The sequence below is a fragment of the Planococcus citri genome, chromosome 1, assembly GCF_950023065.1.
Source record: "Planococcus citri chromosome 1, ihPlaCitr1.1, whole genome shotgun sequence".
Lineage (NCBI taxonomy): Eukaryota > Metazoa > Arthropoda > Insecta > Hemiptera > Pseudococcidae > Planococcus > Planococcus citri.
This window is the reverse complement of record NC_088677.1, coordinates 21,312,758-21,456,936: the sequence shown is the minus strand read 5'-3', so window position 1 is coordinate 21,456,936 and position 144,179 is coordinate 21,312,758. Positions and strand designations below refer to the sequence as shown.

Sequence of the window (144,179 nt, the reverse complement as noted above, 5' to 3'; positions counted from 1 at the left end):
CAAGCACCTATGATTTGTGGAGACTTGGTCAGTGATTTTCAAGAAATATCAAAATGGCCCTATGAGTTGAGTACGGCATTTTGTGAATGATGGAAAAAGGTGAAAATTTCCACTTACCAAGCACCTATGATTTGTGGAGACTTGGTCAGTGATTTTCAAGAAATATCAAAATGGCCCTATGAGTTGAGTACGGCATTTTGTGAATGATGGAAAAAGGTGAAAATTTCCACTTACCAAGCACCTATGATTTGTGGAGACTTGGTCAGTGATTTTCAAGAAATATCAAAATGGTGTATGAGTTGAGTACTGCATTTTGTGAATGATGGAAAAAGGTGAAAATTTCCACTTACCAAGCACCTATGATTTGTGGAGACTTGGTCAGTGATTTTCAAGAAATATCAAAATGGCCATATGAGTTGAGTACGGCATTTTGTGAATGATGGAAAAAGGTGAAGATTTCCACTTACCAAGCACCTATGATTTGTGGAGACTTGGTCAGTGATTTTCAAGAAATATCAAAATGGCCGTATAAGTTGAGTACAACATTTTGTGAATGATGGAAAAAGTTGAAAATTTCCACTTACCAAGCACCTGTGATTTTCATGAAATATCAAAATGGCCGTATAAGTTGAGTACGGCATTTTGTGAATGATGGAAAAAGGTGAAAATTTCCACTTACCAAGCACCTATGATTTGTGGAGACTTGGTCAGTGATTTTCAAGAAATATCAAAATGGCCCTATGAGTTGAGTACGGCATTTTGTGAATGATGGAAAAAGGTGAAAATGTCCACTTACCAAGCACCTATGATTTTCAAGAAATATCAAAATGGCCGTATGAGTTGAGTACGGCATTTTGTGAATGATGGAAAAAGGTGAAAATTTCCACTTACCAAGCACCTATGATTTGTGGAGACTTGGTCAGTGATTTTCAAGAAATATCAAAATGGCCGTATGAGTTGAGTACGGCATTTTGTGAATGATGGAAAAAGGTGAAAATTTCCACTTACCAAGCACCTATGATTTGTGGAGACTTGGTCAGTGATTTTCAAGAAATATCAAAATGGCCCTATGAGTTGAGTACGGCATTTTGTGAATGATGGAAAAAGGTGAAAATTTCCACTTACCAAGCACCTATGATTTGTGGAGACTTGGTCAGTGATTTTCAAGAAATTCAAGAAATATCAAAATGGCCCTATGAGTTGAGTACAGCATTTTGTGAATGATGGAAAAAGGTGAAAATTTCCACTTACCAAGCACCTATGATTTGTGGAGACTTGGTCAGTGATTTTCAAGAAATATCAAAATGGCCATATAAGTTGAGTACGGCATTTTGTGAATGATGGAAAAAGTTGAAAATTTCCACTTACCAAGCACCTGTGATTTTCATGAAATATCAAAATGGCCGTATAAGTTGAGTACGGCATTTTGTGAATGATGGAAAAAGGTGAAAATTTCCACTTACCAAGCACCTATGATTTGTGGAGACTTGGTCAGTGATTTTCAAGAAATATCAAAATGGCCGTATAAGTTGAGTACGGCATTTTGTGAATGATGGAAAAAGGTGAAAATTTCCACTTACCAAGCACCTATGATTTGTGGAGACTTGGTCAGTGATTTTCAAGAAATATCAAAATGGCCCTATGAGTTGAGTACGGCATTTTGTGAATGATGGAAAAAGGTGAAAATTTCCACTTACCAAGCACCTATGATTTGTGGAGACTTGGTCAGTGATTTTCAAGAAATATCAAAATGGCCATATGAGTTGAGTACGGCATTTTGTGAATGATGGAAAAAGGTGAAAATTTCCACTTACCAAGCACCTATGATTTGTGGAGACTTGGTCAGTGATTTTCAAGAAATATCAAAATGGCCGTATGAGTTGAGTACGGCATTTTGTGAATGATGGAAAAAGGTGAAAATTTCCACTTACCAAGCACCTATGATTTTCAAGAAATATCAAAATGGCCGTATGAGTTGAGTACGGCATTTTGTGAATGATGGAAAAAGGTGAAAATTTCCACTTACCAAGCACCTATGATTTGTGGAGACTTGGTCAGTGATTTTCAAGAAATATCAAAATGGCCCTATGAGTTGAGTACGGCATTTTGTGAATGATGGAAAAAGGTGAAAATTTCCACTTACCAAGCACCTATGATTTGTGGAGACTTGGTCAGTGATTTTCAAGAAATATCAAAATGGCCGTATGAGTTGAGTACGGCATTTTGTGAATGATGGAAAAAGGTGAAAATTTCTACTTACCAAGCACCTATGATTTGTGGAGACTTGGTCAGTGATTTTCAAGAAATATCAAAATGGCCATATGAGTTGAGTACGGCATTTTGTGAATGATGGAAAAAGGTGAAAATTTCCACTTACCAAGCACCTATGATTTGTGGAGACTTGGTCAGTGATTTTCAAGAAATATCAAAATGGCCGTATAAGTTGAGTACAACATTTTGTGAATGATGGAAAAAGTTGAAAATTTCCACTTACCAAGCACCTGTGATTTTCATGAAATATCAAAATGGCCGTATAAGTTGAGTACGGCATTTTGTGAATGATGGAAAAAGGTGAAAATTTCCACTTACCAAGCACCTATGATTTGTGGAGACTTGGTCAGTGATTTTCAAGAAATATCAAAATGGCCCTATGAGTTGAGTACGGCATTTTGTGAATGATGGAAAAAGGTGAAAATGTCCACTTACCAAGCACCTATGATTTTCAAGAAATATCAAAATGGCCGTATGAGTTGAGTACGGCATTTTGTGAATGATGGAAAAAGGTGAAAATGTCCACTTACCAAGCACCTATGATTTTCAAGAAATATCAAAATGGCCGTATGAGTTGAGTACAGCATTTTGTGAATGATGGAAAAAGGTGAAAATTTCCACTTACCAAGCACCTATGATTTGTGGAGACTTGGTCAGTGATTTTCAAGAAATATCAAAATGGCCCTATGAGTTGAGTACGGTATTTTGTGAATGATGGAAAAAGGTGAAAATTTCCACTTACCAAGCACCTATGATTTGTGGAGACTTGGTCAGTGATTTTCAAGAAATATCAAAATGGCCCTATGAGTTGAGTACGGCATTTTGTGAATGATGGAAAAAGGTGAAAATTTCCACTTACCAAGCACCTATGATTTGTGGAGACTTGGTCAGTGATTTTCAAGAAATATCAAAATGGTGTATGAGTTGAGTACTGCATTTTGTGAATGATGGAAAAAGGTGAAAATTTCCACTTACCAAGCACCTATGATTTGTGGAGACTTGGTCAGTGATTTTCAAGAAATATCAAAATGGCCATATGAGTTGAGTACGGCATTTTGTGAATGATGGAAAAAGGTGAAGATTTCCACTTACCAAGCACCTATGATTTGTGGAGACTTGGTCAGTGATTTTCAAGAAATATCAAAATGGGCGTATGAGTTGAGTACGGCATTTTGTGAATGATGGAAAAAGGTGAAAATTTCCACTTACCAAGCACCTATGATTTGTGGAGACTTGGTCAGTGATTTTCAAGAAATATCAAAATGGCCGTATAAGTTGAGTACAACATTTTGTGAATGATGGAAAAAGTTGAAAATTTCCACTTACCAAGCACCTGTGATTTTCATGAAATATCAAAATGGCCGTATTAGTTGAGTACGGCATTTTGTGAATGATGGAAAAAGGTGAAAATTTCCACTTACCAAGCACCTATGATTTGTGGAGACTTGGTCAGTGATTTTCAAGAAATATCAAAATGGCCCTATGAGTTGAGTACGGCATTTTGTGAATGATGGAAAAAGGTGAAAATGTCCACTTACCAAGCACCTATGATTTTCAAGAAATATCAAAATGGCCGTATGAGTTGAGTACGGCATTTTGTGAATGATGGAAAAAGGTGAAAATTTCCACTTACCAAGCACCTATGATTTGTGGAGACTTGGTCAGTGATTTTCAAGAAATATCAAAATGGCCGTATGAGTTGAGTACGGCATTTTGTGAATGATGGAAAAAGGTGAAAATTTCCACTTACCAAGCACCTATGATTTGTGGAGACTTGGTCAGTGATTTTCAAGAAATATCAAAATGGCCCTATGAGTTGAGTACGGCATTTTGTGAATGATGGAAAAAGGTGAAAATTTCCACTTACCAAGCACCTATGATTTGTGGAGACTTGGTCAGTGATTTTCAAGAAATTCAAGAAATATCAAAATGGCCATATGAGTTGAGTACGGCATTTTGTGAATGATGGAAAAAGGTGAAAATTTCCACTTACCAAGCACCTATGATTTGTGGAGACTTGGTCAGTGATTTTCAAGAAATATCAAAATGGTCATATAAGTTGAGTACGGCATTTTGTGAATGATGGAAAAAGATGAAAATTTCCACTTACCAAGCACCTGTGATTTTCATGAAATATCAAAATGGCCGTATAAGTTGAGTACGGCATTTTGTGAATGATGGAAAAAGGTGAAAATTTCCACTTACCAAGCACCTATGATTTGTGGAGACTTGGTCAGTGATTTTCAAGAAATATCAAAATGGCCGTATAAGTTGAGTACGGCATTTTGTGAATGATGGAAAAAGGTGAAAATTTCCACTTACCAAGCACCTATGATTTGTGGAGACTTGGTCAGTGATTTTCAAGAAATATCAAAATGGCCCTATGAGTTGAGTACGGCATTTTGTGAATGATGGAAAAAGGTGAAGATTTCCACTTACCAAGCACCTATGATTTGTGGAGACTTGGTCAGTGATTTTCAAGAAATATCAAAATGGCCGTATAAGTTGAGTACGGCATTTTGTGAATGATGGAAAAAGGTGAAAATTTCCACTTACCAAGCACCTATGATTTGTGGAGACTTGGTCAGTGATTTTCAAGAAATATCAAAATGGCCGTATGAGTTGAGTACGGCATTTTGTGAATGATGGAAAAAGGTGAAAATTTCCACTTACCAAGCACCTATGATTTTCAAGAAATATCAAAATGGCCGTATGAGTTGAGTACGGCATTTTGTGAATGATGGAAAAAGGTGAAAATTTCCACTTACCAAGCACCTATGATTTGTGGAGACTTGGTCAGTGATTTTCAAGAAATATCAAAATGGCCCTATGAGTTGAGTACGGCATTTTGTGAATGATGGAAAAAGGTGAAAATTTCCACTTACCAAGCACCTATGATTTGTGGAGACTTGGTCAGTGATTTTCAAGAAATATCAAAATGGCCGTATGAGTTGAGTACGGCATTTTGTGAATGATGGAAAAAGGTGAAAATTTCTACTTACCAAGCACCTATGATTTGTGGAGACTTGGTCAGTGATTTTCAAGAAATATCAAAATGGCCATATGAGTTGAGTACGGCATTTTGTGAATGATGGAAAAAGGTGAAAATTTCCACTTACCAAGCACCTATGATTTGTGGAGACTTGGTCAGTGATTTTCAAGAAATATCAAAATGACCGTATAAGTTGAGTACAACATTTTGTGAATGATGGAAAAAGTTGAAAATTTCCACTTACCAAGCACCTGTGATTTTCATGAAATATCAAAATGGCCGTATAAGTTGAGTACGGCATTTTGTGAATGATGGAAAAAGGTGAAAATTTCCACTTACCAAGCACCTATGATTTGTGGAGACTTGGTCAGTGATTTTCAAGAAATATCAAAATGGCCCTATGAGTTGAGTACGGCATTTTGTGAATGATGGAAAAAGGTGAAAATGTCCACTTACCAAGCACCTATGATTTTCAAGAAATATCAAAATGGCCGTATGAGTTGAGTACGGCATTTTGTGAATGATGGAAAAAGGTGAAAATTTCCACTTACCAAGCACCTATGATTTGTGGAGACTTGGTCAGTGATTTTCAAGAAATATCAAAATGGCCGTATGAGTTGAGTCCAGCATTTTGTGAATGATGGAAAAAGGTGAAAATTTCCACTTACCAAGCACCTATGATTTGTGGAGACTTGGTCAGTGATTTTCAAGAAATATCAAAATGGCCGTATAAGTTGAGTACGGCATTTTGTGAATGATGGAAAAAGGTGAAAATTTCTACTTACCAAGCACCTATGATTTGTGGAGACTTGGTCAGTGATTTTCAAGAAATATCAAAATGGCCGTATGAGTTGAGTACGGCATTTTGTGAATGATGGAAAAAGGTGAAAATGTCCACTTACCAAGCACCTATGATTTTCAAGAAATATCAAAATGGCCGTATGAGTTGAGTACGGCATTTTGTGAATGATGGAAAAAGGTGAAAATTTCCACTTACCAAGCACCTATGATTTGTGGAGACTTGGTCAGTGATTTTCAAGAAATATCAAAATGGCCGTATAAGTTGAGTACAACATTTTGTGAATGATGGAAAAAGTTGAAAATTTCCACTTACCAAGCACCTGTGATTTTCATGAAATATCAAAATGGCCGTATAAGTTGAGTACGGCATTTTGTGAATGATGGAAAAAGGTGAAAATTTCCACTTACCAAGCACCTATGATTTGTGGAGACTTGGTCAGTGATTTTCAAGAAATATCAAAATGGCCCTATGAGTTGAGTACGGCATTTTGTGAATGATGGAAAAAGGTGAAAATGTCCACTTACCAAGCACCTATGATTTTCAAGAAATATCAAAATGGCCGTATGAGTTGAGTACGGCATTTTGTGAATGATGGAAAAAGGTGAAAATTTCCACTTACCAAGCACCTATGATTTGTGGAGACTTGGTCAGTGATTTTCAAGAAATATCAAAATGGCCGTATGAGTTGAGTACGGCATTTTGTGAATGATGGAAAAAGGTGAAAATTTCCACTTACCAAGCACCTATGATTTGTGGAGACTTGGTCAGTGATTTTCAAGAAATATCAAAATGGCCCTATGAGTTGAGTACGGCATTTTGTGAATGATGGAAAAAGGTGAAAATTTCCACTTACCAAGCACCTATGATTTGTGGAGACTTGGTCAGTGATTTTCAAGAAATATCAAAATGGCCGTATGAGTTGAGTACGGCATTTTGTGAATGATGGAAAAAGGTGAAAATGTCCACTTACCAAGCACCTATGATTTTCAAGAAATATCAAAATGGCCATATGAGTTGAGTACGGCATTTTGTGAATGATGGAAAAAGGTGAAAATTTCCACTTACCAAGCACCTATGATTTGTGGAGACTTGGTCAGTGATTTTCAAGAAATATCAAAATGGCCCTATGAGTTGAGTACGGTATTTTGTGAATGATGGAAAAAGGTGAAAATTTCCACTTACCAAGCACCTATGATTTGTGGAGACTTGGTCAGTGATTTTCAAGAAATATCAAAATGGCCCTATGAGTTGAGTACGGCATTTTGTGAATGATGGAAAAAGGTGAAAATTTCCACTTACCAAGCACCTATGATTTGTGGAGACTTGGTCAGTGATTTTCAAGAAATATCAAAATGGTGTATGAGTTGAGTACTGCATTTTGTGAATGATGGAAAAAGGTGAAAATTTCCACTTACCAAGCACCTATGATTTGTGGAGACTTGGTCAGTGATTTTCAAGAAATATCAAAATGGCCATATGAGTTGAGTACAGCATTTTGTGAATGATGGAAAAAGGTGAAGATTTCCACTTACCAAGCACCTATGATTTGTGGAGACTTGGTCAGTGATTTTCAAGAAATATCAAAATGGCCGTATGAGTTGAGTACGGCATTTTGTGAATGATGGAAAAAGGTGAAAATTTCCACTTACCAAGCACCTATGATTTGTGGAGACTTGGTCAGTGATTTTCAAGAAATATCAAAATGGCCGTATAAGTTGAGTACAACATTTTGTGAATGATGGAAAAAGTTGAAAATTTCCACTTACCAAGCACCTGTGATTTTCATGAAATATCAAAATGGCCGTATAAGTTGAGTACGGCATTTTGTGAATGATGGAAAAAGGTGAAAATTTCCACTTACCAAGCACCTATGATTTGTGGAGACTTGGTCAGTGATTTTCAAGAAATATCAAAATGGCCCTATGAGTTGAGTACGGCATTTTGTGAATGATGGAAAAAGGTGAAAATGTCCACTTACCAAGCACCTATGATTTTCAAGAAATATCAAAATGGCCGTATGAGTTGAGTACGGCATTTTGTGAATGATGGAAAAAGGTGAAAATTTCCACTTACCAAGCACCTATGATTTGTGGAGACTTGGTCAGTGATTTTCAAGAAATATCAAAATGGCCGTATGAGTTGAGTACGGCATTTTGTGAATGATGGAAAAAGGTGAAAATTTCCACTTACCAAGCACCTATGATTTGTGGAGACTTGGTCAGTGATTTTCAAGAAATATCAAAATGGCCATATGAGTTGAGTACGGCATTTTGTGAATGATGGAAAAAGGTGAAAATTTCCACTTACCAAGCACCTATGATTTGTGGAGACTTGGTCAGTGATTTTCAAGAAATTCAAGAAATATCAAAATGGCCCTATGAGTTGAGTACAGCATTTTGTGAATGATGGAAAAAGGTGAAAATTTCCACTTACCAAGCACCTATGATTTGTGGAGACTTGGTCAGTGATTTTCAAGAAATATCAAAATGGCCATATAAGTTGAGTACGGCATTTTGTGAATGATGGAAAAAGTTGAAAATTTCCACTTACCAAGCACCTGTGATTTTCATGAAATATCAAAATGGCCGTATAAGTTGAGTACGGCATTTTGTGAATGATGGAAAAAGGTGAAAATTTCCACTTACCAAGCACCTATGATTTGTGGAGACTTGGTCAGTGATTTTCAAGAAATATCAAAATGGCCGTATAAGTTGAGTACGGCATTTTGTGAATGATGGAAAAAGGTGAAAATTTCCACTTACCAAGCACCTATGATTTGTGGAGACTTGGTCAGTGATTTTCAAGAAATATCAAAATGGCCCTATGAGTTGAGTACGGCATTTTGTGAATGATGGAAAAAGGTGAAAATTTCCACTTACCAAGCACCTATGATTTGTGGAGACTTGGTCAGTGATTTTCAAGAAATATCAAAATGGCCATATGAGTTGAGTACGGCATTTTGTGAATGATGGAAAAAGGTGAAAATTTCCACTTACCAAGCACCTATGATTTGTGGAGACTTGGTCAGTGATTTTCAAGAAATATCAAAATGGCCGTATGAGTTGAGTACGGCATTTTGTGAATGATGGAAAAAGGTGAAAATTTCCACTTACCAAGCACCTATGATTTTCAAGAAATATCAAAATGGCCGTATGAGTTGAGTACGGCATTTTGTGAATGATGGAAAAAGGTGAAAATTTCCACTTACCAAGCACCTATGATTTGTGGAGACTTGGTCAGTGATTTTCAAGAAATATCAAAATGGCCGTATGAGTTGAGTACGGTATTTTGTGAATGATGGAAAAAGGTGAAAATTTCCACTTACCAAGCACCTATGATTTGTGGAGACTGGGCCAGTGATTTTCAAGAAATATCAAAATGGCCCTATGAGTTGAGTACGGCATTTTGTGAATGATGGAAAAAGGTGTAAATTTCCACTTACCAAGCACCTATGATTTGTGGAGACTTGGTCAGTGATTTTCAAGAAATATCAAAATGGCCGTATGAGTTGAGTACGGCATTTTGTGAATGATGGAAAAAGGTGAAAATTTCCACTTACCAAGCACCTATGATTTGTGGAGACTTGGTCAGTGATTTTCAAGAAATATCAAAATGGCCGTATAAGTTGAGTACAACATTTTGTGAATGATGGAAAAAGTTGAAAATTTCCACTTACCAAGCACCTGTGATTTTCATGAAATATCAAAATGGCCGTATAAGTTGAGTACGGCATTTTGTGAATGATGGAAAAAGGTGAAAATTTCCACTTACCAAGCACCTATGATTTGTGGAGACTTGGTCAGTGATTTTCAAGAAATATCAAAATGGCCCTATGAGTTGAGTACGGCATTTTGTGAATGATGGAAAAAGGTGAAAATGTCCACTTACCAAGCACCTATGATTTTCAAGAAATATCAAAATGGCCGTATGAGTTGAGTACGGCATTTTGTGAATGATGGAAAAAGGTGAAAATTTCCACTTACCAAGCACCTATGATTTGTGGAGACTTGGTCAGTGATTTTCAAGAAATATCAAAATGGCCATATAAGTTGAGTACGGCATTTTGTGAATGATGGAAAAAGTTGAAAATTTCCACTTACCAAGCACCTGTGATTTTCATGAAATATCAAAATGGCCGTATAAGTTGAGTACGGCATTTTGTGAATGATGGAAAAAGGTGAAAATTTCCACTTACCAAGCACCTATGATTTGTGGAGACTTGGTCAGTGATTTTCAAGAAATATCAAAATGGCCGTATAAGTTGAGTACGGCATTTTGTGAATGATGGAAAAAGGTGAAAATTTCCACTTACCAAGCACCTATGATTTGTGGAGACTTGGTCAGTGATTTTCAAGAAATATCAAAATGGTGTATGAGTTGAGTACTGCATTTTGTGAATGATGGAAAAAGGTGAAAATTTCCACTTACCAAGCACCTATGATTTGTGGAGACTTGGTCAGTGATTTTCAAGAAATATCAAAATGGCTGTATGAGTTGAGTACGGCATTTTGTGAATGATGGAAAAAGGTGAAAATTTCCACTTACCAAGCACCTATGATTTGTGGAGACTTGGTCAGTGATTTCCAAGAAATATCAAAATGGCCCTATGAGTTGAGTACGGCATTTTGTGAATGATGGAAAAAGGTGAAAATTTCCACTTACCAAGCACCTATGATTTGTGGAGACTTGGTCAGTGATTTTCAAGAAATATCAAAATGGCCATATGAGTTGAGTACGGCATTTTGTGAATGATGGAAAAAGGTGAAAATTTCCACTTACCAAGCACCTATGATTTGTGGAGACTTGGTCAGTGATTTTCAAGAAATATCAAAATGGCCGTATAAGTTGAGTACGGCATTTTGTGAATGATGGAAAAAGGTGAAAATTTCCACTTACCAAGCACCTATGATTTGTGGAGACTTGGTCAGTGATTTTCAAGAAATATCAAAATGGTGTATGAGTTGAGTACTGCATTTTGTGAATGATGGAAAAAGGTGAAAATTTCCACTTACCAAGCACCTATGATTTGTGGAGACTTGGTCAGTGATTTTCAAGAAATATCAAAATGGCCCTATGAGTTGAGTACGGCATTTTGTGAATGATGGAAAAAGGTGAAAATTTCCACTTACCAAGCACCTATGATTTGTGGAGACTTGGTCAGTGATTTTCAAGAAATATCAAAATGGCCATATGAGTTGAGTACGGCATTTTGTGAATGATGGAAAAAGGTGAAAATTTCCACTTACCAAGCACCTATGATTTGTGGAGACTTGGTCAGTGATTTTCAAGAAATATCAAAATGGCCGTATAAGTTGAGTACGGCATTTTGTGAATGATGGAAAAAGTTGAAAATTTCCACTTACCAAGCACCTGTGATTTTCATGAAATATCAAAATGGCCGTATAAGTTGAGTACGGCATTTTGTGAATGATGGAAAAAGGTGAAAATTTCCACTTACCAAGCACCTATGATTTGTGGAGACTTGGTCAGTGATTTTCAAGAAATATCAAAATGGCCGTATAAGTTGAGTACAACATTTTGTGAATGATGGAAAAAGTTGAAAATTTCCACTTACCAAGCACCTGTGATTTTCATGAAATATCAAAATGGCCGTATAAGTTGAGTACGGCATTTTGTGAATGATGGAAAAAGGTGAAAATTTCCACTTACCAAGCACCTATGATTTGTGGAGACTTGGTCAGTGATTTTCAAGAAATATCAAAATGGCCCTATGAGTTGAGTACGGCATTTTGTGAATGATGGAAAAAGGTGAAAATGTCCACTTACCAAGCACCTATGATTTTCAAGAAATATCAAAATGGCCGTATGAGTTGAGTACGGCATTTTGTGAATGATGGAAAAAGGTGAAAATTTCCACTTACCAAGCACCTATGATTTGTGGAGACTTGGTCAGTGATTTTCAAGAAATATCAAAATGGCCGTATGAGTTGAGTACGGCATTTTGTGAATGATGGAAAAAGGTGAAAATTTCCACTTACCAAGCACCTATGATTTGTGGAGACTTGGTCAGTGATTTTCAAGAAATATCAAAATGGCCCTATGAGTTGAGTACGGCATTTTGTGAATGATGGAAAAAGGTGAAAATTTCCACTTACCAAGCACCTATGATTTGTGGAGACTTGGTCAGTGATTTTCAAGAAATTCAAGAAATATCAAAATGGCCCTATGAGTTGAGTACAGCATTTTGTGAATGATGGAAAAAGGTGAAAATTTCCACTTACCAAGCACCTATGATTTGTGGAGACTTGGTCAGTGATTTTCAAGAAATATCAAAATGGCCATATAAGTTGAGTACGGCATTTTGTGAATGATGGAAAAAGTTGAAAATTTCCACTTACCAAGCACCTGTGATTTTCATGAAATATCAAAATGGCCGTATAAGTTGAGTACGGCATTTTGTGAATGATGGAAAAAGGTGAAAATTTCCACTTACCAAGCACCTATGATTTGTGGAGACTTGGTCAGTGATTTTCAAGAAATATCAAAATGGCCGTATAAGTTGAGTACGGCATTTTGTGAATGATGGAAAAAGGTGAAAATTTCCACTTACCAAGCACCTATGATTTGTGGAGACTTGGTCAGTGATTTTCAAGAAATATCAAAATGGCCGTATGAGTTGAGTACGGCATTTTGTGAATGATGGAAAATGGTGAAAATGTCCACTTACCAAGCACCTATGATTTTCAAGAAATATCAAAATGGCCGTATGAGTTGAGTACGGCATTTTGTGAATGATGGAAAAAGGTGAAAATTTCCACTTACCAAGCACCTATGATTTGTGGAGACTTGGTCAGTGATTTTCAAGAAATATCAAAATGGCCCTATGAGTTGAGTACGGTATTTTGTGAATGATGGAAAAAGGTGAAAATTTCCACTTACCAAGCACCTATGATTTGTGGAGACTTGGTCAGTGATTTTCAAGAAATATCAAAATGGCCCTATGAGTTGAGTACGGCATTTTGTGAATGATGGAAAAAGGTGAAAATTTCCACTTACCAAGCACCTATGATTTGTGGAGACTTGGTCAGTGATTTTCAAGAAATATCAAAATGGTGTATGAGTTGAGTACGGCATTTTGTGAATGATGGAAAAAGGTGAAAATTTCCACTTACCAAGCACCTATGATTTGTGGAGACTTGGTCAGTGATTTTCAAGAAATATCAAAATGGCCCTATGAGTTGAGTACGGCATTTTGTGAATGATGGAAAAAGGTGAAAATTTCCACTTACCAAGCACCTATGATTTGTGGAGACTTGGTCAGTGATTTTCAAGAAATATCAAAATGGCCGTATGAGTTGAGTACGGCATTTTGTGAATGATGGAAAAAGGTGAAAATTTCCACTTACCAAGCACCTATGATTTGTGGAGACTTGGTCAGTGATTTTCAAGAAATATCAAAATGGCCAAATGAGTTGAGTACGGCATTTTGTGAATGATGGAAAAAGGTGAAAATTTCCACTTACCAAGCACCTATGATTTGTGGAGACTTGGTCAGTGATTTTCAAGAAATATCAAAATGGCCGTATAAGTTGAGTACAACATTTTGTGAATGATGGAAAAAGTTGAAAATTTCCACTTACCAAGCACCTGTGATTTTCATGAAATATCAAAATGGCCGTATAAGTTGAGTACGGCATTTTGTGAATGATGGAAAAAGGTGAAAATTTCCACTTACCAAGCACCTATGATTTGTGGAGACTTGGTCAGTGATTTTCAAGAAATATCAAAATGGCCCTATGAGTTGAGTACGGCATTTTGTGAATGATGGAAAAAGGTGAAAATGTCCACTTACCAAGCACCTATGATTTTCAAGAAATATCAAAATGGCCGTATGAGTTGAGTACGGCATTTTGTGAATGATGGAAAAAGGTGAAAATTTCCACTTACCAAGCACCTATGATTTGTGGAGACTTGGTCAGTGATTTTCAAGAAATATCAAAATGGCCATATAAGTTGAGTACGGCATTTTGTGAATGATGGAAAAAGTTGAAAATTTCCACTTACCAAGCACCTGTGATTTTCATGAAATATCAAAATGGCCGTATAAGTTGAGTACGGCATTTTGTGAATGATGGAAAAAGGTGAAAATTTCCACTTACCAAGCACCTATGATTTGTGGAGACTTGGTCAGTGAATTTCAAGAAATATCAAAATGGCCGTATAAGTTGAGTACGGCATTTTGTGAATGATGGAAAAAGGTGAAAATTTCCACTTACCAAGCACCTATGATTTGTGGAGACTTGGTCAGTGATTTTCAAGCAATATCAAAATGGCCATATGAGTTGAGTACGGCATTTTGTGAATGATGGAAAAAGGTGAAAATTTCCACTTACCAAGCACCTATGATTTGTGGAGACTTGGTCAGTGATTTTCAAGAAATATCAAAATGGCCGTATAAGTTGAGTACGGCATTTTGTGAATGATGGAAAAAGGTGAAAATTTCCACTTACCAAGCACCTATGATTTGTGGAGACTTGGTCAGTGATTTTCAAGAAATATCAAAATGGCCGTATAAGTTGAGTACGGCATTTTGTGAATGATGGAAAAAGGTGAAAATTTCCACTTACCAAGCACCTATGATTTGTGGAGACTTGGTCAGTGATTTTCAAGAAATATCAAAATGGCCATATGAGTTGAGTACGGCATTTTGTGAATGATGGAAAAAGGTGAAAATTTCCACTTACCAAGCACCTGTGATTTTCATGAAATATCAAAATGGCCGTATAAGTTGAGTACGGCATTTTGTGAATGATGGAAAAAGGTGAAAATTTCCACTTACCAAGCACCTATGATTTGTGGAGACTTGGTCAGTGATTTTCAAGAAATATCAAAATGGCCCTATGAGTTGAGTACGGCATTTTGTGAATGATGGAAAAAGGTGAAAATGTCCACTTACCAAGCACCTATGATTTTCAAGAAATATCAAAATGGCCGTATGAGTTGAGTACGGCATTTTGTGAATGATGGAAAAAGGTGAAAATTTCCACTTACCAAGCACCTATGATTTGTGGAGACTTGGTCAGTGATTTTCAAGAAATATCAAAATGGCCGTATGAGTTGAGTACGGCATTTTGTGAATGATGGAAAAAGGTGAAAATTTCCACTTACCAAGCACCTATGATTTGTGGAGACTTGGTCAGTGATTTTCAAGAAATATCAAAATGGCCGTATAAGTTGTGTACGGCATTTTGTGAATGATGGAAAAAGGTGAAAATTTCCACTTACCAAGCACCTATGATTTGTGGAGACTTGGTCAGTGATTTTCAAGAAATATCAAAATGGCCGTATAAGTTGAGTACGGCATTTTGTGAATGATGGAAAAAGGTGAAAATTTCCACTTACCAAGCACCTATGATTTGTGGAGACTTGGTCAGTGATTTTCAAGAAATATCAAAATGGCCGTATGAGTTGAGTTCGGCATTTTGTGAATGATGGAAAAAGGTGAAAATGTCCACTTACCAAGCACCTATGATTTTCAAGAAATATCAAAATGGCCGTATGAGTTGAGTACGGCATTTTGTGAATGATGGAAAAAGGTGAAAATTTCCACTTACCAAGCACCTATGATTTGTGGAGACTTGGTCAGTGATTTTCAAGAAATATCAAAATGGCCGTATGAGTTGAGTACGGTATTTTGTGAATGATGGAAAAAGGTGAAAATTTCCACTTACCAAGCACCTATGATTTGTGGAGACTTGGTCAGTGATTTTCAAGAAATATCAAAATGGCCCTATGAGTTGAGTACGGCATTTTGTGAATGATGGAAAAAGGTGAAAATTTCCACTTACCAAGCACCTATGATTTGTGGAGACTTGGTCAGTGATTTTCAAGAAATATCAAAATGGTGTATGAGTTGAGTACTGCATTTTGTGAATGATGGAAAAAGGTGAAAATTTCCACTTACCAAGCACCTATGATTTGTGGAGACTTGGTCAGTGATTTTCAAGAAATATCAAAATGGCCATATGAGTTGAGTACGGCATTTTGTGAATGATGGAAAAAGGTGAAGATTTCCACTTACCAAGCACCTATGATTTGTGGAGACTTGGTCAGTGATTTTCAAGAAATATCAAAATGGCCGTATGAGTTGAGTACGGCATTTTGTGAATGATGGAAAAAGGTGAAAATTTCCACTTACCAAGCACCTATGATTTGTGGAGACTTGGTCAGTGATTTTCAAGAAATATCAAAATGGCCGTATAAGTTGAGTACAACATTTTGTGAATGATGGAAAAAGTTGAAAATTTCCACTTACCAAGCACCTGTGATTTTCATGAAATATCAAAATGGCCGTATAAGTTGAGTACGGCATTTTGTGAATGATGGAAAAAGGTGAAAATTTCCACTTACCAAGCACCTATGATTTGTGGAGACTTGGTCAGTGATTTTCAAGAAATATCAAAATGGCCGTATAAGTTGAGTACGGCATTTTGTGAATGATGGAAAAAGGTGAAAATTTCCACTTACCAAGCACCTATGATTTGTGGAGACTTGGTCAGTGATTTTCAAGAAATATCAAAATGGTGTATGAGTTGAGTACTGCATTTTGTGAATGATGGAAAAAGGTGAAAATTTCCACTTACCAAGCACCTATGATTTGTGGAGACTTGGTCAGTGATTTTCAAGAAATATCAAAATGGCCATATGAGTTGAGTACGGCATTTTGTGAATGATGGAAAAAGGTGAAGATTTCCACTTACCAAGCACCTATGATTTGTGGAGACTTGGTCAGTGATTTTCAAGAAATATCAAAATGGCCGTATGAGTTGAGTACGGCATTTTGTGAATGATGGAAAAAGGTGAAAATTTCCACTTACCAAGCACCTATGATTTGTGGAGACTTGGTCAGTGATTTTCAAGAAATATCAAAATGGCCGTATAAGTTGAGTACAACATTTTGTGAATGATGGAAAAAGTTGAAAATTTCCACTTACCAAGCACCTGTGATTTTCATGAAATATCAAAATGGCCGTATAAGTTGAGTACGGCATTTTGTGAATGATGGAAAAAGGTGAAAATTTCCACTTACCAAGCACCTATGATTTGTGGAGACTTGGTCAGTGATTTTCAAGAAATATCAAAATGGCCCTATGAGTTGAGTACGGCATTTTGTGAATGATGGAAAAAGGTGAAAATGTCCACTTACCAAGCACCTATGATTTTCAAGAAATATCAAAATGGCCGTATGAGTTGAGTACGGCATTTTGTGAATGATGGAAAAAGGTGAAAATTTCCACTTACCAAGCACCTATGATTTGTGGAGACTTGGTCAGTGATTTTCAAGAAATATCAAAATGGCCGTATGAGTTGAGTACGGCATTTTGTGAATGATGGAAAAAGGTGAAAATTTCCACTTACCAAGCACCTATGATTTGTGGAGACTTGGTCAGTGATTTTCAAGAAATATCAAAATGGCCCTATGAGTTGAGTACGGCATTTTGTGAATGATGGAAAAAGGTGAAAATTTCCACTTACCAAGCACCTATGATTTGTGGAGACTTGGTCAGTGATTTTCAAGAAATTCAAGAAATATCAAAATGGCCCTATGAGTTGAGTACAGCATTTTGTGAATGATGGAAAAAGGTGAAAATTTCCACTTACCAAGCACCTATGATTTGTGGAGACTTGGTCAGTGATTTTCAAGAAATATCAAAATGGCCATATAAGTTGAGTACGGCATTTTGTGAATGATGGAAAAAGTTGAAAATTTCCACTTACCAAGCACCTGTGATTTTCATGAAATATCAAAATGGCCGTATAAGTTGAGTACGGCATTTTGTGAATGATGGAAAAAGGTGAAAATTTCCACTTACCAAGCACCTATGATTTGTGGAGACTTGGTCAGTGATTTTCAAGAAATATCAAAATGGCCGTATAAGTTGTGTACGGCATTTTGTGAATGATGGAAAAAGGTGAAAATTTCCACTTACCAAGCACCTATGATTTGTGGAGACTTGGTCAGTGATTTTCAAGAAATATCAAAATGGCCCTATGAGTTGAGTACGGCATTTTGTGAATGATGGAAAAAGGTGAAAATTTCCACTTACCAAGCACCTATGATTTGTGGAGACTTGGTCAGTGATTTTCAAGAAATATCAAAATGGCCATATGAGTTGAGTACGGCATTTTGTGAATGATGGAAAAAGGTGAAAATTTCCACTTACCAAGCACCTATGATTTGTGGAGACTTGGTCAGTGATTTTCAAGAAATATCAAAATGGCCGTATGAGTTGAGTACGGCATTTTGTGAATGATGGAAAAAGGTGAAAATTTCCACTTACCAAGCACCTATGATTTTCAAGAAATATCAAAATGGCCGTATGAGTTGAGTACGGCATTTTGTGAATGATGGAAAAAGGTGAAAATTTCCACTTACCAAGCACCTATGATTTGTGGAGACTTGGTCAGTGATTTTCAAGAAATATCAAAATGGCCGTATGAGTTGAGTACGGCATTTTGTGAATGATGGAAAAAGGTGGAAATTTCCACTTACCAAGCACCTATGATTTGTGGAGACTTGGTCAGTGATTTTCAAGAAATATCAAAATGGCCGTATGAGTTGAGTACGGCATTTTGTGAATGATGGAAAAAGGTGAAAATTTCCACTTACCAAGCACCTATGATTTGTGGAGACTTGGTCAGTGATTTTCAAGAAATATCAAAATGGCCATATGAGTTGAGTACAGCATTTTGTGAATGATGGAAAAAGGTGAAAATTTCCACTTACCAAGCACCTATGATTTGTGGAGACTTGGTCAGTGATTTTCAAGAAATATCAAAATGGCCGTATAAGTTGAGTACAACATTTTGTGAATGATGGAAAAAGTTGAAAATTTCCACTTGCCAAGCACCTGTGATTTTCATGAAATATCAAAATGGCCGTATAAGTTGAGTACGGCATTTTGTGAATGATGGAAAAAGGTGAAAATTTCCACTTACCAAGCACCTATGATTTGTGGAGACTTGGTCAGTGATTTTCAAGAAATATCAAAATGGCCCTATGAGTTGAGTACGGCATTTTGTGAATGATGGAAAAAGGTGAAAATGTCCACTTACCAAGCACCCATGATTTTCAAGAAATATCAAAATGGCCGTATGAGTTGAGTACGGCATTTTGTGAATGATGGAAAAAGGTGAAAATTTCCACTTACCAAGCACCTATGATTTGTGGAGACTTGGTCAGTGATTTTCAAGAAATATCAAAATGGCCGTATGAGTTGAGTACGGCATTTTGTGAATGATGGAAAAAGGTGAAAATTTCCACTTACCAAGCACCTATGATTTGTGGAGACTTGGTCAGTGATTTTCAAGAAATATCAAAATGGCCGTATGAGTTGAGTACGGCATTTTGTGAATGATGGAAAAAGGTGAAAATTTCCACTTACCAAGCACCTATGATTTGTGGAGACTTGGTCAGTGATTTTCAAGAAATATCAAAATGGCCGTATAAGTTGAGTACAACATTTTGTGAATGATGGAAAAAGTTGAAAATTTCCACTTACCAAGCACCTGTGATTTTCATGAAATATCAAAATGGCCGTATAAGTTGAGTACAGCATTTTGTGAATGATGGAAAAAGGTGAAAATTTCCACTTACCAAGCACCTATGATTTGTGGAGACTTGGTCAGTGATTTTCAAGAAATATCAAAATGGCCGTATAAGTTGAGTACAACATTTTGTGAATGATGGAAAAAGGTGAAAATTTCCACTTACCAAGCACCTATGATTTGTGGAGACTTGGTCAGTGATTTTCAAGAAATATCAAAATGGCCGTATAAGTTGAGTACGTCATTTTGTGAATGATGGAAAAAGGTGAAAATTTCCACTTACCAAGCACCTATGATTTGTGGAGACTTGGTCAGTGATTTTCAAGAAATATCAAAATGGTGTATGAGTTGAGTACTGCATTTTGTGAATGATGGAAAAAGGTGAAAATTTCCACTTACCAAGCACCTATGATTTGTGGAGACTTGGTCAGTGATTTTCAAGAAATATCAAAATGGCCGTATGAGTTGAGTACGGCATTTTGTGAATGATGGAAAAAGGTGAAAATTTCCACTTACCAAGCACCTATGATTTGTGGAGACTTGGTCAGTGATTTTCAAGAAATATCAAAATGGCCATATGAGTTGAGTACGGCATTTTGTGAATGATGGAAAAAGGTGAAAATTTCCACTCACCAAGCACCTATGATTTGTGGAGACTTGGTCAGTGATTTTCAAGAAATATCAAAATGGCCGTATAAGTTGAGTACGACATTTTGTGAATGATGGAAAAAGTTGAAAATTTCCACTTACCAAGCACCTGTGATTTTCATGAAATATCAAAATGGCCGTATAAGTTGAGTACGGCATTTTGTGAATGATGGAAAAAGGTGAAAATTTCCACTTACCAAGCACCTATGATTTGTGGAGACTTGGTCAGTGATTTTCAAGAAATATCAAAATGGCCATATGAGTTGAGTACGGCATTTTGTGAATGATGGAAAAAGGTGAAAATTTCCACTCACCAAGCACCTATGATTTGTGGAGACTTGGTCAGTGATTTTCAAGAAATATCAAAATGGCCGTATAAGTTGAGTATGACATTTTGTGAATGATGGAAAAAGTTGAAAATTTCCACTTACCAAGCACCTGTGATTTTCAAGAAATATCAAAATGGCCCTATGAGTTGAGTACGGCATTTTGTGAATGATGGAAAAAGGTGAAAATTTCCACTTACCAAGCACCTATGATTTGTGGAGACTTGGTCAGTGATTTTCAAGAAATATCAAAATGGCCATATGAGTTGAGTACGGCATTTTGTGAATGATGGAAAAAGGTGAAGATTTCCACTTACCAAGCACCTATGATTTGTGGAGACTTGGTCAGTGATTTTCAAGAAATATCAAAATGGCCATATAAGTTGAGTACGGCATTTTGTGAATGATGGAAAAAGTTGAAAATTTCCACTTACCAAGCACCTGTGATTTTCAAGAAATATCAAAATGGCCCTATGAGTTGAGTACGGCATTTTGTGAATGATGGAAAAAGGTGAAAATTTCCACTTACCAAGCACCTATGATTTGTGGAGACTTGGTCAGTGATTTTCAAGAAATATCAAAATGGTGTATGAGTTGAGTACTGCATTTTGTGAATGATGGAAAAAGGTGAAAATTTCCACTTACCAAGCACCTATGATTTGTGGAGACTTGGTCAGTGATTTTCAAGAAATATCAAAATGGCCATATGAGTTGAGTACGGCATTTTGTGAATGATGGAAAAAGGTGAAGATTTCCACTTACCAAGCACCTATGATTTGTGGAGACTTGGTCAGTGATTTTCAAGAAATATCAAAATGGCCATATAAGTTGAGTACGGCATTTTGTGAATGATGGAAAAAGGTGAAAATTTCCACTTACCAAGCACCTATGATTTGTGGAGACTTGGTCAGTGATTTTCAAGAAATATCAAAATGGCGTATGAGTTGAGTACTGCATTTTGTGAATGATGGAAAAAGGTGAAAATTTCCACTTACCAAGCACCTATGATTTGTGGAGACTTGGTCAGTGATTTTCAAGAAATATCAAAATGGCCATATGAGTTGAGTACGGCATTTTGTGAATGATGGAAAAAGGTGAAGATTTCCACTTACCAAGCACCTATGATTTGTGGAGACTTGGTCAGTGATTTTCAAGAAATATCAAAATGGCCATATAAGTTGAGTACGGCATTTTGTGAATGATGGAAAAAGTTGAAAATTTCCACTTACCAAGCACCTGTGATTTTCATGAAATATCAAAATGGCCGTATAAGTTGAGTACGGCATTTTGTGAATGATGGAAAAAGGTGAAAATTTCCACTTACCAAGCACCTATGATTTGTGGAGACTTGGTCAGTGATTTTCAAGAAATATCAAAATGGCCATATGAGTTGAGTACGGCATTTTGTGAATGATGGAAAAAGGTGAAGATTTCCACTTACCAAGCACCTATGATTTGTGGAGACTTGGTCAGTGATTTTCAAGAAATATCAAAATGGCCATATAAGTTGAGTACGGCATTTTGTGAATGATGGAAAAAGGTGAAAATTTCCACTTACCAAGCACCTATGATTTGTGGAGACTTGGTCAGTGATTTTCAAGAAATATCAAAATGGCGTATGAGTTGAGTACTGCATTTTGTGAATGATGGAAAAAGGTGAAAATTTCCACTTACCAAGCACCTATGATTTGTGGAGACTTGGTCAGTGATTTTCAAGAAATATCAAAATGGCCATATGAGTTGAGTACGGCATTTTGTGAATGATGGAAAAAGGTGAAGATTTCCACTTACCAAGCACCTATGATTTGTGGAGACTTGGTCAGTGATTTTCAAGAAATATCAAAATGGCCATATAAGTTGAGTACGGCATTTTGTGAATGATGGAAAAAGTTGAAAATTTCCACTTACCAAGCACCTGTGATTTTCATGAAATATCAAAATGGCCGTATAAGTTGAGTACGGCATTTTGTGAATGATGGAAAAAGGTGAAAATTTCCACTTACCAAGCACCTATGATTTGTGGAGACTTGGTCAGTGATTTTCAAGAAATATCAAAATGGCCGTATAAGTTGAGTACGGCATTTTGTGAATGATGGAAAAAGGTGAAAATTTCCACTTACCAAGCACCTATGATTTGTGGAGACTTGGTCAGTGATTTTCAAGAAATATCAAAATGGCCGTATGAGTTGAGTACGGCATTTTGTGAATGATGGAAAAAGGTGAAAATGTCCACTTACCAAGCACCTATGATTTTCAAGAAATATCAAAATGGCCGTATGAGTTGAGTACGGCATTTTGTGAATGATGGAAAAAGGTGAAAATTTCCACTTACCAAGCACCTATGATTTGTGGAGACTTGGTCAGTGATTTTCAAGAAATATCAAAATGGCCCTATGAGTTGAGTACGGTATTTTGTGAATGATGGAAAAAGGTGAAAATTTCCACTTACCAAGCACCTATGATTTGTGGAGACTTGGTCAGTGATTTTCAAGAAATATCAAAATGGCCCTATGAGTTGAGTACGGCATTTTGTGAATGATGGAAAAAGGTGAAAATTTCCACTTACCAAGCACCTATGATTTGTGGAGACTTGGTCAGTGATTTTCAAGAAATATCAAAATGGTGTATGAGTTGAGTACTGCATTTTGTGAATGATGGAAAAAGGTGAAAATTTCCACTTACCAAGCACCTATGATTTGTGGAGACTTGGTCAGTGATTTTCAAGAAATATCAAAATGGCCATATGAGTTGAGTACGGCATTTTGTGAATGATGGAAAAAGGTGAAGATTTCCACTTACCAAGCACCTATGATTTGTGGAGACTTGGTCAGTGATTTTCAAGAAATATCAAAATGGCCGTATGAGTTGAGTACGGCATTTTGTGAATGATGGAAAAAGGTGAAAATTTCCACTTACCAAGCACCTATGATTTGTGGAGACTTGGTCAGTGATTTTCAAGAAATATCAAAATGGCCGTATAAGTTGAGTACAACATTTTGTGAATGATGGAAAAAGTTGAAAATTTCCACTTACCAAGCACCTGTGATTTTCATGAAATATCAAAATGGCCGTATAAGTTGAGTACGGCATTTTGTGAATGATGGAAAAAGGTGAAAATTTCCACTTACCAAGCACCTATGATTTGTGGAGACTTGGTCAGTGATTTTCAAGAAATATCAAAATGGCCCTATGAGTTGAGTACGGCATTTTGTGAATGATGGAAAAAGGTGAAAATGTCCACTTACCAAGCACCTATGATTTTCAAGAAATATCAAAATGGCCGTATGAGTTGAGTACGGCATTTTGTGAATGATGGAAAAAGGTGAAAATTTCCACTTACCAAGCACCTATGATTTGTGGAGACTTGGTCAGTGATTTTCAAGAAATATCAAAATGGCCATATGAGTTGAGTACGGCATTTTGTGAATGATGGAAAAAGGTGAAAATTTCCACTTACCAAGCACCTATGATTTGTGGAGACTTGGTCAGTGATTTTCAAGAAATATCAAAATGGCCGTATGAGTTGAGTACGGCATTTTGTGAATGATGGAAAAAGGTGAAAATTTACACTTACCAAGCACCTATGATTTGTGGAGACTTGGTCAGTGATTTTCAAGAAATATCAAAATGGCCCTATGAGTTGAGTATGGCATTTTGTGAATGATGGAAAAAGGTGAAAATTTCCACTTACCAAGCACCTATGATTTGTGGAGACTTGGTCAGTGATTTTCAAGAAATATCAAAATGGCCATATGAGTTGAGTACGGCATTTTGTGAATGATGGAAAAAGGTGAAAATTTCCACTTACCAAGCACCTATGATTTGTGGAGACTTGGTCAGTGATTTTCAAGAAATATCAAAATGGCCGTATAAGTTGAGTACGGCATTTTGTGAATGATGGAAAAAGGTGAAAATTTCCACTTACCAAGCACCTATGATTTGTGGAGACTTGGTCAGTGATTTTCAAGAAATATCAAAATGGCCGTATAAGTTGAGTACGGCATTTTGTGAATGATGGAAAAAGGTGAAAATTTCCACTTACCAAGCACCTATGATTTGTGGAGACTTGGTCAGTGATTTTCAAGAAATATCAAAATGGCCGTATAAGTTGAGTACGGCATTTTGTGAATGATGGAAAAAGGTGAAAATTTCCACTTACCAAGCACCTATGATTTGTGGAGACTTGGTCAGTGATTTTCAAGAAATATCAAAATGGCCGTATGAGTTGAGTACGGCATTTTGTGAATGATGGAAAAAGGTGAAGATTTCCACTTACCAAGCACCTATGATTTGTGGAGACTTGGTCAGTGATTTTCAAGAAATATCAAAATGGCCGTATGAGTTGAGTACGGCATTTTGTGAATGATGGAAAAAGGTGAAAATTTCCACTTACCAAGCACCTATGATTTGTGGAGACTTGGTCAGTGATTTTCAAGAAATATCAAAATGGCCATATGAGTTGAGTACGGCATTTTGTGAATGATGGAAAAAGGTGAAAATTTCCACTTACCAAGCACCTATGATTTGTGGAGACTTGGTCAGTGATTTTCAAGAAATATCAAAATGGCCGTATGAGTTGAGTACGGCATTTTGTGAATGATGGAAAAAGGTGAAAATTTACACTTACCAAGCACCTATGATTTGTGGAGACTTGGTCAGTGATTTTCAAGAAATATCAAAATGGCCGTATAAGTTGAGTACGGCATTTTGTGAATGATGGAAAAAGGTGAAAATTTCCACTTACCAAGCACCTATGATTTGTGGAGACTTGGTCAGTGATTTTCAAGAAATATCAAAATGGCCGTATGAGTTGAGTTCGGCATTTTGTGAATGATGGAAAAAGGTGAAAATGTCCACTTACCAAGCACCTATGATTTTCAAGAAATATCAAAATGGCCGTATGAGTTGAGTACGGCATTTTGTGAATGATGGAAAAAGGTGAAAATTTCCACTTACCAAGCACCTATGATTTGTGGAGACTTGGTCAGTGATTTTCAAGAAATATCAAAATGGCCGTATGAGTTGAGTACGGTATTTTGTGAATGATGGAAAAAGGTGAAAATTTCCACTTACCAAGCACCTATGATTTGTGGAGACTTGGTCAGTGATTTTCAAGAAATATCAAAATGGCCCTATGAGTTGAGTACGGCATTTTGTGAATGATGGAAAAAGGTGAAAATTTCCACTTACCAAGCACCTATGATTTGTGGAGACTTGGTCAGTGATTTTCAAGAAATATCAAAATGGTGTATGAGTTGAGTACTGCATTTTGTGAATGATGGAAAAAGGTGAAAATTTCCACTTACCAAGCACCTATGATTTGTGGAGACTTGGTCAGTGATTTTCAAGAAATATCAAAATGGCCATATGAGTTGAGTACGGCATTTTGTGAATGATGGAAAAAGGTGAAGATTTCCACTTACCAAGCACCTATGATTTGTGGAGACTTGGTCAGTGATTTTCAAGAAATATCAAAATGGCCGTATGAGTTGAGTACGGCATTTTGTGAATGATGGAAAAAGGTGAAAATTTCCACTTACCAAGCACCTATGATTTGTGGAGACTTGGTCAGTGATTTTCAAGAAATATCAAAATGGCCGTATAAGTTGAGTACAACATTTTGTGAATGATGGAAAAAGTTGAAAATTTCCACTTACCAAGCACCTGTGATTTTCATGAAATATCAAAATGGCCGTATAAGTTGAGTACGGCATTTTGTGAATGATGGAAAAAGGTGAAAATTTCCACTTACCAAGCACCTATGATTTGTGGAGACTTGGTCAGTGATTTTCAAGAAATATCAAAATGGCCCTATGAGTTGAGTACGGCATTTTGTGAATGATGGAAAAAGGTGAAAATGTCCACTTACCAAGCACCTATGATTTTCAAGAAATATCAAAATGGCCGTATGAGTTGAGTACGGCATTTTGTGAATGATGGAAAAAGGTGAAAATTTCCACTTACCAAGCACCTATGATTTGTGGAGACTTGGTCAGTGATTTTCAAGAAATATCAAAATGGCCGTATGAGTTGAGTACGGCATTTTGTGAATGATGGAAAAAGGTGAAAATTTCCACTTACCAAGCACCTATGATTTGTGGAGACTTGGTCAGTGATTTTCAAGAAATATCAAAATGGCCCTATGAGTTGAGTACGGCATTTTGTGAATGATGGAAAAAGGTGAAAATTTCCACTTACCAAGCACCTATGATTTGTGGAGACTTGGTCAGTGATTTTCAAGAAATTCAAGAAATATCAAAATGGCCCTATGAGTTGAGTACAGCATTTTGTGAATGATGGAAAAAGGTGAAAATTTCCACTTACCAAGCACCTATGATTTGTGGAGACTTGGTCAGTGATTTTCAAGAAATATCAAAATGGCCATATAAGTTGAGTACGGCATTTTGTGAATGATGGAAAAAGTTGAAAATTTCCACTTACCAAGCACCTGTGATTTTCATGAAATATCAAAATGGCCGTATAAGTTGAGTACGGCATTTTGTGAATGATGGAAAAAGGTGAAAATTTCCACTTACCAAGCACCTATGATTTGTGGAGACTTGGTCAGTGATTTTCAAGAAATATCAAAATGGCCGTATAAGTTGTGTACGGCATTTTGTGAATGATGGAAAAAGGTGAAAATTTCCACTTACCAAGCACCTATGATTTGTGGAGACTTGGTCAGTGATTTTCAAGAAATATCAAAATGGCCCTATGAGTTGAGTACGGCATTTTGTGAATGATGGAAAAAGGTGAAAATTTCCACTTACCAAGCACCTATGATTTGTGGAGACTTGGTCAGTGATTTTCAAGAAATATCAAAATGGCCATATGAGTTGAGTACGGCATTTTGTGAATGATGGAAAAAGGTGAAAATTTCCACTTACCAAGCACCTATGATTTGTGGAGACTTGGTCAGTGATTTTCAAGAAATATCAAAATGGCCGTATGAGTTGAGTACGGCATTTTGTGAATGATGGAAAAAGGTGAAAATTTCCACTTACCAAGCACCTATGATTTGTGGAGACTTGGTCAGTGATTTTCAAGAAATATCAAAATGGCCATATAAGTTGAGTACGGCATTTTGTGAATGATGGAAAAAGTTGAAAATTTCCACTTACCAAGCACCTGTGATTTTCATGAAATATCAAAATGGCCGTATAAGTTGAGTACGGCATTTTGTGAATGATGGAAAAAGGTGAAAATTTCCACTTACCAAGCACCTATGATTTGTGGAGACTTGGTCAGTGATTTTCAAGAAATATCAAAATGGCCGTATAAGTTGTGTACGGCATTTTGTGAATGATGGAAAAAGGTGAAAATTTCCACTTACCAAGCACCTATGATTTGTGGAGACTTGGTCAGTGATTTTCAAGAAATATCAAAATGGCCCTATGAGTTGAGAACGGCATTTTGTGAATGATGGAAAAAGGTGAAAATTTCCACTTACCAAGCACCTATGATTTGTGGAGACTTGGTCAGTGATTTTCAAGAAATATCAAAATGGCCGTATAAGTTGAGTACGGCATTTTGTGAATGATGGAAAAAGGTGAAAATTTCCACTTACCAAGCACCTATGATTTGTGGAGACTTGGTCAGTGATTTTCAAGAAATATCAAAATGGCCGTATGAGTTGAGTACGGCATTTTGTGAATGATGGAAAAAGGTGAAAATGTCCACTTACCAAGCACCTATGATTTTCAAGAAATATCAAAATGGCCGTATGAGTTGAGTACGGCATTTTGTGAATGATGGAAAAAGGTGAAAATTTCCACTTACCAAGCACCTATGATTTGTGGAGACTTGGTCAGTGATTTTCAAGAAATATCAAAATGGCCCTATGAGTTGAGTACGGTATTTTGTGAATGATGGAAAAAGGTGAAAATTTCCACTTACCAAGCACCTATGATTTGTGGAGACTTGGTCAGTGATTTTCAAGAAATATCAAAATGGCCCTATGAGTTGAGTACGGCATTTTGTGAATGATGGAAAAAGGTGAAAATTTCCACTTACCAAGCACCTATGATTTGTGGAGACTTGGTCAGTGATTTTCAAGAAATATCAAAATGGTGTATGAGTTGAGTACTGCATTTTGTGAATGATGGAAAAAGGTGAAAATTTCCACTTACCAAGCACCTATGATTTGTGGAGACTTGGTCAGTGATTTTCAAGAAATATCAAAATGGCCATATGAGTTGAGTACGGCATTTTGTGAATGATGGAAAAAGGTGAAGATTTCCACTTACCAAGCACCTATGATTTGTGGAGACTTGGTCAGTGATTTTCAAGAAATATCAAAATGGCCGTATGAGTTGAGTACGGCATTTTGTGAATGATGGAAAAAGGTGAAAATTTCCACTTACCAAGCACCTATGATTTGTGGAGACTTGGTCAGTGATTTTCAAGAAATATCAAAATGGCCGTATAAGTTGAGTACAACATTTTGTGAATGATGGAAAAAGTTGAAAATTTCCACTTACCAAGCACCTGTGATTTTCATGAAATATCAAAATGGCCGTATAAGTTGAGTACGGCATTTTGTGAATGATGGAAAAAGGTGAAAATTTCCACTTACCAAGCACCTATGATTTGTGGAGACTTGGTCAGTGATTTTCAAGAAATATCAAAATGGCCCTATGAGTTGAGTACGGCATTTTGTGAATGATGGAAAAAGGTGAAAATGTCCACTTACCAAGCACCTATGATTTTCAAGAAATATCAAAATGGCCGTATGAGTTGAGTACGGCATTTTGTGAATGATGGAAAAAGGTGAAAATTTCCACTTACCAAGCACCTATGATTTGTGGAGACTTGGTCAGTGATTTTCAAGAAATATCAAAATGGCCATATGAGTTGAGTACGGCATTTTGTGAATGATGGAAAAAGGTGAAAATTTCCACTTACCAAGCACCTATGATTTGTGGAGACTTGGTCAGTGATTTTCAAGAAATATCAAAATGGCCGTATGAGTTGAGTACGGCATTTTGTGAATGATGGAAAAAGGTGAAAATTTACACTTACCAAGCACCTATGATTTGTGGAGACTTGGTCAGTGATTTTCAAGAAATATCAAAATGGCCCTATGAGTTGAGTATGGCATTTTGTGAATGATGGAAAAAGGTGAAAATTTCCACTTACCAAGCACCTATGATTTGTGGAGACTTGGTCAGTGATTTTCAAGAAATATCAAAATGGCCATATGAGTTGAGTACGGCATTTTGTGAATGATGGAAAAAGGTGAAAATTTCCACTTACCAAGCACCTATGATTTGTGGAGACTTGGTCAGTGATTTTCAAGAAATATCAAAATGGCCGTATAAGTTGAGTACGGCATTTTGTGAATGATGGAAAAAGGTGAAAATTTCCACTTACCAAGCACCTATGATTTGTGGAGACTTGGTCAGTGATTTTCAAGAAATATCAAAATGGCCGTATAAGTTGAGTACGGCATTTTGTGAATGATGGAAAAAGGTGAAAATTTCCACTTACCAAGCACCTATGATTTGTGGAGACTTGGTCAGTGATTTTCAAGAAATATCAAAATGGCCGTATAAGTTGAGTACGGCATTTTGTGAATGATGGAAAAAGGTGAAAATTTCCACTTACCAAGCACCTATGATTTGTGGAGACTTGGTCAGTGATTTTCAAGAAATATCAAAATGGCCGTATGAGTTGAGTACGGCATTTTGTGAATGATGGAAAAAGGTGAAGATTTCCACTTACCAAGCACCTATGATTTGTGGAGACTTGGTCAGTGATTTTCAAGAAATATCAAAATGGCCGTATGAGTTGAGTACGGCATTTTGTGAATGATGGAAAAAGGTGAAAATTTCCACTTACCAAGCACCTATGATTTGTGGAGACTTGGTCAGTGATTTTCAAGAAATATCAAAATGGCCATATGAGTTGAGTACGGCATTTTGTGAATGATGGAAAAAGGTGAAAATTTCCACTTACCAAGCACCTATGATTTGTGGAGACTTGGTCAGTGATTTTCAAGAAATATCAAAATGGCCGTATAAGTTGAGTACAACATTTTGTGAATGATGGAAAAAGTTGAAAATTTCCACTTACCAAGCACCTGTGATTTTCATGAAATATCAAAATGGCCGTATAAGTTGAGTACGGCATTTTGTGAATGATGGAAAAAGGTGAAAATTTCCACTTACCAAGCACCTATGATTTGTGGAGACTTGGTCAGTGATTTTCAAGAAATATCAAAATGGCCGTATAAGTTGAGTACGGCATTTTGTGAATGATGGAAAAAGGTGAAAATTTCCACTTACCAAGCACCTATGATTTGTGGAGACTTGGTCAGTGATTTTCAAGAAATATCAAAATGGCCGTATGAGTTGAGTTCGGCATTTTGTGAATGATGGAAAAAGGTGAAAATGTCCACTTACCAAGCACCTATGATTTTCAAGAAATATCAAAATGGCCGTATGAGTTGAGTACGGCATTTTGTGAATGATGGAAAAAGGTGAAAATTTCCACTTACCAAGCACCTATGATTTGTGGAGACTTGGTCAGTGATTTTCAAGAAATATCAAAATGGCCGTATGAGTTGAGTACGGTATTTTGTGAATGATGGAAAAAGGTGAAAATTTCCACTTACCAAGCACCTATGATTTGTGGAGACTTGGTCAGTGATTTTCAAGAAATATCAAAATGGCCCTATGAGTTGAGTACGGCATTTTGTGAATGATGGAAAAAGGTGAAAATTTCCACTTACCAAGCACCTATGATTTGTGGAGACTTGGTCAGTGATTTTCAAGAAATATCAAAATGGTGTATGAGTTGAGTACTGCATTTTGTGAATGATGGAAAAAGGTGAAAATTTCCACTTACCAAGCACCTATGATTTGTGGAGACTTGGTCAGTGATTTTCAAGAAATATCAAAATGGCCATATGAGTTGAGTACGGCATTTTGTGAATGATGGAAAAAGGTGAAGATTTCCACTTACCAAGCACCTATGATTTGTGGAGACTTGGTCAGTGATTTTCAAGAAATATCAAAATGGCCGTATGAGTTGAGTACGGCATTTTGTGAATGATGGAAAAAGGTGAAAATTTCCACTTACCAAGCACCTATGATTTGTGGAGACTTGGTCAGTGATTTTCAAGAAATATCAAAATGGCCGTATAAGTTGAGTACAACATTTTGTGAATGATGGAAAAAGTTGAAAATTTCCACTTACCAAGCACCTGTGATTTTCATGAAATATCAAAATGGCCGTATAAGTTGAGTACGGCATTTTGTGAATGATGGAAAAAGGTGAAAATTTCCACTTACCAAGCACCTATGATTTGTGGAGACTTGGTCAGTGATTTTCAAGAAATATCAAAATGGCCCTATGAGTTGAGTACGGCATTTTGTGAATGATGGAAAAAGGTGAAAATGTCCACTTACCAAGCACCTATGATTTTCAAGAAATATCAAAATGGCCGTATGAGTTGAGTACGGCATTTTGTGAATGATGGAAAAAGGTGAAAATTTCCACTTACCAAGCACCTATGATTTGTGGAGACTTGGTCAGTGATTTTCAAGAAATATCAAAATGGCCGTATGAGTTGAGTACGGCATTTTGTGAATGATGGAAAAAGGTGAAAATTTCCACTTACCAAGCACCTATGATTTGTGGAGACTTGGTCAGTGATTTTCAAGAAATATCAAAATGGCCCTATGAGTTGAGTACGGCATTTTGTGAATGATGGAAAAAGGTGAAAATTTCCACTTACCAAGCACCTATGATTTGTGGAGACTTGGTCAGTGATTTTCAAGAAATTCAAGAAATATCAAAATGGCCCTATGAGTTGAGTACAGCATTTTGTGAATGATGGAAAAAGGTGAAAATTTCCACTTACCAAGCACCTATGATTTGTGGAGACTTGGTCAGTGATTTTCAAGAAATATCAAAATGGCCATATAAGTTGAGTACGGCATTTTGTGAATGATGGAAAAAGTTGAAAATTTCCACTTACCAAGCACCTGTGATTTTCATGAAATATCAAAATGGCCGTATAAGTTGAGTACGGCATTTTGTGAATGATGGAAAAAGGTGAAAATTTCCACTTACCAAGCACCTATGATTTGTGGAGACTTGGTCAGTGATTTTCAAGAAATATCAAAATGGCCGTATAAGTTGTGTACGGCATTTTGTGAATGATGGAAAAAGGTGAAAATTTCCACTTACCAAGCACCTATGATTTGTGGAGACTTGGTCAGTGATTTTCAAGAAATATCAAAATGGCCGTATAAGTTGTGTACGGCATTTTGTGAATGATGGAAAAAGGTGAAAATTTCCACTTACCAAGCACCTATGATTTGTGGAGACTTGGTCAGTGATTTTCAAGAAATATCAAAATGGCCATATGAGTTGAGTACGGCATTTTGTGAATGATGGAAAAAGGTGAAAATTTCCACTTACCAAGCACCTATGATTTGTGGAGACTTGGTCAGTGATTTTCAAGAAATATCAAAATGGCCGTATGAGTTGAGTACGGCATTTTGTGAATGATGGAAAAAGGTGAAAATTTCCACTTACCAAGCACCTATGATTTTCAAGAAATATCAAAATGGCCGTATGAGTTGAGTACGGCATTTTGTGAATGATGGAAAAAGGTGAAAATTTCCACTTACCAAGCACCTATGATTTGTGGAGACTTGGTCAGTGATTTTCAAGAAATATCAAAATGGCCCTATGAGTTGAGTACGGTATTTTGTGAATGATGGAAAAAGGTGAAAATTTCCACTTACCAAGCACCTATGATTTGTGGAGACTTGGTCAGTGATTTTCAAGAAATATCAAAATGGCCCTATGAGTTGAGTACGGCATTTTGTGAATGATGGAAAAAGGTGAAAATTTCCACTTACCAAGCACCTATGATTTGTGGAGACTTGGTCAGTGATTTTCAAGAAATATCAAAATGGCCATATGAGTTGAGTACAGCATTTTGTGAATGATGGAAAAAGGTGAAAATTTCCACTTACCAAGCACCTATGATTTGTGGAGACTTGGTCAGTGATTTTCAAGAAATATCAAAATGGCCGTATAAGTTGAGTACAACATTTTGTGAATGATGGAAAAAGTTGAAAATTTCCACTTGCCAAGCACCTGTGATTTTCATGAAATATCAAAATGGCCGTATAAGTTGAGTACGGCATTTTGTGAATGATGGAAAAAGGTGAAAATTTCCACTTACCAAGCACCTATGATTTGTGGAGACTTGGTCAGTGATTTTCAAGAAATATCAAAATGGCCCTATGAGTTGAGTACGGCATTTTGTGAATGATGGAAAAAGGTGAAAATGTCCACTTACCAAGCACCCATGATTTTCAAGAAATATCAAAATGGCCGTATGAGTTGAGTACGGCATTTTGTGAATGATGGAAAAAGGTGAAAATTTCCACTTACCAAGCACCTATGATTTGTGGAGACTTGGTCAGTGATTTTCAAGAAATATCAAAATGGCCGTATGAGTTGAGTACGGCATTTTGTGAATGATGGAAAAAGGTGAAAATTTCCACTTACCAAGCACCTATGATTTGTGGAGACTTGGTCAGTGATTTTCAAGAAATATCAAAATGGCCGTATGAGTTGAGTACGGCATTTTGTGAATGATGGAAAAAGGTGAAAATTTCCACTTACCAAGCACCTATGATTTGTGGAGACTTGGTCAGTGATTTTCAAGAAATATCAAAATGGCCGTATAAGTTGAGTACAACATTTTGTGAATGATGGAAAAAGTTGAAAATTTCCACTTACCAAGCACCTGTGATTTTCATGAAATATCAAAATGGCCGTATAAGTTGAGTACAGCATTTTGTGAATGATGGAAAAAGGTGAAAATTTCCACTTACCAAGCACCTATGATTTGTGGAGACTTGGTCAGTGATTTTCAAGAAATATCAAAATGGCCGTATAAGTTGAGTACAACATTTTGTGAATGATGGAAAAAGGTGAAAATTTCCACTTACCAAGCACCTATGATTTGTGGAGACTTGGTCAGTGATTTTCAAGAAATATCAAAATGGCCGTATAAGTTGAGTACGTCATTTTGTGAATGATGGAAAAAGGTGAAAATTTCCACTTACCAAGCACCTATGATTTGTGGAGACTTGGTCAGTGATTTTCAAGAAATATCAAAATGGTGTATGAGTTGAGTACTGCATTTTGTGAATGATGGAAGAAGGTGAAAATTTCCACTTACCAAGCACCTATGATTTGTGGAGACTTGGTCAGTGATTTTCAAGAAATATCAAAATGGCCGTATGAGTTGAGTACGGCATTTTGTGAATGATGGAAAAAGGTGAAAATTTCCACTTACCAAGCACCTATGATTTGTGGAGACTTGGTCAGTGATTTTCAAGAAATATCAAAATGGCCATATGAGTTGAGTACGGCATTTTGTGAATGATGGAAAAAGGTGAAAATTTCCACTCACCAAGCACCTATGATTTGTGGAGACTTGGTCAGTGATTTTCAAGAAATATCAAAATGGCCGTATAAGTTGAGTACGACATTTTGTGAATGATGGAAAAAGTTGAAAATTTCCACTTACCAAGCACCTGTGATTTTCATGAAATATCAAAATGGCCGTATAAGTTGAGTACGGCATTTTGTGAATGATGGAAAAAGGTGAAAATTTCCACTTACCAAGCACCTATGATTTGTGGAGACTTGGTCAGTGATTTTCAAGAAATATCAAAATGGCCCTATGAGTTGAGTACGGCATTTTGTGAATGATGGAAAAAGGTGAAAATTTCCACTTACCAAGCACCTGTGATTTTCATGAAATATCAAAATGGCCGTATAAGTTGAGTACGGCATTTTGTGAATGATGGAAAAAGGTGAAAATTTCCACTTACCAAGCACCTATGATTTGTGGAGACTTGGTCAGTGATTTTCAAGAAATATCAAAATGGCCCTATGAGTTGAGTACGGCATTTTGTGAATGATGGAAAAAGGTGAAAATTTCCACTTACCAAGCACCTATGATTTGTGGAGACTTGGTCAGTGATTTTCAAGAAATTCAAGAAATATCAAAATGGCCCTATGAGTTGAGTACAGCATTTTGTGAATGATGGAAAAAGGTGAAAATTTCCACTTACCAAGCACCTATGATTTGTGGAGACTTGGTCAGTGATTTTCAAGAAATATCAAAATGGCCGTATAAGTTGAGTACGGCATTTTGTGAATGATGGAAAAAGGTGAAAATTTCCACTTACCAAGCACCTATGATTTGTGGAGACTTGGTCAGTGATTTTCAAGAAATATCAAAATGGCCGTATAAGTTGAGTACGGCATTTTGTGAATGATGGAAAAAGGTGAAAATTTCCACTTACCAAGCACCTATGATTTGTGGAGACTTGGTCAGTGATTTTCAAGAAATATCAAAATGGCCGTATAAGTTGAGTACGGCATTTTGTGAATGATGGAAAAAGGTGAAAATTTCCACTTACCAAGCACCTATGATTTGTGGAGACTTGGTCAGTGATTTTCAAGAAATATCAAAATGGCCGTATAAGTTGAGTACGGCATTTTGTGAATGATGGAAAAAGGTGAAAATTTCCACTTACCAAGCACCTATGATTTGTGGAGACTTGGTCAGTGATTTTCAAGAAATATCAAAATGGCCATATGAGTTGAGTACGGCATTTTGTGAATGATGGAAAAAGGTGAAAATTTCCACTTACCAAGCACCTATGATCTGTGGAGACTTGGTCAGTGATTTTCAAGAAATATCAAAATGGCCGTATGAGTTGAGTACGGCATTTTGTGAATGATGGAAAAAGGTGAAAATTTCCACTTACCAAGCACCTATGATTTTCAAGAAATATCAAAATGGCCGTATGAGTTGAGTACGGCATTTTGTGAATGATGGAAAAAGGTGAAAATTTCCACTTACCAAGCACCTATGATTTGTGGAGACTTGGTCAGTGATTTTCAAGAAATATCAAAATGGCCGCATAAGTTGAGTACCGCATTTTGTGAATGATGGAAAAAGGTGAAAATTTCCACTTACCAAGCACCTATGATTTGTGGAGACTTGGTCAGTGATTTTCAAGAAATATCAAAATGGCCGTATGAGTTGAGTACGGCATTTTGTGAATGATGGAAAAAGGTGAAAATGTCCACTTACCAAGCACCTATGATTTTCAAGAAATATCAAAATGGCCGTATGAGTTGAGTACGGCATTTTGTGAATGATGGAAAAAGGTGAAAATTTCCACTTACCAAGCACCTACGATTTGTGGAGACTTGGTCAGTGATTTTCAAGAAATATCAAAATGGCCCTATGAGTTGAGTACGGCATTTTGTGAATGATGGAAAAAGGTGAAAATTTCCACTTACCAAGCACCTATGATTTGTGGAGACTTGGTCAGTGATTTTCAAGAAATATCAAAATGGCCCTATGAGTTGAGTACGGCATTTTGTGAATGATGGAAAAAGGTGAAAATTTCCACTTACCAAGCACCTATGATTTGTGGAGACTTGGTCAGTGATTTTCAAGAAATATCAAAATGGCCGTATAAGTTGAGTACGACATTTTGTGAATGATGGAAAAAGTTGAAAATTTCCACTTACCAAGCACCTGTGATTTTCATGAAATATCAAAATGGCAGTATAAGTTGAGTACGGCATTTTGTGAATGATGGAAAAAGGTGAAAATTTCCACTTACCAAGCACCTATGATTTGTGGAGACTTGGTCAGTGATTTTCAAGAAATATCAAAATGGCTCTATGAGTTGAGTACGGCATTTTGTGAATGATGGAAAAAGGTGAAAATTTCCACTTACCAAGCACCTATGATTTGTGGAGACTTGGTCAGTGATTTTCAAGAAATTCAAGAAATATCAAAATGGCCCTATGAGTTGAGTACAGCATTTTGTGAATGATGGAAAAAGGTGAAAATTTCCACTTACCAAGCACCTATGATTTGTGGAGACTTGGTCAGTGATTTTCAAGAAATATCAAAATGGCCATATAAGTTGAGTACGGCATTTTGTGAATGATGGAAAAAGTTGAAAATTTCCACTTACCAAGCACCTGTGATTTTCATGAAATATCAAAATGGCCGTATAAGTTGAGTACGGCATTTTGTGAATGATGGAAAAAGGTGAAAATTTCCACTTACCAAGCACCTATGATTTGTGGAGACTTGGTCAGTGATTTTCAAGAAATATCAAAATGGCCGTATAAGTTGAGTACGGCATTTTGTGAATGATGGAAAAAGGTGAAAATTTCCACTTACCAAGCACCTATGATTTGTGGAGACTTGGTCAGTGATTTTCAAGAAATATCAAAATGGCCCTATGAGTTGAGTACAGCATTTTGTGAATGATGGAAAAAGGTGAAAATTTCCACTTACCAAGCACCTATGATTTGTGGAGACTTGGTCAGTGATTTTCAAGAAATATCAAAATGGCCGTATAAGTTGAGTACGGCATTTTGTGAATGATGGAAAAAGGTGAAAATTTCCACTTACCAAGCACCTATGATTTGTGGAGACTTGGTCAGTGATTTTCAAGAAATTCAAGAAATATCAAAATGGCCCTATGAGTTGAGTACAGCATTTTGTGAATGATGGAAAAAGGTGAAAATTTCCACTTACCAAGCACCTATGATTTGTGGAGACTTGGTCAGTGATTTTCAAGAAATATCAAAATGGCCATATAAGTTGAGTACGGCATTTTGTGAATGATGGAAAAAGTTGAAAATTTCCACTTACCAAGCACCTGTGATTTTCATGAAATATCAAAATGGCCGTATAAGTTGAGTACGGCATTTTGTGAATGATGGAAAAAGGTGAAAATTTCCACTTACCAAGCACCTATGATTTGTGGAGACTTGGTCAGTGATTTTCAAGAAATATCAAAATGGCCGTATAAGTTGTGTACGGCATTTTGTGAATGATGGAAAAAGGTGAAAATTTCCACTTACCAAGCACCTATGATTTGTGGAGACTTGGTCAGTGATTTTCAAGAAATATCAAAATGGCCCTATGAGTTGAGTACGGCATTTTGTGAATGATGGAAAAAGGTGAAAATTTCCACTTACCAAGCACCTATGATTTGTGGAGACTTGGTCAGTGATTTTCAAGAAATATCAAAATGGCCATATGAGTTGAGTACGGCATTTTGTGAATGATGGAAAAAGGTGAAAATTTCCACTTACCAAGCACCTATGATTTGTGGAGACTTGGTCAGTGATTTTCAAGAAATATCAAAATGGCCGTATGAGTTGAGTACGGCATTTTGTGAATGATGGAAAAAGGTGAAAATTTCCACTTACCAAGCACCTATGATTTGTGGAGACTTGGTCAGTGATTTTCAAGAAATATCAAAATGGCCGTATAAGTTGAGTACGTCATTTTGTGAATGATGGAAAAAGGTGAAAATTTCCACTTACCAAGCACCTATGATTTGTGGAGACTTGGTCAGTGATTTTCAAGAAATATCAAAATGGTGTATGAGTTGAGTACTGCATTTTGTGAATGATGGAAAAAGGTGAAAATTTCCACTTACCAAGCACCTATGATTTGTGGAGACTTGGTCAGTGATTTTCAAGAAATATCAAAATGGCGGTATGAGTTGAGTACGGCATTTTGTGAATGATGGAAAAAGGTGAAAATTTCCACTTACCAAGCACCTATGATTTGTGGAGACTTGGTCAGTGATTTTCAAGAAATATCAAAATGGCCATATGAGTTGAGTACGACATTTTGTGAATGATGGAAAAAGTTGAAAATTTCCACTTACCAAGCACCTGTGATTTTCATGAAATATCAAAATGGCCGTATAAGTTGAGTACGGCATTTTGTGAATGATGGAAAAAGGTGAAAATTTCCACTTACCAAGCACCTATGATTTGTGGAGACTTGGTCAGTGATTTTCAAGAAATATCAAAATGGCCCTATGAGTTGAGTACGGCATTTTGTGAATGATGGAAAAAGGTGAAAATTTCCACTTACCAAGCACCTATGATTTGTGGAGACTTGGTCAGTGATTTTCAAGAAATATCAAAATGGCCGTATGAGTTGAGTACGGCATTTTGTGAATGATGGAAAAAGGTGAAAATTTCCACTTACCAAGCACCTATGATTTTCAAGAAATATCAAAATGGCCGTATGAGTTGAGTACGGCATTTTGTGAATGATGGAAAAAGGTGAAAATTTCCACTTACCAAGCACCTATGATTTGTGGAGACTTGGTCAGTGATTTTCAAGAAATATCAAAATGGCCGTATGAGTTGAGTACGGCATTTTGTGAATGATGGAAAAAGGTGAAAATTTCCACTTACCAAGCACCTATGATTTGTGGAGACTTGGTCAGTGATTTTCAAGAAATATCAAAATGGCCGTATAAGTTGAGTACGGCATTTTGTGAATGATGGAAAAAGGTGAAAATTTCCACTTACCAAGCACCTATGATTTGTGGAGACTTGGTCAGTGATTTTCAAGAAATATCAAAATGGCCGTATGAGTTGAGTACGGCATTTTGTGAATGATGGAAAAAGGTGAAAATTTCCACTTACCAAGCACCTATGATTTGTGGAGACTTGGTCAGTGATTTTCAAGAAATATCAAAATGGCCCTATGAGTTGAGTACGGCATTTTGTGAATGATGGAAAAAGGTGAAAATTTCCACTTACCAAGCACCTATGATTTGTGGAGACTTGGTCAGTGATTTTCAAGAAATATCAAAATGGCCGTATGAGTTGAGTACGGCATTTTGTGAATGATGGAAAAAGGTGAAAATTTCCACTTACCAAGCACCTATGATTTTCAAGAAATATCAAAATGGCCGTATGAGTTGAGTACGGCATTTTGTGAATGATGGAAAAAGGTGAAAATTTCCACTTACCAAGCACCTATGATTTGTGGAGACTTGGTCAGTGATTTTCAAGAAATATCAAAATGGCCGCATAAGTTGAGTACGGCATTTTGTGAATGATGGAAAAAGGTGAAAATTTCCACTTACCAAGCACCTATGATTTGTGGAGACTTGGTCAGTGATTTTCAAGAAATATCAAAATGGCCGTATGAGTTGAGTACGGCATTTTGTGAATGATGGAAAAAGGTGAAAATGTCCACTTACCAAGCACCTATGATTTTCAAGAAATATCAAAATGGCCGTATGAGTTGAGTACGGCATTTTGTGAATGATGGAAAAAGGTGAAAATTTCCACTTACCAAGCACCTACGATTTGTGGAGACTTGGTCAGTGATTTTCAAGAAATATCAAAATGGCCCTATGAGTTGAGTACGGCATTTTGTGAATGATGGAAAAAGGTGAAAATTTCCACTTACCAAGCACCTATGATTTGTGGAGACTTGGTCAGTGATTTTCAAGAAATATCAAAATGGCCCTATGAGTTGAGTACGGCATTTTGTGAATGATGGAAAAAGGTGAAAATTTCCACTTACCAAGCACCTATGATTTGTGGAGACTTGGTCAGTGATTTTCAAGAAATATCAAAATGGCCGTATAAGTTGAGTACGACATTTTGTGAATGATGGAAAAAGTTGAAAATTTCCACTTACCAAGCACCTGTGATTTTCATGAAATATCAAAATGGCAGTATAAGTTGAGTACGGCATTTTGTGAATGATGGAAAAAGGTGAAAATTTCCACTTACCAAGCACCTATGATTTGTGGAGACTTGGTCAGTGATTTTCAAGAAATATCAAAATGGCCCTATGAGTTGAGTACGGCATTTTGTGAATGATGGAAAAAGGTGAAAATTTCCACTTACCAAGCACCTATGATTTGTGGAGACTTGGTCAGTGATTTTCAAGAAATTCAAGAAATATCAAAATGGCCCTATGAGTTGAGTACAGCATTTTGTGAATGATGGAAAAAGGTGAAAATTTCCACTTACCAAGCACCTATGATTTGTGGAGACTTGGTCAGTGATTTTCAAGAAATATCAAAATGGCCATATAAGTTGAGTACGGCATTTTGTGAATGATGGAAAAAGGTGAAAATTTCCACTTACCAAGCACCTATGATTTGTGGAGACTTGGTCAGTGATTTTCAAGAAATATCAAAATGGCCATATGAGTTGAGTACGGCATTTTGTGAATGATGGAAAAAGGTGAAAATTTCCACTTACCAAGCACCTATGATTTGTGGAGACTTGGTCAGTGATTTTCAAGAAATATCAAAATGGCCCTATGAGTTGAGTAAGGCATTTTGTGAATGATGGAAAAAGGTGAAAATTTCCACTTACCAAGCACCTATGATTTGTGGAGACTTGGTCAGTGATTTTCAAGAAATATCAAAATGGCCCTATGAGTTGAGTACATCATTTTGTGAATGATGGAAAAAGGTGAAAATTTCCACTTACCAAGCACCTATGATTTGTGGAGACTTGGTCAGTGATTTTCAAGAAATATCAAAATGGCCATATGAGTTGAGTACGGCATTTTGTGAATGATGGAAAAAGGTGAAAATTTCCACTTACCAAGCACCTATGATTTGTGGAGACTTGGTCAGTGATTTTCAAGAAATATCAAAATGGCCGTATGAGTTGAGTACGGCATTTTGTGAATGATGGAAAAAGGTGAAAATTTCCACTTACCAAGCACCTATGATTTTCAAGAAATATCAAAATGGCCGTATGAGTTGAGTACGGCATTTTGTGAATGATGGAAAAAGGTGAAAATTTCCACTTACCAAGCACCTATGATTTGTGGAGACTTGGTCAGTGATTTTCAAGAAATATCAAAATGGCCGTATGAGTTGAGTACGGCATTTTGTGAATGATGGAAAAAGGTGAAAATTTCCACTTACCAAGCACCTATGATTTGTGGAGACTTGGTCAGTGATTTTCAAGAAATATCAAAATGGCCGTATGAGTTGAGTACGGCATTTTGTGAATGATGGAAAAAGGTGAAAATTTCCACTTACCAAGCACCTATGATTTGTGGAGACTTGGTCAGTGATTTTCAAGAAATATCAAAATGGCCGTATGAGTTGAGTATGGCATTTTGTGAATGATGGAAAAAGGTGAAAATTTCCACTTACCAAGCACCTATGATTTTCAAGAAATATCAAAATGGCCGTATGAGTTGAGTACGGCATTTTGTGAATGATGGAAAAAGGTGAAAATTTCCACTTACCAAGCACCTATGATTTGTGGAGACTTGGTCAGTGATTTTCAAGAAATATCAAAATGGCCGCATAAGTTGAGTACGGCATTTTGTGAATGATGGAAAAAGGTGAAAATTTCCACTTACCAAGCACCTATGATTTGTGGAGACTTGGTCAGTGATTTTCAAGAAATATCAAAATGGCCGTATGAGTTGAGTACGGCATTTTGTGAATGATGGAAAAAGGTGAAAATGTCCACTTACCAAGCACCTATGATTTTCAAGAAATATCAAAATGGCCGTATGAGTTGAGTACGGCATTTTGTGAATGATGGAAAAAGGTGAAAATTTCCACTTACCAAGCACCTACGATTTGTGGAGACTTGGTCAGTGATTTTCAAGAAATATCAAAATGGCCCTATGAGTTGAGTACGGCATTTTGTGAATGATGGAAAAAGGTGAAAATTTCCACTTACCAAGCACCTATGATTTGTGGAGACTTGGTCAGTGATTTTCAAGAAATATCAAAATGGCCCTATGAGTTGAGTACGGCATTTTGTGAATGATGGAAAAAGGTGAAAATTTCCACTTACCAAGCACCTATGATTTGTGGAGACTTGGTCAGTGATTTTCAAGAAATATCAAAATGGCTGTATAAGTTGAGTACGACATTTTGTGAATGATGGAAAAAGTTGAAAATTTCCACTTACCAAGCACCTGTGATTTTCATGAAATATCAAAATGGCAGTATAAGTTGAGTACGGCATTTTGTGAATGATGGAAAAAGGTGAAAATTTCCACTTACCAAGCACCTATGATTTGTGGAGACTTGGTCAGTGATTTTCAAGAAATATCAAAATGGCCCTATGAGTTGAGTACGGCATTTTGTGAATGATGGAAAAAGGTGAAAATTTCCACTTACCAAGCACCTATGATTTGTGGAGACTTGGTCAGTGATTTTCAAGAAATTCAAGAAATATCAAAATGGCCCTATGAGTTGAGTACAGCATTTTGTGAATGATGGAAAAAGGTGAAAATTTCCACTTACCAAGCACCTATGATTTGTGGAGACTTGGTCAGTGATTTTCAAGAAATATCAAAATGGCCATATAAGTTGAGTACGGCATTTTGTGAATGATGGAAAAAGTTGAAAATTTCCACTTACCAAGCACCTGTGATTTTCATGAAATATCAAAATGGCCGTATAAGTTGAGTACGGCATTTTGTGAATGATGGAAAAAGGTGAAAATTTCCACTTACCAAGCACCTATGATTTGTGGAGACTTGGTCAGTGATTTTCAAGAAATATCAAAATGGCCGTATAAGTTGTGTACGGCATTTTGTGAATGATGGAAAAAGGTGAAAATTTCCACTTACCAAGCACCTATGATTTGTGGAGACTTGGTCAGTGATTTTCAAGAAATATCAAAATGGCCCTATGAGTTGAGTACGGCATTTTGTGAATGATGGAAAAAGGTGAAAATTTCCACTTACCAAGCACCTATGATTTGTGGAGACTTGGTCAGTGATTTTCAAGAAATATCAAAATGGCCATATGAGTTGAGTACGGCATTTTGTGAATGATGGAAAAAGGTGAAAATTTCCACTTACCAAGCACCTATGATTTGTGGAGACTTGGTCAGTGATTTTCAAGAAATATCAAAATGGCCGTATGAGTTGAGTACGGCATTTTGTGAATGATGGAAAAAGGTGAAAATTTCCACTTACCAAGCACCTATGATTTTCAAGAAATATCAAAATGGCCGTATGAGTTGAGTACGGCATTTTGTGAATGATGGAAAAAGGTGAAAATTTCCACTTACCAAGCACCTATGATTTGTGGAGACTTGGTCAGTGATTTTCAAGAAATATCAAAATGGCCGTATAAGTTGAGTACGGCATTTTGTGAATGATGGAAAAAGGTGAAAATTTCCACTTACCAAGCACCTATGATTTGTGGAGACTTGGTCAGTGATTTTCAAGAAATATCAAAATGGCCGTATGAGTTGAGTACGGCATTTTGTGAATGATGGAAAAAGGTGAAAATGTCCACTTACCAAGCACCTATGATTTTCAAGAAATATCAAAATGGCCGTATGAGTTGAGTACGGCATTTTGTGAATGATGGAAAAAGGTGAAAATTTCCACTTACCAAGCACCTACGATTTGTGGAGACTTGGTCAGTGATTTTCAAGAAATATCAAAATGGCCCTATGAGTTGAGTACGGCATTTTGTGAATGATGGAAAAAGGTGAAAATTTCCACTTACCAAGCACCTATGATTTGTGGAGACTTGGTCAGTGATTTTCAAGAAATATCAAAATGGCCCTATGAGTTGAGTACGGCATTTTGTGAATGATGGAAAAAGGTGAAAATTTCCACTTACCAAGCACCTATGATTTGTGGAGACTTGGTCAGTGATTTTCAAGAAATATCAAAATGGCCCTATGAGTTGAGTACGGCATTTTGTGAATGATGGAAAAAGGTGAAAATTTCCACTTACCAAGCACCTATGATTTGTGGAGACTTGGTCAGTGATTTTCAAGAAATATCAAAATGGCCATATGAGTTGAGTATGGCATTTTGTGAATGATGGAAAAAGGTGAAAATTTCCACTTACCAAGCACCTATGATTTGGGGAGACTTGGTCAGTGATTTTCAAGAAATATCAAAATGGCCGTATAAGTTGAGTACGGCATTTTGTGAATGATGGAGAAAGGTGAAAATTTACACTTACCAAGCACCTGTCATTTTCAAGAAATATCAAAATGGCCGTATAAGTTGAGTACGGCATTTTGTGAATGATGGAAAAAGGTGAAAATTTCCACTTACCAAGCACCTATGATTTTCAAGAAATATCAAAATGGCCGTATGAGTTGAGTACGGCATTTTGTGAATGATGGAAAAAGGTGAAAATTTCCACTTACCAAGCACCTATGATTTGTGGAGACTTGGTCAGTGATTTTCAAGAAATATCAAAATGGCCCTATGAGTTGAGTACGGTATTTTGTGAATGATGGAAAAAGGTGAAAATTTCCACTTACCAAGCACCTATGATTTGTGGAGACTTGGTCAGTGATTTTCAAGAAATATCAAAATGGCCCTATGAGTTGAGTACGGCATTTTGTGAATGATGGAAAAAGGTGAAAATTTCCACTTACCAAGCACCTATGATTTGTGGAGACTTGGTCAGTGATTTTCAAGAAATATCAAAATGGTGTATGAGTTGAGTACTGCATTTTGTGAATGATGGAAAAAGGTGAAAATTTCCACTTACCAAGCACCTATGATTTGTGGAGACTTGGTCAGTGATTTTCAAGAAATATCAAAATGGTGTATGAGTTGAGTACTGCATTTTGTGAATGATGGAAAAAGGTGAAAATTTCCACTTACCAAGCACCTATGATTTGTGGAGACTTGGTCAGTGATTTTCAAGAAATATCAAAATGGCCCTATGAGTTGAGTACGGCATTTTGTGAATGATGGAAAAAGGTGAAAATTTCCACTTACCAAGCACCTATGATTTGTGGAGACTTGGTCAGTGATTTTCAAGAAATATCAAAATGGCCCTATGAGTTGAGTACGGCATTTTGTGAATGATGGAAAAAGGTGAAAATTTCCACTTACCAAGCACCTATGATTTGTGGAGACTTGGTCAGTGATTTTCAAGAAATATCAAAATGGCCGTATAAGTTGTGTACGGCATTTTGTGAATGATGGAAAAAGGTGAAAATTTCCACTTACCAAGCACCTATGATTTGTGGAGACTTGGTCAGTGATTTTCAAGAAATATCAAAATGGCCCTATGAGTTGAGTACGGCATTTTGTGAATGATGGAAAAAGGTGAAAATTTCCACTTACCAAGCACCTATGATTTGTGGAGACTTGGTCAGTGATTTTCAAGAAATATCAAAATGGTGTATGAGTTGAGTACTGCATTTTGTGAATGATGGAAAAAGGTGAAAATTTCCACTTACCAAGCACCTATGATTTGTGGAGACTTGGTCAGTGATTTTCAAGAAATATCAAAATGGCCATATGAGTTGAGTACGGCATTTTGTGAATGATGGAAAAAGTTGAAAATTTCCACTTACCAAGCACCTGTGATTTTCATGAAATATCAAAATGGCCGTATAAGTTGAGTACGGCATTTTGTGAATGATGGAAAAAGGTGAAAATTTCCACTTACCAAGCACCTATGATTTGTGGAGACTTGGTCAGTGATTTTCAAGAAATATCAAAATGGCCGTATAAGTTGTGTACGGCATTTTGTGAATGATGGAAAAAGGTGAAAATTTCCACTTACCAAGCACCTATGATTTGTGGAGACTTGGTCAGTGATTTTCAAGAAATATCAAAATGGCCCTATGAGTTGAGTACGGCATTTTGTGAATGATGGAAAAAGGTGAAAATTTCCACTTACCAAGCACCTATGATTTGTGGAGACTTGGTCAGTGATTTTCAAGAAATATCAAAATGGCCGTATGAGTTGAGTACGGCATTTTGTGAATGATGGAAAAAGGTGAAAATTTCCACTTACCAAGCACCTATGATTTGTGGAGACTTGGTCAGTGATTTTCAAGAAATATCAAAATGGCCGTATGAGTTGAGTACGGCATTTTGTGAATGATGGAAAAAGGTGAAAATTTCCACTTACCAAGCACCTATGATTTGTGGAGACTTGGTCAGTGATTTTCAAGAAATATCAAAATGGCCCTATGAGTTGAGTACGGCATTTTGTGAATGATGGAAAAAGGTGAAAATTTCCACTTACCAAGCACCTATGATTTGTGGAGACTTGGTCAGTGATTTTCAAGAAATATCAAAATGGCCGTATGAGTTGAGTACGGCATTTTGTGAATGATGGAAAAAGGTGAAAATTTCCACTTACCAAGCACCTATGATTTGTGGAGACTTGGTCAGTGATTTTCAAGAAATATCAAAATGGCCATATGAGTTGAGTACGGCATTTTGTGAATGATGGAAAAAGGTGAAAATTTCCACTTACCAAGCACCTATGATTTGTGGAGACTTGGTCAGTGATTTTCAAGAAATATCAAAATGGCCGTATAAGTTGAGTACAACATTTTGTGAATGATGGAAAAAGTTGAAAATTTCCACTTGCCAAGCACCTGTGATTTTCATGAAATATCAAAATGGCCGTATAAGTTGAGTACGGCATTTTGTGAATGATGGAAAAAGGTGAAAATTTCCACTTACCAAGCACCTATGATTTGTGGAGACTTGGTCAGTGATTTTCAAGAAATATCAAAATGGCCCTATGAGTTGAGTATGGCATTTTGTGAATGATGGAAAAAGGTGAAAATGTCCACTTACCAAGCACCTATGATTTTCAAGAAATATCAAAATGGCCGTATGAGTTGAGTACGGCATTTTGTGAATGATGGAAAAAGGTGAAAATTTCCACTTACCAAGCACCTATGATTTGTGGAGACTTGGTCAGTGATTTTCAAGAAATATCAAAATGGCCGTATGAGTTGAGTACGGCATTTTGTGAATGATGGAAAAAGGTGAAAATTTCCACTTACCAAGCACCTATGATTTGTGGAGACTTGGTCAGTGATTTTCAAGAAATATCAAACTGTCCTGTCTGTTGGGTACGGCACTTTGTGAATGAAAAAAAATCCAAAATTTCAACCTACAAAGCACCTATGATTCAGTGGCTTTCAAGAAATATCGAACTGTCCTGTCTGTTGGGCACAGCACTTTGTGAATGAAAAAAAAATGCAAAAATTTCAACCTACAAAGCACCTTTGATTCAGTGGCTTTCAAGAAATATCGAACTGTCCTGTCTGTTGGGCACAGCACTTTGTGAATGAAAAAAAAATGCAAAAATTTCAACCTACAAAGCACCTTTGATTCATGGAGACCTGATCAGTGAATTTCAAGAAATATCAAAATGGCGTGTCCATTGGGGCACTTTGTGAATGGATAAAAAATGCAAAAATTTCAACCTACAAAGCACCTATGATTCAGTGGCTTTCATGAAATATAGCACTGTCCTGTCTGTTGGGCAAGGCACTTTGTGAATGAAAAAAAAATGCAAAAATTTCAACCTTCAAAGCACCTATGATTCAGTGGCTTTCAAGAAATATCGAACTGTCCTGTCTGTTGGGCAAGGCACTTTGTGAATGAAAAAAAAATGCAAAAATTTCAACCTACAAAGCACCTATGATTCATGGAGACCTGATCAGTGAATTTCAAGAAATATCAAAATGGCGTGTCCATTGGGTACGGCACTTTGTGAATGGATAAAAAATTCAAAAATTTCAACCTACAAAACACCTATGATTCAGTGGCTTTCAAGAAATATCAAACTGTCCTGTCTGTTGGGCACGGCACTTTGTGAATGAAAAAAAAAATGCAAAAATTTCAACCTTCAAAGCACCTATGATTCAGTGGCTTTCAAGAAATATCGAACTGTCCTGTCTGTTGGGCACGGCACTTTGTGAATGAAAAAAAAATGCAAAAATTTCAACCTACAAAGCACCTATGATTCATGGAGACCTGATCAGTGAATTTCAAGAAATATCAAAATGGCATGTCCATTGGGGCACTTTGTGAATGGATAAAAAATGCAAAAATTTCAACCTACAAAGCACCTATGATTCAGTGGCTTTCAAGAAATATCGAACTGTTCTGTCTGTTGGGCAGGGCACTTTGTGAATGAAAAAAAAATGCAAGAATTTCAACCTACAAAGCACCTATGATTCAGTGGCTTTCAAGAAATATCGAATTGTCCTGTCTGTTGGGTACGGCACTTTGTGAATGGAAAAAAAATGCAAAAATTTCAACCTACAAAGCACCTATGATTCAGTGGCTTTCAAGAAATATCGAACTGTCCTGTCTGTTGGGCAGGGCACTTTGTGAATGAAAAAAAAATGCAAGAATTTCAACCTACAAAGCACCTATGATTCAGTGGCTTTCAAGAAATATCGATCTGTCCTGTCTGTTGGGCACGGCACTTTGTGAATGGAAAAAAAATGCAAAAATTTCAACCTACAAAGCACCTATGATTCATGGAGACCTGATCAGTGAATTTCAAGAAATATCAAAATGGCGTGTCCTTTGGGTACAGCACTTTGTGAATGAAAAAAAAATGCAAAAATTTCAACCTTCAAAGCACCTATGATTCAGTGGCTTTCAAGAAATATCAAACTGTCCTGTCTGTTGGGTACGGCACTTTGTAAAAAAAAAAAAAAATGCAAAAATTTCAACCTCCAAAGCACCTATGATTCATGGAGACCTGATCAGTGAATTTCAAGAAATATCAAAATGGCGTGTCCATTGGGTACGGCACTTTGTGAATGGATAAAAAATGCAAAAATTTCAACCTACAAAACACCTATGATTCAGTGGCTTTCAAGAAATATCGAACTGTCCTGTCTGTTGGGTACGGCACTTTGTAAAAAAAAAATGCAAAAATTTCAACCTTCAAAGCACCTATGATTCAGTGGCTTTCAAGAAATATCAAACTGTCCTGTCTGTTGGGTACGGCACTTTGTAAAAAAAAAATGCAAAAATTTCAACCTTCAAAGCACCTATGATTCAGTGGCTTTCAAGAAATATCGAACTGTCCTGTCTGTTGGGCACGGCACTTTGTGAATGAAAAAAAAATGCAAAAATTTCAACCTACAAAGCACCTATGATTCATGGAGACCTGATCAGTGAATTTCAAGAAATATCAAAATGGCATGTCCATTGGGGCACTTTGTGAATGGATAAAAAATGCAAAAATTTCAACCTACAAAGCACCTATGATTCAGTGGCTTTCAAGAAATATCGAACTGTTCTGTCTGTTGGGCAGGGCACTTTGTGAATGAAAAAAAAATGCAAGAATTTCAACCTACAAAGCACCTATGATTCAGTGGCTTTCAAGAAATATCGAATTGTCCTGTCTGTTGGGTACGGCACTTTGTGAATGGAAAAAAAATGCAAAAATTTCAACCTACAAAGCACCTATGATTCAGTGGCTTTCAAGAAATATCGAACTGTCCTGTCTGTTGGGCAGGGCACTTTGTGAATGAAAAAAAAATGCAAGAATTTCAACCTACAAAGCACCTATGATTCAGTGGCTTTCAAGAAATATCGATCTGTCCTGTCTGTTGGGCACGGCACTTTGTGAATGGAAAAAAAATGCAAAAATTTCAACCTACAAAGCACCTATGATTCATGGAGACCTGATCAGTGAATTTCAAGAAATATCAAAATGGCGTGTCCTTTGGGTACAGCACTTTGTGAATGAAAAAAAAATGCAAAAATTTCAACCTTCAAAGCACCTATGATTCAGTGGCTTTCAAGAAATATCAAACTGTCCTGTCTGTTGGGTACGGCACTTTGTAAAAAAAAAAAAAAATGCAAAAATTTCAACCTCCAAAGCACCTATGATTCATGGAGACCTGATCAGTGAATTTCAAGAAATATCAAAATGGCGTGTCCATTGGGTACGGCACTTTGTGAATGGATAAAAAATGCAAAAATTTCAACCTACAAAACACCTATGATTCAGTGGCTTTCAAGAAATATCGAACTGTCCTGTCTGTTGGGTACGGCACTTTGTAAAAAAAAAATGCAAAAATTTCAACCTTCAAAGCACCTATGATTCAGTGGCTTTCAAGAAATATCAAACTGTCCTGTCTGTTGGGTACGGCACTTTGTAAAAAAAAAATGCAAAAATTTCAACCTTCAAAGCACCTATGATTCAGTGGCTTTCAAGAAATATCGAACTGTCCTGTCTGTTGGGTACGGCACTATGTAAAAAAAAAAAAAAAAAAAAATGCAAAAATTTAAACCTACAAAGCACTTCTGTTCAACTTTGAACTTTTATAAAATTTTTATGAACTTTTACATGTACGTTTTTGAATCAAATTTGGATGCCATTTTGAACTGTGAAATTATTTTCGGGTCAATAAGTTTTCTAGCGGAAAAGTTATGAGCCCTCGAAGTGGAATACTTCAAGAAATTGCTAAAGCAAAATAAAACCTCCCCACTGGGCCTTCGAGAGGGCTGGGGGGATTATTGGCGTTTTTTTTTTCAAGTAGTTGGGTGGGTAGGTTTTAGCCTTTAGGTTATGTGATGTGAAAAAAATTTGAACAAAATCGAAAGACATGGGGACTGGGGTCAAAATATGGGTCAAATTGAAAGTGGAATGACCTCTGACCCCTGGACGAGTATACTCGTCATTGGTACAAAGGGCCATGTACTAGTTGGACGATACTCGTCCGCGGTACCGAATGAATTAATTAAAAAATTAAAATTAAATTAAAAATTTAAATTTTAAATTTTGAAAAAAAAATGCAAAATTTTAATGACACAGATTGTGCGATTTTGAAAATACACCTTAAGGTGAATGTGAAATCGAACACCTTAAGGTACAATTTCGCCATCTCAAAAAAAAGATCGTTCAGTGATGCTGCATTTAATCACTACGGCGTAAATGCAAAAAAGAAATTTGATGAAAAACAAAAAACAAATGATTTGACAATTTTCATATTTTTCTCACAACTGTCAGAGATATTTTGTTAATTTTTCTATATTTTTGCCAAAATTAATTCGTTCAAGTGATAGAATTCCACATTGAATATGTTACATTTGTGAACTACACCATTCTCTGTTGCTGTTCATTCTCGAGGTGAGTACATCATCGAATGTTCTTTGTTACAATTCGTGCAGAAGCTGCTTCCCAGATAACGCAACATATTTGCGATTTTATTGCAAAATATACGTTCAACTGGTCAAAAACGGTTCAATGAATATACTTTCTTGCTAGCAGTTGTGCTATAAACCGTGTAATCTCACACTTCGTACATCGTAATTAACCAGAGTGTTCTGTTTGTTGTACAGGAATCTGTGTCTGATAACGGGTAATCATCTATCTCAAGAATGGTGAAAAAAGGTCCTGTCGTCGTACCGATGCAGGTAGACGAAACGTACGCCAAACTGCCTCAAGTTGCGGCCGCAGCTCCTCTAAAAGCTGCTCAAAAAGAACAGGGCGAAAGTAAACCGAAGAAAAACGACGGTATCAAGTCGTATTACAAATACAAGGTTGAGACTTTGCAGTTAATTATTCAAGATCGTACGCAAAATCTGCGCCGTCTGGAAGCTCAACGTAACGAGCTAAACGCCAAGGTTCGTATGTTACGCGAAGAAATCATGCTTCTGCAAGAACAAGGATCGTACGTTGGCGAAGTGATCAAACCAATGGATAAGAAGAAAGTGCTGGTCAAGGTACACCCGGAGGGAAAGTTTGTCGTAGATTTAGATAAGAATATCGAAATGACCGATGTGACTCCGAATTCTCGAGTCGCTTTGAGAAACGAGAGCTACACGTTACATAAGATCCTACCGAACAAGGTTGATCCTCTGGTATCGCTGATGATGGTCGAAAAGGTACCCGATTCCACGTACGAGATGGTCGGCGGTTTAGATAAACAGATAAAAGAAATCAAAGAAGTTATCGAGTTGCCGGTCAAGCATCCCGAGTTGTTCGAAGCTTTAGGTATAGCTCAACCGAAAGGTGTGCTTTTATACGGACCTCCCGGTACGGGTAAAACGTTATTGGCTCGAGCCGTAGCTCATCACACCGAATGTACGTTTATACGTGTCTCCGGTTCGGAACTAGTTCAAAAATTTATCGGCGAAGGTTCGCGTATGGTTCGTGAACTTTTCGTAATGGCTCGTGAACACGCTCCTAGTATAATATTCATGGACGAAATCGACTCTATAGGATCATCTCGAATCGAATCGAGCAGCGGAGGCGATTCCGAAGTACAACGTACCATGTTAGAATTGCTCAATCAACTCGACGGTTTCGAAGCGACTAAAAATATCAAAGTTATCATGGCCACTAATCGTATAGATATCTTAGATCCGGCTCTGCTACGTCCCGGACGTATAGATCGTAAAATCGAATTCCCTCCTCCCAATGAAGAAGCTCGTTTAGATATTTTGAAAATTCACTCTCGTAAGATGAACCTGACCAGAGGTATTAATCTTAGAAAGATCGCCGAACTGATGCCCGGTGCTTCGGGTGCCGAAGTCAAGGGTGTTTGCACCGAAGCTGGTATGTACGCTTTGAGAGAACGTCGAGTACACGTCACGCAAGGTGATTTCGAAATGGCAGTTTCCAAAGTAATGCAGAAAGATTCCGAAAAGAATATGTCAATTAAGAAATTATGGAAGTGATCGATTTATTACGTTGAAAACGGTTTCGCGGTGTGTATGCTCCCTATTCCCCATCTCTTCGTCCCAGAGTTATATTTTTCCTTATATATTTGTATAATTTCTTATACTTCTTCTACGCTGTAATATTTCGTTGCTCTCCATATCCCCATACATTTTATGTAATCACAATAAGTCGACGTATTCAACTAACTCGAATTTATTTTTTTCGTTTTTTTTTCTCTTACGCGTATGTGGTAATAATGCTATAGATGGATTAAATAATGTATGTATATTTTCAAGTGAAACTGAAACGATGCAGATGTTTTTCGTTTTCCACATACCCAGTCGTTTGTTTTTTTAATATTATTTGTCAAGTGGATTGAATAAAAAAAAAAATGAGTAAATAATTTTAACACATGTTGGAGTTTTCTTTCTTCTTTTCTGTATGGTTTTATTTTTCACTGGACGAAGAAAAATTGTTTCTAAATTTTCATACGTATAAATGCAAACGTTTGTGCATTCGATGGAAAAATAGCAACGAAATTTCAAGCTCAGATCACAAACAGAAGACTAGAAGTGATCCTAATACCGAAAGATGCTTCGTATAGTTCTTTCAAGATGATCTGAATATGAAAAGACTCGTAACAATTTATTAAATAAAGGTCCAATAATTTTTTTAGTTATTAAAATAACGAAGCGTTCGTGCAACTCCGTTAGGTTAGCCTTCGGCTGTGTTCGAGTACTTTGAATAGATTCGTTCATATTAACTTTCAGAGCTTTTCTACTTTATTCGATTTAAGAAAATTTCAAAGCTGTGTAATGAAGAGATGGAAACGAAAATGAAATTCTGACGAAAAGATAAAATCTGAGGATTCACATGTGACCGATGAAACTGAATGAATGACGAATGAAGTGGATAAATTCGATTTTCAACTACCATTCAGGGCTTCAGTGGTCACTTCAGTCACTTGAAACCTCTTTCACCGAATTTCTTCTCATATCAAAAATGATTTAGTTTCTATTTTTCTCCATTTCCTTCTTCGTATAGTGAACATTACTTTAGATTTTCATAATTTATTTGATGATAGAGATGGAGGCTCTAGGAATTTTTGAAAAGTCGCTGGAGGCTCCGATATGTCTCGAACCAACCTGAAGTCAACTTGATAGCGTTTTGAAATCGGAGTACAGAGGGAATTTTGCATTTCCCACCCTGTTTGGTAAATTTTTATGGAAATTTCGAGCATTGAAATATCTACTGGAGGCTCCAGTAATTTCCAAAAGATCGCCGGAGGCTCCAAAACGACTTGAAATCTACTTGCAATCGACTCCCTAGCGTATTGAAATTAGTTTACAGAATGAATCTTAGCTTTCCAACAGCTTTTGATGAAATTTTGTGGTAATTTCAAGTTTCCGAGGCTCCAGAACTGCTCAGAATGGTTTGAAACAATTTCTAATTGAGTTGGCAGGTCGAAAATACACGATATATCCCAAATTTCATCCTTCTAGGTCAATTTGGCAACATTTTATTTTTTTCTCATTTTAATAGGGAAATTTTGTTTATTTTAAAATGGAAAACAAATTGGCCTGAGAGTACCGGTTATGTCGGTGATGACTTCACAAATTTTAATCGAACTGAAATCGTTAATCATTCAAGAACACAAAACTTATCTCAGAGTCATTGAAGCCATAAGAGGGATTTACAGGAGAAATTTTTTGATTCGTCGTGAGACATTTTTCCCACAGTAATTTTTTTTCCATTTTGTCCAATGTCCATCACCACTGTGATATCTGCACATGTCCGACACTTTTTGTTTTATGGGCTTTCGCTATCCAAGAGAATCGTTTTCAACGCGGAATAAGGTTTTTACAAGAAATAGATGTAAGAAGTTCAAAATCCAATATTTCAGTCACACAAGTTGATTTTTTAATTCTAGAAAATTTGAAGTCAAACGAGCACTCAAAAATGAAAGCGGAGAATTCGAGCTTTCCAACAATCGAAAACAAACGAAAAAAAAAAAACACAAAAATATTAACAAAGTTTGAAATTTATTTTGAAAAACATAATGTTGAAAATGCAAACTGTGTACCTAATAAATACATTCACGAAATACCATAGAACTACAGATTTATTCACAACATAGTTTTATTTTAATCCAAAAAGTCAGGTAACATTTTGTGCTTCAATATTCATCTACCAGGGAAAAATTCGCCATAAGTATAAAATTCTAAATAAATTTTCGAAATAATTACCTTTGGTCCTTACACAAAAGAGAAAAAAAAATCGGAATAAAACGAATGAAATCATTAAAAAGGATACCTTTATGTTGAACGATGTTGACTAGTTAAAATATTAATCTACCGAATACGCGTATATATTTAAGCAAAACCTAATTATTATATTCACATAACGAATTGGGAGAAAAAAAAATAATAAATTAATATTTTTTTTAATTTTAATATTACGATTACGAAGTCTACTTATTTACAATACACGTGACTTGTTTTTTTTTATGTACATAGTGCGGTAGTATAAAGAAAATAATATAAGCAATGTAAACAAATTTATAAAGACAATATCTAATAAAATCACAAACTCGTATTTTACATTTGCGAACGTACTCGTAGGTACCTACTCGCAACACGAATGTTTCTCGATGGTGTAAAAAAATTACATACTCGTGTAATTCTTATCACTGTACAACGATAAATCCCCCCACACGAAATCTATCTCAATTTTTGTTCAAAATAACGATATTACCCTACAATAATAATATTATGATCTATCGACAAAATTCTCATTATTCGTACAAATGTAAAAATATTTATGTAACAGCGATGATCAAAGTGTAGATTTGCAATCAACTAACATTACAAATGAATCGATGAAATCATCACCAGCAATTAATCCACTTTCACGACGCTGTAGATTTTACGAATAAACCAGAAACACGCGAAGAATCCCATACAGCCTGTAAAAAAAATTAACATAAGCAATAAGATATTGTAGTTTTTAAACTAAACTCGATCAGCGGCGTGAAATTTTTATCGCCATTGGACACTTGAATCAACAATTCAACATAGTAGCGTAATAGTCTGGCATATGACAATAGGAGTAATTGCACCCCCCCCCCCCCGTCGATCCTCCAGGACAACTTTTTTCTTAAAGGGGATATCCTAAGGAACATTTTACAGCAAACTTGCCAAAAAAAAAGTTGGCCTTACTTACAAAATGGCGGCCATTTTGATTGACAGGTCAGCCGAAATCGCAGATTTTGCGTTTTAACACAGGACTTGCACGAACTTTTTCAAACTTTACAAAGGTAGATCGAAAGATCATGCAAAAATTTATCACCTGTCAAAATTTCATGTGCTAAAGTGGGTTTTTCGATTTTTGGTGAATTTTTGAAAATCGAATTTAGGACAAAAATGAGGGAAAAAATCAAAATTTTACCAAATTGACCAAGAAAGCTGAAATTTGGGATATACCCTATTTTCGACATGCCAAATCGATTGGAAACGGTTTCAACCCGTTTTGAGCAGTTCTGGAGCCTCCAGCAGATTTTTGAATCTCGAAATTCCCACAAAATTCCATCAAATTGGAGTTGTAAAGCTAAAATTTATTCTAAAAACTGCAGGTGAATTTCAAGTCGTTTTGGATCCTCCAGCGACTTTTCTAAAATTCTTGAAGCCTCCAGCAGATTTTTGAAACTTTAAATTTTCACAAAATTTCATCAAATGGAGATGGTATGCTGAAATTTACTCTACACTCCAATTTTAACACCCTCTGAAGACGACTTCAGGTAAATTTCAAGTCATTTTAGAGCCTCCAATGATTTTTTGAAAATTATTGGAGCCTCCAGTAGATTTTTGAAACTTGAAATTTCCCCAAAATTTCATCAAACTAAGATGAAGAGTCAAAATTCATTCTGCAAACTAATTTCAATACGCTACGAAGTTGACTGCTGGTGAATTTCAAGTCGTTTTGGACCCTCCAGCAACTTTTTGAAAGGTTGTATGACGTTTTTTCGGAAAATTAAAATTTCCTATAAAAGTATAGCTGGAAGCTTCAAAACCATATTTTGAAACCACCATGTAGTCTGCGAACTAAATTTCAGCTTGCCAACTCCATTTGATAAATTAATGTTGGGGAAATTTCAAGTTTCGAAATCTACTGGAGGCTCCAGTAATTTTCAAAAAAGTCTCTGGAGGCCCTAAAATGATTTGAACCCACCTAAAGTCGTCTTCAGAGGGTGTTAAAATTGGAGTGTAGAGTAAATTTTAGCTTTCCATCTCCATTTGATGAAATTTTGTGAAAATTTAAAGATTCAAAAATCTGCTGGAGCCTCCAGTAATTTTCAAAAAAAGTCACTGGAGGCTCTAAAATGACTAGAACCCACCTAAAGTCGTCTTCAGAGGGTGTTAAAATTGGAGTGTAGAGTAAATTTCAGTTTTACATCTCCATTTGATGAAATTTTGTGAAAATTTAAAGATTCAAAAATCTGCTGGAGGCTTCAGGAATTTTAAAAAAGTCGCTGGAGGATCCAAAACGACTTGAAATTCACCTGCAGTACTTCGTAGCGTATTGAAATTAGTATTTAGAATAAATTTTAGCATTACAACTCCAATTTGATGGAATTTTGTGGGAATTTCGAGATTCAAAAATCTGCTGGAGCCTCCAGAACTGCTCAAAACGGGTTGAAACCGTTTCCAATCGATTTGGCATGTCGAAAATAGGGTATATCCCAAATTTCAGCTTTCTTGGTCAATTTGGTAAAATTTTGATTTTTTCCCTCATTTTTGTCCTAAATTCGATTTTCAAAAATTCACCAAAAATCGAAAAACCCACTTTAGAACATGAAATTTTGACAGGTGATAAATTTTTGCTTGATCTTTCGATCTACCTTTATACAGTTTGAAAAATTTTGTGCAAATCCTATGTTGGAACGCAAAGTTGCGATTTCGGCAGACCTGTCAATCAAAATGGCCGCATTTTGTAAGTAAGGCCAACTTTTTTTTTGGCAAGTTTGCTTTAAAATGTTCCTTAGGATGTCCCCTTTAAGAAAAAAGTTGTCCCGGAGGATCGGCGGGGGGTAGGGGGGGGGGTGCAATTACTCCTATTGTCATATGCCGGACTATAAATAGAAAGTCAAGTGCAACGAAAAAATAATGAAATTACACGACTGACTCTTCTACCAACCTCATAGGTAGGTATTTAATGATTCATACTTGGAAAATAATTTTCAAAAAAATCGATTTTTTTACGATTTTCAATTTCATGGAAAATAAATAATTACCTGTTAAAAGGAAAAATAAGAAAACCATAATGAACGTGTAACCGAAGTATAAAAACGTCGACGCAGCGTAATTTACGTTCATTTTCGCATTGAAATAATGAACGCAATATATTAAAAAGTACACAGCTGTGAAACCACTAGTCAGGAAACTTCGCCACCACCAATTATAATCCTGTAAAAAAAAATATTATACAATTCAGTACTTTCATAATGCTGGAGAAATAATTCAGAAGTATAATACTGACTTCGGCGCATAAATGGAAATAACACAGCAAAATAGTAGTTTCGGAGCAAGTTATGATTAAAATGACGAATACCAAAAACAGGAATCCAAACATATAATAAATCTGATGAGACCTGTTGAACATAAAAAAAATTGTAAAATCATCTCAAAAATTCATCCATTAAGTTCTGGATTAAGTGACAGATATCGAACGCTTACCAAATGCTATTTATAATGAAATATAGCTGTATAAAAATACACCCGAACGGTAAAATACCTCCCATAACAATACCCGGTATCGGTTGGGTATAGATACTCTGTTCTGGAATTTGTCTCGGTATTTGATTCGTCCTTACAGGATGTTCGATCGCCTACATAAATCACCATTTTATTTAATATTCGGGTATTCATGAGAAAATGTGTATTTTTCATCTCTGAGCCACTAACCCTCTTTCTGAATCCGAATACTGAACCGACGAAGGTCAGCGGTAACGAGATACAGCACCATAATGAGACCAAAGCCAAAAGCGTCGTGAAAGGAACAGCTGCCGAACTCTCTTCCGCCCAAAGAAGTAAATTCAAGCAGAAGAATATGGCGAATACAATTCTGTAAAAATCGAAACATCATCTTGTTAAAAAATATCAATTATTCCACCAGCGAGATAACACGTTAATAAGTTTAACTTTTATTTTATCTTCTCACTGATAAGTCTCGAGAGATAATAATTTTTCAACTTCCTTTTTTACGAGTATGACACACTTCGAACTAATACGAAAAATTGAACGAATAAATAGGTAGGGGAAAAAATATGAAATACCCAGGGCATAACGAAGCTGTCAGTAAAATATTGGTTTTCCATTTCTCTCCTCCGAAACTTTTGTAAATTCGGGCCGAAACGAATCCGGAAAGAGCTCCCGAAAAAACGTATAAAATTAAAGAACACGTCATCAGTGATCCTCGATTGGCTGGAGATAAGAATCCGAAACAGGCGAAAACTGAAAACAATAGGTGGCCATGTCATAACTCGCAGTCAATTACGAATAATAGAGCGAAAAAACATAACGTCTTATCAAGTTGCTCAACTATAGGTAGAATAGATTGTCGACTTGAAAAAAAAACTGTAATAACGTACTTAGCGTCACCACAGTCATGCATAAGACTTGAACTCCAGAACCGAGGAATACAGATAAAAGCATTCCCTTTCGAGGTGGTCTGAATACGTCACCGTGGACCAATTTCCAGCCAAATTCTTCTTGTACGTCTTCGCCACTATCGATCTAAAATAAAGCGAAATTCATGGTCATTAGTTAATTCAACACCGATGAAATAATACAATTACTCGTCCGTGACGTACTTGATTATATCTGGCGATATCTTTATGCAACGTTCGTAAAATAATCATGGCCACCATTCCGGATAAAAAGAACACGATCATTAGCGAATTCAAAATGCTGAACCATTGAATATTGGTTTGAGGAGAAACTTCCAGAATATAATCCCATCTCGAGGACCATTTAATAGTATCGTTTCTCTATGAATGAGAAGGGGAAAAAACACATGAGTAATATTCATACGAGTAAATGTCGATGGAAATTTTGTAAAGAGTTAAGGTACCTCGAAGGTGACGCTGTAACTGTACGTAACATCCACAGGATTGGATAATTTCTCTTTATCGAAACTCATAGGTTCTTGTATTCCGTCGCATTTAAGGTTAGCTCGATCTTTGTGATTGATACTACGAGGAGTAACTTTTATAGCTGTAAAAAAATGGTCATCGATTAAAATATGGCACACAAAATGGTAACCGTATCCGGATAAAATCACTAACCGATTATTCGGCCTCCGTTTCCTTGAAAAGAACTACCCCATTCTTCGTGTTCTCCACTATGATAGATTATTTTCAAATCGACGTGATTAAATAGGTAGTAATGTTCCGGTCTGGTATTTCCTCTCTACGTATGAAAATAAATATAAAATTAATTTACAAAAAGTATACAGTTTAGTAATATTATTATACGAATAATTACTCCAACTAATGCTTGGCAAGCTCCATCTAATCCATTAACGCCGGTCATAAAACATCCCATGGGAAATCCGGTATTGCAGTAAGTGACACTATCGTCAACCAAGAAGCACCAAGTTACTGGTAAATTATCTGGAAATAATAATTCGAATATAACAAATTAATACCTACGTAGAAACAAAACACTTATCAATGGAAAAACATGCATTACCGATGATCCAATGATGCTGATAATTCAAACTCATTCCTCGTTTCAAGAATAATAATTTCAAATCAGAAGCTGCATCATTCGGTTTGTAAGTTTTCGTACACAATGGTGTGCACACTTGGTTTTCCAAGAATTTTATCTGCAAAATAATATGTTAAGTTACAGTCGATTGACCGAAGCTTTTCATTTCATTTAAACGTATTGCTGTTTACTTTATAAGGAGACGGTCTGATTCGTTCACCGAATAACACTTGTCCAAGATTCTCAACAGGTGATGCGCTTTCATCAGTGGTACAGAAATCGAAACTGAAACAATTCATGATACGATTATTCAATTAATACAACGATAACGATTCTGTATTGGTATAAATGTAGGTAGTTTGCATGCTAATTTCTAAGAATACGATGATGATGATGACTCACTGATGGTACTCATAAGGCATTACTAGCTCTTCGGTATTCAATCTATTGACATACAGTTGTACATCGGACTGTAAAACATGGAAAAAATTATCATTAGAAATTACTACCAACTACATACTACTACGCAGAATTTATTCCACGATGCATATTCCGGCATTGCGTACGATTTGTATTTAAACGAATAGGAGGAATAGATAGATTAGATACCTTGCATGATGATGATGTAGTTTCACTGGCTTTGCAATAATTCACTGGAGCTAAACCGGGTAGATAAAACGACAGACATGATGGAATGAAAATGAAACAATACAGACCCAGAATGAATTTATACATCGTAGCTGATCGTCCAAATGCGTGATGGGGTGCAATATTAACTCATCCGATCAATTTTAAAAGGCGAAGACACTGAATAGATAATTTAAAAGTACATTTTTTTACATTTTATTGTTTCTGTTTACGTAGCTTATTACTATCAAAGCGAATTACTTCGATCCGAATTTTTGTAATCTCTCAAAAATTTGTTTTTCAAGTTCTAATTTTTGCAGGTTACGTGTTGTAATGAGTGACATCATCGTGTGATTGTTTTTAACGCCATCTACATTCGTTTTTGTGAGATGAGTTTTCAAATTTTTCTCTGTTTTGAACAGTTTGTGGAGTTTTTTATATGAGGAGTGAACCCAAGTCGGACGATTATTTTCGACTTTTCGAAAAAAAAATTTTTCTGACCTGGACAGTGGACACCCCCAATGGTGGGGTAAAATTTCGGAAACAGCAATAAAATGGGCGACTTGAGTTTTCATATTGAATAAAGTTATAAACACTGATATAAACTTCAAATTAAAAAGTTCAATGGTGATGTACCTATTTAAATTTCATGAACTTTGGCATCAAAAAATCAAAATTTATACTTTAAGAATTTATTTTTCGTGAATTTCGACAAAAAAATATCAAATTTGATCATTTCCAAAAAAATTGATTTTTCGTTGATTTTTCAATTTTTAATTTAAATTTTTTTCAGATTTTTTACAACAGCCGTTTTGGTTTTTTCATTTTTTTTGTTTATTCATTTTTAAAAATTCATTTTTGATTTTTCGCAAAATTTCAAGATTTTTCTATTACAAAATTTGATAGTTCCAGAAAAGTTGTTTTTAGAATGACTAGAGATGTGCACTTTTCAGAAAAGTAATTTTAGTGAAATGAAAAGTGAAAAGTTCATTGAAAAGTGTAAAAAGTTATGAAAAGTGTGAAAAGTGAAGCTCTCTGTAAAAGCTTAAAATTGATGTATTTTTTGCCTATCTAAAACACACAAAAAAACCAAACCATATTTTTTCATCTACTTGATCAAAAAGTGGTAGTTTTGAGCATTTCTAGAGCCTCTAACATTTTTGAGTTTTTCTGTTTTGAAAAAAATGTTGTGAAAAATATCAAAATGCAATTCAGCGCCCATATATGGGTGCTGAATTGCCAAGGTTGAGGAGTGGAGAGAGTGAAACTTGATATTTGACTTCATTAATGAGGTCAGTATTCTCTGATGAGTAAATTGAGGAGCTTGGAATCAAAACTCACTTTTGACACCAAAAATCGATATGCGTTTTTTTGCGGATTCGGATACTTCTTCAATTTCTCTATCACCCTACAGAATCCATTTTTCCGAATTCGGCCCCAGTTCTTCACAATTTCGTGTTAAAAAGTGCCCTTGGAATCAAAACTCACTTTTGCCACTGGCAAAAGTGAGTTTTGACTCCAAGCTATAAAAAAAACTGTATTTTCAAGGTCGCATGGCAGTCTACAAAGCCAAAATAATTCAATTGCAACTTTGGAAGCATTTTCTGATAGTGAAAATAGCGAAAATGGTAGTTTTGAATTTGGAAGTTATGCAACTGAGGAGGTAAAAAATTGGATGTATTGAGCGCTCAAAACTTTTAAAGCTCTCTGGAGGCGGAACAAAATACTCTACAGAAAAATGAGGTCGAGGAAAATTGTAGAGAATTAAATTTCCAATCGACATTTTGTCGTTAGTTTTTTTCTAGGGTGCTTAGTTTTCGATATATTTCCAAAGAAAGTATTTTTGGAGCCTTCAGCGATTTTTTGAAAATTATTTTTGCCTGCAGTCGATTTTTGAAACTATATTTTTTTCAGATTTTTTACAACAGCCGTTTTGGTTTTTTCATTTTTTTTGTTCATTTTTGATTTTTCGCAAAATTTCACGTTTTTTCTATTACAAAATTTGATAGTTCCAGAAAAGTTGTTTTTTAGAATGATCGAAAAATCAATTTTTTTGGATTTACTTTTCTTCAAACACTAATACGAGTATTTTCGACAAAAAAAGTGTCCAAAATAATGACGTTTAAAATGAATCTTGATGGTTGAAAGATCAGATTTTTGAAGAAAAAACATTTTTTGAAATTTTGTCCAAATGGTCGATTTTGTCAGGCGGGGTCACATTAGGATGGTCCTTAACTACATGGCAAAAAAAAATGTGCGATTTTTTCCGCTCCCACCCCCTAAAGTGGTGACCTCGGGTGAGAAAATAATTCCATATTTTTTATTTTTTCCATTTTCAAAAAATTTGGCTTGTGGTGGACCCCTCAATTTTCAAAAATTTAAAAAAAACAATTCAATGAAAAATTTTTAAAATTTCAAAATTTTGAGTTCCATCGTCTCTAAAAGGTCCCTTTTGAGTAAAATAGACTCTCATGACGATTATAGCCCCCTCCCATGAAAACCAAGCTGACCCCACCAGAATAAATGAAATTTGTATTTTAGCTTTTCTTGGTGGCCTGGTGGGGTCAGCTTGGTTTTCATGGGAGGGGGCTATAATTGTCATGAGAGTCTATTTTACTCAAAAGGGACCTTTTAGAGACGATGGAACTCGAAATTTTGAAATTTTAAAAATTTTTCTTTGAATTGGTTTTTTTTCAAATTTTTGAAAATTGAGGGGCCCACCGCAAGCCGAATTTTTTGAAAATGGAAAAAATAAAAAATAGGGAATTATTTTCTCACCAAAGGACACCACTTTGTGGGGTTGGAAGGAAGAAAGACCAAAAACAACCAATTTTAGGACATCTCACATAATATATACGAATTTCAGCTATTCTGGGGGGGGGTCAGCTTGGTTTTCATGGGAGGGGGCTAAAATCGCCATGAGAGGCTTTTTTACTCAAAAAGGACCTTCTAGAGATGATGGAACTCGAAATTTTAAAATTTCAAAAATTTTTCTTTGAATTAGGTTTTTTTCAAATTTTTGAAAATTGAGGGGCCCACCGCAGCCGGAATTTTTCGAAAATGGAAAAAATAAAAAATAGGGAATTATTTTCTCACCCGAGGTTACCACTTTAGGGGGTGGGAGGCGGGAGCGGAAAAAATCTCAACTTCAAAAATAAGGACCACCCTAGGGTCACATATTATGTACTTTACGCAAAATTGGAATTTATCGAATTAATTTTCTTTTTTAAAATACACCAAAAATGAATTCTGAAAATAAATGTGAGAATAGTATATTACACATCAAGGGAGGTAAATTGCTATTTAGTCAGAGGGGCGCTTAAAGATCAATTGCACTCCCCTGCCGATCGTCCGGAACAACTTTTTTTAGTTTTTTCTTAAAGGGAGAGTCCTAAGGAACATGTCTAGCCCCGGTCCTAAAAAAAAACGTGGCCCTACATACAAAATGGCGGCCATTTTGATAGACAGGCCAGCCGAAATCGCACATTTTGCGTTCCAACAAAGGACTTGCACGAAAATTTTTAAACTGTACAAAGGTAGACTGAAAGAGCAGGCAAAAATTCATCACCTGTCAAAATTTTAAAAGCCGAAGTGCCTTTTCCGATTTTTGGTAAATTTTCAAAAATCAAATTTTGGCCAAAAATGTGGGAAAAATCAAAATTTTACCAAATTGGCCTAGAAAGCTGAAATTTGGAATATACCCTATTTTTGACCTGCCAAATCGATTGGAAACTGTTTCAACAGTTTTGAGCAGTTCTGAAGCCTCCAGTACATTTTTGAAATTTGAAATTTACCAAAAATTTCATCAAATGGAGTTGGAAAGCCTAAATTCATGCTGCAAACTAATTTCAATACGCTAAGAAGACGACTGCAGGTAAATTTCAAGTCGTTTTGGAGCCCCAGCGATTTTTTGAAAATTAATTTTGCCTCCAGTCAATTTTTGAAACTTGAATTTCCCCAAAATTTCATCAAATGAAGATGGAAAGCTGAAATATACTCTGCACTCCAATTTTAACACCCTCTAAAAATGATTTCAGGCGAGTTCAACTCATTTTGAAGCATCCAGTCGATTTTTTAAACTTGAAATTTCCCCAAAATTTCATCAAATGGAATTGGAAAGGCGAAATTCATTCTGCAAACGAATTTCAATACACTGAAAAGTCAACAGCAGGTAAATTTCAAGTCGTTTTGGAGCCTCCAGCAACTTTTTGAAAATTACTTTTGCCTCCAGTCGATTTTTGAAACTTGAACTTTCCGCCCAATTTCATCAAAAAATAGAGATGGAAAGCCGCAATTTAATCTGCACTCCAATTTTGCAAATAATACCCTCTGAGGAAACCTTCAGGTGGGTTCAAGTCATTATAGAGCCTCTAGTGACTTTTTTAAAGGTTTCATAGGGACTTCTTAGCGTATTGAAATTAGTTTGCAGAATGAATTTCGGCTTTCGAACTAGAACTTCATTTGATAAATTTTGGGGGATATTTCAAGTTTCAAGACTTTACTGGAGGCTCCAGTAATTTCCAAAAAATTGCTGGAGGCTTCAAAACGACTTGAAATTTACTTGCAGTCGAATTCTTAGCGTATTGAAATCAGTTTGCAGAATGAATATCGGCTTTCCAGCTCCATTTAATGAAATTTGGGGGAAATTTCAAGTTTCAAAAATCTACTGGAGGCTCCAGTAATTTCCAAAAATCGCTGGAGGCTCCAAAACGACTTGAAATTTACTTGCAGTCAAATTCTTGGCGTATTGAAATTAGTTTATACGGAATGAATTTCCGCTTGCAAACTCCATTGATGAAATATTGTGAAAATTTCAAGTTTTAATAATCTACTGGAGGCTCTAGCAATTTTCAAAAAGTTGCTGGAGGCTCCAAAACGACTTGCAATTTATTTGAGTCGACTTCTTGGCGTATTGAAATTAGTTTGCAAGATGAATTTTGGCTTTCGAACTTCATTTGATGAATTTTGGGGGAAATTTCAAGTTTCAAAAATCTACTGGAGGCTCCAGTAATTTTCAAAAATCTACTGGAGGCTCCAAAAATTCTCAAAAATCTACTAGAGGCTCTAGAACTGCTCAAAACGGTTTGAAACAGTTTCCAATCGACTTGTACGTGTCCAAGCTCTCGATACTTTACAAAAAAATTCAAAATTTAGTTTTAGAATTCATTTTTTGTGAATTTTGAAAGGCACCAAGTTTATTTTAGAAATTATCAAATTGACTTTTTTTTTCAAAATTCACAAAACACTTTTCTTTGAGCACTAGAAGACTTCTATACAGCAATCGTAATACACCCGTTTTCAAGAAAGGAGACCAAAACGACCCAGACAACTACCATGGAATAAGCCTGCTAAATGCTGCTTTCTAGTCACATACATAAATTTGAAAGAGTGATCACCTTCTTGGCCTTCTTCCCTCTAAAAAATGAAGAAAAAAGGAAAACCCCGAAACCAAAACCGGAAGTGAAGGAAGAGCGATATATTTAAAAACCGAACCCAAAACCTTTACTTGTTCAAAAAACATAAAACTGAAACCAAAACCTAGAGTGATATTTATCTGGTTTGCATCGCCCTGGAAACGGGATAGGAAAAAGAATGAAGACATCCTAAAGGAGCTAGGAGCAGAGCAAATCATTGGACAGGTGAAAGATTACAGAAAGAAATGGCGAAGACATATTGAGAGAATCAGCGATTTAGTAACAATATCTACCTATTCATCAAAATACCGAAAAAGTTGAATAGAAATTTCCAAAAGTCGCCAAGAAATAAAGTAATCTTAAATTGAAAATACATTACACACGTTGTACTCGATATCCGAAGAAAAAAATATGAATAGTTTACGAATAAATTGCATTTAATACAACTAAAAAAAAAAGTACAAATATAAAAATGAGATTTCAATAAATAGGTGAAACGTGCTCATTAAATTTTCATAGATCTTAATTAATATGGACGGAATAATGAAAATAAAAGTCATACACAAGATAACAATATAAAGAATAACAATTCTCCACTATAAATATAATACGAAGGTAATACACGTTCATAACAGTAAAAAATTTAAATTCTCAATTTTTTTTTTGAAACACGAAAGATCATTATTTCCAACATAACAATTCAAAAAGTGCAGTAATAAATTAGTTTAAAATGTGAGTAAGCGTTTCTTGTATAATGCTGAAAAATTGAAAGCTTGAATTTTTGAAAAATTCAACATTGGAAAACAAAATGGCAAACATTATCACAGATTTTTAAAAAAAACGGGGCAGAATTGGTGATAGAAAGATTTGCAGAATAAATTACCTAATACTTTTTTATACAAATTTTTCCTCGAATCGTATTCAAATTTTTAATAATACCGCATCGATAACGGTCACTGAGATTTCTCGCAATACATATTTTACTAAAAAAAAATAAATTAATATTCGATAGCAGATATTAATAAACAAGATTCGACAGGCAGTTGTAAGCTAAATACTTCGAGTACATATCTAGTATAAAAATGAGAGGGGGGGAATTATTTGGAAAAAAAACTCCCGAGATAACAAATAACCACAATCGAAAGGTGATTATATAATTATCACAAATACTGCTACATGTAGAGAATATCCTACTTAATATTCAGTCGATAGTGCAATTAGCTGCAGTGCATTAACACCGCATCAATTAAAACACCCAGTTCACTGGTACCCATTGATGCTGATTTGCCAAGCCATTAACTACTTCGTTCACTTTGCGGAATGTTTCGTCGAAGTCTTCGTTCACGATAACCATATCGATATACTTTTCGTAAGTCCTTTGCAAACAGCTACTTTCTTCTAAAGTTTTTTTCAGATCCTCTTCCTGCGAAACAAAAATTATTCCTCGTTAAATATTCATCAACATTGGAAAAATGAATCGAACTAGTCGTAATTTCAACACGTTTACCTGATACAAAGAAGCCAACGATTCCAAAGTACGAGCACGACGAGAACTATATCTGATTGAACTCTGTCTATCAAACTACATGGCACAAAATATATACAGAAAAAAAAAATAATAAAAAATAAAGCCATAAAAAACAACAAAAAAAAATAGCGAAAATAAATCGATAGTAAAAATTCGTTTATGGAGTTTCCAATTTCCATGCTTTGAAGCTTTCACAAGCTCGATAAATGTCTATATTTTTAAATAAGCTAAAAAATGAAAAAAATCCTCATTTCGTAAATTTTCAACGCTAAAATTATACAGCAAGTTGTTAAAAATGAAAAAAAAATTCATGCCGAATACACAAAGATTCAAAAACATTCGAGTTTTCGCTCGTTCAGTCGTTTTCAACTCACCGTCAAGGTTCTGGTCGAATAACCGTTGTAACGTCCATAATCGTACAAATTTTTCAGCTCATCCATTCCAGGAGAAGCGATAAAAATAACATATGGCATAAATTCGGCCGAATTATGAAGTATTTTTAGAGCCTGAAACACAATAATTTTATTAATTAATAAAACCCAAATTTGAAACGAGAATTCGTCTCAGTCGGAGGCAATACTACTTACAGGAGGACTACAATCCAAAACACACATTTTTCCTTCATTGATAACGTTTCTGATAGAATCTAAACTGGTACCGTATATATTACCGTTGTGTTCTCCGTATTCCAAGAATTTATGCTGCCTGATCTTGTTTTCCATTTCGTCGCGATCAATGAACCAATAATTTTTACCATTTTCTTCCAATTCGCGAGGGGGACGCGATGTAACTGAAATTAGCAATGTATTTGAATTTTAGCTCGCTGAACCCAACTCAGTTATATATTTTTAGATTACTCGACGTACTTGGGATAACTCCAGCGAACCTGTTCGGATCGCTATTAATTAAACGACCTTTTAACGTACGACGTCCAACACCAGATGGCCCAACAAGAGCTAAAGTGCGTCTTTTAAAAGGAGGCATTCTAGTGACTTCCTCGTACAACAGTAACTCGGCTTTATCGAACTCGACGTTCCACTTGGATTGATACATTTTCTTCTTTTTTCTTCGAGCAATCTGAGCAGAAAATCGATAATTATGGGATCCTTTTACATACAGAAAACGGATGGTACGAAGAAAAACTTACTCTTGTACCACAAATGCCAATTTTATGAACGTAGTCAGCCTCCGGAGGCACGTACGCCTTTCGTCTTTCTTCCAGATCGGGAGAGGGGATTAATCCAATACGACCACTATCATCATCAACCTTCCTAGCTTGCCACCAAATAGGATCTGTTTGATCTAAAATCTACAACGTGACGTTTCCAGGTGATTATAAAATAACAACTGAAATAATAACCAACGATATCGAACAAATAAATTGACAAATACTTGTAAAATATCTCCGCTTTTGAATTCCAGTCCTAATTCCGGGCACGGTATTAACGAGTCTTCGGCAGGATTGTAATGAAATAGAGCTCTCATGTGGCACTGCAATCGATACAAAATGATGTTTTATAAAATACCATACAAAAACATGCACTGATACAGATCAGCATGCATACTTTTTGAGGTTTAAATCCGTGATCAGCTTCGCCAGTTGGAGCAATTCTAAACTTAATGGTATTCTTGCTTTGGGACACCTCGTGCATCAAATCTTCAGGAGTTATTACATTAACTTCGTTCACTTCGAGGATCACATCGCCAGGATGTAAAACCTTGGATACTTCTATCGCACTCCCAGCCAATATTCGGGCCACGATCAAATTGCCATTTTCGTCTTGTTCTACAGTCAAACCCTATGATTGAAATGATAACGATGAGTAAATACAAAATGATATTCGAGAAATGGGCGTAATGTAAGGTATTTCAAATACGTACCAATGGTTTATTTGGTTCTTTAACAACGCTGACAATTTTCGATCGTGACATTTTTCTAATCAAATTAATTCACCTGAAGAGGCGTGGTTCTTGGCGCTGAAAAACAATTTACATGAATTCAAACTGTCGAGTAGTAATACTTGATTATTAATTATAAGAAATAACTAGAAAACATATCAAATAATACCGTAGAAACCAACTTACATATGCAAAATTACTCGCAAACACAGCTAGAGCTGAATGAAACGTCAACGACTTCAAATTCAAGAATGTAATCACGTAATATAAAATAAACTTTTACATCTAATCGTAGAAATAGCAACGTACTAAGAGAATTCGTACTCGGTAAACAGATTATTATTTTAATAATTAATTAATTCCGGGGAAAAAATTGGAAAAGTATGAAAAATTTCAACAAAAACAACGCCCATTGAAAATAAACATGGAATTTTTTCAATGAAAACAAAGAGCTATTTTTTCATGTTCAGGATATAGAACATCAAAGTATCAGCCATGATTGTTTTCATTATTCAAGATTTTGATTGGCTTGTGTTTCCATTTCTGTAATAGTGTGATATGGCTCTCTTCAGCCATATTGTATTAATCTTTTTATTTTATTTTAAAATATTTTGAGACCGTTCCATGTGAAAGAAACCTAAAGCTATGATTATACTGAACTTAGCCATAAACTTAACCGTTAACTTATTCACATATCAACACAAATTCGAGTCAGAACAGTCTAGTACTTTGGAATCTGATCATAAATTTCATAATGATCATTCTGATTTTGTAAATAACAGAACAGTACGTATTTTGTTTTCACGTAATGATAAATCATGCAAATTCATATATTTTTTTGTTCAGGATGATACAAACGTGAATGCACAGCTAGTGTTGAAAATTTTTGTCAATTTTGAAGGTAAATTCTAGTGTAATTTTTTAAGACGAACTAAATAGGTATGCTCTTTCATGATATTGCCTGACATTGAAATTGAAAGAGGTGGAAACATTTTTCACTCAATGGAATGAACTCATCACAAAAAAATCAAAATTCGAAAAAAAATCAAAAAATAAACGAATTTCAATTTTTTTGCTATGAGTCTGATTTTAATTTTATCAACTTTTTCATGAAATACCTACGTCAGAAAAAGGTCAAAATAAGACAACAGAATAAATTTAAGCTTTTTTTGATGTTTGGAATTGAAAATTGAATTTTTTCGAATTTTGATTTTTTTTTGTGACGAGTTCATTTCATCGAGTGAAAGGGTTTTCTCAACTTTTTCAACGGATGCGTAAAAATAGGGGTCAAATGGGTCAACTTCACTGATCCAAACTTTTTTTCATGTTATAAATCAAAAAATCGTATTTTTCCGTAAACTTTCAATTTTTTAAATCGACTTTTCGACATAATTCCATCCCAATTTTTTAATATGTTGGTCAGCATGAAAAGTTGTCTATAATATATTTTTTTCAGAATTTTTGAGAGTCGGAACGATATAGTCGGGGAGCCCGCTTAAGGATCTATTGCACACCCGCCCCGTCGATCCTCCGGGACAACTTTTTTCTTAAAGGGGGTAGTCATAAGGAACATTTCTAGCCCTTGTACACAAAAAAAGTGGCCTTACTTACAAAATGGCGGCCATTTTGATTGACAGGTCAGCCGAAATCGCAGATTTTGTGTTCCAACATAGGACTTGCCTAAAATTTTTCAAACTGTACAGAGGTAGATCGAAAGATCAACAGGGATGAGGCCCGGCCCAGGACCAGGACCCGAAACCCGAAAAAGCCCCGATTATTTCCTTGAAGCCCGAATGTCCAAGCCCCAAAACCTTAAAAACTGTAACCCACAAAGCCCTGGCCCAAAGCCCGAAACCTTTTCCTCTGAAAACCAAGCCCAGAACATAAGCCCCGAAACCCAAACTGTGATCAGGGCTTTTTAGGGCTTTTCGGGGCTTGTAAATTTTGAAAATTTCTATTGTACATAATTACCGTTCTGTGCATCTCAAAAGTCAAAAAATATGATTTTCAAAAAAAAAATTACAACTTAAGCAAAAAGTTTGATATTTTAACTTTCAAGGGGTTTTTGGTAGGTACTTACATTATTTATATTCCCAAGCCCAGAACGTGAGCCCCGAAACCCAATCTGCGATCAGGGCTTTTTAGGGCTTGTGTGAATTTTGTGAATTTCTATTGTAATTACCGTTCAGTGCATCTCAATTCTCAATAGTCAAAAAAGATGATTTTCAAAAAAAATTCAGAACTTCAGCAAAAAGTTTGATATTTTAAGGGGTTTTTGGTACAGTAGGTATTTATATTCTATAGGTAGTTCAGTGTTCTTTGAAAAATGTACTTGAAAATACGAAAAATTTGGACAATAATTTAAAATTCCAGAAAATTTACTTAATTCTGATTGAAAAAAAAAAAACAGTTTCATTCAAATAATTTTGAAAAAAAAACAATCGGAATCTGCCCTGAAATTTTTTTTTCAACAGAAAATCAAATAAGCTGAAGATTTTACTTTATTCTTCATTAAAATTACAATTTCAAGCCCCAAAAAGCCCCGGAAAGCCCCGAACGCTTCATTCAAGCCCTGGACACTGAGCCCTGAAACCCAAACCCAAAGTTTCCTGGGCCCCAATCCAAGCCCAAGACCTAATAAATTTTTGATTGAAAGCCCAAGCCCCGGAACCCGGAACCCGAAAAAAAATCGTTCGGGGCCTCATCCCTGAAGATCAAGCAAAAATTTATCACCTGTCAAAATTTCAAGTGCTAAAGTGCGTTTTTCGATTTTTGGTGAATTTTGGAAAATCAAATAATTTAGGCCAAAAATGAGGGAAAAAATCAAAATTTTACCAAATTGACCAAGAAAGCTGAAATTTGGGATACACCCTATTTTCGACATGTCAAATCGATTGGAAAATGTTTCAAACCATTTTGAGCAGTTCTGGAGCCTCCAGCAGATTTTTGAAATTCGGAATTCCTACAAAATTTCATCAAATGGAGTTGGAAAGCCGAAATTCATTCCGCAAACTAATATCAATACACTACGTAGTTGACTGCTGGTGAATTCCAAGTCGTATTGGAGCCTCCAGCAATTTTTTGAAAATTACCGGAGCCTCCAGTAGATTTTTGAAACTTGAAATTTCCCCAAAATTTCATCAAATAGGAATGGAAAGATGAAATACACTCTGCACTCCAATTTTAACACCCTCTAAACGATTTCAGGTGGGTTCAACTCATTTTGCAGCCCCCAGTCGATTTTTTAAACTTGAAATTTCCCCAAAATTTCATCAAATGGAGTCGGAAAGCCGAAATTCATTCTGAAAACTAATTTCAATACACTACGAAGTCAATTTCAGTTGAATTTCAAAGTCGTTTTGGAGCCTCCAGGGATTTGTCGAAAATTACTGTAGCCTACAGTCGATTTTTCAACCATGAATTTCCCCAAACTTTCATCAAATAAAGATGGAAAGCTGAAATAAACTCTGCACTCCAATTTTAACACCCTCTAAAAACGATTTCAGGTGGGTTCAACTCATTTTGGAGCCTCCAGCAACTTTTTGAAAATCACTGGAGCTTCCAGTAGATTTTTGAAACTTGATATTCCCACAAAATTTCATCAAATGGATTTGAATAGCCGAAATTTACTCTGCGAACTAATTTCAATACGCTACGAAGTCAACTGCAGGTGTATTTCAAGTCATTTTGGAGCCTCCAGCGTCTTTTTGAGAGGTCTATGGTGTTTTTTGCAATATTGAAATTTCCAAAAAGTAGCTGGAAGCTTCAAAATCATTTAAAACCATTTGAAACCACCATGTAGTCGACTTCATATCGTATTGAAATTAGTTTGCGAAGTAAATTTTAGCTTGCCAACTCCATTTGGTAAAACGTTGCAGGAATTTCAAGTTTCAAAAATCTACTGGAGGCTCCAAAATGATTTGAACCCCCCTGAAGTCGTCTTCAGTGAGTGTTAATTTGATGAAATTTTGGAGAAATTCAAGTTAAAATCTGCTGGAGGCTCCAGTAATTTTCAAAAAATCGCTGCAGGCTCCAAAACGACTTGAAATCCACCTGCAGTCGACTTTTTAGTGTATTGAAATTTGTTTGCAGAATGAATTTCGTCTTTCCAATTCCATTTTGATGAATTTCGTGGGAATTCCAAGTTTCAAAAATCTGCTGGAGGCTCCAGAACTGCTCAAAACGGTTTGAAACAGTTCCCAATCGATTTGGCATGTCGAAAATCGGGTATTCCCCAAATTTTAGCTTTCTTGGTCAATTTGGTAAAATTTTGATTTTTTCCCTCATTTTTGGCCTAAATTAGATTTTCAAAAATTCACAAAAAATCGAAAAACTCACTCTAGCACTTGAAATTTTGACAGGTGATAAATTTTTGCTTGATCTTTCGATCTACCTTTATACAGTTTGAAAAATTTTGTGCAAATCCTATGTTGGAACGCAAAGTTGCGATTTCGGCAGACCTGTCAATCAAAATGGCCGCATTTTGTAAGTAGGGCCACCTTTTTTTTTTTTTTTAGTACAAGGGCTAGAAATGTTCCTTAAGACTACCCCTTTAAGAAAAAAGTTGTCCCGGAGGATCGACTGAGTGAGGGGTGCAATAGATCCTTAAGCGGGCTCCCTCCCCGACTATTTAAAGTTATGTTCAATTGTAAGTTGAAACACCCTCAAACTGAATGAAGGACTGAAAATATATAGCCATGAATTTGAGATTGAGACCATTCAAAAGAACATTGCAGTTCCTTCAATTGACAAAACGTTTTGAGGATTCAAAAATTGTAGTGCCAACTGTCATTGCACAGAGAGTAAAGTTTCCTTTACAGTTTTCATCTTTTTTAAGGCGCGACGTGATAAAGTATGGGGGCGAATTTGCCGAATTTTGAAAAAAAAATTATACCTACCTATCAATGGTAAGGTAAGAGGATGTTTCCTTTTTCATGGTACCTAGCCAATAAAGAAATTATGGGGTCCGAGAGATGGATTTTGGGGGGAAATTTAACTTCTGCAATATTATTACTCTCCGCTTACATAGAAATGTTTTATCCATTCTCATGCATATCGCCAAAAATGCTAGCAGCATAGGTACCTATTATTTATTTTGTTTAAAAATTATTATTGCAATTAGCTTCTGAGATAACGGAGGGAATTCGCGATTCTTCATTAATACATAAGTAAATATTAATAAAATGAATAATAACGCGCGAAATGTTATATATAGTAAATTCGAAACTTATCAATGAAAAATGATTAAAATCAAACTTAGAATTCATCGGCACCTCCTCCCAAAAAAAGTACTGAAAAAAAATACAAATAATATGGAACCGCAGCGTACAGCGAGCCAAGTGAGCCCTAAATCAATCAAGTCTCACTAGGCCGCCCTCTTGTCTGCGTCTGTCTGTGTCATTCACTCACTTATCGTTTTCGTAATAATTTCGTTTATCGTTCATCTCCTTTTATTTTATCGTTTTCGCAGTACGCTAATGTTAATAAATAATATTTTCATTTCTTAAAATTATTCTCCCTCGTGTTTTTGTAATATTTTTTAATACCGTGGTACAGTTTTTCGTACATCCGTTGGTGAAAATCGAAAATCCTTTCTTATCAGTCAGCATTTTTAGTGCTCATTATTTTAGTCGAATGTGAAGTGTGTGTACCTACTTCGCGAAATTTTGTCCCACTTTCGAGTCGTAATGAATATCTAATAGCTCCGTCTTTCGCCTTGATTCATGGTACTTCTTCCTTTGCATTTTTACAAATCATGCTGTTGAATAATAATTCTATCCATTGAAATCCATTTCCGAAAGTGAAAATGTCACATCTGACAGTTCGTTTCAATACGTTCATCGAAAGCATATTGCGTGTTCCACCGATATTTGTTCTGGATGAAATTTTCAAATCTGGGTTCAGTTTTCCATTTTCACTATGGAGCTCCGAAGTGGACATGGCAGCGAAAAATTTCACCGCTTCTACTATGAAAGGTGGCTCGGTGGATCAATTTTTTTACACAACTTTATTTCTGACTACGTTGAAATTTCTCTTATCATTTATCGGTGAGTTTATCGATTATTTTACGCTGCTCTTCTTAACACCACTATTTTTTTTGACGTTGAATATTTTGTGTTTTCAGGTTGCATTTGTACCTTTTTGGTGGCCATATTGAATATACGTGAATTGATTATCGTGTACTTCTACCTAATCTCGATTTCCATGTTGTATTTTTCGTATCAACAAAACGTCAAGTTTGTCGGTTTCGTCATTACGCTGGATGCCGAAATGAAATCACCCTCGATTGAAGATCACGTTTACAAAGAGTTGTTGTTTTCGCTGGGAGCTGCGTTATTGCGTACAGTAATAGTGCAATGTGTTATTGGTTTCATATATCAATATTTGAATCCGATGGTTTTGAAGTATCGCTGGTTATCCAAAACAATCCTCATCAGTTTCCTGTTTCCTGTAATTTTAAGCCTACTACCGCTGCCAACGTGGGTGTTGGTTCACGTACCGTTTTATACGATGATGTTACCTGTAGCTGTATCCAAGTACATATTTTGGTCCAGCGTACCTGCCATGACACAATATATCGTCAGTGGTTGGAGGTTCTGTCGAAATTTCGTCGTGTAAGTTGATACATACATCGTCATTCGTCAGAATGGTTTTACTTTATATGTATATATCTATAACGATGTATCCTTCGTGATTTTATCGTATTATCGTTTGTTTCTATAGTGGTTTCGGTTTACCAGCGCTGTTAGAAACCGAATGGTCCAAACTACATATACCGGTGGTTTTACGAGTATTTTGGATTTTAAGATTGTTAGATCATACGACCAGTTACATAATGCAACACGATATCGCCAAAAATACCACATTATCGTTCGATTTCAACGAGACGTCTATACTTACCAACTACAGCGAACACATAGTCGTGTTCTTACCTACAATCATGCATATGGTGAAGTCATTGCTGATCAGCGGATGCGAAACGTTTATCGCAGTTTTGGGAATGACCAGCGTTATATCGTACATTTGCCAACAAATCGGATACTTTTTTCAATATGTGAGTTCACGAAGTTCTCATCACTGCTCGATTGTAGGTAGTTGAAAATAAGGGGAAATATACTAAATTGATTTGCTCGTGTGTTTTCATTTGTAGGTGTTACTCATCGAAGACGAAGATAAGAATTTCGGAACAGTGTCCGGTATCCTGTTTTGTATTCTGGCCTTGCAGACTGGTCTAACGGGGCTAGCGCCGGAGAAAAGATTCATTAGATTGTGTAGAAATTTCTGTCTTTTATTCACGGCCTTATTGCATATTATTCACGGTATACTGAATCCATTACTCATGTCGTTGAGTGCGTCTCATAATCCTGTCATGCATAAGTACGTATTTTCAGTTCACTGGGTGTTGGTAATCGCTATTTTTTTCAGGCAATAATATATTCGTGTAATTTTTCAGACATATTCGAGCCTTGGTTGTCAGCGCGTTTTTGATCATTTACCCTATGTGGCTTTTGTTCTACCTTTGGAAAAGTGATTCGATCAGTACCTGGTTACTGGCTGTATCAGCGTTCAGTATCGAAGTGATCGTGAAAATGATAATATCGTTGATTATATACTTCCTGTTTTTGTTGGACTATTACAGAGAGACATTTTGGGAAGAGTTGGACGACTACGTATATTACATCCGTTCGTTTGGAAATAGCGTAAGTACAAAATCGTTCAATTTGGGAGCAGGGCCGTATTTATGGGAAGGTAACGTAGGCACATGCCTAGGGCGGAAAATTTTGCCCCCCCTCTCACACACACCCACACACAAACAGCGACGTGCAAACGTTTGCCCGGTTTAGGCACATATATTTTTACTTCACCACCGGACCTCAAAGATTGGAAATTGACTAACTCCTTACAGGAGATAGCGTATATTAGCCGGATTCTAGCATATAATGTATCTGATAGTTTCTTTCAGGGTCTTACAGGGAGTAGCTCCGATCGTTTCCTCCCTCTTGTCGTTTTTCTTTAATTTTTCTTGATATCTTCTACTACGACTTTCCACTCCTCTCCTATCCTTGCTAATACTTCCTTGTTGGTAATGAAGTCCTTCCATGTGATCCGCAGTAGCATTCGATAGCACCACATCTTAAAAGCAGATACTTTCTTCTCGCATTCTGCACTCATGGTCCATGTTTCACAGGAATACTTCAGAACAGTCCATATGTAGCATCTCATAATTCTCTTTCTCAAACCTAGACTCATCATTTGATTTCCCAGCACATTGGCTACTGGCTAGGTTATTGAAAGCACTTTTTGCCATTCCAATTCGTGATTTAATTTCTTCAAACTTGAATTATCACGATTGGTTTTGGCTTGACCTCCAATCTAACGAATATTATCCTCTTTCCTCTCTGATTTTGGAATTATGGTGCTGATTTTATCACTGATTCTAGTATGTATTAATATACCCACACCTAGTTTGTGTGTGACTTTTCCAGCGTAGATCATTTCATAATCTTTATCTACCCAGTTTCTACCATTTCCCACCATTGGGTCTTGCTTATTCCTAATACATCGATTTGTAATCTCCTAACTTCCATAACCACATCAGCAAGTTTACCAATTCTGTAGTAAGTTCTCACTAGGGTGGCCCTTATTTATACTTGGTGGAAAAAAAAAATTTGAATTTTTTTCGGGACACCCCCTAGTTTGGTGCCACTCCATGAGAAAATAGCGCATAAAAAATTTCAACTCCATTGATGCATATTTACCCGTGCCGCACACCACTTTTTGTAATGATAGCGTCACGCGCGCGAGCTCAGTACTATTCCACTACAGACCCGTGGCAAACGAAACGTACATTAACGCGCCTCAACTTCAACTTGTTTTTTCAATCTTAAACGTTCGGGTTTGTCCTAACTAGAGGATGTTCGAAGTCATGCTGTTTGGGGTGAGGTGTTCATGTCATTCTGCCGACAATATTTGTAATTCTTGAGACAAAACTCAAGATTTTAACCCAATCGATGGGTACAAAAATGTTAAAAAAGGGAGTGATACTGTTTGGAAGAAAAATACAATACTAATTCGATTTTTTTTAATTTTATGTATTATTTTATATAATTTTTCAATTTAAATGGCCCAAGCGAACTGAAAGCAAACGTTTTGGAAAATTTATAATTCAAAAAATAGAACTATTTACTTCAAAACAATGGGTTTTTTTAACATCAGCAATTATTTTAAAAATTTAATCAATAGTTTTTTTAAATTGCAGGGCTCATACTCATTTTTTCCAAAAAAAAAAAAAAAGGCCAATCCAGCATTCATTTATTAGTTACCCAAAAAACTCGAAAAAGTAACCAAAAAAGTGACAAAACATGTGCAATACATTTCAATGCACAAAAAAATCACCAAAAAAACTAAAACTTTTCGCTTTTAATCAAAATGTCAAAATGAAATTCAATAATTTTAGCAAAAAGCGGGACTCTTTGGCAATTAGGTACTGCCCAGGAAGTACTTTTTGGCAATTTTGGATTAAAAATTGAAAATCGCGATTTCTGAGAATAATAGTGCGACTTTTGAATATTTCAGCAAAAAAATGGCTTGTTAGTTAGGGATTTTTGGCAAAAAACTACACATTAGAACAATTTATTGGAAAAGAGTGGGAGCTTTTTGATGCAAAAAACAACACAATTCTTAGCAGATTTTGGCAAAAAAAGAAAATTCTACATAATTTTGGTAAAATGCGAGCTTTTTTGCCATTTTGATAGAAAACGAGACTGCGACAATAATTTCAGGAAAAAGCAGGACTTCATAGCAATTCTCAGCTCAAAAGCGAAACTTTTTATGTAGCAAGATTTTTTTCATGGTAAATTAACAGAATTGGGAACGGGCACCTTAATACGGTGGATTATTCAGTTTTGAACGAAAGTATTATTTACATTTTTTTCACTGTTGTTTTTGGCCAAATTACAATTTACGGGTAATTACCGGGCGATTTAAAGCGAAGTGAGCAAACTAACCAAGTATTTTTGGTTTGTTTGCTCAACAAATCAGTCAACAATATTTGGTTAGTTCGCTCACTTCGCCTCAAATCGCCTGGTAATTACCCGTAAATTATAATTTGGCCAAAAACAACAGTGAAAAAAATGTAAATAATACTTTCGTTCAAAACTGAATAATCCACCGTATTAAGGTGCCCGTTCCCAATGGACTTCAAGCCTTTTTAAGAATAATGGACAAAAAGTAATGGTACTATTTGGCAATTTTTGGCAGCAAACTGATCTCTATAGTGGGGAAAACCAAACACTGATCTTCAAGGGCATATCCCTCTTCCCTCCTATGCATGCATACACCCAATAAAGAACTTGATAAGCTACCTGGAATCAACAACCAACTTACAACATGTAAGAGATAAAGGACCGGGGTGCAAGGAGTCTCATTCCCCACGCGTTATCGTGGAGAAATCCTGAACTCGCGCGCCTGATGCTTACATTTCAAAAAGGGGCGTGCGGCACGGGTTAATATGCATTGATTGAGCTAAAAATTTGTGTACGTCATTTTCTCATAAAACAGCACCAAACTAGGGGGTGTCCCAAAAAAAATTCCAAAATTTTTTTTAAGGGCCACCCTAGTTCTCACATTCCAGGTTGCGACAACTTTGATGTTGTTCCACATTGTTTCAACTCCGCATATTCTTTGCACCCTATCTGGCTGCCTTGGCGGATGAGGATCAGCCTGATGGAGACTTAGGGCCATTGCTAAATTGATGTCCATATAATTCTAGGCAGATGTAATGGTGTTGGTTTCCCATTGCCTTCCACCATGATTTTATGTAGGGGGTTTACTCCCTTAGCCAAATTTGCCAGTTTTTAGGCGCTGGTATTTGCCTTCTCACTCTGAAGCTCTTGCGCTTCTCCGAGGCTGGAACTAGTGAGTTGTGGGTGTTCTGCAGCTTTTATGCATGTTGATTTTGACCTCTTTATTGTCTTCTTTTGTAAATCTCATAACCTTGGTCTTGCCTGTGTTTATTTTCATTCCATATATTTTTAATCCAGCACTATTGATTCGGTTGATCATTTTCTGCATCTGCACTTATGTCCTAGCAAGCATCACTTTGTTGTCTGTGTAACTCATTTCATTTATTCTTTTACCATTGATCTTGAATTCTTGAATCCTATTTGTTTGATTCACGCATCTATCATTATTTCTTCTGCATACACATTGAACAACCTAGGTGAGGAGGGGGTATCCTTGTTTCACACTTCTCTTTATACCACATCCATTCTTCAAGTACTCAGTTCCAAACTTGATGTTGGCACTCTGCTCCCAGTACAAGTTCTTGATTATTCACAGGTCTTTGTCATCAATATTGTACTTCTTCAGGTTCTGCAACATCCTTTCATGGTTGACATGATCAAATGCTTTCTCATAATCGACAAAGCAAGCAATGATTTATGATTTCCCTGGTTGCATTCAGTGCTCTTTGAATGATCACTTTCAGCAGGGCAATTGCATCTCTCGTCCCTTTTTTTTGCATCAAAGCCACATCATGTTTCGCTTAGATTTTCATTTATCTTCTTTTCAATTCTGGCATTTATGATGGTGAGGAGTAGCTTCAGTGCGTGGCTCATTAATGCAATGATTCTATATTCAGAGCATTTTGGTGAGTTGTTCATCTTTGGTATTGGTACAAAATTCACCGCTTTGAAGTCCCTGGGCAGTGTACCTTCATCGTATATATTTCATTTTTTATCTTCAGCAGCTCCTTTTTGTACTCAGGTGTTAGATGTTTAATCAAGTCTGCTGGTATGAGATCTTTCCCCACTACTTTGTGGTTTCTGGCTCTCTTCACCTCATTCCTCAGCTCCCACATTTCAAGTTGTAGTGCCTCCTCAGTGGATTAAATTTCCATTTGAGCCGGACATATGTCATCTGCATTCAGTTCTTGTTTGTTGTATGTAGCTGATCCAGACCTCTTCTGTTTCTTGATTATTAACACAATACTTTCCGTCTTTTCTTCACATATATGCTATTCCACTTCTCCTTTTCTTGTGGGTGGCCATCATCTGCTTCACTTTGGTATTCATTTCTCTAGAGTTGTGTCTTTTCTCCAGTTCTTCTATTTCTCGGCATTTCTCCTCATACCATTCATTTTTGGCCAATCTGTACATTCCCATGATCTTGTTATTTAGTTCTGTGTGTTCACTACTTGGTCTGTTTGCTTTTCTTCGTTCTTCCATCAGATCCAGTATCTCTTGAGTCATCCAGGGTTTGTGTTTTCTTTTCTTTTCTTTTTTCTTTGAGTGGAATAGACTTTTCTGCTGCTGTTTTAACCTTTTGCTTCCATTCTTGCCAATTTTCTTCGATACCTTGTTCTTCTTCCAACTTGTCTTTTGTTTTTCCAGGCAAGTATAAGATGTATATTTTTTCCCACTGGTTGCACTGCCTTTTATCAGCCTGTCTTTTGCTGACGTTAGACGTTGTCAAAGTTGCAATTTCAGACTTCAGTCAAAAATTGTAAAACAATCTCCTCTTTTGTAAAAATTGCCAAAAGTTTCGTTTCTTACAAAAAATTATCGGTTTTTCGTAAAAAATTACTCATCATAAGAAAATTGCTTTGTTGTTAAAAATTACCTGAAAGTCTCAATTTTTTTCGTCAACACAGAAAATTGCATAAATTCTCGCTTTTCTAACATAAATTGTGACAAAATACATATCATTTTTTTCAAAGCAATAATTGCCAAAAAATCTTCTGTTTTATTTAAAATTTTCAAAACCTTGTTTTTTCATTGAAATTTTTGCTTTTTTGCAACTAAAAAGTCTCATCTTTGTTTTCGAAAAATTACTCAAATGTTTCCCCTGTTTGACAGAAACTGTCAAAGGTATCACTATTTTGCCAATTGTGCCCAAAATCGTTAATAATTCCGCGCTTGTCCAAAAATTGACAAAAAATTTTGTTTTTCAGAAAAATGGTTAAAATCTTTCGTTTGTAAAAATCTTTAAAAAAATGTTGCAAAAAATTGTCTCGAAGTCTCGCTTTTTTGGCCAAAAATTTGTCAAACATTCTCGCTTTCTCAAAAATTGTCAAGAATTTACGCTTTTTAGAAAAATGGCGAAAGATTGGCCTTCTTTTCAGAAAATTCCAAAAAGGTCCAATTTTTTCCCGAAGTTTTCCGAAAGTCTCGCTCGTTTGACAGATATTTGGAAGAAGTATAATTTCTTGCCAATAATTTACCCGGAAGTCCTGCGTTTAGGTTAAATTGTCAAATTCTTGCTTTTTGCAACAAAATTCACAAAAATTCTCGTTTTTTGGGAACACTGCTGAAAAAAATGTACCGTTTTCAAAAATTTCTCAAAAATCTCTGTTTTTTGCCAAAACAAAAAGGTTACAAAATCTACCATAATTGCGAAAAAATACCGGATTTTCCATCAGTATAGTTACTAAAGTGTCTTGCGTTTTGCTAAAATTGTCAATATCTTGGTTTTTGACATTTTGACAACAATTTTCAAAAGTTCCATGTTTTTCGAAAATTGACAAAAATTTTCGCTTTTGTATAAAAAATGACTAGTGATTGCCGTTTTGTGCAGAAAATTCCAAAAAGTCTCATCCCCCCCCCCAAGTAGTATCAAAATGACGATTAAAGAAACATTGATAACGCTGAATCGGCATTATCGTTTCAATGGACTTTTTTCCCATTAAAAACAAGCATCCGATTCAGTGGATATTTAAAAAGTAAAAGTATGTTGCTGACGTCACACGAGCAGTACTCCCAAAATTGTCCAAAAGTTTCGCTTTTTCCACAAAAATTGCAAAAAATCATATGTTTTTGCCGATATTTGCCATTATTTTCCTGTTTTTTGCTGAAATTGTCAAAAATTCTCACTTTTTTAGCTCAATTTGTAAAAAGTTTCGTAACTTTGAAAAATTCAACTTTTTTCAAAATACATATTGGGCCAAAAAGCCCTTCTTTTTGCAAAAATTTGTCAGAGTTTTGCTTTTTCAAAAATGAAAAAATTTTCGTTTTTCAGCAAAATGGCTCAAAAGTGGTGAAATTGCGGAAAATGTTTTTTTTTGGCACATGATTATTTTTTATAAGGTGAGCTGATTTTTGCTAAAGTTTTCAAAGTCTTGCTTTTTGACTTAAATTCTCCCCAAAAAATCACGTTTGTGTTTTTTTTTGATCAAGTCATCCAGTATCAAAAATTTTTGCAACCTGAAAATTGACAACGTTTTTTGAGTTTCATTAAAATGGTCATAAATTGTGAATTTTTTTGGTCATAAATTCCAAAAGGCTCCTCCTTTTACTGCAACTGTAAAAGTTTCGCATTAGGCCAACAGTTGTTTTTTCCCCTAGAAATTGCCAACATTCTGCCAAAAAGTCTCGCGGGGTGGGGGGGGCAAATTTCCGACTGCCTAAGAGCGCGAATATGTTAAATCCGGATCCGGCCCTGTTTGGGAGAAATCAAAACTTGAATCTTAAAAATATGTTATTTTTTCTATTTTTTAGGTGGAATTTTGTTTCGGAATATTTCTCTTCTTTAACGGAGCATGGATATTACTCTACGAGTCTGGAAGTGCCATCAGAGCTATGATGATGTGTATTCACGCTTATTTCAATATATGGTGCGAGGCGAAATCCGGTTGGTCTATGTTTATGAAAAGAAGAACAGCTGTGAAAAAAATCGACACTTTACCCGATGCTAGGAGTACCGATTTGGATAGTCTACACGACGTGTGTTCAATTTGCTATCAGAAAATGAGAACTGCCAAGATTACTACTTGTAAACATTTTTTCCACGCTGTCTGCTTAAGAAAATGGCTATACTTGCAGGTGAGCATGAGCAGTTGGAATCGTATTTTTATGTGGCGATTTTATTTACTTAGGTATTTTTCTAATAACGCTCGTTCTGTGTGAAATTCCAGGATTACTGTCCAATCTGTCACAGTATTCTATATAACCAAGAAGACTCTAAAAGTAGATGAAATCTCACTTTTACGCATCGAAGGAATTTAAATTAGGTATTTTCTCCGCTCATTCGTACCTACGTATTTTGATCGAAGAATGCGGATTCAGTCAACGAATATCTGCAAGTTTTGTATAGGAATATAACGACGGATTTTCTAAATCTTGATTCAACGATTTCCCGAAAGATTCCTAGATTTTTCGTATCGAAGTAAAGCTTATCTACAGCTTCACTCAGGCCCTAATGACATTACATTCCTGAATTAAGTATGTTTTAATGTTATTGTACCTCGTTTTTCGGGTGCTTTTTTATTATTTTTTTTAATGTGTTAAGAGTTGAAAATGTAAACGGTGGAAACTGCCTCAACAACGTTCACGTATAGCACAACGAATGAGTTTTAGATGTTACTATATATAATTTTAGTGTATTGTACGTGATAGAAGGATTCAATTTGTTTTTTTGATGTTGATGAGGTTTTTGAATTATTTTTCTTATTTTTTCTTTTCATCTGCTCCAATTTAAATGGTAAAGTTTGTTGTTTTCATCCCTTTTACTACCGTTACCACTTATGGCAGCAACACTAGTGAACAAAAAAATCACGTGTTGACTAGATTTCGTCATTTTTATTTTATTTTTTTCACACAAATGATTACGTCTTTTTACTTACATACGTTAGGTGAGAGAGTGATTCGTATATTCAACGAATCACGTAAAATTGAAAATGGAATTATCGAGTACCTGTTTAGTTACGTAAGCTGCACGTATGATTTTTTAATTATTATTTTTTTTTTCGAAATGTGATATGTGTTCTTTTCGTTGTTTTGTACGTATTGTAAATTTCTTCTTTTTTTTTTCTAACTTGTATCCATATGCATATTATTTTGTTCTGTTAAGTTACGTGTTTTATTTCTGTGATTTCTTTTTTTTTCTTTGGGGACTTAAATAAATTGTGTATTCAATTGATTTTTTAAAATCGTACTCATTGATTTATTACTCCGTCGTGCGAAGTGAGAAATTATCAATTTATGAAACCTACAGGGGTAAAAAAATGACAATAATTCAGTTTAACGAAAACAAACGAATTATATTTTTAATACAGTAAAAAAGCAACAATAAATACATTACGAAATGGTAAAAAAAAATAATAATAAAATACGGATTACCCGCAGGTAATTAGGTACACAAAATATAATACTGATGAGTTAGGTACTTATCTAAGAAGCAAAGTACGGCGGTAGGTGAAGCATTCAAATCATTATTATCTCCACTACCACCATCTCAAGTTCAGCAAAAGAAATCCTTTCACAATCAGGATAGCGGCAGTGACTAAGCCTGCGCTTCCTTTGTTAGCAGCACCATTACCTAAAACAGCAAAATAAAAGTAAATACTTAGGTACCTATCTAGAAATCAGAATTCAGAAATACAATCTCGGAAATTTCCTCGTGATTTTTACCAGATAATCGTTTCTTATTATCAGCATCTCTGGAAGGGCAATTCTGATAATTCAGTTGTTTTTTACGACTGACAGGAAGATTATAACCAGGATTACTAATAGTAGGAGATTGTAATTTTCCAGTTCTCATTAAACGGCTGAAATCTTGTTCTATTTCACTAGCACTCGGACCTAAACGAGGATACCAATCAAAAATACGGATAGTAATTATTTTATTATTTTAAATGGACAGAAAATGTTCAGATACCTTTGAAGTGAAATAATAACTGAATGCAGGCTCCGTTATGTAACACTTTGGTTTTTCTATTATCCACAGTCAACATCCATTCTGGTGCGCCTAAAATCTCTCTGACTTCAGTTAAAAATTGCGATCTGCAAAAAATATTTAAATTATAATTATTTCATTCGACTTTTAAGGTATTTGTATTTGTGATTTCAATAATCAAAACGTACAATACAAATTTGGGCGATCTTCGAATATTGGCATATTTAATGATGTCTTTATCGGGTTCGATATTGGCGCAAGAAAACTTATCGTGTCCTTGATTCTTGTCCAGTATCACTATAGATTTCCCCATGGCCGAAATGTCGCCTTCTACAAAAATACAGACAACTCGCAACATGAGCACCTCCTCCGATATTGGACTGGAAATTAATCAAATCGCCAAATTTACTCACCAAGAGGTAAATTACAGTCGGAAAAAACCATTCTTTCGGCGCCGATAGAAATGGTGCCAAGTCGACCTGAAAGATCGCCAGCATAACATCGATAAGGTTGATCGGGGCCACACTCCGCATAATATAACACATCCTTGAAAAGAGAAAAGGATAAAACCAGGTGGAAAAAATTTAAACACAAAAGTACGAGTAAGAAAATTCGTTTACATTAATCGGCGCAGCTAACTGAATAAAATTAGGATTCCATACATATCCGGCAGCTGTACAACGAGTGTGTTTGGCTTCAACTGTCGCATCTACTCCGACTGGGTTAACGTATACCAACCAAAAATGACCGTGAGTCTGACGCAGCAGAGAAAAAAATACAATATCAGAAAACATGAGAAATTCTCATTACAACTATCAACTAGGACTGATGATATAACGAGAAATTTTACCACGTTTCGATTTTGTTTCCCAGCATGTCTGAGGTTCACTTCGATGACTGTGTCGCTCTTGGAGCCATCAACGTGAATTAATTGAGTCTGTAACAAGTAGGGTACATAGATTATTTATCTATGTATTGATAAAAACAACGTAGATAGAGGTACCTATTCTGTAGATGGATTAATTTTCCAATAAAATGAATTACCATTCGAATGTATCCGTATACAAATCCTTGAGGATGATGGAAAGATGCAATGGCACGTAATTCTCGAGCTTCTAGAGGCGAGTAACCTCGTTCAATCGTGGCGCATGCCCATCTGTCAATAGAAAAATTTAAATTCACTGTGATGAAAGCTTCAACTAAACGGCGACATAATAATATTATTTTTATGTAAGTATTTTACAGGGGAAGTTCATCGAACTACGTGCAAAACTCGATCTTCGTGAGGTTTTATTTTTCCATCACCATGTACGATTGTACGTAGGTAGGTATAGGTACCTACATCATGCATATCCATAATCCAAAACATTTCTAAAAAATAAGTTACAATGCCATTCTATTACAATTATACACGACTTAGTTTCAAAGTTTCAAACGTGCAATATGCATTATTATGTATTGGAGCTAAGCCTTAAACTACGAGTGCCTAAGAAGAAAATGATACCGCAAGCGATAAAAGCTACCAACCTGAAGATCTTGTGTACCACTCTGAACAGATCTCTGGGAACAGTAGTTCCAAACCCCAAGGCACCACCAAACCAGCAGTGGTTGGAACTGAAGAACCACATTAAACGAGGCATACGACACTACTCAGCGAGACAATTGAGACAATAGAAGAGCGTAGAAAGCTGCCACAGACCGCAGAATACAACAGGCAAAGGACAAGCTTATCTCTGCACATAACCAGGCAGTCACAACGGGATAAAAATGCCCATATTTCATCAATATGGGAGGAAATTGAGATGCATGCTGAAAAGAATGCTGCTCTTTCAGAAAATCAAGTCAATCACGAGGGAATTCAAATCCAGCAAGCAGATCATTTGAGATGAAGAAGGCAAAGTTAAGACAGATGCAGAAGAGGTTGCAGAGACATGAGAAGTACTGCAAGAAGCTATACACCAAGGATGAAGGAAGAGGAGCTACCTGATGACCCTAGGTTCAATATCATGGAAGAGAAGGAGCCACCAATTCTACTTGATGAGGTCATCATTCATCAATGCCATTGAGTACTTGAAAAAGAACAAAGCTCCAGGACCAGATAAGATAACAGCTGAGGTCTTCAAAGCCGGAAGCAAAGAAGTATGCACCAAATCCACAACATATGTATGTGAGGGTGACTTGGAAAAGGGACCTCCCAACCAAAATGCAACTTTTTCAGAAGAAGCTTTTAAAGTTTTGTAACTGTGTTTTCTTTTAAAATTCAACTAGAAGTGAACGAAATTTGTTACAATTTTTAGTAGCTTCATTTCACATGGTTTGTCGAGGTTTTCCATAAAATTACATCTTGGTCAAGAGGTGCCAGTTTTGACTCATTTTAGTCAAGTCCCTTTTCTCAGTTGCAAGCTAAAACAAGCTCCCAGGTTGTAAAATCACTTCAACATAAATCTTATGCTCCTTACACGTCAATTACGCGAAAAAAATGAAAAATTATTTTTTGGTTGGGAGGTTTCTTTTCCAAGTCACCCTCACATATGCAACTTGATATGGCTGAGTGCAGAATGGCTGTAGAAAGGATCTCCAGAGAATTGCGAGCACTACCTAATAATCTCCTTGATAAGTCATGCCACTGAGCTGCACCAGCAAAGTAAGTAGGTACAATTGAAGATCGTGTACAGCAGGTTATATACTCACTCATGCACAGTCAATTCCCTCCAGAACAAGCAGAATTTGTGAGAGGAAGAGGAACTAGGGAGCAGATCCTCAACCTCAGACTACTGATTGATAAAGCATGCGAATACAATGTATGTACTGTGCTATGTTTTGTAGATTACAAGAAATCGTTTGCTTGCGTACAATGGCAAAAACTGTGGAGAATTATACTTGAGATTGGTGCACCAATACATCTGGTGTGGCTGATAAAACAATTTGTATGAGGAGAGCATGGCAAATGTCCAAATTAATAGAGAAACAATGTCAGAGAAATTCCACCCAGAGAGAGAGGAGTAAGCTGAGGCAGCATTTCATCCCCCGCTCCTGTTAAATCTACACCGAGAATATATAATTTGTGAGACACTGCAGCTGATCATATTAAAAAGTGCCAACCACAATGGCTCAGGCAAGTGGCAGGGAGGAGTATCATTTGGAGGTGTGGGTCAGTGCATGATAAGTATAAATAAGGAAAAGACGAAGATCATGATTGTGAATCAGCCTGCAGTGCAGAAGAATGATCCCAAAACCTGAACCGATTAAATCCTAATTCAAATCCAATTTCAAAACCAAAATTGTTATTTTTCTTGATCCTGAAACTGAAAAAATCCTGGTAAACTGATATAATTTTGAATCCAAAACAATCCCAAAGCCAAAACAAAATTGTTTAGGTTTTGATCGGATTCCCCACGTCAAAACGTCCCATTTTTTTGACCCCTTGGCCTTGCAGGGGCCATTGGTCAATTTAGACTCAGAGCTGTGGGACCAAAATGATCCTGAGGCTGGAACTGATTACATCCCAATTCAAATCCAATCCCAAAACTGAAAACTTCCCAGAACCAGGCCCTGACCCACCCACTGAGTTACCGAGAAAATCTCGGTGGGCCGAGATGTATTTGCGCCGATGAGGTAAAAACTGGGCCGCTCAAAAAATTTCTGAATGAATTTTTTGCTCAGTGTTCTGCACTTTAAAAAATGGGAGAAAGAAATTTGGCCGACTAATTGAGGAGCCCAAAATCAAGGGCGCTAAAATGGAATATCTCAGTGGGCCTCGTGTTTTTGGGTCTGGCCCTGCCTAGAACCGATATAATTTTGAACCCATCGTTTTGGTTCCAGGATTTCAATTTTTGCCTCTTTTCCCACAATTTTATTTTGATAAATGGTCATTTTACATCATTTAAGTATCGTCAATCATTCAGATTATAATAAAACTTACTTGACAAATTAAGCAAAATAATGCATTTAAAATGTTGAACTAATTACATCATTGGATGTTCACGTCAAAACCTCCCATTTTTTAAACCCTTGTGAAGTCCATTGGTCAATTTGGGCTTGAAATTGGTTGAAATGAAAATCCTGAAACCGATTCAACCAAGAACCAAAACAATTTTTTCAATGCCAAAACAAATCTTGAAACTGAAATGAAAATTTAGAAGAACGAATCTCGAAACAAATTCAATCTCAAAATGCCAAAATGAAAAAATTTCAAACCCAAATCCAAAATCCAATCGGAAAATCGTTTTGGTCCCACAGCTCCGATTTAGACTCAAAATTGGTTGAAATGAAAATCTCAAAACCTAAATTGATTCAACCTGGAACCAAAACAAAATCAAAAATTTAGAAGAACAAATCCCAAAACAATTCCAATCCCAAAATGAATAAATTTTGACCCCAAAAGCCAAAACTGAAATCCAATCCCAAAATCGTTCTAGTCCTACAGTTCTGTCAAATGTCAGCCTGAGAACAACTCACCTGAAATACAGGAAATTGATGGAATTGAAAGTGGTGAATCAAATTGTATATCTGGGATCCATTGTTGATAACAAAGGAGGCAGTGAAGCAGAGATTAAAGTAATAAAACGCAGAGCGCAAATCACGCGAAGCGCCATGTCACGCCTGAAGAAGATATGGTCAGATGCAGCAGTGAGCAAGACTCTGAAGATAAGACTAGTAAATGCTCTAGTTTTCTCAGTTTTTCTCTACGCGTCAGAAACCTGGACAGTATGCTAGGGAGACAGTAGAAAAATTGATGCGCTTGAGATGTGGCGCTGTAGGAGAATGCTTCGGATCCCATGGACGGAGAAAAGGACTAATGTGTTTATCCTGGGGCAAATTGGTGTCCAGAAGAGGCTGTCGGCAGTGGTACTCAGCCGAATCATCAAATAATTTGGGCATGTCATAAGGGCAAATATGATGGAGTCCTGTTCATTCAAGGCAAGGTAGAGGGAACAAGAGGGTGTGGGGGTGAAACGGCACCAAGAAGAGTAGAATCCTCATCTTTTGATCAACTTCTCAGGTCTGAGGAACGAACAAAAACGCCACAACGAGATCAAAAGTTTACCATAATTGCAGAAAAAATGCCACCAAAAACCAAAAAAATTCAAAAAACGTTGTTCTTTGAACTCAATTGATGGAAATTCCATCAAATACCAGTGATCGCTATGTTCCGTTGGTTGTTCACGCAGAAGTACACTGGATGCGAATTGTTACTTATTAATGCCAGAGAAAAATAGACAAGCAGAAAAAATCCCATCGCAACGAGAAACCCAACACCATTTGCGTGATTTTTTATTTGAGCTAACTTTTCTGAAATGGAATACCTTTTATCTGACTGTTTTTTCATAACTACGAAAGATCGGCCGAGTAAAGAATGATGTCCAAACATTTGAAGGTTGGAATCATTATGTACACTATTTACCGTCATCATGTCATTCCAATCACCGAATTTGGCACTCAAGTCACCCATCTTGAATTGGTCGTTGGTTTTAAGGCCCGTCGAATACGAAGCGGACGCAGATGAAATATTTAGCGGATTCCACACATCGTATATGGACGAGTTTTCACACGGGAACTGCAGTTCTTCTTCAATTGGTACCTGTTGAAATATTTTGAAATCAAGTTTCATTTACTTAGTGAGTACGGAGTACGTATTGCACGAAAAAAAGTAATACCTACATATAATACGTACCATATGAATGTGGTATTCTTGAACATCCTGCAACCCTTGAACGTCCATTTCGATGTCAACGGTATCATAATTCGACATCTGGTACATTTCTATGTCTCCCATTATTCCGGCATATTCGCCATTTCCGAACCAATCACGTACTACTGCTTTTCTTCGATTCACAGGTAAAATTCTATCCGCATGAAAATTATCATCGACGAACAAAAAAACACGAAATTATTCAACGCAATAAGTAAACCGCCAATCACTTAATCGATAAAATACTTACACCGAGCAAGCTAATCGATTTCCACGAGCTTTCGGTCCATTTTCATCGTAAATTACAAGCGATTTACCAATTATAGAATGATGACCAGTTAATGGTAGATTAGCAGCGACAAAAAAGTTACGACTATTTTCAATGGCTCTGACTTTTCTCGCTACAATGGTCAAAGTGCTAAGGGTAGAGGAAAGATAGGCGAAACTAAACGCGTTAACCGGACCTAAATTGCTACCTTCAGGAAGCTGCAAACATTCGACTTTAAGCAAGACGTTCAACTTGAAACGAGTAATTTAATAATAGGATCGTTGCTGGCACCTACTTTAAATGGATTAAAAACCGATTCGGCACTGAAACAACGATTTTGCCAACTGTAATAATCTTTGCCAGGTGGTTTTTCATTAATCGTCCAATTATGATGAGAAGTATCTAACTCAGTCGAACCGTCCGAATATAACAAAGATTCCACGATGACCACCGTATCCGAGTATTCTTGATTAGCCAACTGCCGAAACAATATTTTACCCGATATAGGATACTGAAAGATTACTTCGGCAGTAACCATGGGCAATTTAATGTCGGAATTTTCGTTCAAAAACGGACTCAGTACTCCACACAACCAGGGTTCTTCAACACCCGATTTTCCATTCCTAGATTTGAACAATTATCATAAACGTTCGAGTCAAATCTGCTTAATTACAGAGTTGTGAAATTAAAAAAATGATGAATATCGTTTACCGGTAAATCACTATGCTTCTGTGAAACACGCTGAATCGCCCAGATAATGGCAGAAAACTGTCCACATTAGATTTGATACGATAGCCCAATTTTCCAGACAAATCTCCAATCGCGTACATATCTTGCGTTCTATTTTCTGCAAATTAATGACGAGTATAAGGAAGATTTCTTTCAACGTTGATAGTAGGGGAGCACGCATGCCCCCCACCCATCCATCCTCCGGGACAACTTTTTTCTTAAAGGGAGAGTCCCAAGGAACATTTCCAGCCCTTGTCCTCAAAAAAACAGTGGCCCTAATTACAAAATAGCGGCCATTTTGATTGACAAGTCAGCCGAAATTGCTGATTTTGCGTTCCAACATAGGACTTGCACGAAATTTTTTAAACCGTACAAAGATAGATCGAAAGATCAGGCAAAAATTTATCACCTGTAAAAATCTAAAGTGCTAAAGTGCCTTTTTCGATTTTTGGTGAATTTTTGAAAATCAAATTTACGCCAAAAATTTGGGAAAAAATCAAAATTTTACCAAATTGACCAAGAAAGCTAAAATTTGGGGAATACCCCATTTTCGACATGCCAAATCGACTGGGAACTGTTTCAGACCGTTTAACTAGTTCTGGAGCCTCCAGCAGATTTTTGAAACTCGAAATTCCCACAAAATTTCATCAAATCGAGTTGGAAAGACGGAATTCATTCTGTGAACTAATTTCGATGCGCTACTAAGTCAACTGCAGGTAGATTTCAAGTCTTTTTGGAGCCTCCAGCGACTTTTTGAAAATTGCGGGAGCCTCCAGTAGATTTTTAAAACCATCAAATAGAGATGGATGCCGAAATTCATTCTGCAAACCCTACGAAGTCGACTGGAGATAGATTTGAAGCCGTTTCAGAGCCTCCAGCGACTTTTTGAAAATTACTGGAGCCTCCAGCAGATTTTTGAAACTCAAAATTTCATCAAATGGAGTTGGAAAGCCAAAATTTACTCTGCAAGCTAATTTCAATACTCTACGAAGTCGACTGCAAGTGGATTTCAAGTCGTTTGGGAGCCTACAGCGACTTTTTAAAAGCTTGTATGGAGGTTTTTGGAAAATTGAAATTTCCAAAAAGTAGCTGTAAGTTTCAAAACCATTTGGAACAACCATACAGTCGACTTCATATCGTATTGAAATTAATTTGCGAAATAAATTTCAGCTTGTTGACTCCATTCTGATGAAATGTTCTGGGAATTTCAAGTTTCAAAAATCTGGTGGAGACTCCAGCAATTCTCAAAACGTCGCTGGAAGCTCCAAAACGACTTGAAATCTACCTGCAGTTGACTTCGCAGCGTATAGAAATTTACACAATGAATTTCGGCTTTCCATCTCTATTTTTGATGAAATTTTGTAGGAATTTCGAGTTTCAAAAATCTGCTGGAGGCTCCAAAACGACATGGAATTCACCTGAAATCGTTTTCAGAGGGTGTTAAAATTGGAGTGCAGAGTTTATTTCAGCTTTCCTTCTTTATTTGATGAAATGTTGGCGAAATTCAATTTTCAAAAATCGACTGGAGGCTCCAAAATGAGTTGAACCCTCCTAAAATCGTTTTTAGAGGTGTTGATATTGGAGTGCAGAGTTTATTTCAACTTTCCCTCTTTATTCGTTGAAATGTTGGAGAAATTCAAGTTTCAAAAATCGACTGGAGGCTCCAGTAATTTTCAAAAAATCGCTGGAGGCTCCAGAACGACTTGGAATTTACCTGTAGTCGAATTCGAAGCGTATTGAAATTAGTTTGCAGAATGAATTTCGGTTTTCTATCTCCATTTGATGAAATGTTGGGAAATTTCAAGATTCGAAAATCAACTGGAGGCACCAGTAATTTTCAAAAAATCGCTGGAGGCTCCAGAACGACTTCAAATCCACCTGCAGTCGATTATTTAGCGTATTGAAATTAGTTTGCAGAATGAATTTCGAATTTTGAAAAATTTCAAGTTTCAGAAATCTACTGGAGGCTCCAGTAATTTTTAAAAAGTTGCTGGAGGCTCCAAAATGACTTGAAATTTACCTGCAGTCGAGACTGTAGTGTATTGAAATTAGTTTTCGTAATAAATTTCGGCTTTCCAACTCCATTTGAAGAAATTATGTGGGAATTTCAAGTTTCAAAAATCTGCTGGAGGCTCCAGAACTACTCTAAACGGTCTGAAAGTGTTCCCAATTGATTTGGCAGTTCGAAAATAGGGTATATTCCATATTTCAGTTTTCTATGCCAATTTGGTAAGATTTTGATTTTTTCCCTCATTTTTTGCCTAAATTTGATTTTCAAAAATTCACCGAAAATCGAAAAAGGCACTTAAGCACTTGAAATTTTGGCTTGTGATAATTTATTGCGCTCCTTTTCGATCTAGCTTTGTAAGGTTTAAAAAATTTCGTGCAAGTCCTATGCTCGAACGCAAAATCTGCAATTTCAGCTGACCTGTCAATCAAAATAGCCGCCATTTTGTAAGTAGGGCCACTTTTTTTGAGAACAAGGGCTAGAAATGTTCCTTTAGTACTCCGGTTCCCTCCAAGAAAAAAGTTGTCCCGGAGGATCGATCGGGGGGGGGGGGTTTGCAATAAATCATTATGCGGGCTCCCCAACTATAATTAAATTTTTTACTTTCACATCGAGTTGTCATAAAAATACATATTTACCAGGAAAAGGAGCTTCACCACCGATCGCTTTGTTAGTGGGATTAAAAACGTCTCTGATTCCGTAACACCCGTCGGCTTTGTATTCGTAGTAGTTGCGTAAAACAGGCAAACTATGTATTCTCAAGCCACCAATTTCATTATCGTTCGTCCAACCAAAATCTGCACGCACAAAAGTCGGATCGAACGGCGACCTTTGACTCAACGTCACATTCACTTTGAAACCATCTTCGTCGATTAGAGATCTATGAAATTAAAAAATGTCGAAAATCGACCGATCAAAGCAATGAGAAAATAAATTTCAAAGCTGACTCAAAACGAAAATGAAACTAACTTTAGTGCAATTTCTGGAAGCGAAGAAATGGAAGCGCAACTCGAAAAACTGTCTTTGTGAATATCGTCGTAAACAAGCACGTAGTACGTGTGATCATTCTGGTACAGATCAATTGGAGCGAATGTAGGGTCGCGAAAAATTGTTTTTTTGCCTGTTTTTAAATGGCCTAGTTTTGAACTCATATCACCCAAATCGTTATATGGCAACTGGAGCGTATTACACTCCAACCTAATTTTATCTGCGAACAAAATGCACGAATTTGAATAAATTCTTCGACTGAAAAACATACTAAATGTTATAAGTAAAAGTACAATGGCATACCATGCGTAGTTTCTAATATATCAGTGACAAAGATGCCCCATTTGTGTTGACTGCTGACCAACTTATGTTTATGAATATGGTACAGATCTGAAATGATTACCGCGTCGGTAACCGAGCCGGTAATTCCAATCCAGAAAAAATACACAGTACCGAAAACCGGACCGTACAACTTTGCTTCGGCGACCTTAATATCTGTGTCTTTGGATACCTGAATTTAATAAACATCATTTTTTAAAATTAATAATCATACTGAATTATCTATCGGTCTATTTTCACCAAAATGTTACTCACCACCAATGTGGCGCAGGAACGTTTACCATCGGGTAATTCTAGTACTAAAGAACTTTGCCATATACCTTGGCTGCCAGTCAGAACTAATATATTGGTAGATACCGAAAATTCTACATCTCTATTAATACCCAGTCGACCGAACATCGAATCCAGATTTTGTCGTCTATAAAATCATACAAACAAGCAAATACCTCTAGGTGAATTATCTTGTACATACAAAGTTGGTAAAAATCCAAATTAATAATATGTAACTACATTGGTCCCAGGTTTTGATTCGAACATCTGTCATCAAAAATGGTATAGTCGACGGGCAGTTGCCTAATGTTCCATGATACATTTTCACTAGTTCCATTGCTCAGCGATTTAATAAATCCGGTCACGGTAACGATATCTTCGGATGGAGACTTCTTAAACTGGATAATGCCTCGCAAGTCATTTTCGTCTATATGCGCCAAGATGATATTCTCCACTAGAAGTAATAGAGGAAACGGGAGTTATTTTGAATATGTAACATATGTTATAATCCACATCTCGCAGCAAAATGAGTGAAATTGAAAATTATGGATAGCATTAAGCATTACGTACCTGCACTTGTGAATGGCACAAAATATAGTAACGCAAGAGCGAAAATGCACGGTAATCGCCATGATGTAGACTCCATCACCGTGCTGGAATGTCGTTAAAATTTGTAACAGGATACGTTCTCATCCTCGAGTGGAATTATTAGAAGAATGACGGTCACAACATTCCCCTTAATACCTAGTATGAGATCAACTAGTTACTCGCGTATAATAGGAAAATTCAAAGACAAATCATAATTTAAACTTTTCAGATACAGTACGTGTTTTTTTTCTTATCAATTTTAGGTAGCTGCGTTATCAAATGAAAACAACAGGTAGTGGCACTATAACAGGAGATATGCTGGTCCGCCATTTTCTTGCGAAAATACCGTACTGAGCTAAGAACTCCGTGAGAACGCATGCAATTATTTTTCATGTAAAAAAATTCAATTTTTTCGATTGTTCGCTGGTTTGGGTAAACTGTTGTGTAGTCTCAAATTAAAGATAATGAAATTCTCTATCGATTGATGTTAAATTTTTATCATTTCGCGTAAAATTAACGATTTTATAAATACTTTTATTTTACGGATTTTTGCATACTAAGCTACGTACGTCATCTTCAAACTAGACATTTTCGAAATTTTCAGTGAACACATGCATGTTTTAAAGTACTAAAATGTTCGGAATTTCATGCTCTTTAAAATTCTTTATATTAAAAGCTCTAGAATGCAACCGTTCAAAAGTTCTCGCAGTTTAAAGTTGCGAAAACAAGCTGCGGTTGGTAAGTAGATATTGAACTTTGAACTAATATAAGTACCTACTCAAAATTTTCAGTGAGCACATAGGTATTTCAATACATCAAAATGTTCGTACTTATCCTCTTTAAAATGGTTGTTTATCCAAAGTTCTGCCTAAAGAAGCGAGACAGACTGGTCGATGCCTTTGAGACGCTGGACAGACAGTCAGACGGTCTTGGGAAGTCAGACATATGGGTCAATGACCTTGAAATTCCACTTTCTAGTCAGGAAGACCGACTGGTCAATGACCTCAAGACGCCAAACAGGCAGACAGATGGTGATGACTTGATGAGAATAAGCCAGAGAATCAGGCAGACAGACAGACAGCCAGCCAGCCCAGACAGGTCAATGACCTAAAGAGATCAGAAAGGCAAACAGGTGACCTTGAGAAGCCAAACAGACACATAGTTCATGAGAAGACTGACAGGTCACGTCACTGATCTTACAATGCCTGACGACCTTGAGAAGACAGACAGACTGTCCAAGTGTCCAATGTCCTTCAGAGAGCAGACAGACGGCCTTGGAAAGCGAGACAGATTGGTCAACGACCTTACAATGCCAGGCAGGAAGACAGACGACCTTGAGAAGGCAGACAGGCCAATCATCTTAAAATACCAGACGAATGGGTCAATGACCTTTAGAAGACAGATAGGTCAATAACCTTAATGTGTCAGACGCCCTTGAAACGCCAGACAGGCAGCCAGATGCCAGATTGCCTTCAGAAATCAGACTGATGGGTCAATAGTCTTGAGAGGCCAGGCATACTGACAACAACCTTGCAAGAAGCCATACATATGGATCAATGACTTGCGAGGTCAAAGAGGAATACCTAACGACCTTGAGAAGTCATGCAGACGGGTAAATGACCTTCAGAGGCTAGACATGGTGGACAGGTGGCCTTGAAAAGCGAGACAGACCATATAGACAGACGGGTCAATGACTTTGAGAAGACAAGCAGACAGACAACGAGACCAGACGGTGTACAGAGGCTAGTCAGGTAGGTCAGTGATCTTGTTTCCCTTGTATCCCCCCTTTTCACGACCTAGATATAATTTCGCTTCTTCATTAGATTATCTATTTTATTATAGTTAGTGTACCTATGTGAATTCTTTACTGTTTCTTGTTTGTTGTGTAGTTTGGTATGGTTTATGATGAGAACCAATAGGTACCTATTCGTAAGTTGTACCTTATATTAGTTATATTGCACAATAAATTCCCCCGCCCCCTCGTGGGGAATGGGGCACTTGCAAAAAAAAAAAAAGAAGTCAGACAGACGGGTTAATGGGTTGAAAACCTGGTCCGGATGATCAGACCAGATCAGATCTGACTAGTGACTAGATCAAAACTTGATTGAACTGCCCGTGTTCAAAGAGCCACATTTTACAGGAATCGGGCGTCAGTATGCAGAAGATTGCAGTATAGAGCTCATATTTGGTCAGGATCATGCTGATTGCTGAATAAGACCTGGTTCAGAATTCCAGATCATTACATTATGTCATGTCATGTCTGATCGAGCATCAAGCCAATTTAACCAAAAAACATATCTATTATTCAAAATAATACTTTTTAAGCATCTTTGAAGAATTCTGTCCCCAAAATTAGGTGAGGGATAGCGAAAACACCGGAAAGCTGAGTACAACTTGGCACAAATAATATATTAACTTCATTGTCATTTTCATTTATATCTAGTTGAAGAACAAATACAAAATTACTTCTCCTTCTACAAAAGGGCAATGGGCAAACAGCATTGTGGAAATAATTTGATATCAAAGGCATACAAATTACATTTTTCTTCATCATTTTTCAAAAAAATACTTTAAAAACTTGAACCACAATGGTAAAGCAAGACTGCAATAGCCATAATGAAGGGGTATCCTATAATCATCCTTAATCTTATCTACAAGGTTGACATTAGCGCTCCAAGTGGAAGAGAACTCGCCACACGTTCTAGTTCTTCTACTTCTTCTTCTTCTTCTTACAGTATTCTCGGAAGAAAATGGCGGACCAGCATACCCCCTGTTAGAGTGCCCTAGTAGTAAGGAGGAATAAATGTAAGTAGATTTTCTGCATATTTTAGGAAATTAAAGAGTTGAATACACAAGAGGTGAATTTTTTCGTTGGGGTTGGACTACGTGGTCCATCAGCCTATGCTTGAGGTACAGGTACAAGGGATGATTTCACAAAAAAATGTAAGTGCTCCAGCTTTTTTATGTAGGTACCTAGCTTCCAATCTGAAAAAAATTAATATTTTGGAAGGGAAATGTTTTTTACGATTAATTGTTTAATTCTGACTCTAAAGTGAAAAGAATCATTTCAAGTATTGATCTGATTTAGATTGTACGAGGTTCCTAAAATTCATGAAAATTTTTCCAAAATGTTGATAATGTACTTAGGTAGTATGAAAAAAAATGTTATTTTTTTGAAAATTTTCCAGTTTTGGATCAAAATTTAAAAAAAATTGAAATTGAAATCAAAAGTTGCTCATGTTTGAAATAAATGAGCTAAAAAGTTGGAAAATGGAACATTTCGAGGTTCTACCTCTCTTTTTGGTCTCAAAGTGTTCACGAAATTTCAAGTATTCCATAATAAATTCGGTATACCTCAATGCCACATTTCCTTCAAAAATTCCATTTCTGGATTTTTCTCCCTTCGTGTTCCACTCGCAATATTCACTTGATATAAATTTCAGATGTGAAATTAAGAGAATTTGTACCAATTTATTGGGCAACTTTACCTCTTCTTCATTCATGCCTACAACTGTAACCGATCAATTGTTTTTTCCGATTTCTCATTCCATGATCGAAAAAATTGCTCTTTCTACTCTACCTCAAAAGTACCCACGGAAACTTTTGAATTGAATTTTCAATAATTTTTTGGCTTGGCATATCACACCGACAAATCTTTCACATCACTAAATATCCGCAATTTTTTACACACAATTCAGACTATAGGAGTCAGATACCTACCTGGATATCAAACTGGCACCACATCAGTCTGATGATGTCACACCACCATAATTCAAACAAGTTCACTACCCAAATTGACTCTATCAACTTCATAAATTCCCTTGCGGTTTTCATTTCACATTCCAAAAAAACAAAATCTCACACACCCAAGTATTACTACAGAACGAGAGAGGGAGAGAGAAAAATATCGTATGTAAGTATACAACTTGAAGGAACCGTAGGTATGGTATAAGGTAGAGGTACCACTGCTCCTAATGATATAATATCTAAAATATTGGGAAAGAATTTCCATTAATGGATTAATTTTTTTCATATGTAAATACAGATGAGTACAGGTATAGATACATGATAATATGCAAATTAACATTAACGTGCTGGTAATTTTACTGTTTTTGAACATTCACCTACCAAAATTTTGTTAGAGAATGTGCTTTTTACATGTATTGTGTTCTCATCTCATGCTTCAGCAATATAGGTGTAAGCGACAGTTATATCATAGTACCTACAATAGAAAACTGGAGCCTAATATGAAATGTAGAACCAGATACATACAGTCAAATTACAGCTTTTTTCATCTACCTATGTACTTTCCGAATATATGCATAATCACTTTTACGTTTTTAAAATTTCGTTTCTGTATTACAAGCGTTTAAAGTAGGGTCAGAATTTATGGCTAGACTGGGTGTAGTATTATTTTTATTTTACCTATCTTCTTCATCACGTATGTATTTCCATTTTCAAGTGGATTAATTCCGAATGACAACTATTGTTAATTTGTTAGGTTTTTGCTAACAGCATCTTAGCTCTCAGGTCGTTAAACTTCTGTTTACGCTTTATTCTCTTCTTATTTTTTTGTTTCATTTTTTTTTACAGGTAACATAAGTAACATAACGTTTTGAAATTTTGCGTTGATTTACTATAGGTACATGCAAAAAGGTTTTCTACCTTGTTTATCGTAGAAATTAGTGACCCCGTGTTTGCGGAGGCGGTATCTCGAACTCGAAAGATGAATTTTCATGGATTTCAAAGTGACGTCATACCTACCAGATGAACGTGGAAGGCGAGAAGCTGGAATGTCTGCGTATTTTTACGCGAGTTTATTTACCTTTGGCGAATGTTTAGACGTTTGCAATTTTTTTTGTCTATTTCTTTTGGTCCTCGTGTATTTTTTTTTTTTTTTTTTTCATAATACACACTCGTAATCGCAATGTAAACCAAGTACATAGACGGTCCGAGATCGTGGATAGGATGTACAATTTTCAGTATCTTGCTGTGTCAACAATTCTCTAGATTTTCTGCGTAATTTTTCAGTAATATTAGTACCTATTTCAAAAGTTCCAGTTTTATGGACATTCTTGACTAGGTAGTTTTACACTACTGGATGAAGATTTTTCGAACTTTTCAAAACCTCTAATTTCTCTAATAGGCTCAAATCATCTGCAATTTTTCAACCTCGTATGAAGAAAACCTGCAGAACTGCCATCGACTCGACACGTTGAAAAATCATACATTAACAATAAAACGTACACTCACACCCGAGTTTATCGTAGATGTAGAAAAGAATAAATAATTCGTTGTTTTATATGTATAATGAATATTGCATACCTAAACCTGTAACTGGTTTTCAATAGGTATATAGGTATACACTCGTCGTTGATCGTCATCGTCGTCGACGACTCTTGTGTAATTAATAAACATTGGGGGTGGTCTTTAACAAAGGGAATTTGTGCAACGTAACGACGAGGAAGGGTGGTGCGGGGCAAATACGATCTATTCAAATGGTATTGTTTCTTTTGGAGTAGTTGTGTTGGTTTTTTGTTGTCTAAGTCTAGGAAGTGCATTGCATCCTCAAGGTATACGCCCGGAGAGGTGTTACAAATTGTGTAATTTTATCGCCGATCACTCGTTTCGATGGTCTGGATTTATTTTTAATTTTCATCGCGATTCCAAAGTAAAGGTACCTACAACACGAGCTATATATCTCTTTTTTTAAAATAATGATAGTTACCACCTACGTTTTATATCTTGAGGTAGGTAGGTTCCATTAGGTAGGTACATGTAGATCTCTTTGAAGAATCAACAATATTCTCTCGATCGTTTATTCATGTTCACACTTCACAGTTTGTTCGAGGAAATTTCAAACGATGAAGGTGAAAAAATATTGTAGCTTATGTGTGTGTATCGCAGTAGCAGCATTTTCAACCTTGCGTTTACGTAACTTTACGATGTGGTAGTAATAATTTGTAGTTGTAGTGGAACATATTATAGGGAAATGATACACGTACCTCTATATAGCATGGATCAGACAATTAAGGTGTACGAATACACAGGTATCTGTACACGTTAAATACACCCCGGTAGAAAGTACTCTGTTTCCATTCACATTTACGAGCAACAGATTTTAAGCGACCTTGCTCGTAAAGATATCTACCTATGGCATAAATTCTAATTAAGTAGTATAGATAGGTATTTTCACGTAGGTATTATAACACTCGTCGGTGGATCATCGCCACTGCTACCGACACCTAAGACTACACGGATTACTTTATGGCGGGTCATTTCATATTATCAACTCGACCAAAAAAAAATGCGATTTTAAAAGTCATGTCTTTCGATTTCGCTCAATTTTTCTTACAATATCTAGTATCTACCCAATCAATAAGTAAGAAACTCGCAATCAGTTCGGTCCCAGCCCCCTCAGGGAGTAGGTGAGGGAGGCCTTCATTATTTTCACATTGTCTCGAGGTACTCAACTTCAGCAGCGCATTCCTCCAAAGCTATGATATGTACTTTGATCAAAACTGATTTCACAATTCGAAAGGACATTGCATTCTGAACTTTTTCAGCATTTTGAAATTTTAAAATGGAGATGTAAGTGGGAGCTACCATTTAAAATTGTGAAAAAATTTCCATAGATGTACCTTTTGATGCTTTTTCGAAATATTTGATTTTCGTGATGGGATCGTTTAATTGGGGGAGGGGGGAGCACCCCCTCCTCAAAATTTCGGTGAAATTTTCAAAAAAAATCTGGGGCATGTGATATACCTATCGAATTGCATGTTTTTTGGTGACGCTAAACACGAATGTGATGTCAGATTTCTGATTGGACCCATCCAAGGCCTTCAGCACCTCCTCCACGAAGGTAAGGGTAAGGGCGCCAATTATGGACCAGTCCGCAATATATGAACCAGCACCTGTTCTCGCCGGTAATTAGCGCAATCTGTCAGGAAAAAATGTTTTACGTTGTATTTTTCACCAAAAAAACAAATGAGACAAAAATTACAACTGCAAAGTCAAAACTCGCTGAGAAATTAAGAAAAAGCTAGAGCTGTAACAGTATGCATAGGCTAGTGCTTTCCTAACAAAATAGCCTACCATAGGCTATTTTGTTAGGAATGCACAACGCGATTTTGAAAAAAAAACAACGCAGTTTTGAAAAAAAGCACAACGCAATTTTGAAAATAAAACACAATTTTGAAAAAAAGCACAACACAATTTTGAAAAAAAGCACAACGTGATTTTGAAAAAAAAAGCACAACACAGTTTTGAAAAACAGCACAACGCAATTGTAAGAAAACGTGATTTGGATTTTGAAAGCAGAACCTGATTTTGATTTCAAAAGCACGACAAGATTTCAAAAAAAGCACAACTTTGAAAAAAAACACAGCGTGATCTTAAAAAAATAAGCACAACACAATTTTGAAAAAAAACACAACGCAATTTTGAAAACGCACAACGCGATTTTGAAAAAAAAAACAATGCAATTTGGAAAAAAAACAACGCCATTTTGAAAAAACACACAATGTTGAGAAAAAGCACAACGCAATTTTGAAAAAGAAGCACAACGCGATTTTGAAAATAAGCACAACGTGGTTGTAGAAAAAAAACACAACCGTGATTTTGAGAAATTAAGATTTGGATTTTGAAAGCAGAACACAATTTTTAATTTTGAAAGCACAACTTTTCAAAAAAAAGCACAACGTGATTTTGACAAAAAAACACAACGTGATTTTGACAAAAAAACACAACGCAATTTTGAAAAAAAAGCACAACACAATTTTAAAAGAAAAGCACAACACAATTTTGAAAAAAGCACATCGCAATTTTGAAAAAAAGCACAATGTAAATTTGGAAAAAAGCACAACGCGATTTGGATTTCAAAAGCAGAACAAGATTTTGATTTAAAAGCACAATGTGATTTTAAAAAAAGCACAACTTCGAAAAAAGCACAGCGCAATTTTGAAAAAAAGCACAACACAATTTTTAAAAAAGCACACACAACTCAGTTTTGAAAAAGCACAATGCGATTTTGAAAAAAAGCACAACATTGAAAAATGCACATGATTTCAAAAAAAAATTACAATGTAATTTCAAAAAAAAAACAACGCGATTTTGAAAAAAAAGCACAACGCGATTCTGAAAAAAAAAACAACACAACTGGTGTAATTTTCTAAATGTTATTGACATTTATAATATCAAAAAAGAACGTACTTTCTGCTGGAGTGATCAGTTTTTGCTAAAAATGTGAGTATGAACAGAAATTTTCGATGCAAAGTTTTTTCAATGGGGTGCGCTAATATGGACCACCTCTGATATTGATTTTTTTAACTCATTTTCATCATTTCTTACAGCCGCTGAAAAGTGAAATGCTTGAAATACTTTTTTTGTTCATTTCTATAGACAAATATGATGTTTTGAAACTTAAAAATTTGTTTTTTTTTGAAATTCTTTAGGTGGTCCATATTAGGATTCCAAAATTTTGAACTGTCATTTTGACACTCATCTTTCAACAATTTAAAAAAATATTCAAAGTTAACCTGCGCTGCTTAGAATACGTTTTTTGTTCATTTCTACAAAATAAACATGACGTTTGTTTTAAAAAATGTGAAAGTACTATGTTTATTTTAAAATTCTATAGGTGGTCCATAATAGGCGTCCAAAATTTCAAACTGTCATTTAGACACTCTTCACTCAACAATAAAACAATAAAACATACTTAAAGTTGACCTTCACCCCCGAAGTTTTGTACAGTGTTAGTGGAAGGATGGAACTTCATTTTAAGCCTTTGTGGAGGTTTCTACCCCCTATAGTTTTCAAGTGGCAATCCTCCCAAAAAAAAAGTGGTCCATATTTGGTGCCTCTACGCTTCACCTAAAACAAAAATGGTTTCATTCGTGTGACATATGAAATAATATTTTTTCGATATCGTTGAACACGAATATAGCCTTAGTTTTTTAAATTGACCTCACCCACAGCTCCCAGAACCTCCCATAATGAGTAAAAGTCAAAAAAAAATTGTTGGGGGCCGTAGATGGGGTCCAATCAAAAATCTGACGTCATATTCGTGTTCAGCGTCACCGAAAACATACATTTCGATATATGTATCACATGTCACAGAATTTTTTTTTAAAGTTTCGCCCAAATTTGGGGGAGGGGGTGCTCCCTCTGCATTAAAAGATCCCATCTCGAAAATAAAATATTTCGAAGAAGCATCAAAAGGTACATCTAAGGAAATTTTTTCTGAATTTTAAATGGTAGCTCCCACTTACATCTTTATTTTAAAATTGGAACTTTCAATTTAAAAGTTCAACTTTCAACTTTTGAAAATTTCAAAATGGCCCGCCCGCGCCATAGAGTAACCCGTGTATAGCTGAGGCGACGACCCACCGACAAGTATTATAATACCTACGTGAAAATACCTACTTATCTATACTAATTAGAGTTTATGCCATAGATATCTTTACGAGCAAGGTCGTTCAAAATCGAATGACCCGTCAGAATTTAAGGCTAGACTAAGTAAATACTCATCCGGAATACCTACCAATTTCTTTTTTTCCGAGAAGTATCTCGTATTTTACAACAGTGAAATAAAATTTGTCTCCAGGTAGGAGAAAAAAAGAGCAGCCGATAATGCATCCTACCGCGGTGGAAAATTTTGAATCGCCGAAATACATCAGACGACGATTTACATAATTGATCTAGATAATTTGTCGATCGTAAAGGAGTGCGGTTTGCGGTTACGACGACGACGAGTACAACACGTGACTCATGATCGCATTTTATGACAGAAAATATGCATTTCTATGCTAACGTGTCTATAAATTGGACTTGGAGTGATTTTTTTGGATATTTTATGGCCCGAATTACTCTATTTTTATAAGCGCTTTTTACACTGAAGTAGTCACCACATGTCAAAAACAAGATACTTCCTATTTGGAAAAAAATACGTCATAACCACCGTTACATTTTGGAGGAGGAAGAAACAAGAAGCCTATAACTTTCCCTTTCTAGAAGAAAGTGGAAACGACGCCACGCCTGCCACATGACCATTTATCATATAAACCAAACGATCAAATCAAATGGACTGAAAATTTAATGTAGAGAGGACAGGGTCAACCAAAGAAATGAATGTAATCATGGGAAGGTCAAGGCAACTGTGTAATTTTCCGTTTGATGATACTGTTCGACAAAGTTGTTCAACTCGTCGAATAAAAAAATAAACAATCTTATTCTCTAATTTCAAAAAGTCTTCAAAAATTTGATTATTTCACTTTCCAGAGCAACAATGAACGCAAAATTTTTCGTCTCTTCGTTGTATTTATATCGATGGTGTTTTGGAAGAAGGACCAAACTGTATTTTTCAAGATTTTTTTCACTCAGGGGAACAGTGCTATAACAGCCAGAGTTAGACAGATAAAAAGGGCCAAACTGTTTCAGAGCCAAGCTGCATCATTCAGTTTAGCTCTGAGACAGTTTGGCCCTTTTACCTTTTCATCTCCGGTTGTTAGAGCAGTGTTTCACCGAGAGAAAAAAATTGAAAAATGCAGTTTGGCCCTTCTTCCAAAACACCATCGATATAATGCAACATGAAAAAAATTGCAACGGTTTACGCAACCGTGATTTTGATTTTTCAAAATGTTGCAACCTTTTACAGTCTCATCAACGTGATTCTGATGGAACTGGTTCGTGTCATGTTGGATATTATAAAACTCAATCTAATCACTCGTCTAGCTTTAATATACAGCTACAACGTGCGCGGTGTGCCTTAACTATTAAAAATCATATAACTCAAAACCATCTGAGAAATTGTAGAGATGTTAAATGGTCTCCATTCTTCTTACATCGCGGACGCCAATCTTTAAATCAGTGAAAGTAAAATTCTTCGTCTGGCGCATGCGCCAAACAAGTTCATCAATAAATACCTACTTACTGTGATAACATGATAGTGTCGGTTTCTTCATTATTCGTGAAATACTAATCACGAGATGGCGAGAGTTACGTCGTTGGTTTTGTTTATTGCATTATTCGGTATGTAATTGTTTCATTTTTGCGTAATTTTAATTATTATTATTAACATATAAATCAGGCCTAATCGTTTTACATACAAGTTTGTCGACAGTGAAATAATTTTTATAAGTGGAATGTAAACGAGACATTTGAATTTTTTCAAATTGGCAAAATGTGCAATCATCGTTATTGAAAATACGAGTAGGTAATAGTAACAAGTTCAGAAAAGTATCAAAGATTAGTTGTCTCCCAATAAGCATTCAAGTAATTATTCATTAATCAAAAGAAATTAGAATTCATTTCAACGTAGATAACTACGTGTTACAAGATATACTTCGAAGTGTGCATCAATCATCAAAATCTATGAGTAAAAGAGTAGGTATTTTAAAATTATAGGCTGTGTTAGAATTTTTTCCAAAGATAGACCCCTTCGTCCAAGACTGTCGAAGACGTATAATGAGCTTCCATAGATATTTTATCACTTTTTTCGTTTTTGGTGAAATTTTGTAGAATGGCAACTGTGAGTTTTGATTTGATTTTTTTGAAATTTCCTCTTAATTTCCGCCAAATTTTAGTAATTTTATTTGCTTAAATTTTTGTACAATTTTTTTTTTTTTTTGATTTCAAGACTTGATGTTTTTTTTACTACTTTTTTCGGTGATCCTCGTAATTGTTTTCAACTCAACAAAATTTCATTTTTTTTAATCGTGGGGGGGGGGGTTAGCAAGGATCATCTATCTCATATAAATATTGTGCACTTTACATAAGTTACTTCTGTACGAGCCTATCATCTAAGTATAGGTAGAAGCATCGCGAACTTTTTATGTAACATGTTGTGGCTAAATCATCGTACGACTATTCACACAGCAAACCGGTTCAAGTATCAAGTAGGTATCGTACACGAGGGTCAGCCTTAGAGCCGTACCTTAGCTAAGTCAAGTATGCAACTTTAATTCAGCTACGAGACTAAAATCATCTAATTTTTCGCCGTAAATCGACGTCATTGCAGCCAAGTCTCATAACGATCGATTTTTCAGTTTAAGGGCCGATTCCGCATACTTTATTGCATAAGCAGCAGGCAGAATCCTTGACTAAAATTCACACGTTGCAAGTTTACTTAATTCAAGTACATTCACTTTTAAGTACTTGATCATCTCTGATCAAATAAATTTACTTGTATTTATTATTTTTCATCGTGAAATAGAATGGATAATCTGTCAATTAATTAACAAATCAAGTTACTTGCGGTAGTTTGAATTGAATAAACTAGCAGCGTGTAAACCTTGCTTATCAGCATGCATCTTCAGATCTGGAGATCTACTGAACAGAATTAGATGAAATTTGAAATATATATACTTTGAAACAATTAAAAGAAAATGTCGGAAGCGATTTTCATTTGATTGAGTATTTTTCGCAGAATTTGAAATTGAAAATGAACGAAATTTGAACACTTTTCGATCATTGATAATTCCAAAACTATTCAAGTAATCAAAAATCCCATCCGACATTTTTTTCTAATTGCTTCATAGTATCTGTATTTCAAATTTCATCGATTTTCGTCGGATAGATCTCGAGATCTCAACACTCGAAAATCAGGCGGACCGGGTATGCAATCGTGTATGCGGAATCGGCCCTTAAATTAGGTGATATTTCGATTTCGAAGACGTGTGTGGAACTCGTTGAAACGTTGGTAAACCGCATCGATCGTTACCTAGGTGCATAGAAAAAGTAAAGTAGCTCTCATTGTGCTGGTCTTTGTTAAATTTCACCACTTTTCTTCATGATTGGTAATCAATGATCGCAGGGTTTAATAAGTCACGTACTACTTTCCTACACTATAGAACGTTTATGAGTGTCATTGTCCTTTCGAAAACGTCCCATTCCTTAGATTGTTTTCACCTTATGGCTTATGTTTATGATTAAATTTGGCAACGTAGTGTGAGGCGACGACGACGACATTGAAATTGGCTACTTTTTCAAAGATCCCGGCGACTAAACAAAATGAATAAAATCCAGTTACTCATTCCACACGTCCCATTTTATATTTTAACTTATTAATGAGCGTCGTCGTGGGTAATAACTGGAATAAAGAGAATAGCGTATGCACTATGTAGTAAATGCGAAAGGACCTGTAAATTGAGATGCCCAGTGTGGGTGTAATTACAATACCGCAGCACGGACTAGAATCAATTGTATCTTTTAATAATTTTTCGCACGTACGTTTACTTACGCGCATCCGAGATATAGTCTTTCAGATAGTGACCTCTATTGTTTTCCAATTGTTTTTTTTTGCGACCTATAGTATAGGTAAAGTTGGAAACTATTCAATTCGCTATTAAGTATAAATTAGCGCATTTGAAAAGTATGTAATTCATCCGAGATATTTGTGATAGTTATTCCAGTTTCATGCACCAATTAATCGCCTTTTGCTTATTCAAGATTATTAATGTCTAATCATGATGGATGATGTCAGCACTGAATCTACGTTATTTTAATATTCGTCTTCGTTAAGCCAATTACCCAATAGATTTTAGAAGCCCAGCCTTAATGTGCAGCATTGAAACCTACCTCTCGTCGTATGACGTAATCGGTTCTAGTAATATTTCTCCATTTTGGGCTCCAGGGATTATTTTGTGTACTGCAGTACTTACATTAGCGCGATGATTTCGTTTCACTATGTCAATTTTTTTACTCACACAGGTGCGATTTGGTGCGTCTCCGTAAGAGAGAAACGCCAAAACCAAAATGGTGAGGACGCGCCGGATGATCCTTCAATTGACGATCTCTGTAAGAACAGATCACCGGAGGAATACTTCCGATTGAGCATCGACGGCGATTGCAGAGACGTTGTTAGGTAACGTAATCAACAATTGTGATAGCTTCGTTATAGTCGGAGGGCCCGCATAAAGATCAATTGCACCCCCTCGTAGATCCTCCGGGACAATTTTTTCCAGGGGGGGGGGTCCTAAGGAACATTTCTAGCTGTTGTTCTCAAAAAAAAGTGGCCCTAATTACAAAATGGCGGCCATTTTTGTTGACAGGTTAGCTGAAATCGCAGATTTTGCGTTCCAGCACAGGACGTGCATGACATTTTTTAAACCGTACAAAGATAGATCGAAAGAGCAGGCACCTTTTGTGATTTTTGGTGAATTTTTGAAAATCAAATTTAGGCCAAAAATGAGGAAAAAATCAAAATTTTACCGAATGGGCCAAGAAAGCTGAAATTTGGGATATACCCTATTATTGACCAGCCCAATCGATTGGAAACTGTCTCAAACCGTTTTGAGCAGTTCTGGAGCCTCCAGCAGATTTTTGAAACTTGAAATTCCCACAAAATTTCATCAAATAGAGTTGGAAAGACGAAATTCATTCTGCAAACAAATTTCAATACACTACGAAGTCGACCGCAGATAAATTCCAAGTAGTTTTGGAGCCTCCAGCGATTTTTTGAAAATTACTGGAGCCTCCAGTAGATTTTTGAATCTTGAAATTTCCCAAAATTTCATCAAATGGAAATGGAAAGCCGAAATAAACTCTGCACTTCAATTTTAACACCCTCTGACATTTTTTTCAGATGTGTTCAACTCATTTCGGAGCCTTCAGCGACGTTTTAAAATTACTGGAGCCTCCAGTAGATTTTGAAAATTGAAATTTTCAAAATTTCATCAAATGGAGATGGAAAATTGAAATCCATTCTGCACACCAATTTTCATTATGCTACGACGTCGACTGCAGTTTGATTTCAAATCATTTTGCAGCCTCCAGCGACTTTTTGAAAAATACTGGAGCCTCCAGTATATTTTTGAACCTTGAAATTTCCCAAAATTTCATTAAATGAAGATGGAAAACCGAAATTCTTTATGCAAACTAATTTCAATACGCTACGAAGACGACAGCAGGTGGATTTCAAGTCGTTTTGGAGCCTCCAGCGACTTTTTCAAAATTACTGAAGCCTATCAGATGGAGATGGAAAGCCGAAATTATCTCTGCACTACAATTTTAACACCCTCTCAAGACAACTTCTGGTGGGTTCAAGTCAATCTAGAGCCTCCAGTGACTTTTTGAAAGATTTCATGGCGTTTTTAGGAAAACTGAAATTTCCAAAGAGTGACTGGAAGCTTCAAAATTACTTTAAACCACCATGCAGCCTACTTTATATTGTGCAGAACTAATTTCAGTTTGCTAACCCCATTTGATAAAATTTTGTAAAAATTATCTGGCGGAGAATCCCGTGATTTTAAAAAAGTCGCTGGAGGCTCCAAAATGAGTTGAACCCACCTGAAATCTTTTTTAGAGGGTGTTAAAATTGGAGTGCAGAGGTTATTTCAGCTTTCCATCTTTATTTGATGAAATTTTGGGGAAATTAAAGTTTCAAAAATCGACTGGAGGCTCCAGTAATTTTCAAAAAACCGCTGGAGGCTCCAAAACGACTTGGAATTTACCTGCAGTCAACTTTTTAGTGTATTGAGATTAGTTTGTAGAATGAATTTCGGCTTTCCCACTCCATGTGATGAAATTTTTGGGAACTTTCAAGTTTAAAAAATCGACTGGAGTCTCCAAAATGAGTTGAACCCACATGAAATCGTTATTAGAGGGTGTTAAAATTAGGTTGCTGAATTAATTTCGGCTTTCCAACTACATTTGATGAAATTTAAGAGAAGTTTCAAGTTTCAAAAATGGACTGGAGGCTCCAGTAATTTTCAAAAAACCGCTGGAGGCTTCAAAACGACTTGGAATTTATCTGCAGTCGACTTCTTAGTGTATTAAAATTAATTTGCAGAATGAATTTCGGCTTTCCAACTCAATTTGATGAAATTTGGGGAAATTTCAAATTTAAAAAATCGACTGAAGGCTCCAAAATGAGTTGAACCCACCTGAAATCGTTTATAGAGGGTGTTAAAATTGATTTGCAGAATGAATTTCAGCTTTCCAACTCCATTTGATGAAATTTAAGGGAAATTTCAAGTTCATAAAATCGACTGGAGGCTCCAGAAATTTTCAAAAAAGTTGCTGGAGGCTCCGAAACGACTTGAAATCCATCTGCAGTCGACTTCGTAGTGTATTGAATTTAGTTTGCAGAATGAATTCCAGCTTGCTAACTCCATTTGATAAAATTTTATGGGAATTTCAAGTTTCAAAAATCTACTGGAGGCTCCAGAATTGCTCAAAACGGTTTGAAACAGTTTCCGATCAATTTGGCATGTCGAATATAGAGTATATCCCAAATTTCAGCTTTTTTGGCTAATCTGGTAAAATTTTGATTTTTCCCCTCATTTTTGACCTAAATTTGATTTTTAAAAATTCGCCAAAAATTGAAAAAGGCTTTTTAGCACTTGAAATTTTGACAGCTGATGAATATTTGTCTCAGCTTTCGATCTACTTTTGTACGGTTAAAAAAAGTTTGTGCAAGTCCTATGCTGGAACGCAAAAATTGCGATTTCGGCGGACCTCTGAATCAAAATGTCCGCCATTTTTGTAAGTAGGGCCACTTTTTTTTTTAGTACAAGGGCTAGAAATGTTTCTTAGGACTCCCCCTTTCAAGAAAAAAGTTGTCCCGGAGGATCGGTGAGGGGGTGCAATTGATCCTTATGCCGGCCCCCCGACTAATACAGGGGTCGGCATAAGTTAGTATTCCTATTCGAAAACTGATGCGTTCTTTTTAACACCCTGTTGTGTGTAATGAGTAGATATGTAGAAGGTCTTGTAGGTAGTGCGTTGTGTTCGTGGAAGTTCCACCAACACTTTGGTAATAATAGTTTTTTCCCCGCTGTGTCACTACAGAAAAAAAAATTCATTTTCATTGGAAAAAATTTTCGTTTGTGCAAATCGGAATACTAACTTATGCCGACCCCTGTATAAGATAACTTTTTTTTTCATTATTCAAGAATATAACTACTCTTGTAAAAGCTACGTTCGCTTTGTACCCAAGCGGAGGAACCTAAAAAAAATATATACACAGGAATATAGACACTGGACCTGCGTATAAGACAACCAACTGCAGGCCGAGGGGAACGGAAACGGTAAGGAAAACTTGAGTAACGCCAATTTATCCCGCTGGGTGATCTTGGCAGCGCTGTACTTCAATTTTGCAGGCAACAGGGAAAAGGGAGGGTTGTGTAGTCCGCGAGGTACTCCTGACTGCGCGCGCAGCCAGGAGTTCCTTCCGGACTGCACAACCCTCCCTTTTCCCTGTTGCCTGCAAAATTGAAGTACAGCGCTGCCAAGATCACCCAGCGGGATAAATTGGCGTTACTCAGGTTATTTTGCCAAGATGGCTGCCAGTTGGTTGTCTTATACGCAGGTCCAGTGTCTATACACAGGAATTATATTCCAATACCACCTACCTATGATCATGAGCGAACGTGGTTTTTATAAGTTTAACCACATCGACACCCTAATTGTCTAACCGCTCCGATAATTCCAAATAATATGATTAATCTAGTTTAGGAAGCGTATTTAAAGAAAAAAAATTTACCAGAGAACCGCAAAAAATAGCCTTTAAAATTTAAAAATTCTGATACTATAAATAGGTGTGATCAAGCAGGTGAAAACGGAGTGGTACGATTGGCTGGGGTTCGATGCCCCAATGGATTAGGTTTTGACATTGATCGTCAAACGTGTGATTGGAAAACGCGCGTTAAAAACTGTGACAAACTAGAGAGTAAGTATAAATAATATCGAGTTGAGAATCGAATGTGGTTGATTTATATCAGAATGTCGGTTTTAACGATCTATATCTTCTGAATGTGTCCATTTTACTTTGGTTTTCTTCTATATGTATACCTTCTTCATTGGATTTGATGTTAACAACGTACCTAACCGATGAATTTTACCACTAATTTTAACCCAAATTTAAGGCAATATTCATGACCATTGCCTCGTTTATGTGTACCTAGTACTTACCTACCTACTTTAATATGTACTAAAAATCCAGTTCACTTCATTCTGGAGACTTGTTCGTTTGTGATATTTATTCAAATACAAATAACATCAACCTGTATAAACAAAAATTTGAAATTGTACTTGAACTTTTACCGTTACATCTGAGTACCTACGAATGTTTCCCTGAAAATAAGTGATCACCCTACTGAGCTTACAATTTTATCTACAATACTTACCTACTTATAAATAAACTTACCTATATACCTAACTATACTGTGTAAATTTTTTTTTTTTTTAAATCAGCTAATATATAAAAATGAAAACCTGTTTCATTCATGTAGGTGTACAAGATCTGGTATTAAGCAAATCAGTTGCCCATCTGGTTTGGCCTTTGATATTGATAAACAAACATGTGACTGGAAAAGCAAAGTAACCAATTGTGATCGATTGGACAGTAAGTTTAGGCAGTCTATTTTGGGCAACGGCATCACAACATGTGAAACTCTGTACAGAAATTTAAAATTTTCATTTTTATGTTACTGTATTTTCATTGAAAGATTCATTTCGTTGAAATGAAAATGTAGTAACTTTAACCCAATGGAAAATGATTGGATCTGATCAGATCAGATTCGAACATTTTTCAGATCCGATCAGATCACATCCAAAGAGGAGGAAACCTGGTCATGTCTGAATCAGACCTGCCTAATTAGGTATATCAGATCAAATCCGGACATTCCTCGGATCAGTTTTGTCGATTCTTCAGGTCTAATTGAATCAGAGCATTGATCGGATCAAACCTGTTTGGATTACCTTATCAGCTCCAATCTTTTCCTGGGTATCACGTGATGGTATTAACAAAAATGTAGTTTGCTTGAGTAGTTAGAAATTCTGTACATATTATATGCTTAACAAATCCAAAAATATAGGTGTCAAAAACACGTTCTCCAGTAGTATTTGTGCATGAAAGCCGAAAGGATTTTGTACATTGTACATATGATATCCCAAGACGAATATCCTCCAATAAATTTGAACGATGGTGATTTTGATGAACAATTACCAATGTATCATGTGTTCGCATAGACCTAATGGAATAGAGACGTAGTTAGATGATTTACATCGGTGGATTTTTGGACATAGAACTATAGTTTAGTCGTACTAAGTATATTATGCACAACACCATCAGCACTTCATCATTATCTGTGTAAGCTCCATCACCTCAAACAGCAACTGTAGTGACTGTATAGTTGAAACTAATTGCAAACAACGAAAAAAAATTACTTTTTTACACGAATTTCATGACCAAACAGACACAATTACTTACTTTTCTTGTCATATATTGAATAATGAATATTGATGATTTCCTTATTATTACTGACCAAGAGAGCATGTCTTTTCTCTTGGATTTTTGCATGATTTGAAAGCTACGTTTGCTTGCATTAATCTCCGGTAACATTATATAAAATCCAGCCAAATGATCAATTTACTAAAAAATTAAATTTGGCACAGAAAAATCAAACTGATGTGATTCATTTTTATTATTTTCGTTTTCATCATCAATTCATGAAAATTCTGAGAAATTATTTTGAAAAATAATTTGAAAATTCAACTTTTTCAGTCTTGCCATTTTGAAGAAATTAGTCTTGATTTTGACAGTGTTGCATGATTTGCATGTGTGCGTATCATTTTTATAAAATTGATTTTTTTTTTTTTAGAAGAGGAAATCTTTAGAAAAAGAAAAAATGATTAGCCTGCTTAACCAAAATCTTTAATTAATAATAACCAAAAAAATTGACTGTTGTGTACTACGTTAACCTACGTCCTACACATACACAAATCGATCCTTGTATTTCGTTCAAGCATCAGCATAACTATAAATCATTCTAATCACATTTCTGATAATTTTAGAGCCTCGAAAGATCATGCCTCTCTTGAAAACTGATGAACCAATTTGTCCGGAAAAACATCAGTTAGCTTGTGGAAACCAAGAATGTATCGCTAAAGAATTATTCTGTAACGACAAACCGGATTGTAAAGATGAATCTGATGAAAACGCCTGTAGTAAGTAATCATAATGGGAGATGTTATTTTTTGAACAAAAAAAAAAAAAATACAAAGTACGATAATACTCACTACCTATTTACAATTACAGCCGTTGAATTGGATCCCAATCGTGCTCCTGATTGTGACCCCAGCGAATGTACTCTGCCAGATTGTTTTTGTTCGGCTGATGGCACTAGAATACCTGGCAATATCGAACCAATTCAAGTAAGCGTTGTTTTAAAAAAAACTTGTAGTCGGGAAGCCCTCATAAGGATCTATTCCCCCCCCCCCCCCCTTCGATCCTCCGGGACAACTTTTTTCTTAAAGATGGGGTCCTGTAAGGAACATTTTTAGCACTTGTCTTCAAGTGGCCTCACTTACAAAATGGCAACCATTTTGATTGACAGGTCAGTCGAAATCGCAGATTTTGCTTTCCAACATAGGACTTGCACGAAATTTTTAAACCGTACAAAAGTATGTTCGAAAGATTAGGCAAAAATTCATCACCTGTCAAAATTTCAAGTGCTAAAGTGTCTTTTTCGATTATTTAGGCCAAAAATGAGGGAAAAAATCAAAATTTTACCAAATTGGCCAAGAGAGCTGAAATTTGGGATATACCCCATTTTCGACATGCCAAATCAATTGGAAACTTTATCAAACCGTTTTAAGCAATTCTGGAGCCTTCAGCAGATTTTTGAAACTCGAAATTCCCACAAAATTTCATCAAATGGAGTTGGAAAGCCAAAATTCATTCTGCAAACTAATTTCAATACGCTACGAAGTCGACTGAAGGTGGATTTCAAGTCGTTTCGGAGCCTCCAGCGATTTTTTGAAAACTACTGGAGCCTCCAGCAGATTTTTAACACTCGAAATTTTCAAATTTATCAAATGGGGTTAGCAAACTGAAATTAACTCTGCAAAATATTAATTTCAATACAATATGAAGTCGACTGCATGTTGGTTTCAAGTGGTTTTGAAGCTTTCAGCTACTTTTTTGAAAATTTCAATTTTTCTAAAAACGCCATGAAATCTTTCAAAAAGTTACTGGAGGCTCTAGAATCACTTGAACCCACCTGAAGTTGTCTTGAGAGGGTGTTAAAATTGGAGTGCGGAGATAATTTCGACTTTCCATCTCCATTTCTTGAAATTTTGAGGAAATTTCAAGTTTCAAAAATCGCGACTGGAAGCTCCAGTAATTTTCAAAAAATTGCTGAAGGCTCCAAAACGATTTGAAATTCACCTGCAGTCGACTTCTTAGGGCATTGAAATTAGTTTGCAGAATGAATTTCGGTTTTCCATCTCCATGTGATGAAATTTTGGAAAATTTCAAGTGTCAAAAATCTACTGGAGGCTCCAGTAATTGTCAAAAAGTCGATCAAATGGAGATGGAAAACCGAAATTCATTCTGCAAACTAATTTCAATACGCTACGAAGTCGACTGCAGGTGGACTTCAAGTCGTTTTGGAGCCTCCAGTGACTTTTTAAAAATTACTGGAGGCTCCGGCAGATTTTTGAAACTCGAAATTAGCACAAAAATTCATCAAATGTCAACTGCAGGTGAATTTCAAGTCGTTTTGGAGCCTCCAGCGATTTTTCGAACATTACTGGAGCCATCAGTCCATTTTTGAAACTTGAATTTCCCCAAAATTTCATAAAAATAAAGAAAATGGAAAGCTGGAATAAACTCTGCACTCCAATTTTAACACCCTGCAAAAACGATTTCTGATGGGTTCAACTCATTTTGGAGCCTCCAGCGACTTTTTGAAAATTACTGGAGCCTCCGGTCGATTCAATTTCCCCAAAATTTCATGAAATGTAGATAGAAAGCCGAAATTATCTTTTCACTCCAAATTTAACACCCCCTTAAGACAACTTCAGGTGGGTTCAAGTCATTCTAGAGCCTCCAGTGACCTTTTTGAAAGATTTTATGGTGTTTTTAGGAAAATTGAAATTTCCAAAAAGTAGCTGGAAGCTTCAAAACCAGTTGAAACCACCATGCAGTCGACTTCATATTGTATTGAAATTAGTTTGCAGAGTCAATTTCAGTTTGCAAATCCCATTTGATAAAATGATGTAAAAATTTCAAGCTTCATATTAGTATATCTGGTGGAGACTCCCATAATTTTAAAGAAGTCACTGGAAGCTTCGAAATGAGTTGAACAAACCTTATCGTTTTTAGAGGGTGTCTAAATTGGAGTGCAGAGTTTATTTCAGCTTGATGAAATTTTGGGGAAATTCAAGTTTAAAAAATCGACTGGAGGCTTCAGTAATTTTCAAAAAATCGCTGGAGGCTCCAAAACGACTTGAAATTTACCTGCAATTGACTTCGTAGCCCATTAAAATTAGTTTGCAGAATGAATTTTGGCTTTCCAACTCCATTTGATGATATTTTATGGAAATTTCAAGTTTAAAAAATCGACTGGTGGCTAAAAATGAGTTGAACCCACCTGAAATCATTTTTAGAGGGTGTTAAAATTGGAGTGCAGAGTTTATTTCAGCTTTTCATCTTTATTTGATGAAATGTTGAGGAAATTCCAGTTTCAAAAATTTACTGGAGGCTCCAGTAATTTTCAAAAAATTGTTGGAGCCTCCAAAACGACTAGGAATTTACCTGCAGTCGACTTATCAGTGTACTGAAATTAGGTTGAAGAATGAATTTCGGCTTTCCAACTCCATTTGATGAAATTTTAGGAAAATTTCAAGTTTAAAAAATCGACTGGAGGCTCCAAAATGAGTTGAACCCACCTGAAATCGTTTTTGGTGGGTGGTAAAATTGGAGTGCTGAGTTTATTTCAGCTTTCTACCTTTATTTGATGAAATGTTGGAGAAATCCAAGTTTTAAAAATCGACTAAAAATCGCTGGAGGCTCCCAAACGAATTGAAATTCTTCTGCAATTGACTTCATAATGTATTGGAATTAGTTTGCCGAATGAATTTCGTCTTTCCAACTCCGTTTTGTTGAAATTTTGGGGAAATTTCGAGTTTCAAAAATCGACTGGAGGCTCCAGTAATTTTCAAAAAATCGCTGGAGGCTCCGAAACGACTTGGAATTCTCCTGCAATTGATTTCGTAGTGGATTGAAATTAGTTTGCAGAGAAATATTTGGCTTTGCAACTCCATTTGATGAAGTTTTGTGGGAATTTCGAGTTTCAAAAATCTGCTGGAGGCTCCAGAACTACTCTAAACAGTCTGAAACAGTTTCCAATCGATTTGGCAGTTCGAAGATAGGATATATTCCATATTTCAGTTTTCTATGTCAATTTGGTAAGATTTTGATTTTTTCCCTCATTTTTGGCCTAAATTTGATTTTCAAAAATTCACCAAAAATCGAAAAAGGCACTTTAGCACTTGATTTTTTTTTTGAGGACAAGGGCTAGAAATGTTTCTTAGGGCTCCCCCTTTAAGAAAAAAGTTGTCCCGGAGGATCACCAGTGAGGGGGGGGGGGTGCAATAGATCCTTATGCGAGCTCCTCGACTATGACGAAATCTAGACCTACGTACGTAATACGTATTTGAAACAAAATTTCATTTCTAGGTACCTCAAATGGTTACAATCACTTTCAACGGAGCCGTTAACGTTGATAATATGGATCTGTACGAGGAAATTTTCAACGGCCATAGAATGAATCCGAATGGCTGTCAAATCAAAGGCACATTTTTCGTATCTCATAAATACACGAACTACGCCTACGTTCAAGAACTGCACAGAAAAGGTCACGAAATCGCCGTCTTCTCGTTGACGCACAAAGACGATCCGAAATACTGGACCGGCGGCTCGTACGACGACTGGTTGGCTGAAATGGCCGGTGCTCGTGTGATTATCGAAAGATTCGCCAATATCACCAGCGCTGACAGCCCGATACAAGGGATTCGAGCACCATACTTACGTGTCGGTGGTAACAAACAATTCGAAATGATGGTCGATCAATATTTCACTTACGACGCTTCGATTACAGCTTCTCTCGGACGAGTACCAATCTGGCCGTACACTTTATTCTACCGTATGCCTCACAAGTGTAACGGTAATGCGCAAAATTGCCCCAGCAGAAGTCACGCCGTTTGGGAAATGGTTATGAACGAATTAGATCGTAGAGATGATCCGACCTTCGACGAATCTCTGCCAGGTTGTCACATGGTTGATTCTTGTTCCAATATTCAAACGGGAGAGCAATTCGGCAGACTGTTGAGGCATAATTTCGACAGACATTATTCCACCAACCGTGCCCCGTTAGGTTTACATTTCCACGCTTCTTGGCTCAAGAGTAAGAAAGAATTTAAAGAAGAATTAATCAAATTTATCGAAGATATGTTGAAGAAAAATGACGTCTACTTTGTTAATTATTACCAAGTACGTATTCTTGTTTTTTTTTTTATTTAGCATTAATTTCGATACAGTCGCAAAATTATTGCTAACAAATTCGCATTTTGTTTACCTACTATACAGGTGATCCAATGGATACAAAATCCAGTAGAACTCAGCTCAATAAGAGAATTCGCTCTGTGGAAAGTTGATTGTGATGTAAAGGGTCAACCATTCTGTTCACTACCTAACCCATGCCCATTGACGACTCGCGAACTTCCAGGAGAAACTATTCGTTTGTTTACTTGTATGGAATGTCCTAATAACTATCCCTGGATCTTAGATCCGACAGGAGATGGTTTCTCGGGAAAAGATAGAGATAGTAAAAAATAAACTCATTCTCGACTACAAATGTGATATACCTATTATTTTTAATTTTTTTCTCTTTTCTCAAGTAATTATTTTATATTTTTCTATAATTGTGAAAGATCCTTTTATCATGATTCAAAACTCAAAAGTGATTTTCAAAGTCAAAAAAGACGATTTAAAATATAAATCGACAATCAAGTGTTATTTATTGTATTTTTTTAAATTGTTTTTTCTCGTTTTTGAACCTTTGCCAACAGTATTTGTAAGCGTTTGAAAAGTGCTGTAAATAACTTTTTTTGTAATTATTTATTATCGTGAATTTTATGTGAAAAGTGTTGTTGTAAATAAAACAATTATTTGTATTACACGTTTTTTGCCATAATGACAGCACAATGGCAAACATTCCAGCCAATCAGCGACCAGACTGACGAAAAGTGAACAAATGGCAAAAAAACCTAGTTTTTAATTGCCACAGCGCGAATCGGGATGTTATTTAACATTGAAAAAAAAACTCGATGCAGTTATTCCATGTTAATTTAGCGAAGGATTTGACCTATTTTTTTTCAATTTCCATAAACAGTACCTATTCTTGGCTATTTTGATTGAGAAAAAAGCAAGACTTGTTGGAAATTTTAGCAGAATGGTTCAAACTTTTTGACAATTTTCGCAAAGAACAGGATTTTTTTTTAAATAAATTTTTGCTGAAACAACTTGTTTTTTTTGTTGGTAATTTTAATTAAATTTAATGAAATCAGCAGTAGGCACATAGCACATACTACATAGGTAGGTACATTTCAACAGTATAGAGGAGTTTTTGGACACTTTGGCAAAAAATACGATTTTTGGAAAAATGTATTTTGTCGAAAAATTTGACCGACAAAGGACATTTTTTTGGCAATTTTTGGCAAAAACAGAAATTTTTGAAAAAAAAAGTAATTTTAGGGGGAAAAGTTTTCTGCAATTTCCAGAATAGTATGATTTTTTGGCGTCAACGGTAATTTTTTACTAAAAACAGGGTTTGAGCAATTTTGATGGTGAATTTGAAGTTTTTTCAAGCAATTTTGGCTAAAAAGTACAAATTTTTTTCAATTTTTGCAAAGAATAGGATTTTTTAGAAATTTCGGCTATAAACAAGACTTTTTTGGTAGGTAATTTTAATTAAAAAGCAATACAATTGCCTGTAACAAAGAAGAACTTTCCAGCAATTTTGACAGAAAATTAGATTTTCAAACTATAAACATTTCGGCTGAAAATTGTTTTTTTTTTCTAGGATGTAGAATTTTTTTTAGAAAGTTTGACTAAAACTAGCATTCTTGATTAAGATGTTGAAATAATGATGGTAAGTTTCCTTATTTATTTTAGCTTTAATTAAACGTGAGATAAGAAATTTTGCTAAAAATTGAAAATGATGATAATTTTTCATTTCTAGTTTTATTTTTATTTTTCAATTGTTATTTTAGTTTTTGATTTCATGGCCTCGAAATGTCGGGGTCGGGAAACTTACTTGAAAACTGAAATCATACGAAAGTCAGAGAATGTTGAAAATAGGTACCTATGTAGATAGGAAACATTAGGGACAGATAAGTAACGAATTTAAGAACCGAAAAAATATGAAAATGAAATCCAAAATTTATGATGACCAATTGACCATATCACCTAAAAACTGAAAAATAAAGTCAAAGAAATCAAAATGTAATCTAAAATTGAGAGTGAAATTAAAAAGTGTGAATTTCACCGAAACTTCAGAACACGAAATTTGAACCAATAATGAAAAAATACAATTGAAAAACTGAAATTAGATCGAAAGCTAAAAATGAAATGAAAAATTCGGATAGTTTGATCAAAAACTGAAAATAGAATAAAAAAAAATAAAAGTGAAAATTCTGGGGAAAAACTTGATATTAGATAAAATTCTGATTAGACCAGAGACTGAAAGTGACATCGAAAAATCCGAAAGAGAAAATTGTAAACTCGGTATGAAATTGGAAATTTTGTAAAATGAAGTAAAAAACTGAAAATAAATCTTGAAACTATGTCATTAAAATTGAAATCTGAAAGTTGACTGATATGGAATATTACCATGACGCAGGTAAAGAAAAGTAAAAAATAATTAAGAGTTGAAATGCTAATGGAAAACTGAAAATAAACTTGAAATAAAACCTAAACCATATCATAATATGTACATACCTACATAATTATTAAAAATTGAAATGCAATTTTATATCTACTTAATTGTATGAAATGAAAATGAAGTGAAACCAAAAATTCTGAAAATGAAATCGAAAACTGATAATGAATCACTTACTGAGTACATTCAACTGAAAATTCTGAACATAAAATCTGAATTCGAAAATAATGATTATGCCCCCAGAAGCACCTGCCATGTGACGGAAAAAAGAACCAAAACCAAAACCGTCGTCGACGTTGGAGCCCATGCCCCCAAATGTGCGTAATGTCGAACATATTTGTACATCAGTAAACATTTTTCATGCTTGAAAATTCTTGATTTCCTGAAAAATACGATATTACCTACCTATTCCTCGTGGTTTGGAGTCAATTTTTGGAGTTGTTCCATCTTCAAATTGATCGATCTGTTGAATATTTGTTTATTTTTGAGGTTATTTTTGAACTGAAAATTTAGGTGGATTTTTAAAAATAACTTTTGAACTAGTTTAGAACCGTTCATTATTATGTATAGGAAGATTTTCGTTGATTTGATTTTCTTCGAGTAGGATATGTATTTTGATGGAATATTTATTTCGTAACAATTTTCGAATAATTTTGAGTGACAGCTTTTCCGGTTCATTTTTCGAAGATTTTTTTCGCAGAAAAATGCGATTTTTGAACAGATGAAATTCCCATTTGATTTTGCTTTGGCATTGTAAGGCTACCTATTTATGTATATGTATTTGTACTGTACTTGAAGTTTGAGCAGATTCTGAGATTCATGATTTTAAATGCGTTTTGAATGAGTAAGTGAACCATTTTGAATATCGTGATTTTTTAAAACTCTAAAATGAATTGGACATAAGACGATGTTTTTTGAAAATGTGTGGTCCATCTGGTCCATCTGGTCCAATTTCTGAACCAGTTTGGTAAGATTTTTGAGATTTGAACTTACGTGAAACGTTGTATGTACAACTTGAAGCATTATGAGTTGACAGATTTTCATAGCTGAATTTTTGAAAATAAATTCGCATTCTGATACATGAATTCATTTGTGATTATCTGCTTGTGATTAGATTTTAAATATTTTACGCGGATTTTTAAAAATATTTCGACACTTACTTGCGTATACTCGTTTTATTGAAGATTTTCCAATTCAAATTTCGAAGAGCTTTTTTCAACAGCTGTTGAAATTATTGTGGTTTCAACTTTTAATTTCGTTGAGTGGATGTTCAAACAAGAAAAAAAATTCTTCAACTTGAAATTTACTTGGAAATTTCGATGAAGTTTTAAACATACGAGAATGATTCGGAATAGGTAATTTTTTACTTCCTTTTTGTTCTCCTATTTTTTTTTTTTTGAAAATTAGTTTCAATTCGATTGAATTTGCCCCGAGATCATTCTAAACATTTTTGGAAATTGTTTCAAGTTTTGCCAATTTTGAATACGTCTCCGCCACCCCTTCAAAAAAAATTCAAGATCATTTTTCCGGAACTTAAGTACGAGAACAAAATATTTGTCTTGATTTTTTTTCACGGTTTCGTTGCGAATTTTTCTCAATTTTTGATGATTTTTTTCATAGTCTAAAGTAGGGAGGGGGAGAGTTACTGAACAATAATTGGAGAAATAAATTACATTTTCGTTAGTTCGTGATTTGATTGCATATATCATGAGATTTTGATTTACTCAGATGAAATATTTTCATTTCAAACGTTGATTTTCGTTCAAATTGTTCAAAAGATTATTTTCAATTTTGATGAAGTTTCGAAGGAAGGAAGGAAGGAAGGAAGGAAGGAAGGAAGGAAGGAAGGAATGATTGAACTGTGATTTGGTAGAATTCTGTACGATGAGCTCTTGATTATGATGAATGAAACATAGTTCGATTTCAAATTGAGTTTTGTTTTGTTATTCGAATAATAATTCAATTCTGACGAATTTTTGTTGATATGTTGATTGTTTGGGAAGGCGAGGAGATGCTAAACAATTTTGAAAGAATAAGTACTCGTATACTTATGTTTTTTATTTGGTGTAGTGGGGATTTTTTTCAAGCTTTTGAACATGTAACACAGATATTAGAAGAGGATTTTGAGAAGGAACAGATGGTCGAGTGAACTAGATAATTTCGGAGAGTATTTTTTCATCGCCAGTTTGGTTGGATTTTTCATGAGCTTTTGAGATTCGTGTTTTAGTACTGATGAATTTTTCGACGATCGTGATGGTTGGAAATGTATTTGGTAGAATCAGCGAGTTTGGAGTTCACAACACCAAAACCGTTGGACTAAAAATTCGACATTTATGTAGCAAGCAGGAGCAGGGAGCAGCAAACTACGACGAGAATGTCATCGTCTGAGATTTCTTGGAAAAGAATATAGCCTTCTCTCTCTAGTTTGCTGACTATCTCTCTCACTCTTACGTGTTGAACGAGAACCATTCTGCCTTTCTGCCTCGGGTAGCTCATCCATGATCGAAGTTTTAGCCGTCAGGCTGACGCCGATAACACTCGTACGATAAGCGACTGGTTTTTCTTACGTCTTGTGAATCGTGGTGGGGGGAAAGATTCTCGCTTTGCTTACCATCACAGCCAATGAGGTTGGTTCGATTTGTTCGTTGTCGTTGCAAAAGGGACGACGACGAAGTGAGAAGTCACGTAGACCTTTTTCTTTTATCCAATTCCAACTCCAACAATAGTGAACTGTGCGCTCGAGTGTTAACGTTGTCTGGTCGTGTCGTCGTGTGGATTTTGGTGCGAAGTTTAGAGTTGATTTTTTTGCGAATTTTTGCTTTTTTTTGTAGTAAAGTACATTAAACGTGGGTTATTTATCGTATTTGTGCGGAATCACCGAAGAGTTAGTGAAAATCGCGTAATTTGAAGTATTGATTATGTGCTCCACGTGGTTTGCTGAGTGAGAAGATCTATCGACAGTTGGTATCGAATTCAGAAATTCCAGGTAAGACGCATGTCATGAATTTTGTCTGTTGTCTGATTTGATCGTGTGTTACTTATCATTATGAAATATGTATTTTTGAACTGAGTTTTCGAAATGTAAAATATCTTGGAATTCGGAAAATCGGATTAGAAGTGATAAATGGCTACCAGAACCCAACTATGTAGATGCACGCCGTAGCGAACTATAGCGATAATGTATTGTCTATTTGCGAAATATGCAGTAAGCAATAGTGTCATCCATGTTCTGTGGATGAATTTAGGATGAATAAAGTATTGTAAATTATTTATACATAATTTGAAATCTTCAACGCTCTTTAGATATGATGTAATGTGTGGGTATGCTATCCAAACCAGGCTCATTGTGATGCAGTCAGAAAAGTATGGTAATTATTAAATTGGTGTTCTATTGTATCGAAGAATTTTCTTAAAAATTGATAACTCGAACAAGCTGAAAAAAAATTTGGTAGTGGAATTCTACGAGGTGTGACTGGTGTGACAAAATGCATTGAACAATGAGACTCATTATATTGCCGCGGGTTTGGTAACCCCTGCAACTTCGAAATTTTTCATCATGTACTATGGCGTCCTTCCACCCTCTCCAATGCTATGGTCCTAGTTCGCCATTGGTTCGCCTGATGCGTCGCGTCGCATTTACATTTTCGTTTGTTTGTCATGTGTTGGTAGTGCACGTTACGAAGCAAAGCAATGTTTGAAATGTTTTTGAATATCGAAATTTGAAATTCTATTTTTTCCCCACAAGAAAATGAATCGAACGCAAAATTTCCCATTTTTCCCACGCAGAAGCTCGAATAATTTTCCTAGTTTTTCCTATGCGTTACCTTAATGCCAAATCCGAGTATGTCTATACAAAAAAAGTACGATTTTACGCATCACTGATAAGGTTCGGATATGCTCGGAAGGGTTCGTTGAGTTCTGATTGAACATCGGTCAGCTTCGTGCATCTTCGGTGGTGCATTTTAACTGTACTCCGATGCAAATTTTTCAATTCAGGGCTTCCCAGAGTCTTATCAGTAACGCAAAAAGACGATTTTTTTTGGATGGACATACTCGGATTTGGCATTAAGGTAGTATGTTGATTCCCTTTTTTTTGGCACCTCTTTCAAAAATTGAGTAATACGATCGGGTTTTGGTCTTGAATGATTAAGAGGACACATGTGGTGGGAAGCTCTCACTGCTTTTTCAGTGTTTTGAATTTTATTATTCCAAATTTGGTGGTTTTTTTACATCTTGAATTATTGTAGTGATTTTTTTTTCAAAATTTTGTTTTGAATTTTGCTGTTTTTTTTTCGCCCGAATTTTTGCTGCATTTTATCACCTCGTGTTCTTGCGATTTTACCTCGAGCTTGTATGTTGGTTTTGCTCAAATCTCAGATTTGGCGATTTTCCTTTTACTTATTTTGAAGTTTTGTAGATTTTTCATTTTGTCGTTAGTTAGTTCTTCGATAATTTTTCCGGAATTTCCATTTTTGTTCTGTTCAAATTTTTGGCCAAGTTTTTCCAGTTTTGATAGACTTTTAACTTTGATTTTTCACGATTTTTAGTTTCGCTACAAGTTACGGTCATTTTTTGGTCTAAATTTTGGCTGATTTTTTTTTTATTTTGATAGTTTTTTTTTCGAGTCTCATGCTTGAAAAAACTAGTAATTTTTTGGCTTACGTTTTTGTGGAATTGTGATTTTTCTTTTTCCAAAACTCACGATTTCCTTCAAATTGTGATTATTTTTTTAGGGAGCAGGGTGTCTAACAGGTACTGCAAGTACTGTAAAAGTACTGCATTGAAATCCTCGGTACTGCAAGTACTGTAAAGTACTGCATTTTGTCTGAAAAGTACTGTATTTTTTCTCAAAATTATTGATTTAAAATTTTTTTAAAAACCTCAAAATGAATTAATTGATGAAAATTTAAAAAAAATGTTCATTTTGTACCTCAAAAGATGCAGGTTGTCCACAAGGTTGGAAAACCTGGAAAAGTCAGGGAATTTGGTCGGTCTGGAAAAGTCAGGGAATTTGGTCGGTCTGGAAAAGTCAGGGAATTTCGTAATTTTCACGCAAAATCCCTGGAATTTTGAAAAAACGATCAATTGCAAGTTTCAGATAAGGACTTGTTATGAAAGGAAAACATTATTTTTTAATTCTCGAACCACAAATTTTCAAAAGCTTTTGCCCTCGCTTCGCTCGGGCTTGTTTTCTTTTCTTTTTAAAGGACCAGATGAACATATCTAGATAATAAAAATCAAAGTTTTAAAGCCAAAAAATGAACTCACGAAAAAAAACATCGTTTTTATGCAACTCGAAATACAAATTTACAAGAGCTTTCGCCCTCACTTGGGCCTTGTTCTGTTTTCTTTTTCAAAATCAACTTCCTTTAAAAAAGCATTATTCAAATTCTAAAATTTTAAAAGCCAAAAAAAACCTACTCGTTCTCACATAAAAAAAACCTTGTTTTTATGCCTTTCGAAATGCAAATTTTCAGAAGCTTTCGCCCTCGCTTCGCTCGACCTTGTTCTTTTTTTTTCAAAAGTAGTTAACTTCCTTCAAAAAAACATTCCAATATTAAAATTTGAAAAATCAAAAAATAAACTCTTCTCATTTTAAAAAACCTCGTTTTCAAGCATCTAGAAATGAAAATTTTCTAAAGTTCTCGCTTCGCTCGGACCAATTTGTTTCTCAATTTTAAGATGAACAAATTTCACATTTTGATGCCTCCAAAAAACCATAAAAAAAAAGAAACATTTTCAAAAGTTATTATGAATATTGTAATCAATTGGCCAAATTTGATGCATGTTTTATTCATTTATTCATTTATTTTTAATTAAAAACGTAAATAATCAAAGTTGAGCTGTTTTTTATATCCGAAGAAGTATCCAGTTCAAAGAGAAGCCTATAAAAAAAAATACCCCCCCCCCATTTTTTTTCTTTAACCAAAGTATGCGGCAAGCATAGAAAATTGAAAAAAATGGTCTGGAAAAATGGAAAAATCAGTCTGGAAAACCTGGAAAAGCCAGGGAAAATCATTTCCAGTAATGAGTGGACACCCTGAAGATGGCAAGTTTGAAGTCTGTGACATTGATAAAATATTTTGCAATGTGATTGTGAAAAAACCATGATTAATTTTTTACTTCTGTAGTTTTAATTTGTTTCGATTGAAATACTTATAATTTTATCGACAAATTCCAACTGGTTCAAAAATATAATTGTTTTCTTGGGGGGGGGGGGGGGGGGGGTCGGTCGGTGTAAGCTGGATATAAAAAATATAAGGTACTGCAAAAGGTACTGTAAAAGTACTGCATTTCTTCGGAGAAACTTTGTTAGAAACCCTGGGGAGGACGAACTTCATCTTCAAGATTCGATGAGTTTCGTTTATTTCATCTTCACTTTTTTAAGGTGGGTTTTTTTCTGAGTCTTGATATCTTTCGTTCATCCTCGAGATGTCCTCTCTCTTTGAACAATTTTTTTTCAAGTTGAAATCATTCTTTTCTCTCGAATCGTCTTGAGTTTTGCTTGAAAGGGTACCCCCCGATAAGATAGGCAAAATGCCCTTAACCTCAGATTTCGATGAAACTCACAGGGTATGTTTAGTACCCCCAAAAAATAATTTTGGGCCCATAGCCCGCTCCCCACCCCACCCCCCTCAGCCAGGGGGGTCAAAAAACGCGTTTTTCAGGGGAAAAATTCTGTATCAGCGCGTAATTAAGATAAATTGATTCTGTAAACGAATATAGTTAGAGGATACATGGGCGTACCTCCCTGAATTTTTTCAGAATTTTTCATCACACGGGGAGAGAAGGGGGGACAAAAGAAAACTTTAAATCGACATTACTCCGGAACGAAAAAACATACCAAAACGATTTTTTCGTCAAATATGTATCTTTAGGTCTACTTTCTATAGAAGTCATCACCCGGCCATTTGGAGTGGTGGGTCAAGCTCAAAAGCTCAAAAAACTCTCAAAAAACCACGTTTTTAGCGTTTTTCTCCAAAAATATGGACAAATGGCGGAAATCTAAGAGAACCAAGTTGTTCAGCGTGAAATTTTACCTCAGAATTGTGTAATTGAAAATTCATTTACACCGCATGATCGTAAAACTACATGCGCAGAAGTATTTGTGCTTACATCAAGATAGCTGAAAGGGTATTCCTGGGTAAAATAGGTGAAATGTCCCTGTCCTCGGATTTCTGAAATTTTGATGAAACATAGTTGGGTACCATTAAAAAAAATGTCGGAGGCAAAAAATCCCCCCCCCCCAACCTCTCCTTGCTCATAATAGCGAAAAAAGGGCCTTTTTCGGGGAGAAAAAATCCATGCTTCAACGAGTTTTGACAAAAAAATCTGTATTCACTCAAAATATATGGAGGAGACAGTATAATAAAAGTACCTACATAGGTATTTGAGATTCTGCGCCAATCCATGCTATTGCCATCAAAATCCAAGGCCACTTTTGGGGTTCTACTGAGAAAATTGAAAAGTAAATCTTTTTTTTTTTGGAGAGGGGTTATTAGTAGTTGGTGTTTTGAAAATATTTTCTTCGCAAAAGTTTCGCTATAATGACGAAAAAATATTGAAAGATAATATATTTCTGAAACTGAGGAAATATTTTGGAACGCATGCAGTGATGACAATATTTTAGGTTTCAAAAAATTGATAAAGATTGGCAAAAATTCCTAAATTTTTGTTGATTTTTCAAAATTGACAAAAACAATTTAAAATAATAGCATAGAATGGACGCAGAATCTAAGATATATTCATTTAGGACTGGGTCGATCGTCATTTTTCTCAAAACAAATTGGGTACAGGGGCTACAGTGAAAAAACCGTGTTTTTTCGAAAATACTCCCACTTTAAGGGCACATGTTTTCCCTTTAGGGGCACTTCTGGAGCCAGAATTTTTCTGTACAACTTTCAACTCAAAATGACAGTTTTTGCTAAAATTGGTAAAAATCCAGTTTTTTTTCTTTCTACTACATAGTACGTAGGTAGGTAATACCTATGTTTTCAATGTACTTGGTAACTCACATAAAAATTTAATCATCGACACCAAAAAGAAACCTTTCTGATAGTTTTGAGTTAGATACCATGTACTTGAAAAGTAGGCTACTTGTAATTCAAGAAAACCTTGATTAAAAAGTTGCATGGCGTAAATAGCGCTATAATGAAGCATTTTTCACAAAAACTCTAAATTTTGGGCAACCCCTCTCCCCAATGTGGTCGTTGGGAGGGTCCAACTGCAAATCAAACTTCATATTCATGTTCAGCGAGTTCGGTTCATATGATAATGATACCCATATTATTTGTCTGTCTACTTTCGCCCTAAAATTTGGAGAGGGGGTGCCTATGGCCAAAAAAATTGGAGTTTAAGGGTATACTCTGCGGAGAGCATTCTAATTTGACAACCGGTCGAAATATGAAACCGATTTATTCGTTATTTTCATCATTCGTTCGTAAGACTGCATGTAATCGATTGAACGAATTTAGTCGTGCTTATGTCCCGCGACCCGCTCCCATCTAAACTTCAGACGGGGATTTCTCCCTGAATTTTCAAAATTCTTCCAATTTTTTTTCACCAATACTGATTCATCTAGGAAATCGAGGGTATGTAGCCATATTTTCTAATTTTGCTTTTACAACAGGGATGTGAGCGTCTAAAGTACCTCCATCCAATTCCCTATTATAGCCATCAAATGTCCTGAGTCAAAAATATCTCGACATACCCTCGCTTTTGAAAGCAAACCCTAGAAAAATCCGTTCTATAGTTTTGGCACAATCCCCGCCCAAAGTTGACCATTTTTCATCAAAAAATTAGAATAGCCTTAAAGAAGTTAGTTGGTTTTCTTATTGTTTTTGGAGGCCAGCATCCAAAATTATGGATCGCTTTTTTTGGTGGTGCTGTGACAAAAAAACACAATTTTGAGTGTTTTTTGAGTTTTTGAAGATGGCCTACCTGAAGGGAAAATTTGAAAAAAGAATACCAATTATAGTGCTCATGCAGATACATTTTTGAAAAAAAAATTGCATGTACTTAAATTAGGTTCGGAGATACGGTGGTTTCAAATTTTCTTTTGTCAATATATCTCCCCTGGGGGGCCCACAATTTTTGAAGAAAATTCAAGTTGCTAGAATCATATCTCCTTCAAGTATTTTGAGTGAATACAGATTTTTTTGTCAAAACTCGTTGAAGCATGGATTTTTTCTCCCCGAAAAAGGCCCTTTTTTCGCTATTATGAGCAAGGAGAGGTTGGGGGGGGGGGGATTTTTTGCCTCCGACATTTTTTTTAATGGTACCCAACTATGTTTCATCAAAATTTCAGAAATCCGAGGACAGGGACATTTCACCTATTTTACCCAGGAATACCCTTTCAGCTATCTTGATGTAAGCACAAATACTTCTGCGCATGTAGTTTTACGATCATGCGGTGTAAATGAATTTTCAATTACACAATTCTGAGGTAAAATTTCACGCTGAACAACTTGGTTCTCTTAGATTTCCGCCATTTGTCCATATTTTTGGAGAAAAACGCTAAAAACGTGGTTTTTTGAGAGTTTTTTGAGCTTTTGAGCTTGACCCACCACTCCAAATGGCCGGGTGATGACTTCTATAGAAAGTAGACCTAAAGATACATATTTGACGAAAAAATCGTTTTGGTATGTTTTTTCGTTCCGGAGTAATGTCGATTTAAAGTTTTCTTTTGTCCCCCCTTCTCTCCCCGTGTGATGAAAAATTCTGAAAAAATTCAGGGAGGTACGCCCATGTATCCTCTAACTATATTCGTTTACAGAATCAATTTATCTTAATTACGCGCTGATACAGAATTTTTCCCCTGAAAAACGCGTTTTTTGACCCCCCTGGCTGAGGGGGGTGGGGTGGGGAGCGGGCTATGGGCCCAAAATTATTTTTTGGGGGTACTAAATATACCCTGTGAGTTTCATCGAAATCTGAGGTTAAGGGCATTTTGCCTATCTTATCGGGGGGTACCCTTTGTCGATTTTTTTTTTTCGAATTCGTATACTTTTAATTCTCGCTAAGGCACTATAGCTTCACTTAGGTGAAATCGGTGGCCATCTTTTCGGCCATCTTTGGTGCAAAATAACAATAGAACTTTTATGAAACGTCACAGTGACGTCACTTGCCGAACAGCTGTACTGTGCTGTGATTATGGCTGAAATCATCATTTTGCACCAAAGATGGCCACCGATTTTACCTAAGTGAAGCTATAGTGCCTTAATTCTCGCGAGTTCTTTGACTTGAATTTTTAGTGATTTTTCCCGAATTGAATTTTCGAGAGTATTCCATTTTCATCCCTTCCACGATCATGTTTTGAATTTTATCGATTCGGTTTTTTGACTGAACTTTTGTTCTCGATTTCGACGAACCCTTTTTTCTTGAATTTTCGCAATTTATATATTTTCCTCTAATTTTGCGCCAAATTTTGGTAATTTTTTCTGTTTCAATTGTTGCGGAATCCTTTTTTCTACAGGTTTTTTTTGAGTTTTCGAGAGGTTTTTTTGGCTTTTAAGACTTGTATGTTTTTATTTCGAATTTTTCTGGCGCTTTCTTGATTTTTTCACGTTTGATTCTTTTAAATTCTCGTAGATTCTATTTCTCAATTTTTCGACGATTTTTCCCAAATGTTCGTGGTTTCTCTTGTGCTTAAATTTTTGTAAAGTTTCCGCAATGTTATCATGAGTTTTCATGATTTTTTTTTAGTTTTTGTTTTTGATGAGTTTTTTCTCAAGTTTTAGTCCTTTTATGTAGAATTTCGCTCTTGAGTTTTATTCTTAGGAACTTAATGATTTTGATGTTTTTTCACATTTTTTTTCCTCTTCAGATCTTGATCATTCATTTTTGTTTCCATGTTTTGGTCATTTTCTCTCAATTTCAATATTTTTTTCCAAATTTTTTTTGAATTTATTGTGTCAATTTTTGGCAAATTTTGATGTATTTTTCTCGCTTATTTGAGGATTTTTTTTTTTCATTTCTGAAGAGACATAAGACATAGACATTTATTTTTACAGTGCTTACAACACAATAATATTTTGGTTTTGAAAGCACTTATACTATTTTTTGAAAAATAAAACTAGATGGAGTAATTTATTATTTCTGATTAATTTAATAGTATTATTAATTCATTATAAACGAATTTGTTTAAATCATCTTTTAGATTTTGAAGGTTTAAAACACAGTACATTTTTTCGTTTTCGAATTTTTGCAATCATTTTCACAAATCAGCATTTTTCCCAGATTTGGATTACAAGCTCGCCTCCCCCGCCCTTTACCATTGATTTTAATGAGAGTTCTTTTCCAAAATGATTCTTCCTTCGTATATTTCATAGATTTTTCTCCTATGTTCGCTTATTTTTTTCTCAACACTCGAATAATTTTTTTCATCGAATGCTCGCTCGTGTGAGAATTTTTGCAATTTTATTATTGTTATTTTTGTGTTTAATTTTTCGAAATGATGTTCGATAAGATTAAATTTAGTTCCTCCGTATTTCGGCGGAATCCCCCATTGAGTCAGGTCGCGTTGAGTAATGTCTATTTGTCGGCAAGCTTTGAGGGTACACTAGCTCTTTCATTAGCGATTTCAAAAATGCTTTACGAGTGATATTGACATTACAATTTAGTTTATATTGCACATGACCCTTGATTGCTATATTGAGGAGCATGAAAAAAAGCGTCAAAGTCCATCGTCTTGAAGTACTTACGTGATACCGAGTAATTCACTTTCAATCAGTCAACGGTATCAACTCCCCCTTTATTTTTGTTGTAATGAAGAATAATTTGAGGCTTACCTTCGTTAGTCTTAGAAACGAAATCGTTGTTGTGTTCAGAAAGGGACGATAGAACTGGGACAACTTTTTTGTGTACTTCTGAATGTGTCTCAGTAAGTATCATTAATTCCGCAGCATATTCATCTTTCGGGCGCTCTTCATACGCAGCGTGGTTTTGGGAATAGTGCGTCTGAACTTGACTTTGATACTAAATTGAATTTCGTGGGACATACTTACACTTCATAGCAACATCACTGTGCATCGCTGAACAATGTCGATTAAATTCCATCCCACCGTTTGCGCAGATGAAACCACAATAACGACACGTAACTGCTATGGACTGAGGGGCTTTCCGTTTTTTCCTAAAAGTAAAAATTTGGTTCAATATAAAAATGAATCATGACGTAGACGTAGTAATGTATTGTTTTCATGTCTATCTTACTTCGGATTAGAACTGTTACAATCATTAGGTTTCCTCTTTTGTACCGTCGTCTGTTCATGCTCATCATTTGGAAGGAAATCAATGACAAGCTCGATTACGTTATCTATTTCGCAGGGTTTTCTACAAGTCGGACATGTTGATGGCCTATAAAATTTACTTAAGAAGTGATTGTCGCATGGAATGGAAATAAGTAAATGAGTGATTTTACATATACTTACGTTTTCGATTCAATCCACTTCAGAATACAGCAAGAATGGTAGGTGTGCCCACAAGGTAAAGCACTCGTTGAGTAACTACACTAATTTACAGATCCATTTTGGCTTTGATGTCCAGAATCGTCATCCTTTTTTCTTGGACGAATGTCTTTCAATCCTAGCATGAAATTTTTTAAAAACTTCTTTTGATGGCTGAAACATAACAGAATTCTCAATAATATTAGCTTTACAATGCAATCCTGCCATGGGTGACATGGGGGATTTATACGGGAGTAGTACCATTTTGTAGCTCTCGTCGAGGCGAACACAGCGCGCTACCTACAAGCCCCTCTATCTATTCATGGAAAGAAACTACGGGCGTCTAAAGTCTAGAAAATGAGCAAAACCAAAAAATGAAAATTTGCCGAAATGAAAAATTTGACCTAGGGAACTTGTAGAACATTTTTTTTAGATGAAAACTGCAATTTTTGGGATTAGCCTACCTTCATTTTTGAAGGATCCATGCAATTTTAAAGTTTTAAAACAGATCAATTTCTGAAAAATTTCAAATTTACTCAAATTGATCTCTTTCAAAACTTCAAAATTGCATGGATCCTTCTAAAATGAAGGCAGGCTAATCCCAAAAATTGCAATTTTCATCTAAAAAAATGTTCTACAAGTTCCCTAGGTCAAATTTTTCATTTTGGCAAATTTTCATTTTTTGGTTTTGCTCATTTTCTAGACTTTAGACGCCCGTAGTTTCTTCCCATGAATAGATAGAGGGGCTTGTAGATAGTGCCCCTTGTTCCCCGTGATGAGAGCTACAAGATGGTACTAATCCCATATAAATCTGCCATGTCACCCATGGCAGGATAATGAACATATTGTCTCTGTTGCCAAACAATTTCTTTCATCGTTTTTTATTTTCTTTGAGTTGTGAAAATAGATAAATAGATAAAAGGAGAAAGCGTAATAACTTTCAATAAATTGGCGTACAGTTTTTCCGGCAGAATTTTTCCAATTCAACGCCTTCTTCCAGAACACTTCCAACTTGACGTTTTTGAGATCTGTTCCAAGTTTAAGAAAATCCAACAGACTAAAATCCCTATATATGGCAATTTTGTGCAAGTTCACTTTAACTGAGTTACTTATACTTGTGGTATAACTTATACAAAAGTACCATATGTATAGTTATATACTTACTTCAAGTTTTTTTCAATAGTTACATACTTCAATAATAAAACATTAATGAGAATTAACATGCACTTCCAAATTTAAGTACATAATAAGTAAAAAAATTAAATTTAAAATTTCAACAGTAATATTGAGTGCTGCAGAAACTGCCTCTTCCGTGATGAGTGGAGGGGGTCCCAAGGTGCCAAGTATCGGAATATTTGCAATTTCATTTGGATCAGGATCCTCTGGAAACTTGTCAGATGGCAATTTGGATTTCCTTTTCAAAACTTTGGCATTAATGCCAGACTACGGATGCTTGTTTTTAATGAGTTTGCAGTAAGCGAGCCCCCATATATGTAGATGATTTTTTCTTCTTTGAAAAATTGTTAAGTTTGTTTTGCATCGTAGTTTTTATAATTTGGTCTCTTTTTCTCATTGAGAAAAATTTTTTCTGTGGAGCCTGGAATGAATTGAATGAACAAAAAAAACTCATGTTAGTACCTACATATCATGCGGAATTTTCATTAATTGTACATATATGCGTGACATATTTTTAAGTACTCACTGTGAATCTTGGCAACTCAAATTTCGTCTAATTTTTTTTTCATGGTTTGCACTGCTTGGAGTTCTAACCCAGCCGCCGCCATAGCGGATTTCAGGCAATTGGCAACTTGCCCTGTCAGGGAGCAAGTTGCCCATTCCGGGAGCAAGTTGCCAATTCCTATTCCGAAAATATGGCCTCTATGGCCTCGTTTATGAACATTTTTTGAAAAAAATGTATTCCTTAAATGGCACACATGGGTGAATCACCCATTAGCACATCATCCAGCAAGACATGAAATTAATCATCATCGGTATCGTCACATTCTGCGGCACAATTAGGGGCACATTTTGCACATAATTTTGCTTGATGTTCTAAGCAAAAACCTTGATGGCAATTTGAGCAGTCGTCAACTTTTTTACGATCTTTTTTCTGCTTGGAAGTCCAGCATGTTCTATGTACAACGTGTTCCACTCGTGCTCTTGATGTTCTAAGCAAAAACCTTGATGGCAATTTGAGCAGTCGTCAACTTTTTTACGATCTTTTTTCTGCTTGGAAGTCCAGCATGTTCTATGTACAACGTGTTCCACTCGTGCTCTGTTCGGCACCTGCAGCAGTAGATTCTCCATCTGGGTCGTCACATGGCTCATCTTTGATGCATAATACATATATCGGCAATCACATCTCTAATTAGTGGTGGCACTCTGGGATTCGCATACCGATCTCGCATTAGTAAAGCAGCTCTTGTACGTACTGAGATGCCTGAGAGTCTTTTGCTCCGACTATTTTTGCTGGCTCTTGTGAAGTAGAAGGCTGCTCTTCTGATGTGGAAGGCTGCGGTTGCGGATCAGATGGCGCTGATTGTGGTTGCGGATCAGACGATGGTTGTTCTTTTGCTTTTCCTTTTTTCATTTTTCGACTTCGACTTATTACCAAGCAGCACAGGTGCTTTAGCAGGTCTAGCATTAGTGCTTCAACTAAACATACACTCGGGCTTTCTAAATACTTACGTCTGATGAATTTTTTAACTGTCATTGTACCTTTTGAACTACATACTTTCCCTATCCCTCATATTCAGCGTATGTATTCATTATCATTGAATTATAACTCCTGCAATATCCAACATATTGCAGCAAAAGCGAAAGGGCCATCTTTTCGTTCTTTTTACTGTTGTGTAAGTTATTGAAGTTGAAACTTCGAAAAATTCATTGCAGATTGCTGAGATTGCAGAAAACTTTAAATTGAAAATTAGTTTTGAAAAAACACATTGAAGTTAGAACTTCGAAAAATTCATTGCAGTAAACTTGAAAATAAGTAAAACAAAATGAACAATATTGAATTAAACAATTAAAACTAAATCAGTAAGGTTATCATAATAAGAATGAAAAATATAGATATCAACGTTTATGAAACCTTACCTATGCAAAGTAAGTAGGTACCTAAAACCAGAACTGTTTCAAGAAAGTCTGAAAATTGAGTCATACAGTCAATAAATTGTCGAATGTACTTTCCTTCAAAGAAGAACGTCTGGCTCTGAATATGAAATTAACATGTGAAAAAAGTTGTTCAATTGAAACTTTGATTGGTAGCACACTTCATACCACAAAAACCATGTCACTGAATAAACTGTATATTCCTATGTGATGAACGTCTTAGACGATCATTCATATTATAATGTTTCTTATGTGTTGAAGAATCGTTCGCAAGTTGGGGTGCCAAAGCCTGTCAAAACGCGCGTATTGGGTACTTTCGTTGCGATAATGCCCTTGAATAAGTTAAGGGTCAAACTAGACAGGTCTGCGAACAAAAGGTCATTATGGTTCAACCTTCCGAACCATATGTACACCCCCATAATGGGAAGGTGGAGCGCTATAATCGTAACTTGATGGATAAGACGCGTGCTCTTCTGTTCGAGGTGAGGATGCCTCATAAGTATTGATCATTAGCTGTTCAGGCAGCAAATCATATTCTAAACCATTTGCCAACTCGAGCGTTGGACAAGAAAACTCCTTACACATTGTGGAGGAATAAGGTGATGAGGTAGGGTTACTTTTGTGCTCTGGTACATCCTGAAAGAAGAAAAAAGTTGGATGAACGTTCTAAGCAGCAAGTACTGGTAGGGTTTATGATGGAGACCAGATACCTTCTTATGGACGTCGAGACCAATGAAACAAGCGCCCATATGCATGTGGAGATCGACGAAAATGTTTGTTACGGTGATATCGTTGAGTGGGTCCAGGAGTAAGATGTTTATATCAATGAGGAGCTGGATGAGCCTGCTGAAACAGCTATGTTAGAGAGTGGTTTGAGTGTTTTAACGTATGAGGATGTCGTGTCGAGTAAGGATTCAGTCAAGTGGCATGAGGCGATGAACGCTGAGTTGAGTAATTTGGAACGTATGCGTAAGTATGAAATCATCGAGCAACCTGGAGGAGAAAAAGTTGGTGTAAGATGGGTCTTTAAGCAGAAATCCAAAGACAATTTCAAAGCGAGATTAGTCATGTTAGGGTATCATGAGGCAAAACGGTTCGATAATTTTGAGTTGTTCTCATCTGTTGTTTGAGCTGAAACTATCGAAGCTCTGACCATGGTAGTTGTTAAGTACAATTGGCAGGTTCGTCATGCTGATGTTACTGGTGCCTTCTTGTATGGGAAACTTCCCTAGATTGGTTTGAAGGTTACCTCGTTTGATTCGACCCTTTTCGTTTACACTGGTGATTCGTTACGCTGCGTGTTAGCGATATATGTTGACTATCTTTTCATTACGGGCTATGATAATGCCTTAATCGAGCAAGTCATTGTTGTTTCTTCGAATCATCAGGCTGTGGTAGCTTGTCTTTCACTGATAAAGACCAAGGCATAGTAGCATATTCCTGGTGTAAGTGTCTTGGTATAGCACCCTTTAAACACATTTGGTTTAGATCATTGTATAGTTTTCTTTCGAAATTGGCAGTAAGTATATCAAAATATTTTCGTTTCGGAGACGCCGATCAACAAAGATATCTAAATATGAGAGTGGGGGTCCGGATTATCGTTTTCTTCTTTCAATTTTTTTTTTCATTTACTGTCAATACATCTTGTTTATGCTTGGAAGTTATCAATTGCTTTTTTTTCTTTTTACCTAGGTATTTTTCATTTTAAAAAAAAAACAAAACAAACAAAACCTATGAAAATATGAAAAAAAAATATAGAAGAAACAATAAATATATTATGAATTTAGTTGCACACCTTAAAAAAAATCAATTTACGTACTTGTAAAACAAGGGAATTATATTTAGTCTGTCCATTCTTCTTTAGAAAAAAAAAATTAAAAATATGGAAAAAAAATACAAAACATATATGTAAAAGTATGAAAAAAAAAAATGATAATACATTAAAAAAAACAACACATTATTTAAAGGTCATCATCATCATCATCATCATCATCACTGTTTAGTTCGGATTTTCAATGAAATTCACCAAATATCAATTAGAATTGAAGAATCGCGGACGTTAATAGACGAATTTGTAGAAAAATTCCGCACCAAAATGCACTTTTCACCCTTGAACTTTAAAAATTGCCGGAGCTGACGTTGCCCTGACAAAAGAAATGAACGAAATGGTTCGTAAACTCGGCGCGTGCCTTGATGCAACCCATGGCACTGCTCCAGCTGGTCATCATTGTCGATAAAATCACAAACTGATGAACCTCTGAAGCCTCAGCAGTCAGTAATGTACTGGAAAATTCACGGTATCTGTCGTAAAAACAATTGGGTTTGGTACATCATCGTTGATTTTGCCAAGGATACCTTATGCACTATTCACAACATATGTCCTCAAGTATTTTAATTCTCCAGCACGTAGGAAACCATGAAGCCGAATCACGTTCAGCTTCATTTACATCAAAGATCAGATGCTGAATAATTGTTGAATTTTTCTCCGAGATGAGGAATGGCTACTTTTTCTGATTTTATGTAAATTGAAGAGATGTTTTGGACCTAAAAAGCGAAATTCATCAAAGCATGAATCAGTGAGTGGAAGTCTAGCTTTCATTTGCTTGGCACCTTCGATGTGGAAATGCAAATACCAAAGTCTTGAAATTATGTTGACCTTGCTCAGGTTCTTGAGCAGGTAGGCTCTTGGGAAAATCTTCACGTTCTTTTCCGAGGTGCATTTGCATATGTATATTCTAGTTTTTTGAAATTATTGAGATCTGTGATGCTAACAATTTCTGCACGGCGAGAATAACCATCGAACATGTAATTACCACAAAGTTCATGTGGAATATACCTAGTTTGAAAATTTTGAGAGGGTATGGATAATCCATGTTTTTCTAAACATTTTTTGAACTCATTAAACATGTTTCTGCGCTACAAGAGATAACAACATTGTAATGTTATCATTATTTTCCTTTTTCTAAATACCCTTTTATGGCATTGCGGTTCATACTTTCAAATTTCGACTTTAAGGTAGGTATTGGCATTCTGTTGAATAGTAGTTTCTGATCCAGGTATTATGGTACCTCTACTTACCTGTATGGGATGCATTGTGCAATGAATTTTTATTTGTATTTACTGTTCAAGCATCAACAAGACGTATTGACAGTAAATGAAAAAAATTGAAAGAAGAAAACGGTAATCCGGACCCCCACTCTCATTTTTAGATATCTTTG

General features: G+C 35.9%; 6 protein-coding genes across 9 annotated transcripts; 3 read left to right on the top strand and 3 right to left on the bottom strand.

The window, feature by feature from the left end:
- Window positions 1–52,194: 52,194 nt before the first annotated feature.
- On the top strand, window positions 52,195–54,308 carry Rpt6 (26S proteasome regulatory subunit Rpt6). Its single transcript, XM_065370440.1, has 2 exons — window positions 52,195–52,359; window positions 52,572–54,308. The coding sequence occupies exon 2, from the start codon at window positions 52,611–52,613 to the stop codon at window positions 53,910–53,912; it is 1,302 nt and encodes a 433-aa protein (XP_065226512.1). The 5' UTR covers window positions 52,195–52,359; window positions 52,572–52,610; the 3' UTR covers window positions 53,913–54,308.
- A 1,610-nt stretch (window positions 54,309–55,918) lies between these two features.
- TM9SF2 (transmembrane 9 superfamily protein member 2) lies at window positions 55,919–62,595 on the bottom strand. The gene is made up of 15 exons (XM_065370439.1): window positions 62,271–62,595; window positions 62,064–62,131; window positions 61,853–61,946; window positions 61,644–61,779; window positions 61,437–61,564; window positions 61,238–61,361; window positions 61,024–61,166; window positions 60,764–60,940; window positions 60,542–60,686; window positions 60,227–60,404; window positions 59,856–60,015; window positions 59,628–59,779; window positions 59,431–59,542; window positions 59,186–59,357; window positions 55,919–56,860 (listed from the first exon to the last, which is right to left on the bottom strand). Exons 1-15 carry the CDS (start codon window positions 62,394–62,396, stop codon window positions 56,793–56,795), a joined length of 1,983 nt encoding a protein of 660 aa, XP_065226511.1. The 5' UTR covers window positions 62,397–62,595; the 3' UTR covers window positions 55,919–56,792.
- A 5,526-nt stretch (window positions 62,596–68,121) lies between these two features.
- On the bottom strand, window positions 68,122–71,550 carry LOC135849824 (protein PALS2-like). 2 transcript variants are annotated; one of them, XM_065370437.1, is made up of 10 exons: window positions 71,316–71,550; window positions 71,112–71,207; window positions 70,796–71,029; window positions 70,623–70,721; window positions 70,378–70,539; window positions 70,097–70,307; window positions 69,818–70,020; window positions 69,605–69,736; window positions 69,210–69,284; window positions 68,122–69,125 (listed from the first exon to the last, which is right to left on the bottom strand). In XM_065370437.1, the coding sequence occupies exons 2-10, from the start codon at window positions 71,160–71,162 to the stop codon at window positions 68,949–68,951; spliced, it is 1,344 nt and encodes a 447-aa protein (XP_065226509.1). In that variant the 5' UTR covers window positions 71,163–71,207; window positions 71,316–71,550; the 3' UTR covers window positions 68,122–68,948. The 2 variants fall into 2 exon arrangements, with proteins under 2 accessions (XP_065226509.1, XP_065226510.1); XM_065370438.1 differs by lacking the exon at window positions 69,210–69,284.
- Window positions 71,551–76,506: 4,956 nt separating this feature from the next.
- LOC135849823 (protein TRC8 homolog) lies at window positions 76,507–87,059 on the top strand. Its single transcript, XM_065370436.1, has 7 exons — window positions 76,507–77,176; window positions 77,254–77,743; window positions 77,853–78,183; window positions 78,280–78,506; window positions 78,583–78,829; window positions 85,625–85,948; window positions 86,041–87,059. The coding sequence occupies exons 1-7, from the start codon at window positions 76,936–76,938 to the stop codon at window positions 86,098–86,100; spliced, it is 1,920 nt and encodes a 639-aa protein (XP_065226508.1). The 5' UTR covers window positions 76,507–76,935; the 3' UTR covers window positions 86,101–87,059.
- An 85-nt stretch (window positions 87,060–87,144) lies between these two features.
- Rsod (Related to Sod) lies at window positions 87,145–98,965 on the bottom strand. Its single transcript, XM_065370435.1, has 19 exons — window positions 98,664–98,965; window positions 98,334–98,547; window positions 98,079–98,241; window positions 97,788–97,995; window positions 97,467–97,704; window positions 97,136–97,377; window positions 94,472–94,607; window positions 94,056–94,383; window positions 93,743–93,978; window positions 93,475–93,646; window positions 93,107–93,381; window positions 88,845–88,956; window positions 88,651–88,737; window positions 88,421–88,555; window positions 88,214–88,346; window positions 87,989–88,130; window positions 87,783–87,907; window positions 87,536–87,706; window positions 87,145–87,443 (listed from the first exon to the last, which is right to left on the bottom strand). The coding sequence occupies exons 1-19, from the start codon at window positions 98,737–98,739 to the stop codon at window positions 87,349–87,351; spliced, it is 3,288 nt and encodes a 1,095-aa protein (XP_065226507.1). The 5' UTR covers window positions 98,740–98,965; the 3' UTR covers window positions 87,145–87,348.
- A 10,500-nt stretch (window positions 98,966–109,465) lies between these two features.
- On the top strand, window positions 109,466–123,644 carry LOC135849821 (chitin deacetylase 1-like). 3 transcript variants are annotated; one of them, XM_065370431.1, is made up of 7 exons: window positions 109,466–109,709; window positions 112,389–112,542; window positions 116,219–116,349; window positions 118,476–118,628; window positions 118,720–118,835; window positions 122,146–122,958; window positions 123,055–123,644. In XM_065370431.1, exons 1-7 carry the CDS (start codon window positions 109,667–109,669, stop codon window positions 123,301–123,303), a joined length of 1,659 nt encoding a protein of 552 aa, XP_065226503.1. In that variant the 5' UTR covers window positions 109,466–109,666; the 3' UTR covers window positions 123,304–123,644. The 3 variants fall into 3 exon arrangements, with proteins under 3 accessions (XP_065226503.1, XP_065226505.1, XP_065226506.1); XM_065370433.1 differs by lacking the exon at window positions 116,219–116,349 and adding an exon at window positions 116,912–117,024 and having other exon boundaries at window positions 109,470–109,709; XM_065370434.1 differs by lacking the exons at window positions 109,466–109,709; window positions 116,219–116,349 and having other exon boundaries at window positions 112,423–112,542.
- The last annotated feature ends 20,535 nt before the right edge of the window (window positions 123,645–144,179 follow it).

What these genes read in the sequence shown, in the direction of transcription:
- LOC135849824 (XM_065370437.1), bottom strand. Translation starts at nt 71,162, where the DNA reads ATGTCACGATCGAAAATTGTCAGCGTTGTTAAAGAACCAAATAAACCA. An exon ending in ATTCGACCAGAACCTTGACG is followed by an intron (nt 69,285 to 69,604) that starts GTGAGTTGAAAA and finishes TGTGCCATGTAG; the next exon opens with TTTGATAGACAGAGTTCAAT. An exon ending in CGTTGGCTTCTTTGTATCAG is followed by an intron (nt 69,126 to 69,209) that starts GTAAACGTGTTG and finishes TTTGTTTCGCAG; the next exon opens with GAAGAGGATCTGAAAAAAAC.
- LOC135849821 (XM_065370431.1), top strand. Translation starts at nt 109,667, where the DNA reads ATGGCGAGAGTTACGTCGTTGGTTTTGTTTATTGCATTATTCG. An exon ending in GATTGCAGAGACGTTGTTAG is followed by an intron (nt 112,543 to 116,218) that starts GTAACGTAATCA and finishes TACTATAAATAG; the next exon opens with GTGTGATCAAGCAGGTGAAA. An exon ending in ATCTGATGAAAACGCCTGTA is followed by an intron (nt 118,629 to 118,719) that starts GTAAGTAATCAT and finishes TTACAATTACAG; the next exon opens with CCGTTGAATTGGATCCCAAT.
- Rpt6 (XM_065370440.1), top strand. Translation starts at nt 52,611, where the DNA reads ATGGTGAAAAAAGGTCCTGTCGTCGTACCGATGCAGGTAGACGAAACG.
- TM9SF2 (XM_065370439.1), bottom strand. Translation starts at nt 62,396, where the DNA reads ATGTATAAATTCATTCTGGGTCTGTATTGTTTCATTTTCATTCCATCA. An exon ending in CTACATCATCATCATGCAAG is followed by an intron (nt 62,132 to 62,270) that starts GTATCTAATCTA and finishes CATGTTTTACAG; the next exon opens with TCCGATGTACAACTGTATGT. An exon ending in ATTTCCATTTATGCGCCGAA is followed by an intron (nt 59,358 to 59,430) that starts GTCAGTATTATA and finishes TTTTTTTTACAG; the next exon opens with GATTATAATTGGTGGTGGCG.
- Rsod (XM_065370435.1), bottom strand. Translation starts at nt 98,739, where the DNA reads ATGGAGTCTACATCATGGCGATTACCGTGCATTTTCGCTCTTGCGTTA. An exon ending in AATCAAAACCTGGGACCAAT is followed by an intron (nt 98,242 to 98,333) that starts GTAGTTACATAT and finishes ATGATTTTATAG; the next exon opens with ACGACAAAATCTGGATTCGA. An exon ending in TAATAAGAAACGATTATCTG is followed by an intron (nt 87,444 to 87,535) that starts GTAAAAATCACG and finishes TTGCTGTTTTAG; the next exon opens with GTAATGGTGCTGCTAACAAA.
- LOC135849823 (XM_065370436.1), top strand. Translation starts at nt 76,936, where the DNA reads ATGTCACATCTGACAGTTCGTTTCAATACGTTCATCGAAAGCATATTG. An exon ending in CATAATCCTGTCATGCATAA is followed by an intron (nt 78,507 to 78,582) that starts GTACGTATTTTC and finishes GTAATTTTTCAG; the next exon opens with ACATATTCGAGCCTTGGTTG. An exon ending in GAAAATGGCTATACTTGCAG is followed by an intron (nt 85,949 to 86,040) that starts GTGAGCATGAGC and finishes GTGAAATTCCAG; the next exon opens with GATTACTGTCCAATCTGTCA.